Genomic DNA, 144179 nt, shown 5'->3' with positions numbered 1-144179 from the left:
ACCCCGAAATTATGTACTGTGGGCCAAGGTCAGCCTTCAGTTACACCCTCAAAAATCACTGGGTTGCAAGAGATGTAACTGAGGACAGAATCTGGCCTAGTGTTAAAATCACACATAGCTGTAACTTCTGGGATTTTATAGGCTTATTATTTTATGTTTTTCCATTGGGTAAAGTGCAAGGATCATTACTATTATTAATTATCTGTTTTACTGTAGTGCCTACAGCATTAGTCCTGGATCAGGACCACACTGTGCTAGCCGCTGTACAAATACTGAATAAAAAGAGGGTCGCTGCCCCAAAATGGTTTATAATCTAAGTATGAAACAAGAGACAACAGATAGACATCAGCAGACTGACGGGGGTGGCGGGGTGGGGAGGTGGTAGAAGGAGACAATGAGACGGCACTGGTCTGCATGATAGGCAGTGGTCTTAGCCCAATAGCCTTCAAGTTCATAGGGGAAGTAACCTCTCTGACAATGAATAGTTTCCCCCTTACATTTAGGGTACACCTACACGTAAACACTGCCAAAACAAGTGTGCAGAGTACATATACTCAGGGGTGAGCTGGAGCCGGTTCGCACCAGTTCGCACGAACCGGTTGTTAAATTTAGAAGCGGTTTTAGAACCGCTTGTTAACTGGCTTCCCTGCGAGGGAAGCTTTGATGGGCTCCGGCCGGGAAGGTGTAATCCCTCCTCCCGGCCGCCAGGGGGCGCTGCGCTGCGGGAGCCATGTGGGCTGCCTCCTGGCCCTGTTGCTGCTGCTGCTCCTTGGACCTCTGGCTCTGGGGTTCCTGCTGCTGCCTGGTGGGTCCCCGGCTGCTTCCTGCTGCTCGGGCTGCTCCCAGCTGCTCTCCCCGTGTGAGTGTCTGCACCCCCTGCCTGCAGCCACCCCTCCTGCTCTGCCAAAGCCCCTGCCCACAGCCAGCCCGTCCGCACCCTCTGCCCACAGCCAGCCCCTGCCTGCACCACCTGCCCACAGCCCCTGCCCCCTGCCCACAGCCACTCCCTGCCCCCTGCCTGCAGCCAGCCCCTGCCCGCAGCCAGCCCCTGTCTGCACCACCTGCCCACAGCCAGCCCCTGTTGCAGCCAGCCCATGTCACACTCCCTGCCTCCAGCTAGCCCTGCCCCACGCCCCTGTCTGCAGCCGGCCCCAAGTCCACTGGTGCCGTGCAGTTCCCAAGGCAGTAACCCTGTACACCTGCTTCAATGGGGGTGGGCAGCTGGGACCCACACATGTGCACACCCTAGGGTGACCAGACAGCAAGTGTGAAAAACCAAGACGGGGGTGAGGGGTAACAGGAGCCTATATAAGAAAAAGACTCAAAAATTGAGACTGTCCCTCTAAAATTGGGACATCTGGTCACCCTAGCACACCCCAAGGGAGTGGCGGGAACCCACACATGTGAAACGGAGCTCATTTCTAGTTCAGGCCCATCTTTTTAAAAAGAACTTTAGGTAGGGTTAACATACATCTGTATTTTCCCAGAGATGTCAGGCTTTTAGGTTCTTAAATTGCTGTCTGGGCAAAATTTTTAAAATTTAAAAATTCCTCCTGGGAAAATATTGACGTATGGTAACCCTATTGTTACAAAAAAATATATACTGTGGCACATCCCTTAAATCAGAACTTTTTATAGGGAACCGGTTGTTAAGATTTTAGCAGCTCATCACTGCATATACTACACATACCCCAACCGTGGGTATAAAGAGCAGGGTAGACCCTGTGGTGAGGAAAACCTCCAGCAGGTTCCTTGCGTCAGGGAAAGACTCCGGGAGCTGAGAGCTGCCAGAGCCTTTCCACACCTCAGTGAAAGACTCCAGCAATGGGGAAAGGCAGCTCTCCGCTGCTGAGCCTTTCCCTGCTGCGTCCCCCCTGCCAGAGCCTTTCACTGACACATGTAGCTACACACTGCAGTGTAGATGTAGCCTGCTTTTCACTGTGGCATGTAGCTACACGGACCCTAGTGCCACCACAAGAGGTGTGCAATGTAGATGTAACAATTGCATATTTGGGAACTCAGTGAACATGAGTAGCTTTTTGCTGAAAAGCTGTTGTATCTGTTTGCACTAGATGCCCGAGTGCCCCATGGAACAGACTAAGCCAAAGTTAGAAGCATCATGCATGCCATATGCATCCCTAATGATGATCCTTGCACTGCACCTTGAATAGCTGATTTATTAATGCACTGCATTAGCCATGCATGATTCTCTCACCTTTGCCAATACATCAGCACTTTTAGACAACTCATTATACATCTGATTGGATCCATAATATTCATTATGCACATTTATTCTGATCACTTGTCTGCATAGGAACAGAATTAAAAAATACCTCTCAGAGATGGAAAATCTTTGAGAGATGCACCTCATTTAATCATCGTTACATGAAGGGACATTGTACTCCCAACTCTTCCATTGACCCACTACATGAGGCTGGGCCAGTCACTTCTCTTTGTACAGTATTTCTGTTTTCTGTCCCATCAAGTCTGTCTTGTCTACTAAGATTGTAAGCTGGGGGGGGGGGGGGAGCATGAGAACTGTCTCTCACTGTGGGTGAAATACTCGGCCCATTAGAGACAATGGACATTTTGTGGTCCCTGTCTCAGATAGGGAACTATACAAATAATAGTTTGAGTGACAGATAGCAAAAGAAAATGGTCCTCTCCCATTATGGGCCATGAGACAGGGACAAGCATAACAGTCCATAAGTTATTTTCAAAGTTCATTTGCTTTCTTCCTCCCCCTCTGGCCCTGCACCCACACACGCTGCCCAAGTATCGTGTATTACTTAGTCAGATGCTCTCTCATTGTTTTGTATAAAATAAACCATCCTCCCTCTGTTTAAACAAGGCAATGTGTGTGCCACAAACTCCCACTGAGAGAAAGCTGAAGATGACAGAACATGGAGACAAGGACTCAGCCCAGAGGCATGTATAATCTACACAAACAAATGAGATGACAATTTAGACAGTCACATTTCAGAAGGGCTCAGCCCCTGCCACTCAGGCCAGATTTTCAAGAGCTCAGCAGGCGGAGTGCTAATTCTTTTGAAAATATAGCCCTAAAAGCATCACACTGGGAGCTGAGCTCTTTTGAAAAGTCTTGCCTTTATTTAGATGCCTAAATGGGAGCTGAGCTCTTTTAAAAACCTGGCCCCAGATTGCAGTGCTGAGTGGTTTTGAACATCTTGTCCATTAAGCTGTGGGTTACTAGAAGCTGGATTCATCGCGCAGAGCTGCAGCACTTCATTGCTGGCCCCTCAGAACCGGGATGTGCACACTCCCACAGTGCGTTTGGAAGAGGGATTTGGAGAGGGTGGGGGACCAGTGCTGCAGACTAATCAACTGAGCATCAGCCTTAGCTTTTCCTACCCCAGCTTCTGTAGGTTTCAGTTGGTCATATGTGTATGGATAGGGTAAGTGCTCCAGCAAGAGCTTTACTTCTGATCAGGCATTTTAGAACCCATTGAGATCTTCACCTGTCTCTACCCATCTCAGAACCATTTGATTGCCTCCTTCCCCCAGCCCCCTCAACTTCTTTCTTCTTTGCCTCTCTCTGATATTTTGAAGGCGCTCGTCATGGTATTATCCGTATCCTGATTTTCCTAGTCTGAGACTTGACCCTGATCCCCTTAAGCCTTGCCACTACAATCAAGTCTCTGCGCACTGGTTCCCATTAGTAGGTGCCACCCCAGATTTCCTTTTACTCACCTATCCCTTCCCCCCTACATTATACAGGCACCCCTCCTACTATCTACCTCTCTAGCCCTTCTTTGCTGAGATTCTCCAAGTGTGATCATCCCAGCAGGTGTGGCAACATCTGCCAGATTCAGGCTGACAACTGTTTTTAGATTCCTCCAGGTACAAATCCCCCTCTAGCCAGCCCAGCAAAATTTGCCAAGTGTGTTAGGAAACTATTCTAGAGTATTGCTGGACATCAATGAGTGAGTTGTTTGTAGCAGACCACACTGACTCTTGGAGAAGCATTTATGTGAATTCATGGCATATGGCTGGTTTTGTTCGAAACCATTTGGCACATCCTTGCTGTAAGTGAACGAACAGGATTCTACTCCAAAAGACATCCAGTTGGCTCTAGCCTTCTGAACTTCAGAACTTAAACATTCTTAATAGACCTCTAGAATTTAGACAAAAAGCAACCCTTCCCATTCCCAGAATCATTCAAACTAAATGGAGCAAATAAGCTAAAAGACGATGGTATAAGCTCTTGATAGAAGGCACAGGAAATCCATATTGATGGATGACGGAGCAGAGCAATGTGGAACAAAATCAGAGAAGGATACGTGACCCTGATGGTGTACGATAGTGGAGTTTAAGACTGTGACCATAAAAATCAGCTCTCTCAGTCACTGTGGTTCAGACTGAATAAGTAGACGTTACCGCACTTCAGGACCAAAGCCTTGGCAAGAAAATGTTAAATTAGCTGTGATTTTTGCCCAGGCTCCTTTAGGACGAACCAGTCAATAAAAAAAATTACAGTCTTCAAAATGACAAGCATACAAAAGAGAGCACGAGCCACTGTGGAATTCAGATGTGAATGTTAGGACACCAATAGCAAATGTTATATAAACTGACAAAGAAAATGCCCTGTGACTGAGCAAATAGAGTTAATGTTTAGTCCTTATATCAACGGTGCCCTAAAGTTTATAACAGCTGCATTCAGCTAGTCTGACAGCACAAAAATACAGGATTAATGTTTTACTGTCTTATGTGATGGCAAAATCTAGCCTGCTTGTAAATATTTCATTGCCAAAAAAGCAACAGCCTTAGGTTAGCAACAAGGGGCCAGCCCTGGGACCAATGATTCCACAAAAACACCTTCTAACTGCCCAGGACTCTATGTGGGGATGTGAGTGACTTTAAACCGAACCTCCAAGCACTAGTAGGATTGGGACCTAGGCTGAGTGCCAGTGCCCCAGCCTAACAACTATGAAGAGCTATGAGAAAGGCTGCCATTTGGGGGCAAGGCGGAGGGTCATTTGGCTCTGTTCTCATAACTGATTGTTACACTGGGGTGAAGAGAAGCTGCCTTAGTTTGTTTAGTTAGGAGATTATTTTTAATTCATGGCAGAGGTGACTACAGCCAGGGATAGGAACCTTTTTAAAAGCTATAAGTGGGGGGGAGGGAAATCTAATATTCACTAAAACAGAAAAAGCCAAGCCTGTCATAGCACCAATAATATGAAGAAAAGATGCTTGTGTATTTCATATATTCAGTCCATAGACAAGTTAAATGAGGGGTGTGAATGGCATCCAAGAGCAGCTGCATTCTAGCAAGTGATCAGGATGTTCACCTGACAATGGCATCTCACTGCATTCCAATACTGGCTGTTAAGTGAAAATACAGAGCAGTTGTTGAAGGCAAGTCAGTTTTATGAGCACTAGGCAGGGAAACTCTCCTGGGTGGCACTAAGTTAAACGAAGGTTTCCATAGCCCAACTATATTCCTTATTATATTATTCCTAATTATAGTCAGCTGCTGATGAGATTCACTAAGGCAAGTACGAAGGGAGGATGGAATCACAGCAGTGGGCAAGGTTATTGTTGATGATGCTGATTTAAAACAACGTGCTATTTCAAGCCTGACACACAGAACTTGCAAATACAACTGAGGAGGAAAAGGGCAGCTCAAAAGCATGCAGCCTCTCAAAGAGAAATGTCAAAATGAGTTCTGAGGAGTCAATAGCAGAAATCCTCCAGAAACAGCAAAAGGTAATGCAACCAAGAGATGTTTGATTTAGACTGAGAGCTGCACAAAGCACACAGAGAAATTTGGCTTTTCATGGTGGTTGAAAGTACATGTACAAGTGAACATTAGTTTGTATCAATGCTATCTTCCTTACCTGTCCTTTGCACCATTTCACATCAGCCTCTTCAAATTTTTCCACTAGCACCTTTTCCCCAGTGCAGCTAGTTCTAGATTCTTGCCTTCACTGAGCATCTTCCAGCTCTTCATAGCAGGTTGTGATGTTAGCGACAAATAGGAAGGTAACTATGAGTATAGTACTTAGACCAACAACCAGGGGTGAAAGTGGGCTGGTACAGGCCAGTATGATGTACCGGTAAAAAGCCGGTACCGGCCCGTATGCAGCAACGTTAAAGCACCGCCATGGCAGTGCTTTAAGGAGGGTCCTTTGCTGTGACAGCACTTTAAGGACCCTCCTTAAAAAAAAACAAAAAAAACTTTGCTGCCCCTTTTGCCCCCCCATACCCTCATCAGTGGCCTTGCCGATAGGGTCCCTACGGGCAGGGCCGCTGACTCCCAGCAGGGCCGCTGACTCGGGGGGAGAGTCAAAAGGGGCAACGATGTTAAAGCGCTGCTGCAGCACTTTAATATTATTGCCCCCCACCAGACTGCCGATGGGGGGGGGCAGAAGAGGCAGCTGCCCCGGGGTCGGCAATTAAAATGGGCCCAGGGCTCCAGGCCGCTGCCGCCGCAGCAGCCGGAGCCCCAGGCGGCACGAGCCAGGTAGCACGAATGGGCTGGCGGGGGAAGGCTGACCCCCAACCCCACCCCTTCCGTCCAAAGCCCTGCCCTTGCCAGGGTCCCGCTCCAGGCCCCCGTACCAGTAAGAATTTTATATTACTTTCACCCCTGCCAACAACCTTCATTTTGACCGAACACTGTAGTACATAGCCAGGACACCCCTATGCCAAGACAATCCCCAGCTGCTATTCTGATCCTCTGGGGCCAGAGGCAGCCTGCACAAGTTAGAACAGTTTGAGGGCTACTCTAATTTGTGTCTGGGATCCAGCCCAAATAAAATACTTTCTATCATGAGTTTTTAAAAAACTAGGAACTAGTCTACTATATATCCCTTAGAGAATTATACCACTTGCTTTTTCAATTTTGCTAACTATAGAAAGATTTGATTATTTTAATGCTGATAAATTTCAGGGTCCTATCACATTTTGTTGATAAGATATTGACTGCTTTAAAAAGTCAGCAGTAAACTAAACTATCACACACACACAAAAAAGTCCGTAACAAAAATAACCAAGACTACAATCTCCAAAATCTTATTTTAAAGAAACATGGTTCTAATCAAGGTATGTTTTCATAGGCCCCTACTAATCCATAATGCTGACATTCCTGGAATAGAGGGAACTGATCAAAAATAAATCTTTACAAAAGTACTTATTTTGGTTTGCCTTTCCAAGGAAAGCCAGTGCCAATGGGACAAGGGCTATGTTATTAAACAAACTGAACTACTAAAGTGATTCCAAGTATTATTGACATTTGCTGAGCCTTGAGGGTGTGGTTTCCTTTCATGAATGTTCAAACTCTGGATTTTCTGAATGCTTTGTGGGAGGGTTTTTAAACTATACAAAGCAAGGGTGCCCTCTCATTGTCCAGTTTGCTTGGATTAGATTCAACTGAGCATCATTCATTCTCTCCAAAACACACTTCACTCTGTCTTCTCTCCTAATCCTGCTCCTCTACTTCCCTCATCTATCATCACTGACAGGTCCACCCATCCTTCCTGTCATCTCCTGAGTATGCAACTTCAGTGTCATCTTTAACACTTCACTCTCCGCTACCCAGAATGCACAGGTTCACAGACTCTTGAGCTGAAGAACTATGTTGTTTATTTGCTGCTTCAGTGAGTGATCAGTCCACCGCAACAGGACACAGCAGGTTAAATGGGCTAAATGGGTTAAATGCAAATGCATACCACAGTCAGGTGCTCGCCTTAAATACGTTGTTACAAAGTTATTCATTATATATTGTATAAACACTTTTCCGCCTAACACTAAGAATAGTTTACTAACTTAATTGTTTACCTGATTGGACTACAGACCAAGCTGTTTACCTGATCAGGTTACTGACCAAGATGTTCACCTGATTGAACTGCTGACCCAGTTGTTCATATAATTCAGTGGTGCCCAACCTTATTACACAGGAGGGCCACATAAACCTAAGCACAACCTTGTGTGGGCCAAACAGATTCTACATATTTTAGTATGATTTAAAGTCACCTGTATTGGTTTATATTTTAAGTTCAGCTTGTTTCATATCTATTTAGATAGAAACAACCTATGTACAATATTATCTATTTATCACACTCTTGTAAACTAAAATGATGCAAACATGACAACAAAACACAAATGAAACAGCGATTGGTGTATTGCAATGAAGCAAGTTGAGGGCCTTATGAAATCCTCTGGTGGGCTGTGTATGGCCGATAGGTTGGGCACCCCGATTGAACTGCTGACCCAGTTGTTTATCTGATCAGGTTGGTGGCTTAACTTTTCACCGGGCAGTTCTCCCTTCCTGACAGACAAACAGGCATCTTTTCACGTGTCCCAACACCTAAAATATACATGCTACATATAACATCCTACACTCCCCTATCCTGAGTCCTTGGTCAAATTACGATACTTTTTCCTCTTTAGTGTCATTTGTAATCAGCGCCTTCCATCTGTAAGCACTCATTCATGTTCACTCCTTGGCTATTGCTTGCTTTGAACACTTTAAACCTTCTCCTCTCCATCTTCCCTGCTTTTCACCACTCCTGCCTCTTCAGTCTACTCACTGCTTCTAAAGTCATCTTACTCCCCCTACAGCTCGGCCTTGATTGCACCTCTCTGGTGGGTTCCTGTTACTTACTGCATATTTCTTGTTATCACTTCCAAGGTGTCCTTACCTGCGTCTCTGCCTTGATTTCCTCCTACTCTGTCTTGCTGAGAGTGGGGAAGGAGGTAGAGGGACCAGGAAGAAGAGAGAAATAGGAAGAGCACAGGCAGCTTCCCCTTTCATTCATACTGCAGTCCTCCACTTGGAAGTCTCCCATTTCTCTCTCCTTCAAATCCGCCTTAAAACCTACTTCCTACTACCATAGGTGCCAACTTCATGGGTGCTCTGGGGCTGGAGCACCACAGGGAAAAATTGGTGGGTGCTCTGCACCCACCAGCAGCCAAGCTCCCCACCCCAGCTCACCTCTGCCTCCTTCCCCAAGCATGCCGTGTCCCCACTTCTCCTTCCAGCACTTGCCACCATGAAACAGCTGTTTGGTGACTTATCAAGTGGTGGAAGGGAGTGGGGAGGAGCGGGAATGCAGCACACTCAGGGAGGAGGCAAGGAAGAGGCAGGGCTGGGGAAGGGATTTGGGGAAGGAGTCCAATAGGGACGGGGGGGTGGAGTTGGGGCAGGGACTTTTGGGAAGGGGTTAGAATGGGGGCGGGGCAGGAGCGGCAGGGGGTCGAGCACCCACCAGCGCCTGGAGAAGTTGGCACCTATGCCTACTACCACTGCCTCCATGACCTGCTCTAGGTTGTGTCAGGTTTCTCTGCCTGGGGCCCAGTCCTGCAAGATAAAGCAGGAGTTGATGTTGTTCAGCATCTTGTAGTAAATTCAGTAAATTCTAGATATAGCTTTATTATTTTTTTAAAAGCCTTTTATTATTTATATTTTGTAGTGACTAAAATGTGTGAAGTATTTCACAGAAGATATAGGAAGACACAGTCTCTGCCCTAAAGAACTTAAAGTCTAAACTTCATAGGTGGCACGACGAGTGTGGGAGTGAAGGTTACAACCTGGTCTTGCAATTGTTCAGTTAAAGGTATGGTGGGTCTGGATTTTTTTGGTTAAGCATATCTAACAAAGGCAGACAGACAAAGAGGTGATATTTCAGGAGGAATAAAGCCCTGATTCAGCAAGGTACTTAAAACACATGCATGCATAGTCCCATTGAAAGTAATTGAAATCTATGAGACTGCACATGCACTTAAGTACCTTGCTGAATTGGGGTGTGATGTTACGAGTGTAATATAATATCTCATTGAAAGGTGACACAGGGCCAGAAAGAGTTAATTAACTCACAGACTGACGAGATCCATGGCCGAACTTTAAAGACTGGTTAGGAAGATATGTAAATGAATAAAGCTTTGAAATGCAAGCCTGCATTGTTAGAGATAGAAGGGTAGCTGTTTGCTCATGTCTTGTGATGTAAGCAAACAAGTCTTGTCTATTACTATGGCTTTGATTCAAAGATAAAAAAAGAAGTATTAATATTTAGGAAGACACTTGAGTGAAACAGTATTATTGTCTAGAGGTCTCTTTGAAGGTTGTGGTAACCTGTATCTGAACTATTGACGGATAAAATACCCCATGCTAATTGCCATGATGTTTGGGAGAAGGAAAGTTAAACTTATTGTTTTCTCAGGCCAAAAGGCTGCTGTAAAATGTATAAAAACCCTGGGACACGATCCTTCTTCATCTCAGATCTGCTTTGCGTTTCAAGAGGAGGAAACCTTAAGCCATAAGGATTGAGATCCCCAGTCACTGACTGGAGGCACCCTGAATATGGACATTGGACTATAACCGATGGACTATTTCTAAAAGGACTTTTGGCAACTACAAGCTCATCTCTCATCTGAGCCTCAAGAATTTAATTCAAGTGTGTATATATATTGATCTTTTAACCAACACTCTACCTCTTTTCTTTTTTAAATAAGTTTTAGTTTAGTTTACACACTTGTAACCAATTCTTTGTTTTTTGGGTAAGATCTAAGCTTTATATTGAATTGGGTGTGTGCCTGGTCCTTTGGGATCAGAAGAACCTTTTCTTTTATATGATGAATTAAGATTTTCAGTAATCATCATCATATCTAACATGTGTGTCTGGACAGAGGCCTGAGGCTGGGCACTTTAAGGAAACTGCATTGTTTGTATTTCTGAGTAACCAGTGAGGTAATATAGAAGCTGTTTTGTGCTGGCTTAGTAAATCTAAGTTTTGGAATATCCACCAGCTTTTGGGGTTTTGTCTGCCCCGTTCTGTTTGCAGTTCACCCTAATTGAGTGACCTCAGCTGGCTCCCTCAGGCAGCATCATCACATGGGGCCTAATTAAAGAGAGAGGGCACTGGTGTTACAGACAAGAGTAGAGAGGACCGTCCATGTATGGAAGTGAGAGGTGGCATGGAAAAAGGTACAGAGATGCTTGTGGAAGGAACAGACAAATGAGACATCAATGATGACATTACTGGTGAAGCTGATGGGATAAGAGTCTAGGTCAGAAAAGTCAGGAGGAACAGAGTTATGGTGCCTAAAGTGTGCATAAATCTTGGCTCTTCAGTTTTGGAAACCTCAGTTCAAACATAGGTTAGGTTAGAAATGAACACAAATGTGGTGATCTCAACATAGGCTCACATCATAAATTAAATATTTGTACAGTGCTATAACAACAAATTCCTATGTAATTATATATTAGGCTCGTAAAGACCTATACGTGCATTTATCAAGATTAGTAGCATTTGCATGGAACAGCAGAGATGTTGCCCCTGCTTGGCATATTGGCAGAACTTTGTAGGGAAGTCTGCACCATTCCCACTCCACTGCAACTGAAAGATCTGCAGCGCCATACAGAGCCACTTTTGTGAGCACTAAAATTCAATGCAATAGAAGAAAAATATAAGATGTAAATAACTGAGTACGCAACTTTAATTGTGTCCTACATATTTATTTGATTGAAAGTATTTAAAGAAAGTACAGCTAGAGATTTTAAGTGGTGACATTAGCTCCCTGTTGATAAGGATATCTACAGTATATGAAGCAGATGGCAAAAAAGCAACAAACAGTCTGTTTTCCCTCATGTCTCCATTAAGGTAGCTTGGAATATTGTGGCTTTGTATAGATTGAGGCTTCTACAGCTATGCGATATGGAAATCCCACCTGCTGTGTAATTAAGCCACAAAATGTTCGTTAAAATGTCTGAGCAAAGCAGCAAGCTGAAGAGAGAACATACATGAGAAGTCTTCTTCTTACTGTAATATGAAAAGGACAGTACTTTCACTTCTACTGACAATTTTATTTTAACTTGTCTCTAGATCTGGCAGAGGGGGAAAATTATGAGCAATTAATTCTAAAGGCTCAGCCCTTTTCTGTTCACAGATTATCCACAGACTGGTGACATTTCCAGGTTTCTTTGCTATTCACATTCATACTACAAATATTTTGTGCAAATAAACTTCAGTCTGTGGACTGTTCAAGAATTGATCACTACAACTATCCCTCTGAATATTTCATATTCATGGTTCAATATGTTAGCAAAGGTGACTGATTACCTAAGTCTCGTGGTACTATTTATATTCCACGCTGGGATGGCCTAACTTATCAATAGGAGGAAGGCCTGATTCACTCACTGACACTTTGATTCTCTTGCAGGGTGATTACTGGTCCTGTAATCTAAGGATTACAAAGTCCTGCAACCCCTATCCCATAAGAAACTACTAAGGAGCATTTGAATGGATTGTAAGTATGTTTTCAAATAATTATCCAGAGGATCATATATGTTATAACATAAATATATGGGTTCATAGCTGTGTGTGTCTAGGTCCCTTAAAAAAAGCTGTCCTATATTTTTCACAATGTTGCCGTAAATCTCAAATTGTGTGAGCTAATTTGCAAATTCATTGGCAGACAGAAAGACACAAAGAAACAATAACTTACAGATGTCTGTTAAACAACTCCTTTCTGAAGTTGAACAGGACTTTCAGAAACTGGAATTAAGAAGCAGATCAAAATCACCCACATATTGGGATTGGGGCTGCAACCTCAACTATAGAGAGAGGCTCTCCCCTCTCCATAGTAAAACAACACAACTGTAGAACTGAAATTGGAACCTGGTCTCTGAGTTGCAAAACTACAAGTCTCTACCACTTGAGCTATGGTAAGATCTCACTAAACTATGAGCTATACAAATGCCCCTATGTTCTCACATGCCAACATTTCATATCAGGGTGATTTGGTTTTTGTTAAAAAACCTGTCTCAAGAGCTTGGCTATATTTTTGCCTTCACAATGTGGCAATGTTCATGCAAACCATTGCTATAAAGGGAGTAAGCCAAAACACAAGCATGTGCCAGAGTCTCCTTTCAGTGGGACTTAACCATGTGCTTTGCTGAATAGAGATGGGATTAAACATGTGTTTAAGGTGCTTGAGCACTTTGCTGAATCAGGGCCTGCAAAGAACGTTTACAATGGAAGTTGATGCATCCTTGGCTATGGAACGATATATAGCCTCTCTATAATACATATACACTGTGTACAGGGAATATAGTGAATATATGGGACTCTCGTTTACCCATGTCTTTTGTAAATTAGTCCAACACCATATCATATTTCTAACTATTATACACTGGTACATGGGAAGGTGGTGGTTTCCAGAGCCATTTCCCCATCTAACACAGAGGCAGGAGGCATAATTTAGCTCTAAACATTCCTTTCAATATTTGTTTTTATTCCATTAGTCCATAGAATGTATACATCAAAGCTAACACAGAGTAGGTCTCTTCATGCAGTACACTCAGGACACAGAGAATATACTTCTCTCTGATGTGGAAAATTCTGCGCCATACACTCTGTTTATAAATGGGAAAATAACATTCCATAATTCATCCTGTTTGGTAGCAAAGCAATACATGCATTAGTAGAGTGACACTTGTTTTATTCTTAATTAGAGAATCTCAAATCATTTCTCTTTTAAAAAAAACAAACCTTAAATTCATGCTCTATATCCTGTATCTTCGTTGCATTAGGGATAATTAAATTGATCTTCAGTATGATAATTACAGATACTCAGATTTTACTTTAACTTAACAAAATAACGTATTTAAAAATAAGTTATGTTGCTTTTATTCAAACAAAACATGAATTCAAGTAGCATAAGTGATTTTATATTATGCAAAGTATTTATCTAAATATACAGGATGAAATCCCAGCAAAATTCCCACAGACTTTCTATAAGTGAAATCTTGTCCTCAGTGACTTAACATTTTCAAAAGTGACTTGTGATTTTGGGTGCTGCTCAGTTCCATACACCTTAAAGGGGCCTGATTTTCAGAGGTGGATGTTTGGCACTTTTTAAAACTGGCCCTTGTAGTAAGGTGTTTCAAATTGGGCACTCAAAAAATGAAGGCATCCAAAATCACTATTGAAAATTTAGGCAATAGGGCCAGCAATAATCTGCAATTTTAAAATGCCACCCACCACATCAACGGGTTGGGGAACTTGATGGGGCCAGTCCCAGTATCAAGAGAGGGAGACACTCACCAAGGGACAACAGGTAGCTTCTCTCCCAGAGAGTCTCTGGAACTCATTGGCTAGCTGGAGGTGAGGGCTGCTGATTGGCGAACATTCTCCAGCTCCCAGGATTTAGCCCAGTGCAGGAGCCATGTGGAGCCTCTTTCGGCTCCATTCCAGCAGCCAGGGCCAGCTTTATTAACTGCGGGGCCTGATTCAAATACCCAGCGGCAGTCCGGGGCTTTGACAGCACTTCGGTGGCGGGGGGTCCACTCCGGGTCTTCCGCAGCACCAAAGGACCCCTCACTGCCAAAATGCCGCTGAAGACCCCCAGAGTGGACCCACCACCACTGAAATGCTGCCAAAGACCCCCGGAGCAGATTGTCACTGGGTGAGTAAAATAAAATAATAATAATAAATTAAAAAGGCACCTAACACGCAGGGCCCTTTTAGGCACAGGGACTGATTCCAGGGAATCGGGCCAGTCGGCCTAAAGCCGGCCCTGCCAGCAGTCCACCCTAGCCACCCAAATTAGGAATGGGAACCCAACCTGATAGATGCTATGAGTCTAGCCAGTCACCTATTTAGGGGGTCAGGAAGAAATGTTTTCTCCCATGGGTAATAGGCAGAGGACAAGGGAGTTTATTTGCCTTCCTTATAGCACCTGCAAGCCACAAGGGGTTGAGTAGGACTGCGTTTTGTACCTTACTGAGATACTGGTGGTGTTTATTCATCGCAATTTGCAGAGAGTTTCCAGTGCACTTAAAACAAAATGAACAGTTCTCAAAGGTGAAAGACCTGGGATTTTGCTGTTGGGCTCATGTGATAGGGTGAGACATTGTGGCCTTCATGGGTCCTGCTGCACCCTCTGCCTCCCTCACCAGAGGAAGGGTGCTAGGACAGATAGAGACCTGAGTCCTGGTGGGATAGGCTGAGGAGAGCCTATCTCCTGTTATGGGTTATATGCTAAGGAGCCCTGTGAAACCAATTACATTCCTCATATAGGAGATATGGGTGATAGGCAGCTAGCACCCCTCCCCTCTGTTAAAGTTTAATAAAAGTTATGGCCTGCTGCTTAATTCTTTGCATGTGTCTGTCCTTATTTTGCTGCTGTGTCCTCATCAAAAGGTGGTTTCACCATAATAATAAAATTAATAATAATAATAATAATAGTAATAATAAGTGAGGAACTGGAAATGTGGTTTCAGAAAAAAGCTTATTATATTACTTTTGTGGTCAAACACAGATCAATTACTATTGCTAAACAGTATATGCTAAAAAAACCACTACCCCATTTCATTGCTGTGCATTTTATTAATCTGAAAATAAATAAATGAAAATATTGATTAGATAATTCAAAAGGAAAAACATCCTGTCTCAGGGAGCACTAAAAGAAAAAGGAAAAAGATAAAAATCTCTTGCTAGAACTTCATAGCTCAAACTCTCAATTTTTCAAGTGCAACCAATAAGCTAAATAGTCCAGACAAGTTTTAGCCCATGTCTCAACCATGTTGTTTGATTTATTAATCCAAGCATTTCTCAGCATATTTTTCAAGTTTCCAGTTAGATGCTTTGTAGTCCTATAGGAATGGTCCTTCCAAGTGATTTATCTTTGTCCTGAGTACATTTCTGATCTATTTTGCTTATCTACTTCAGAGCTACCTCGAGACTAATCAGATACTTCATTTCAATGTCTCAAGGGCCCACTTTTCCTTTTGTTTTCAGAATGGTCTAAATTGGGTGGACAACCCACAAAAGCATGCAAGACAGATAAGATTGGAAGTTTGTGAAAACATTTAAAAAAAATGTTTAAGCCTGCTAATCACCACATTACTGCCCATAAGGAATGGAGGAAACTATTTTGATAACTAGGTAGTAATTGTCCCAGAAAATCCAAGAATCTGAGAAATGGAAGATCTGTATCCTTTATTAATAGGTGTATTTAGTAATTAGGGCACACAGCACTTCTGTAGTCAGTCCTAATTGAAGATTCCTGAGGGACTGACAGATGGGGTGGAATTTTACAATTTATATCCTACACACACTGCATAAATATTAACTCCAAGTCTTAGGGGGAAGTAAGCACAAATGGACACATTCTACAGATTGGGCAACTGAATCACAGAAAGGTTAAGTCAACAACACACAGCAAGTCAATATCAGATCCAGGATTGTAGCTCAGGAGTGATATTTCTTTTTCGAGCTCTTAACTCACTAGTCCACATATTGAGCACTTCTTAGAAAATCAAGACACAGGCAGCAAGGTCTTGGGCAGCTGGATATGTTTACTGAGCTATCCGAGATCTGCGTAGCCTGTCTTTTTGTAGCCAAGGACTAAGCTTAGAGCTGTATAATAATTTAGTAGAAAAGTAATCAGGCGTGCAAGGCAGGCGGTACCCTCCAGTATGCAGTACCGTCAGGAGATTTTTAGTGGGTATGGGATACTGGAAAGACTTGAAGCTAGGCCCCCCATCCAGAGGGGCGGTGGGGCTGTGCTCTGCTCCTTAAAGGAGCAGAACACAGCTAGGGAGGGCATTCATTCTTTTTATGGCTTTAACAGCACAGTTAGGGTGACCAGACAGCAAATGTGAAAAATCAGGACAGGGGGTGGGGTGTAATTGGAGCCTATATAAGAAAAAGACCCAAAAATCAGGACTGTCCCCATAAAATCGGGACATCTGGTCACCCTAAGCACACTACATATGCTAACAAACTTAAACAAAGGCTTTGTTTAAGTTTGTTAGCATATGTATTGTGCTATGGTTGGTCAGGAGTCGTCAAGAGGGGAGCGGGGAGGGGAACAGACTTATTTAAACAGTGTTTTTTATTCTGTTTCTCCCCATTGGTCTGAATTATCCAGGATATTCATACTGCGTCACATCAAGTCCAAATCATTAGAGGAATGCCTCTGCTTGCACTGACCAGAGGATGTTTGGATTCTGATGTCAGCCCAGTTCTGCAGCCTTACAGGAATCAGGGGTTGTCCCCAGTGTATGTAGAATTCTTCTATGCAGCCAAACTAGTCTAACATGCATTTTGCTAACTGGAACTGGAGCAGCAAAACAAATGCCTCATTTTCCAGCTTTGTGGGTGAGAGAACTATAAATGAAGATTCTAATGCCTGACACTGATGGCCTTAAACCAGCTGCTCAGGAATCTGTCAAGAACTTTGCTGAACAGAGCTAAGACTTATCACACATCTGCCCACCTTTACTTGAAAGACACTCCTTCTGATCTGACAGCTCAGGCATTGTCAGTTTCATCCAGAAAAACTTACAAACTTGGAACCTAATCCTGTAAACCCGTAATCATTTGAGGCCTTGGCTACACTGGCGCTTTACAGCGCTGCAAGTTTCTCGCTCAGGGATGTGAAAAAAACACCCCCCTGAGCGCTGCAAGATACAGCGCTGTAAAGCGCCAGTGTAAACAGTGCCGCAGCGCTGGAAGCGCGGCTCCCAGCGCTGCAAGCTAATCCCCACGGGGAGGTGGAGTACCTGCAGCGCTGGCGCTGCGGCCACACTCACACTTCAAAGCGCTCCTGCGGCAGCGCTTTGAAGTTTCGAGTGTAGCCAAGCCCCGAGCAATCCAATTGAAGACAATGGGACTATCTGCATGACTATGGACCACTTTTGTGAACTGGTAAGAGTTTCAGGAGTCTCTTCCTATAAAGGAAGTTGAATCCCCCATTGAAATACAAATGTTTGGGTACAATACCATAAAGCAGTTTAAGATATAGTTCTATTTAAAATGTGTCTTCTAATATATGTCATAGATATGCTGAAATGGCTCCTCACCCAACTCCCATATTCCTTATAAACAGACTGAATACTACATATCTGGGGGGGAAGTGAGTAGTTAAGCATGTTGGTGTTTGTATATACAAAGGGGGTGTCGGAGGGGACAGGAAGAGCATGGGGGCCCCAGGCTGGGGGCAGGGTGGGGAGGAATCACAAGGAGGGTCACATGGGGAGGTCATGTGCCCCCCCTTGTGTCCCTCCCATAAGCGCAGTACTGGCAAGAAATGGTTTCTACTCCCACCACTGGGTAATGGTCTCATCCAACAGAAGATATAATTAGTCTAACACTTGTGTTGGTGATGATCCAGATATCTGTCATCATTAACTGTAAAAAAAAAAAAAAAAAAAAACCACAACTCACTTTTAATGTACATGTTTAAGAATGTAACCTCCTAATGATCTTGATTTGCACAAGCTTGATGTGCACAAGCAGCAGACACTAGCTTACTTTGGCCACAGAGAAAATGGGGGTGGAAGAGTACAGAGGAATCAACACAGGACTAGTTGCCACAGAGTTAGCATTGCTTCAGTGCGTTAGCCCTGACTAGCAGGAGCCCAATGCTTTGAGCATTGTGCACATGGAGCTTCCATTCATTTCTGAGTGTTCTGTGATTTGAGAGTTTCCAGGATCCAGCCCCCAAAATGTTGGCCATTTTGGAAACTGCACAAGTCTAATAGGCAGGATTAATGTGTTCTGGAAGATCATAGTCGAGAGCTAGATCTTCCATGTGGCCCTATTGACTTCAAATGGAGCTGTACCATTTTACACCACCTGAGGATTCTGGCCTGAAAACTTCCAGTTTTTTCTTTCAAAAGACAGGATAACAAATATATCGAGTATAGTGTCATCTGCAGCTAAGAGATTAAATGTGTTTAAGAAATACCTAGTTATTTTCCTGAAGGAAGAGAGGAGTTGTGGTGTCTAATATAGCTAGCCAAGCCTCTGTTTCACAGGAAATGTAGACATTTCAAATTTTGTTTCATTTATATATCTATATTTTTTACATTTCCCACAAAATGGAAATTCTGGAAAAATATTGTTTTGGAAAAAACTGAAATTTCATTCCAGAACAAAATTTGTTTCAAAATATTTTCTTCGTTTTTATATTTTATTATTTTTACATTATTTCATGACATCAGTAGCAACAAGACATAATAGGACATGTTATATTATCTCAAGTCATAACAGTCAAAATATTCTTTTTTCTTTTTTAAAGAACGCATTAAAGGCAGGTTCTGTTTACTGCACATTAAAATATCACATCTTGCAAAAATCAAAGAGTTTCACCCTTACAACACAAACATGAGACACTGAGTTCAAAAACAAGATAAAATTTTTCATCCACACTAAAGAAAAACTGCCCTAAATGCTTTTAGGGGGGATATTTTGCCTCCTATATTATTATTATGTCGTAGTAGGACATAACAGGATTAATTGATTTTGAATGTTTGCATTCATAGCCAAGGAAGCCACCAAGTATCACCAAGTATCTCCCAGACTAAACACAATTGACATCCCTTACCACCAAAACATCGCAATGTATATTAATTATATATTATATTATATAATGGCATATTATAATGGCATGTCATATGCACTACTACTGACATGTCATGAAATAATGTCAATATTTAAAACTGAAAACATTTCAGAATGAAAATTTTGAAACAATGTTTTTTCTTCAAAATATAATTTCCTGCAATGAAAAACTGTTTTAAAAACAAAAAATGCATATGCAGGAAATTTCATCCAAATCCCTATTGATTTCAATTTCATTGAAACAGCATTTTCCAGTAGAAACCTTTCCATTAAAATTTTCTGACCAGCTCTAGTGTGTAGAGAAAAGCCAGGACTCCAATCCATTTTTTGGAGTATAGTCACATTGGATAAGATGTAGAATGGCCTTTAAGCACTACCATAATACAAATAAGACAACAAATGTCCTTTTCCTGTTCCTAATTTCCTCTGTAACATTCTTAAGCTTTAACTAAAGCAGAAAACTTATTGAATGTTTGATAGTTCTTTCTATGAAAGTTTGGGTCTATTAATAAATTATTTATTTGTACCTCGGACGTGGGAATCAGATGAGTCATGTATGTAACATTATTATAGCTGTAACAAGATATGAAGATTCACAGTTTGAATATAGCTCAATTCATGAGCAAGTGAATGCAGAATAGAGAGCTAAATTAATTATTGGGGAAAATGGGTAATTTAAATGAGCTGTGATAAACATGTACCCCCAGAACAGAAGTGGGAGTTTTACTATTGGCTTCACTTTGGGTCCTGTGCGTATTGTTTTACACATTGTACTTTTTATTAAGTCTGTGTTAAAACTATGGGTGAGATTTTTCAAAAATGCCTAAAGTCTTAAGGAACACAAATCCCAATGTGTGTTGGGGAGAAAGGGAGGGAAATCAGTAGGACACATGCACCTAAGTCACTTAAGAATTTGGGAAGGGAAGGGAAGAAAAAAAAAATCACCTCAAATTCTTTGAGATTGTTTTTTTAAATTGGTTTTTCCTCTTTGTTCCGTTTTACTTAAAAAATCATGAAAAGAGAAGTTCTATAAAATTCTGTTCTGACGATTAGTTCAATTTTAACTTATCTCCAGGTCTTTTGTACTTTTGACTGCTGCAGTCTTTCCCCATGAACTCAGATTTGGTTTCGAAGGCTCCTGTCAATGTGAGAGTCTTAAATCTGAAGAATCATGATTGCACTCCGGCCCTTTAAGCTCAGATTTCTGGCACAGAAAACAAAAAAAGAGTAACTGTTTGCCTTACCACTGTGCACTGCAGTGGTTCTTGCTGTGACAGACCCAGTACTGAACTGTTTTGACTCAAACTGGCTGGGTGGGCCTCTGTTCATACTTAAGTCTGTGTCTGTATTAAATCACAAAGAGGAGAGTTAACAGCCAGGAAGGCTTACAGTGATCATAGAAGGCATGTTTAAAGGAGGTTTCTCTTGTGGTGTTCTCCTTTTCACGCCACCTTAAATATGTAAACATCCCCTGAAAGAGTAACTTTCAACCTCTGCAAGCTCTTAGCAATGCTTTATTGCCAACTGAAAGGTATGGATGACAGTGTAATTAAGCTGTAATTAATAATTAAAAAGACACTCCTGTTCTGATGCTGGGAAACAGTAGCTGTCCCAAAACTCATCCCAAACCTGAAACTTTAAAGAAACCCCAAGAAACTTTGGTTATAAAACCCTCAAACCACACAAAGGGCTCAATCCTGGAAGCTGGGGGCAGTCTGGCCCCGATCCAGCAAAGGACGTACATAATGTTGAGCAAGTGAGTAGTTCCCTTGACTTCAAGGTGTTAACACAGGCCTGGAGCTCTAAATTATGCTAAAGAATTGTTAATCCAGACTCCCATGAAGTATTGCAAAGTTATGCTAAGAGATAATAAAAAAAATGTTAGCAAGTATATTGTACTTCACTTATAGAATGAAAAATCTATCTAAAAGTCATGCAGACTTTTTTTCCAGCTGCTTAAATGTATATGCTTGTAATCAGCTCTAACTACTTGAGCAATAAGTTATGAGATCATAGTCAAAACCACAAGAATGGCCTAAGTCTTGCAAACGCATATAATGTTCCAGAGGGGAAAATAAGCCATTCAATAGTACTGTCTCCATTGGCCAAAACAATTGTGACCTTTTGTATGCTTGCAATTTGGAATGTATTAAATATAACTGTCCACATAATTAACTGAACAGTAGACATCTGATAGTAATTGACAGTAGTTAGCTGCAAACTGCAGTATGAAATAAATGGTGGGTGGAGTGGGGCTTCTAGATTGTGAATTACTTCAGCCCAGTGTGACTCCAGAGGCTGATAAGTAATGGCCTCTCTAATAGTCCGGGCAGCCTGACTAAAAAACTTGGCTGAACTTACTATTTGATGTCTCACGCATCAATACTTTCATGGAAGCCATTATTTACAAGTGAAACTATTATTAAGTACCTTTCTAATTATAAGCATAAGTGCTTCACTGGATTGGGACCCGAGTGCTGGATACCTGGCAGGATCCAGCCCAAAGTGCACATTTCTCATGTTACAAACGCGAAGCTCTGACGTTTTATCAAAAGGATGAAAGAACTTTCCAGCAAAGCAAAGACAGCTCATGGTTTGGGGCAAAACTTGACTGTTTTGCCCAATTACTTCCTTTGAGTGAAGTGACTGGTGCAAACCCAAGAACTCAAAGTAAAAACGCAGGAAGTACAAAACGCACAGAGAATGAAGCCAATGGAATCCTAGTGAAAAAGTGCAAAGTTACACTCAGCGCTACTAATTACCTCTACAAGAGACATTACACTTGGAATTAACAGATTCATTGATTTTGAATGTTTGCATTAATAGCCAAGGAAGCCACCAACTAAGGCAACTTTATCTCCCAGACTAAACACAATTCACATCCCTTACCACCAAAACATCATAATATCCTGACATACACAAACTCCTCAGCTCCACAACAAATGTTTTTTCCATATCCAACATTAACCAACCACAATACACAGGTCTAATTCTTTACACTCCTCCTCGAGCACTAAGAGTATCCCACCATCAAAATGCACCTCATCAAGGGAGCTTTGGAAGAGTATAGGATGGTGCCTGGCAGCCATGGCATATATGGGTTGGAGATCAGGGTGCCAAGGTGTATATGGGTCAGAAAGCAGGGCATCCAACATCCCAGTTTGCATCTCTGCTTCCCCAGAGACATGGCTGGCTGGAGGTGTATGGCGAGGAACAAAGCTGGGGAGCCAAGGTGGCAGGCTAGGCTGCATGGCCAGGAAGGAAGTGTAGGAGAATGGAAGCAGCCTGCAGAAAATTGAGGTTTTGTTTGGCCTTTACCGTGAAGCATAATGTTACAAAGGAAGAAATGTAATGACCAAGATTTTCAGAAATGATTAGTGATTACAGGTGCCCAGCTTGACAGGCCTGGTTTTCAGAGCACTTTGTAATTGCATCAATGGGACTAGAAGTATCTGTTACCTGTGTTAACTGTATTGAAATATGCCGACCATCAGCAGCTACAACTGATGTTTCATTTTAGCACCACATGACAACATTTAGGACCTTACCTTGCAAGATGCTCTGCCCTCCCAGCTCCCCCTAGAGTCGAGGGGAGGGTACTCCTCACTTCACAGTAGGTTCTCGGCACACTGCAGGATCAGAACCTTAAGGCTTGGGCATGGGGGTTGTTAAGTGCATTTCCTCATGCACATTATATTCCATTTCAATTGCAGTAAGTCCTCAAGTTATAAGAAAGGAAAAAAGGTTCTGTTTGCAGTATGCTTTTTCTGGTGTAGATGAACTCCTGAATCGTTTTTATGAATTCAGTATAATAGTTCGAAATCCTAATATGCCCTCTCTTGGAAGGAGGATAGAAATATTAAACTATACTTTCTTCTTTAGGCACAGTCATTGTATACAACCCATCAGAATATTTCAAAAAAGAACTCACTGAGTGGTGTGTCATTTTATACTGCTGCATTATTAATTTTGGTTTGATCTCTCCATTCTTTATTTTCATTACTACAGCAAGTTTCCTGTTCCTAGTGATAACTAGTGTAACATGAAGAGTTATGGATTACGTACTTCACATTGTTGTATGCAGCGTAATTGTAGCTGTGTTGGTCCCAAGATATTAGTGAGACAAGGTGGATGAGGTAATATCTTTTATTGGACCCTCGTTCTCACCAACAGAAGTTGGTCCAATACAAGATATTACCTCATCCACCTTGTTTCATGGCATTTCTCTCACACACACACACTTTCGATATTTTACTTGTACAGAAAATTGTCCTGTCCAAGAGAGAAAAGGAAATATGGTGAAAAAATATGTGGATGCAATATATCTACAGCTGGGAATTAGATACAGGTTTTATTGTTACTGCAACTCTTTACAACATTCAATTAATGCGGATTTAGACCCTGTGATAATCATGGGAAAACATTCATTGTCACCAGTTCATGTGGGATGAATTTGGATGTGCCAGTTTTCCACTGAAATATCATTATTTTGCATCCACTTACCATGATAAGAGGAGTTAGCCTCTGTGCTCAGTGGCTCTCAACCTTTCCAGACTACTATACTCCTTTCAGGAGTCTGGTTTGTCTTGCATACCCCCCAAGTTTCACCTCACTTAAAAACTACTTGCTTACAAAAATCAGACGTTAAAATGTCACAGCACACGGTTACTGACAAATTGCTGACTCTCTCATTTTTACCATATAATTATAAAATAAATCAATTGGAATATAAATATTGTACTTACATTTCAGTGCTTAGTATATAGAGCAGTATAAACAAGTCATTGTCTATATGAAATTTTAGTTTGTACTGACTTTGCTAATACTTTTATGTAGCCTGTTGTAAAACTAGGCAAATATCTAGATGAGTCAATGTACCCCCAGGAAGACCTCTGCGTCTCCCTAGTTGAGAACTACTGCTGTTACACACTACCAGTCTAATCTACTGATTTATAATGGATTTATTTGGAGAGGCCTCATATGTGAATGCTGCTGAAGAGAGCCCTGATTCAGCAAAGTACTTGAAAAGGTTCTGAAAGTTAAGCATGTGCTTAAATCACATTGACTTCAGAGAGAATGGAGCACAGCTTGATGTTTAGCACATGTCTAAGAGAAGATTTGGTGTTTAACTGTAACTGCTAAGAATTTGCTATTTGAGAGCTATGGATGAAAAGTGCTATGTAACAGCTGCGTATTGTTATTGATCACATCATCCTGCAAACCTCACCTGGCACCCCAGGACACAAAGTGTTGCTAGCCAGCTGAGCTGATTCTTCTCTTTCAAGATACGGCCCTCAGAGAGCTGTAGCAGAGGGAGAGCAGCAATCATCAGAAAGCAGCTACATATGGTGCGTGTGTGAAAATGACTGAGTCACTTCACTGTATTTAAAAACAAAAGGTCACGTTTCTTATTTTTGCAAAATTGCTTCCAAACAGACAATGCTTCTTACAAGACAAAAACTGAGTGCATCATGACAAGTGCTAAAAATAGTTACTAACAGGACATGGCTCCAGAGTCCCTGAAAATGTAAGTGATTTCTCTGAAGGAAAATAAAGAGCTAGAGGTTCATTCATTTCCCCTAGGCTGCAAAGAGAATACAGAGTACGAGAAACATTCCATGCCTCATGTTGCTGCAAGCGCTAGTGCACACAGTGATCATTGGTTATCAGGCCAACTCCAGGGCCACCTGCATTACAGGAGTGAAGTGATGAAGGAAGCAACCCAATTTCAATTACAGCATTTTCCAGGGCACTACATGTTTCAACTACAAAGGTGCAGCTGGGGCCTGAAGCACTCATGACAGCCCCCTTGTTACCATCCAAAATAGGTTTTATTAAGAACAGTCTGAAAAGCACCACTGATTCTGCCATGGATACGTATTATAGATTATCCAGTGTGACTTGTCCCATGGAAGTCACAAAGAAGTAAGGCTGCAAGGAAGAAGGGGGACGGAACCCTTAGATAAATACACCTCCAGTGTGATTAAAACATGACTTAACATAATTACAAATAGATTTTAAAACAAAAGATCTAAAACATTGTTTTATTGCTTAAAAACAAAAAGAGCCTTGCAAAGCATGTTTAGTAGCAGGCAGTGCAATACTTTTCAAGGACACGTCTTGGCTATCATTTTCAGCTTACATTTGTCAAAACTGCTTGAGTTGAGGGTTGTAATGACTGCTTTGAAATCCCTTTAAAGCATTCAGCATGAACAGCACTGTAACATTTATCGCTTTCCAATGGCAGGACACCTACCCTACTGCTGTCAGGGAAACAATTTTTCACATTTAAGTTTTGAATTGCAACACCATTTACGTGCAGATGCATAATCTATAACAAATTGAATCAGATCAGCCAGTGTCTTTGTGATTTAGTGGCCAAGAAAAACTATAGTTGCCAAGAACACCAGTAATCAATGCAATTTTAACACACAGTCAGCAAAAATCTCATTGGGGGGGAAAAAAATCAAACCTATTATGTTACTGCTGGGGGAGAAAAGGCCATCAGCATCAAACAACTTTATTTAAACACTCTACTGGAACTTTGACATAGGGCTTAACTGGTGTCATTTCATATATTTGTATATTCAGCAAACTTTGGTCCAAATCTAAACCTAATCACCACCATTCTGAACTTACATACATAAGGTCCCCATTTTTTAATCGTATGTGCAGAAGTTTAGGATGTAAGACATGGTTTTTAGAACCTTTTTCAGGTCTTCTCCTGTTGGAAAAATGTGGTTTTAATCTCAGTGCAAACATTCTGCATTATACACAGGCCAACTCAGAACCATACATTTTTTCTGAAAATGATTAATGACCTAAAGGATATTGAAAACTATTTTTTCTAAACTGTGATCTTGGTTCAAGTTTGATTGGCAAAGGTAACTGATTATAAAATAAATGAATTTATGATATCATTATTGTTTTGCTGGATGATATTGGAAATTGATATCTTCCAGCAATCTGTCTTTTATCTATGGGCAATTACAGACCTTGATGAAGACGATGGGCATGTTAGCCACCTTTCATTCTGGCAAAAATGGAACATTCAATTAAGCTCCTTTAAAGAGTAAGACAGTTGAAACAATAGAAGCCACCACCCCAATCACAGGTGACATGGAAGGCCTGAGCAAGAACTCAGTCAGGGAGAACAACAGTTGTTCCTCTGAGAACTGATTCCAAAAGCAGTCCTGGAGCACTAATTGTACTGAAGCTGTGTTTGTCTGTGTGCGCGAGCAAGGCCAGGAGACAGTCAGGGAAGCATAGGTAGCATGGGCCTGTGAGGAAACCAATAGGGAGATTTTTGGTCTGAGTGCTGGTTAGAAAGGCAGGTTTGGAATTGTGAGCCAGGACACAGCCACCTGTTTATTTTGACTACATTCGGAGAACAGGACTTGGCGTCAGGGCCAGCTTTAGGCCAATTCCTCCGAATCGGGCCCCGTGCCTAAGGGGACCCCGCTCCCCCAGCTGGAGCGCCGGTGGAGCGCTGCAAGTCCCACGGCCCTGCTCCCCTGTCTGGAGTGCAGCAAGCCCCGCCGCCCCCTTTCCCCAGCCAGAGAGCACTTGCTAAAGTCGGCCCTGCTTGGTGTATATTCTTTATAAATAAACAGGATTGGGTATCAAAGAAATACCCAAACCAGCCCAATTTCTCCTCTTAATGGAAGAGCCCAGCAAGACCCCAAGAACTGGCTAGCCACTTGGGGCAAAGAGGGACAAGATTATATTTGATCATTTCTAAGATAATTGTTATATTATATTATTATATATATAATTCAGTTAAATCAGTGCTTGTGAAGTGTGTCAGCCAGCTCCAGAAATTCAACTCAATCCACAGAGCAAGTACAGCCCAGCCAGCAACAATGCAAGCTCCTCACATACTGCTCCATCAGCTTGCCTGAGCCCTTAATTGGAGGGACTATTTACTTCTAAAGGCAAACAGGTAGTTCACTCTCCTGGCCCTCTTGACCAAGACCATTTACAGTGGTATCCATTAGTGGCATCCGTGATGGCAGCTTTGTGATCCTTAGGAAGAGGATCACCAATTTCCATATCTGGCATAGAAGAACATCACACGGTGTGAGGAATAAACTCAGAACAGAAGGGAAACAGCATCAAAGGCTGCAAGATCTCATCAACACCCCCCAAAGAACTTCAGCCTTGACAAACCTTCAGAATGGACAGACTGGAAATAATATTTTGCACCAAAAAAACATTATACCAAAGCAGTTAGGGAGTTCACTCATACTACAGACAATCAAGAGCCATTGTTTCTGGGATCTATCACTTGTGATGACACAGAACCTGCCTCAAGAGTGAAATCGAATATTCATGGCAAGACTATTGACTTTAAAATTGACTCAGGAGCTGATGTCACTGCCATCTCAGAAAGGACTTACAATCACTATCAACCCCTCCCAGAGCTGTAGTCACCTGACACAGCTCTGACTAGCCCTGGAGATTTTCTGAATTGCATGGGTCAGTTCATCACAGAAACAACTTACAAAGACAGAGTGCGTGTGATCAAAGGATCAAAGACCATCAACCTTCTCAGGGGCAGTGTGGCAGTCATGATGGGCCTGCTGAGAAAGGAAGAATCACTCAATGGAAGATTTGATGATACTGGACTTTTGAAAGGAGATCCAGTACAAATCAATTTAGGAGACATAAGAATGGCCATACTGGGTCAGAACAAAGGTCTATCTAGCCCATCATCCTGTCTTCCAACAGTGGCCAATACCAGGTGCTCCAGAGGGAATGAACAGAACAGGTAATCATCAAATAATCCATCCCCTGTCACTCATTCCCAGCTTCTTGCTAACAGAGGCCAAGGACACCATCCCTGCCCATCCTGGCTAATAGCCATTCATGGACCTATCCTCCATGAATTTATCTAGTTCTTTTTTGAACCCTGTTATAGTTTTGGCCTTCACAACATCCTCTGGCAAAGAGATCCACGGGTTGACTGTGGGTTGTGGGAAGAAATACTTTCTTTTGTTTGTTTTAAACCTGCTGCCAGTTAAGAACTAGGGGTCACCAAATGAAATTGTGTTATGAGAAGGAGTTAATAACACATCCTTATTTACTTTCTCCATATCAGTCATGATTTTATAGATCTCAATCATATCCCCCTTAATCATCTCTCTTCCAAGCTGAAAAGTCCCAGTCTTATTAATCTCTCCACATGGAAGCCATTCCATACCCCTAATAATTTTTGTTTCCCTTTTCTGAACGTTTTCCAATTCCAATATATATTTTTTGAGATGAGGTAACCACATCTGCACACAGTATTCAAGATGTGGGTGTACCATGGATTTATATAGAGGATATATGATATTTTCTGTCTTCTTATCTATCCCTTTCCTAATGATTCCCAACACTCTGTACATTGTCAAAAAAGTGAACAAAAACACCTCTACCAGAGAGACCTTGGAAGAAACTAGCTTCATATTTATGCAGATCCAAAGGACATCATCGTTACCTGGTTATCATGAACTATTTTTCCAGCTACATAGAAATAATGTACTTGAAAGACATAACTTGCAATGTTATCGAGAAACCAAAGTGCACTTTTGCTCATTTTGACGTCCCAGAACAACTAGTGACAGACAACAGACCACAATTCACTCCAGCAGAATTTAAGTAATTCCAAATGAAATATAAACTTTGATCATATTACTAACAGCCCAATTACTCACAAGTGAAAGAAGAGGCTGACAGAGCTATACATGCAGCCAAGAAAATCCTACAGGAGGAAGACTCATTTCTTGCTCTTCTGAGTTACAGATCAACACAAAAAGGAGTACTGGATATTGTCCAGCTCAACTCATGGTGGGACTCAAAACTAAGATTCTCTTCCAAAGTCAGAACAGATCTCCAAAGTGGCCAGTCATGAAAAGAGTAGCAAAAAATGAATAAAAAGGCAAAAAGAGCCCATGGACACTTGTACAACAGAAAATGCTGAGAGAACGGTCATGTCTCAAACCTGGTGACAATACTCATGTAAAATTGGCTGGAGGAAAAGGATGGACAACTCCAGCTGTCATTTAAAAAAAAAGCATTCAGCACTTAGATCATATGTAGTCAAGACCAACAGTGGAGAGTTCAACAGAAACCATTTGCATCTACAGTTTGATCCTCAGAAAGAACAATCAACAGAGCAAATTCTACAGCTGGCAGATACTGATGACTCTTAAGATTCCAAACCAACCACAGCCAGTCTTTCCAACTAATGGACAGCCAAATGACCAAGTTGTTATGTGTTTGTGTAATTAGAAAGTGAGTGTGATTCAGAGACACTTAACAGATAGAACAGAACTTCAAAGACAGTGTGGTAGTATAAATATTATAAATGGCAGGAATATAGAACTTAAGGGGGAAGATGTAACAGAACACTCAATTGTATTATACTCAGAGGCGCCAGCTTCCTCCTTGCCCCGAGAGTGCTCAGCCCCAGGTAGGGTGACCAGATGTCCCAATTTTATAGGGACGGTCCCGATTTTTGGGTCTTGGGTCTTTTTTCTTATATAGGCTCCTATTACCCCCACCCCATGCCGATTTTTCACATTTGCTGTCTGGTCACACTAGCCCCTAGCTCCACCCCCACTACACTCCTTCACCCAAGACCCCACCCCACCTCACCTCTTCCCACCCAGTTCCACCCCTTCCCCAAGCATCCCATCCCCCCTGCTCCTCCCCTCCCCCTCCCCCCAGCACCTCCTGCACACCACAGAACAGCTGATCATGGAAGGCAGGAGGCACTGGGAGAAGTTGATCGGCATGGCCACCTGCAGGCAGAGGAGCTGGGGGGACGGAGGGAGGGAACTGGCTACCAGTGGGTGCTAGCAGGGGCGGCTCTAGGATTTCCGCCGCCCCAAGCACGGCCGCATGCCGTGGGGGGCGCTCTAGCGGTCGCCGGTCCCGCGGCTTCGGTGGACCTCCCGCAGACATGCCTGTGGAGGGTCCGCTGGCCCCGCGGCTCCAGTGGGCCTCCCGCAGGCATGCCTGCAGATGCTCCACCGGAGCCACGGGACCAGCGGCCCCTCCGCAGGCATGCCTGCGGGAGGTCCGCTGGAGCCGCCTGCCGCCCTCCCACTGGGACGCCGCCCCAAGCGCGCGCTTGGGTCTGGAGCCGGCCCTGGGTGCTAGGCACTCGCTAATTTTTTTCCATGGGTGTTCCAGCCCTGGAGCACTCACGGAGTTGGTGTCTATGATTACACTGTTCATCCACTAGGTGGCAGTGTGTATAACATACCTTATTTAAAATTAACATCAGCCATACCTGGGAGAGCATTAAAGGATCGTATGATGAACACATCTAGTGTGTATAAGCAAGCACTGTGACCAGTCCGTATCTGGGCAGAAGAACTTGACAAAGAGAGCTGACCCTTCCAGGCAGCTTCCCCTGGAGTCCCTCACACTAGAGTTCCCTGCTCTTGGCCCCTATTACTGGCCCCTGCAGAGCTTTGCCTTCCTCTTTTAGCCAAGCACTGCCTCCCAGGGCTCTCTCTCTGGAGACCCCTTTCCCTGGCAGCTTCTCACTGCCTCCTCCCTCTCACAGGACTCAGGCAGCATCTCCCAGGGAATTCCCTGCTTCCTATTGACCCTACTCTGAGGGTCTCCCACAGGAGCCTAACCTGTTTCCTGTAGCTCCTCCCATGAGGTTTTTGTTGGTGGTGTTTTTTTTTTTTTTTTTTTAAATGAGGCCCAGTTGTTCATCAGGCTAATACCTCAGACTGGGAGGCAGCTAATTATGACACAGGTGGGGCTGGCCCCATTTGCCCTTAAAGGGGCCAGTCATCCTGTGACAGTTTCATTTTGAAAATGTCAAAATGAAGTCTTTTGATTTTATTTTAGGGGTATTGTTGACCGAAAAAATTCAGTGAAACTGACATGAGATCACAAAATGCTTTGGCGATGCCAAATCTGCATTTTTTGCCAAAAACCAAAAGAAAGTTTCAGTGAAATACTTTGCCCAGCTCTAGTTGTGAGCTTTGAGTATTTGATGTTCAATACTCACAGACCATGAATTCATGGTCAGTTAAAGCAAATGATAGTGATTCTGCTCACTAGGTAGATGGAAAACCTGTTAAAACTGAAGACTAAAGAGTAGCGAACACTCATTTGCTCACAAATAACCTAACTTGTTTACCTGCAAAAATGAATATTTCTAGGAAAGAAAGTCCAGTCCCCACACTTTCTTGTGATCAAAAACCCCCACCTGCTTGTGTGAAGTATTTAGTGAACAATCAAAGGGCACAAACATGATCCAACTCCACAGCTATTTGGAGTTTGTTCACAATAATTGGTGTTTGCACTGTTCTACCTGCTCTGATTGAATGCAAATACTCTCAATAGCAGCAGAAGGGGCACAAAAAATTACTGTTGCAACAATTGCTTCTTTAAACAGTCTCTTGCCTCCTTTCACCTCAAAATATTGGGCAACACAAAAATGCCATTGTGCAAATGCCAGTCTTTCCAATAGACCATCATAGTAAGGAACATTAATTCTAATTTCAGTACAAATCGCTACAAGCGCTTTCACCTTATTGCACTAAGTCTCATTTCTACCATTATATCAATGTCAGAGAAGGGGAAATGAACGCATTCTGTCTTTGGAGTCCTTTTTCTTCCTAAACACACTTAAAAGCCGACAAGAACGGAAGTTCAGTATTAATAAACACAAAGAGGTTGTGTGTGTTCTGATAAGAGCATGAAATATGCAGTACTCCGCATCACCAAATATGCCATCACTATCCATCCTGCAATCATCAGGGGAAGTTTGACCTCTCAATGAGCTATACATCAAAGAATCCCATAAAGGACTCGGGATACCTGCATGAAATATTTTAGCTACACACATACAGGAAAGCCTCCCTCCGCAGTCCTTACTCAGGAAAGGCTCCCACTGACTGCACTGTGAGGTGTAGCTTTCTTTCCCTCTGTTTTTTTATTCCCTTACCGCCTACCTTTTGTCTATGCCATTTTCTCCTCATTTCTCTCTATTGTTCTCCTCCACCATCTCCTTTTACTTTGGAAGGCAACAGCTATTGTGGTATCATTCTTTATGATCCTTCCTGTTCTTTTCTTCCCTATGCACCACTCTCCAAACTCATTTTTCTCACCTTCTTCTCTTCCCAATCTTCCCCTCCTTTCTTCTCATGGCCATTAACAATTCCTAATTCTTCCTCCCAACCATATTTCAGCTCTTTCCCTCTCTCCTCCGTCTCATCCCCAACCTATCTTCCATTCCAGCTAATCACATGAATAATAACCTAACCACGATTTTTTCTGAAACCCTTACATGGATGGACCAGCTACTTCCCCTCTCCTTATGCAGTGTGCCTCCCAGCTGTACTCAGCCCCTTTCCCCACTGGCCATGCTCCATAATGAGGCTCTGAAGAAGGGAGCTGCTCTTTCTGGACTGACTACAGGCCCCTCCCACTCCACACAAAAATTGTTTTGATTTAACGGTTGCCTCCCCTTTGCTGCCTAGGCCCACCTGCCAACAACATCCCTCTTAGCAAGTGTGCTCAACAAATGTATATAAACGGTCCATGAACAAATTCTAGCTGGAAATTAGAAGGTTTCTAGGCATCAGAGGGGTGAGGTTCTGAAACAGCTTCCCAATAGGAGTTGTGGGGGAAACCACTTAATTAGTTTTAAGAGAGAGTTGGACAAATGTATGAGTGCAATTGTACGATGGGGTGGCTTGTCATGGTAGGCAGCTGGGCTCAACAGCCCTGGAGCTCACTTCTGGTTTATGTCTTATGTTCCTAAAGCTCATCCTTCAGAATTTCAGCCAACTTTCTTCAGGAATCAGGAACGGATTTCCCTCCCAAAAACATATTCTAGGTATTTGGCTGGCTGGTTCTTGCTCACACGCTCAGGGGCTAACTGATGGCTATATGTGGGGTCAGGAAGGAATTTTCCCCCACGTCAGGGGTTTACCTTCCTCTTCAACATGTGAGTGCAGGTCACTTGCCAGGATTATCTGGGTATATCTCATTTAATCATGTCCTTCCCATTGCAGGGACCTTGAGCACTGGTGCATCTTGGTCCCTCCTATTCTCTGCCTGTGGCATACGGCAGTCTGGTCTCTTGTGAGTCATAATACCTTGGTCTAATTTCAGTTTTTGAGTTTAGTGTGCAGGTTCTGGGTGGTGTTCGTGGCCAGACTAGATGCTCTGGTGGTCCCTTCTGGGTTTAAATTCTATGAACCATCATGTATAGTAGCTGAAAGAGCTTGGCTAAATAGCTGGATTTCCTTTTCTCCAGGTGAAATCTTAAGGGCAATTAACTGGCTGCAGCAGGTGAGGGAAAAAAGCCACTTATTTTCCTCCTCTCTCCATTTTGTGACCCATTTCATTTTACCACCTTCTTTATATAAATGTGGTGTCGTAAATGTGCACGGAGCTACTCCATGGGTGAACTCCGCTGAACAAATACCAGGTCCCTCTCACAAAGATCTTACAATACCACAGGTACAAGGGGATAAAATACAGAATATGAAACAATTTATGGTTGCCATAGCCCGAATCCTGAAGTCAATGGGATTCCACAGGGACACAAGGGTCTGCAATAGTGGATCCCACAGCAAGATAAGTGTCTACAGATCTAACCAAGACAGTAGTATACATGCCACAGTGGTATACATGTCAAGACAGTGGTATACATGCCACAAAGTCACCAGTCTACAGTAGGGTTCCCACCAGTGCTATCATCAATTGAACTGATGCAATTGAACTGATGGTAGCACAGGTGAGAATTTAATTCCATAAAGCAAATATGGCCAAAACATATTTTTTGTTTTGTTTTTATTGAAAATGTAATGCTCATAAAAAGTATCCAGTTGACCGCTCTGGAGCCTTCCCCAGGCAGACCTGATAGAGACCAATGGTGAAATCAATGCCAAAACTCCCACTGACTTCAATCAGACCAGGACATCAGCCTACGTCTTCACTCCAGAAGAGGGCGTGCAAGACAGCCCCAAGTGACTATTGGATACAACGTCCACAGCGCGCGCGCGCACACACACACACACACACACACACACACACACACACACACAAACCCACAACCCACCATTGTAACTAGCACCTTTGCTGACGCTCTTTGGAGACAAGGCAAGAACTGAATCAGCATGGAAAGAGAACTACCTTCTCACTCTTAAAGTTGGTCTCTCCCAGTCATGACTGAGGCAGCTTGCTGTTACTACCCACCTTGTACTTAACAGCAGATTGCATGTCACAGAAGCTATCAACTTCACAAGCCCTGGGTTTATTTGTTTTAAGTCCCTATGAACACGGAAGAATCCTGACAATATAAATGGGAAAGTTACAAAAGGATTCCATAGGTGCTCAGAGTGAAAAGAGAGAAAGCTCCTGTGGTTAAAGCAAAGATCAAAGGGAACAGCTGGGATCACACTACCTTAACTCCCTAATTCTGCATGGGAAATAATAGACAAGCGAATATTTTCTTGAAGACAGTTCATTATTCCAGCATTATTAAATCGTAACTCATCATGTAGACTCCCCTAAGCCCAACCACCTAAGCCCTTTCATACATTAATCATATCTTTAAACACAGTTAAATTCAAGAAGACTAATCAGACACTCTGGTGTATACGTGCGTGTCTTATTACAACATTTTATTGTGTCTCACAGCTCCTAAAGTGCAATATTCTCTTATTACAGCACATTCCTGATCACATCTATCCATCATATGAATCTCTAGAGTATAATATTGTTTCCCATACAACAATGAAATTCTTGTCTGGGGCATCTCCTTTAACCATAGACAACTGTAAAAAAAATTACCTTTGTATAAAAGCACATTGTTTTGTCTTGTCAAGATTAAAAAGCTGAGTTCTGATAACAGCTGAAGTGACCTAGAAGCAACCTCACCTCTGCAAAGAAATTAGATTTTGGCTGCATTAGTCTTGTGCGTACATTGTACAAAGACTAGTTGATTACACCACAGACATTTGATATGCAAGTACAAGATGCTCTGTATATTAAATAAAAGTCTGTAGTTTCATATTCTCCATGAGGAAGGAACAGCCTTCTCAGTAGAGAGCTGATCATCTGCCTAGACTCAGCCACACAAAAGGATAAGAGATATCTAAAAGTTTGGCACCATTTTTCCTTTCCTACATATTTAACAAATGTTGGCCGCTCTACACATGAGATTCTGTACAGATTTATCAACATTGTAGTATTCCTACTGAAAATTAATAGATGCAGACAACTTGATATTTCATCTGCAGCCCCAAATTGCTGTTGTAGAATAATGGCATCATACTGAAAATTATAAGGCCGAACAAAGGTGGCTATTTGTACACCACTTGTCTGGTAGCAAATTAGCAATAATACTTTTAGTCTCCATTTTATGGTGGCTGCAGAGAGATACCATTACATCCACATTTTTTCTTATATTATACATTGCCAGATGTTTAATGGAATACATTTCCATTTCTGGACTCTGCAATACTCATAGCTTGCATCCAAAAACGTATTTATTTCCAACTTTTAAATACTCTGCAAAATCCCGTCAGACAAGCACTGATGTACAATAGTAAGAAAACAATTATATATCTCATATTACATTTTGCTTGGAATTCCACATTTATTGTGCATAAAATAAATTGCTTGAAACAGAAAAAGGAAGTACCCAATACTAAAAAATATTTGTCTCTGGAAGGTTGAACCTTGATTGCAGTTGTAGCTGATTATTATTTTATCAGCAAAGTGAGTCCTTGATTAGAAATGAGCAAACCTGGTAGAGTTGAGGGTTTCTTGATAGCATCACAAACATTTTGCGAACTAAAAAAAGAATACATATATTAGCTAAATCTTCTCTCCCCCTCTCCTGTCCTATTTTCCAACCTCTACCCCACATTAAATGATACTCATGTTGATTTCAAGGGAGAATCAATTTTGAAAGTTTTTCCTCTACCAAGGGAACATTGTGCTACAAAAACAAACAATGGAAGTGACTCTGCATTGCTGGTTTTGACTCTATATAGGTAAAAATATCAATAAACCAAGCCACATGACTTAGAGATGGATTATTGTAGCTGCTGGATTTCACTAGAAGTCATTGTGGCATGCAGAATTATTGAAAAGCATACAAAACAATTAAGGCTGAGGAAGGAAACGACCCACCCACTCTCTACCAGTTAAGAATTCTGGCAATAGGGCATTATTTTGTTGCAAATACCAGATGAGACCATTCTGACTTATTGCGAAACATAGGCCATAGAGTTTTCCCTGTTAATTCCTCCATCAGAGCCCGTAACTTCTTTGTTTGAGCTATAACCTCTCTTTAGAAAGATATCTAGGCTTTATTTACAGGCTTCATGTGATGGAGACTCTGCCATATTACTAAAGTTGATTCAATGGTTAATTACACTCACTGTGAAAAATGTGTGCTTTATGCCTACTCAGAATTTAGTTATTTATGTTCAGCTTCCAGCCATTGGATCATGGTATGCCTTTGTTGGCTAGATTATAAAGAGCTCTCTATTATGAGAAATCTCCCAGTAGATACTTATAAACCATTATCAAGTCACCTCTTAACCAGCTCTTGGATAAACTAAGTGGACTGAAAAAACAACGAGGAGTCCTTGTGGCACCTTATAGGCTAACAAATTTATTTAGGCATTAGGGTGACCAGACGTCCCGATTTTATAGGGACAGTCCCAATTTTGGGGTCTTTTTCTTAGATAGGCTCCTATTACCCCCACCCCCTGTCCCAATTTTTCACACTTGCTGTCTGGTCACCCTATTAGGCATAAGCTTTCGTGGGCTAAAACCCACTTCATCAGATGCATGGAGTGGAAAATACAGTAGGAAGATATATATAGCAGTACATGAAAAAAGATGAGAGTTGTCTTATCAAGTGGGTAAGAGAATCAATTAAAGAGGGCTATTATCAGCAGGATGAAAAATCACTTTTGCAGTGGTAATCAGGGTGGCTCATTTCAAACAGTTAACAAGAAGGTGTGAGTAACAGTAGGGGCAAAATAGCATGGGGAAATCAGGGTTTTTTTTAGTTCTTGTAGTGACCCGACTGCTCTCAGTCTTTATTCAGGCCTAATTTGATGGTGTCCAGTTTGCAAATTAATTCTGCAGTTTCTCATTGGAGTCTGGTTTTGAAATTTTTTTTCTTTAAGAATGGCCACTTTTAAGTCTGTTATTTAGTGACCAAGGAGGTTGAAGTGTTCTCTGCCTGGTTTTTGAATGTTATAATTCTTGATGTCTGATTTGTGTCCATTTATTCTTTTGCATAGAGACTGTCCGGTTTGGCCAATATACATGGCAGAGGGGCTTTGCTGGCATATATCACATTGGTAGATGTGCAAGTGAATGAGCCCCTGATGGTGTGGCTGATGTGTTAGGTCCTATGATGGTGTTCCTTAAATAGATACGTGGACAGAGTTGGCAACGGGGTTTGTTGCAGGGATAGGTTCCTGGGTTAGTGTTTTTGTTGTGTGGTGCGTAGTTGCTGATGAGTATTTGCTTCTTAAGTCTGTCACTATAATGCAGACCTTGAAACCATTATTGTAGTTCTTTCTGAATCCTTTCCAAATAATCAAATCCTTTGTGAAGTCTGAACACCAGAACTGGGCATAGTATTCCAAATCGTCCTGACACATGATGTTAGAATAATGGCAGGAAAATTTCTGTTTTAGATCCATAATCTTATCTGGTTTTTCATGGAAAAATACTATGGTACTAGTCACAGAAAACTGACTGAAATATTGATCTGTAGTTGATTTTTTCATGTTTTATCATTTAGTAAATCTAATCTGTTTTAAGACACGTAATATCAACCTGCTGTGCACAACTGTTTGAGACACACGAGTGTAACATGGAAGCAATGCAGAAGCAGATAGGAATCATGAGTTAACCACCAAAGCAAAAAAAAAATAAAAATCCATGGCAGAAGTGAAGTTAGGGGAAAACTCTTTCCCCAGAGGGACATGGTCTGCAGAACCAACTTGCACTCAAGAAAGTCACAGACAGTAGGGGCCCAATATCAATAGTACAAATGTATCAATTAGACACACTGAGGCTGCACAGCACCAGCTGGAAGGCTATGTTGAGGCACAGGGCCTGTCTGTCTAAAAGCAGGAAGTGAGCAGCAATACACTGTTGTGAACCCCAAGCCATGGGGCTTTTAGTCAGTGGAAGAAGGGGGTGGAAGAAATTTTAGTGTTCAGTATTTATTTATACAACAGGTTTTTACCACCACCTATAGCCATGCTCAGTAAGGTGCTTTAACATATGGCAGGCAGAGTAATGATACTGTAAGACTTACAGTTAGTTGTGCAACACGGCATTGCTACGATTATTACGGTGGAATCTTGGGCTCAATTATCTTGTACTCTGTTGTATCCACCCATTGTGTTTTGTCTTATGTTTATATGGTAAGCTGCTCAGGACAAGGACTATCATTTTGTTATGAGGCCCTAACCATGACTGAATCAACCCCTAGGGGCTGTCACAGTACAGGTAGCAATTATAATAATGAAGCAAATGTGTCAGTGCGTATCCTATTTGTCTAGAGAGCTAACCCAATCACGCCATGGTGCATCAGCTGAGGTAATCAGAACCACTGGCACAGACACCTGCAGTACCCCATTGTGGGAATCGATCTGCCCCACTGTTTTTATAAGCATATGCTAAATACAGTTGTGTAGTACACTCTTTGTTAGACACTCCACACTCTCTCACACTTTGCTCCCAGTCATCATTCCTGCCTCCTTTTCCCTACCTGCCTGATTTCCCTCCATTCTCCTGTTCCCCCAGCACAGAATATAGACCAGATATGTTACAGCAATGCTATGTATACAGGCTGTAAACCATAATGACAGACAAGTTCTCAGTTAAATTTAAGTTTAAGTTTAAATTTTCAGTCTGTGAGAAAAAGGACTTGAATCTAGACCTAGTAGTAAAAACCACATGGCTTCAAGTTACCCAAAAACTCAAGTTCACAATTAGGTGAAATACCTAATACCACCCCCGCCCTCCATCTCCCCACTCCTAATCTCATAATTAGTGACCTGAACAATCTTGTCCCCCATTCTGAGTAATGTCATGGTTTGAACATTAGTGATAATACTCATATCAGCACTTTAAAAAAAATAAACTCAGAAGAAATTTTCCAATCAGTATTCTAAGTGTCAATCTTTCCCTCAGCTTGCCAGTTCAGCAAAGGTCATCATTTTACCAGAGAGCATTACAGTTGTAGCTTTGGAGATAGCAAGTCTCTTTGGCACTGTAGCCTGTTCTACCAACTCCAGCACAACTGAAAGTCAATAAATCAACCTCTGAGTGACTTAGCAGAGAGTAGGGAAGAACATGATTTATGTGAAGAAAGCTAATGCACGAAGAAAATGAGGTGTTTGGGAAAATCCTGCTGAGGATCTGCCCTGTGTCTAGAAGGCTGATGCACTTCAGAATTTGACATTCTCCTCTACCTACTCACTAATGTCAGCGGAGGAGGAGAAGGCAGCTTCTCCTTTTCTCTCTCTCTAATCATTTCTGACATGAAGCTGGCAATGCTCACTATAAGACTATGTCGTCAATGTGAGGAGTTGACCTCACCCCATCAGTGGGGAGAACGGGGGGGGGGGGGGGAAGAGAGGGAGAAAGACACCTTGCCTTTTCATCCACAATCTAAAAATGTGTCAAGGATGCCAGAGTCCTCTCTGTGAAGAGCTAACAAGTGGAACACCAAATGCAATTCCACAGCAGTTGTTTCAAAGGGCTTTTGCATGCACCACACAGTTTTGCTTTAGCACAGGACTGAGACAGATGAGCAGACTATGCAATTAGCATAATCACAACTACCGATGAATGCAGTCATTTCGTGAGCTATCATAATGCTGCACTGCACTTGTAAACTAACATATATATCAATTATAGGCTCTAGTCCCACCGGAAGTTATGGTCTGGAGGCAAGAGTTGTTGAGTAAGATTCTAGGGCCTATAAATTGCAGGTGGTCAGACTAAAGGATCAGAATGCTCTTTTCTTTTCTCAAAAATCAATGAGGCTATAACATTAGAATATGTCCATTCTATCAAGAAGCCATTAGTGTTTTCACGGAGACAGGTTTCAGAGTGGTAGACGTGTTAGTCTGTATCAGCAAAAAGAACCTATCTTTGCAACAAACCCACTGCTAACTCTGTCTACATATCTATTCAAGGGACACCATCATAGGACCTAATTACATCAGCCACATCATCAGGGGCTTGTTCACCTGCACATATATGAATGTGATAGTCTCTACACAAAAAAAATAAATGGACACAAATCAGATGTCAAGAATTATAACATTCAAAAAACAGTCAGAGAACACTTCAGCCTCCCTGAACACTCAATTACAGACCTAGAAGTGGCAATTCTTCAACAACAAAAGAATAAAAAAAAGAACTTCAAAACCAGACTCCAACGAGAAACTGCAGAACTGGAATTAATTTGCAAACTGGACACCATTAAATTAGGCCTGAATAAACAGGAAAACAACTAGGGTTCATAAACATAAACCATGAGCAAAAGACTCACCCCCAAGTAAGTTGAGCAGAATCCTTTTCCCCTCAGGTTCTTAAGTCCAGCAACCCAAAAGTCCTTTAGTGTGCCCTCTGCACCCCATTCACAGTTGCTGTCCTTGGCCAGTGCAGCCCCAGAGTTCAGAGGGTCATCCGAAGAGTTCACCTCCCACCCTGAGTGGAGGGGGGAAGTGTAAGGAGGCAACTTACACGCTCGCTGCTCAGGCACTTGCTTATCACCCCAACAGATGATTGCCACACCTCTCTGCAGGGCTCTGCTCTGGCCCTCTGCCAGCCACACAGCTGGCTACTCACCGAGATGTCTTCAGGGCCCAACACTTAACACAGCACTCAGTGATCCCAGCTGTTGGGGGGGTGGGGGGCCTCACTGTCAGTACACATTGGGCAGTCTCTTGCACCATAGACACTGTCCCAAAGTAGGTCTAATACTTAGATCTAGGTATCAGCAATTTCAGCTATATAGCATGTAACAAAACTCTGAACTGAATTGAAATTAGCTCTTATTATACCATGGAGAGAGGAAGGGTCAAATGGTGTCTAGGATCCTTAAACAGGGGCCACACCGCCAGGTACAAGTACCTGTCTCCACCCTCTCTCAACTCATTGGGATTTGGAACCCATGTCCCCTGCCTAGCGAGTGCCATTGAGGGTGAGTCCCTCCATCGGGGTACAGTTCTGCTGCCCTTGATTCACACAACAAGGATAACCCTTTATTACTCCTGCTCCAAAAACAAGGAGACTGGGGATCCAGCCTCGGCCACACGTGATCATTTGGGCAAGCAATCCCATCATGTTGAGTACCTAGGCAGGGTGGGTGTGCCTGTGCAAACGAGATCAACTCCTGAAGTCCTTTTCCACAGCTCACCCCTAGACGTCAGGGGAGAGCTCATTCAAACTCTGCTTACACAAGCATAAGTCAACTAAAGCAGCATCACTTCTTCCCGCACACTTCAGATAACAAGTGCTGCATTTGCAGTGGAGGCTGCATTTCCACAATGAGTGACGTGATTCCCATCAGACAGAACAAAATTCTTAATACTTGGGTGCCTAAAATTAGATGCCTAACTAATCAGGCTGGTTTTCAGAGGTGCTTAGCATTTGTAGCCCCCTGTTGACTTCAGTGGGAGTTGTGGATGCATGGTTGCTCCTGTGAAAAAAAGGCTGTTTATTTGTAACCCTCACTTGGAATTTCCCAGCTTGCTGATATCTGGCCTGGAAACCTCTTGGAGTCTTGGCTGGTTCACGGTAGCCAGTGCTGGGTTGAAAATTTCTTTTTTTTTTCTTCCTCTTCTTCTCTCGCTCTCTCTCTCTCTCACCACTTGATCCCTGCAGCCAGAACATCAGGGCTTGTCTACATGAACATTTAGTTTGCAGCAAGCTAGCATGTGACTCTACCCCGTACTATCCTGCTGTGCTCTAACTGTCCAAATGGACCCTGCTGATGTGCACTAATAGTTTGTTAATGTGCTTTAATCTAGTCCTCTTGAAAACAGGCCACTCACTACAGCTAGCAACTAAGTGAGCCAGTCTGAGAAAAATACCTTGCTCCCCAGCTATGGGGGATTTGTCACTCCATGTAAGTTAAGTGAAGCTGTGTGTTGTCCCAAATGCAGGTACCAGCCTTCCATCATCCCCTTTACCAGACTACCTTCTACCACACTAAATATACACAATGAAAAGCCTTGGCGGGGGAGGAGGGGCTAGTTTGGTAAAGGGTTGTGTGCAGAAGGGCAAGACAAGGGGACAGAGTTACAGTCATGGTCTGTGGCTTGCAGTAACAGTCAAGTGCATGCCTGCAAGTGAGGAGACGAGGGTCCGTACTGTTAGGAGGCTTTTCATTTTCCTGCTTTTGCAGGTTTGTGTCAGGTATGTTGCATGTTGCAACACTAACTGCTGCACAAAAGAGATTTTGTGTATTCATTCTATTTGAGGTGGGCCTGAGCTCAGTGCTTGTTTAAGTTATGGGGGTGTCTGATCTGGGATTTGACTGGGCCTTGTTGTAGCGAGCAGGATCACCTGATGAAGAGCTGGATCCACATACCACCCAAATTCAGGTGTGTTCAGACCCAACACACACACCAGTGAGAGGAAGTGCCTCTTGTTTCTCCCTGGCTGACCCAAGGAGCTGCACTGACAGGCATTTGATGAAAGCCAGTCCACTTTCCTCAGCTACAGGAGGGCAGGGAGTCACTCAAGAATGGAATTTGTTTGTGCAGAGAAGCCGGGGGGAAGACGGGGACGATGGACTATAAAGCAAACACCTGGTGTAAGTCAGGATCATTCAGAGACCTTCCCCTGATCATGCCGAAGCGCTGCTAAAAATCAGACACCTGTACTGTTTCCACTGAACCCCTTTAGTGAGGGGACAGTACTTTTTTGGAGTCAGCCTTTAAACTGAAGAGGGCCAGCTGTTCACAGATGACTAATATGGGGTTTCTCATTTCCAATGTGCCATTCTGGAAAGAGAAGTGGGTTTGAATCCAACCCAAAAGCTGCTGATCAAGGGCTTTCCTCCCTCCCTTCCCCACTAACTCAGCCCATATGCTCCCTTATAATCTCCACAGCACTAGACATCCTTTCAAAATGTTGTGGCTAGCACAAGAGAAAAGAGTTTAGAATTTTCCATATGACTCCTATTTTTCCCTCAAGCTTGCAATACAACAGAGGCAAAATGATTTCAAAAGAAGGAAGGGTAAACCTGATAGGGGAAATGATGGAAAGTACCTCTGAGCTGTTGCAGCTTGCAATCTAGGGCCTGTCGGGTGGGAAAGAAATATGACTGACATGGACTGATGACTGCCCAAGGTTAGACAGGCAGCTTTTGCTTCAGCTGGTAAAAAATGAGATTGCTTTTTATTGATTGTATTGATTTTTAAGGTTTGTTTTTTTTTAAACAGTAGTTTTTATAAGGCTTTATATGGGTCAAAAACAGTAGGGTTAGTTAAGCATGAATGACCTTAGACAGCACAGGCTAGAAAACCATAGGCTTTGACCCATATGTGATGCTGATCAACACACAACTCAATATGCACCCACAGATCAACACAGAACTCCATGTATTGTTCATTGACCTTGCCAATAACAGTAATAATTACTTGTATTACACAGCAAAAAAGAGAGAGTCTTGCTGTCAGTATCAACGCTTCCATGATTTATCAGGTGGCAAAATAAATGCACTCTTCAGAGTCCTGGGTTCCAGCAGGTGTTGGGCTCCAAAGAGACACATCTGGAACAGAGAGGGCTCTCCATTGAGCAGGTCTAGCAGTCAGTCACCTCAGAGGAAAGGCAACAATACAAAAAGCAGCATAAGATGGAGGCAGAAAGAAAGGATGGAAAATACAGATACTCCAAACCTCCTCTCCCACACCCATTTGGGGACTAAAAGATAAACAGTAATGTACCGTATTTCACAAGCACTGGAAAACCTGTCATTCCACTGTTTCCTGTGGATTCTATTACACCACCACTGCTAGCATTAACATATGAGGGAAAGCAAAAGGAAATCTGCTTTTTCTCTCTCCACTACATTGTACTAACAATACTATGGGTGACCATGGACTGTAGTTTGCCCAGCCCTAGTTTAATCCTTTCACTAGAAGAAAACATCCGCCTCCCACATCTGTAGAGGAATTTCATGGAATTTGGGTTTGAAAAGGAGAGGTCTCCATTTGCAGTTACTGTGTGTTCTCTTCACAAGACATGCATTTAGCAATATGGATTTTCCCAGCCCACTCTATACTTCTTTTTTTTAAAATAGGTATGAAGGCATCTGTGTGGATGCAGGTTTTATTAAAGTAGAATCTGATGGCTGCTTGTCTAGATTCTCCTTTAATAAAACCTGTATATTACATTTAGATCAGTACAGGAACTTATGTGAGGTAGATGAGATAAAATACACAGTGGCAGAATCTCTTTACATTTATGGTTACTTTATTTTAAAGCTCCACTGAAAGATTTAATAAATTATAACAGTTTTTATAAATGGTTAATTATATAGTCCAGATTAATTATGATTTAGAACAGGGGTAGGCAACCTATGGCACGTGTGCCGAAGGTGGCACGCAAGCTGATTTTCAGTGGCACTCACACTGCCTGGCTCCTGGCCACCGGTCCAGGGGGGCTCTGCATTTTAATTTAATTTTAAATTAAGCTTCTTAAACATTTTAAAAACCTTATTTACTTTACATACAACAATAGTTTAGTTATGTATTATAGACTTGTAGAAAAAGAGACCTTCCAAAAACATTAAAATGTATTACTGGCACGCAAAACCTTAAATTAGAGTGAGTAAATGAAGACTCGGCACCCCACTTCTGAAAGGTTCTCGACCCCTGATTTAGAATCACCTGTAACACCTTTATTCAGGCTAATTAGTAAGGTTCTGCTCTATATAGCCAGCAGATTTTCTGTCTATCCAGAAAATACAGAAGACATGCTCGCTATTATACATGGTAGAGCTGGTAAAGTTTTGAGAACATTTTTCTAATATTTCCTGGATTCTATTCCCCCACTTATTTGGAGGTGGGGGGGTGTTTGGAGGAGATAGGGGGAACTTCAAATTTTTGCCAAAATTTAAGAAATGTCAACCCGTGCTAACATATGGTCAGTCAATTTCTTTTGAAGCTATGACAAATTGGACATGAGGACATGCAGTGCATCACTAGGAGAAGACCCCCTTTAAAAAAATTGCATGTTTTAAACTGGAGTTGCTTTAACACATACAAATATTTGAATCTATACAGGTAGAATAAATTTATAAAAACGTGGATTCTGGATCTCATGTGTCCCAGTAAGGACTGCTGGCTTATTGCTTTTCCCCCCCCCTTCTCACCAAGTGAGCGATAGTCAGAAGCACCAAGTATATTGTGGTGTTGATTTTGGTGTCTATGTATCTGTTTTTTACCCACTCACATGATTTGCCAGATTAAGCTTCCATAGAATTTATAAACGATCCATATAAAAGAGATGATACTATGGATGCAAACTAAGCACTCAAAAGTCAAGAAATACTAGTGTTATGGCCTTAACTCTGCCCCCTTGTACAGATGCTTGTTATTTAGAGCCAGATTCTACAGTATGCTGAGGCCTCTTGGGGGATGCATACACTGCAATTAAACACAGCAATAATGTCCCCACCCCCCAAGATGTACAAGGGTTTGGATCAGAGCTGGCATGATAATCAAGTCCTGATAATGACAGAAAATAACACCCACTCCATATAGTCTCCCCTCCTAATGACCTTTAATTCCACTAATGTCTCCAAGCATTTGCAAAGAACAAAAGGTTTGTATACAAACCTAATTGTATTTTTAAACCACATAATACAAAATTAAAGCCAGGAAATTCAGAGTTAAGACAAAAAAAGAGTTGGGAAATTCCATTTGCGTGTTTTGGACCAAATCCTGCAGTCCTTACTCAATCAAAATTCCCACTGAAATCACTGCTAATTTTGCCAGTAAAAATTGATAGATCTGTTCCTTTGTAATACAGGTTGGCCATTTGAAAAAAAAAGTATTTAGTACTTGCAAAGATAGTGGCCAATATTCCTGGAAAATGAAGCCCTCTGCTTATTCACAGAGCAGGCAGACTTACTGCACGTTTCCCTGCTCTGGATATATAACCTCTAGTTGTGTGCAAGGAAATCACCCTCCCTGCATTCTCAATCCTTAGCCATTCTTCAGAGACTTCTAATATGGATGTTAATCAATACCAATTCTAGTGATTGTTTTTCTGATGGTGGCACTGATAAGAGGAATTAGATGAGAGGAAAAAAAAAACCCTCATTGCACGTAGATTAAATAACCATCTGATGGTGGTTCAGTAGATAACTATTAGCCTTGGATAAATTTCAACCAGCAACCTAAAGGTGAAAGGCTTTGAATCCTATTACCACTCCTTTCCTCTTCAGGATTCAGTTTTGATTCTCTCTCTCTACCAGAGGAACAATCCAACAGTGGTACAGCTTCCAAGAGCATTAAATTCAAGCAAAATCCCTGAATTCAGGAGAGAAATAGGGTTGCAAATGCAATTTTGATCTGTCTCCACTTGCTGCTTGGAAGAATTAGGCCACTCGTCCCAGAGAGGTTCAGGGACCAAACAGAGCAGGCAGTAATATTTTCTTTTATTTTTTCATAATATAACAGCCTTTCATTTCATAGCAGTTTCTTATTCTTATATTTTGACAAAGGGTGAAAGAGAGACTCTGTAGCTTACTGTGGCTTTCAGAGTGTTCAGCACATCAATTAAGTCCCCTCATACTCTTTTCCTTTCTAGACTAATATTCTGCAATCTCTCATGTGGCCAGACTTCAAAATATCTTTACAGCCCTTTTTTCAGTCTAGACTTTAGCTTTTTAAAAAGATACAGGGGGAGATTTTCTCAGGCACAAGAGGTACCTTAGGTGCCCAACTTCCACTGAAAGCCAATGGATCTTATGTGCCTGAGGGCATGTCTACCCAGCAATTAGATACTGCGGCTAGCCCATGTCAGCTGACTCAGGCTAAGGGGCTCAGACTAAAGGGCTGTTTAATTGCAATGTTGATATTTGCAGTCGAACTGCAGCCCAAGCTTGGGGACACTCCCAGCTTGCAGGGTCCTGGAGCCAGGCTTCAGCCCAAGCCCAAACAGCTACATTGCAATTAAACTGCCCCTTAGCCCAAGTCCTGCAAACCCGAGTCAGCTGGTACAGGCCAGATGCAGGTATCTAACTGCAGCGTACACATACCCTTAGACAATCTCCCCCATGATGACCAAGGTTCCATTCCTAAGCTGTGCAGCCTGCTGTCAGCTATGATAGACTGAGAAGTGCCTGCTATTCAGAGGAGCTTCCTTAATCAGGTGCCATCTTACCTTCTCAGGGTTGGCGGGGGGGGGGGGGGCTTTCCCCTCCTCATGCTCTCCTACTGGAAGGAAAGATTGGGGGGGGGAGGGGCAGAACAAGGGGGTTCTATCAGGGTGAGGGACAGCCTTAGCAGTGTAAGAGCAATATGAATAGAGGACATCTCTGTCTCACACAGAGAAGAACTGAAGAGTTGGATGGGGCAAGTCAAACAAGTGAGGGAGATGGGATGAAAGGGCCCCAATAAGGGAGTGACAATGATGTGGGGATAGAGGATAAAGAGCAGGGAGAATGAGACAATGGAGAATTGGATGAAATGAGGGAGAGGCACTCCCACATATAGTCTTTAAGCCTGAGCCCTGGTGGTCATTTGTTTTTCACAGAGGGAAAAGTATTAGAGGAAACAATGGGAGGTGGCCAAAACTGGGCACATTAGTCCAGATGAATGCACAACTTAGTCAACATAATACCATAAAACAGTCTGCATTCGCTGGTAATTGAATACATACAGTGTGCTTTTTAACTGAGAGGCAGCTATGGAGCTGCAGTCTGGGAGCTGAGATTCCTAGGTTCTAGCCCCAGCTGTGCCACTGACTCACTATAGCACCTTGGGAAAACCACAACATTTCTGTGCCTATGATCAAATTATCAGTACATTTCTTTACCTTACCTGGGTGCTTCAAGGATTAACTCTGGTTTTGTAGAGAGCAGCCAGGTACTCAGATGAAAGGTACTATACATTCTAGTGACATTTTTTATTAATACTGCTGCACACTTGAAAGCTATCTGCTGCAACACCCAAGTCTTATATTCAGAGGACTTTGCAGGTCTCTCACTCATCATTATTAAACCAAAGGGCCAATTGCTTTTATATGCAACAAGCATCATGCTTCCAATAGAAAGACCCCTAGTTTTAGCCAAAATGCAAAAGATGAAACTAAATCAATTTCTTAGTTTTACCAGAGGATTTTTTTTCCTGGGGTAAAGGAATAAGATTGATGGGCTCTGCTTATATCCAGGAATGGCTCTACAGGAAGACACACAAAATAAGATCCTGGCTAGCACTCAATTAATCTACACCTAAACCAAAGACTTCCTGGTAGTGAAGCAAGAGTAATGTGGATGGAGGACATCTGTGATGAAAGACTTATTCTAGAAACAGAAGTGACATTCATTTTGGCTCCCTAAAAGGATGGAAGACACCAGCCATATTTTGCTATTTAGAAGGGTATGACAGATCTCATTGGGGAAAACTATGTGTCAGGGTATTTCCTTTCACAAACCCTCTCTCTACATAGCAGTTCTACAACACATTTGCTCTTTACTAGCTCCAGACCAGACTTGCCTACATATGCTAAATGCCTTGCAGCATGACTATATGGAGAGTTTAAAAAAAAAAAAAAAAATCATCAAACCCACACATTTTAGTAATGAGCTGGGACTTAAGAGGAGCCTGAAGCTTCCTGAAAGCAATTCAAAGGAAAAATCCCTCCTCTGTGAAGATTAAAAGCAGAAGTGGCAGAGGTTAAGCTTTAGAGAGGGAAAAAAAAATTAAAGCCCTTCTTCAGGTGCTCTGAAGAGGGAGATCATTTACACATTGTCTAGGAATAAGCTTTGCCAGCTGGTAACGCTCATCATTTGTTGTCAAACAGTCCACAGGCAGTCACAGTATTAGCCTGCCTCCAATCTAAGAATCTATAACAACCCAGTCCTAATAAAGCCAACCAGGAAGATATCCACAAAGGATCTAAAAAAAAACAAAAAAAACACAATTTGCAAGACAGGCTGCAAAGGAAAAGAGGACTGGATCTAAGCAATAACTTTCTTGTCATGTTTTATGAATTGTTGCTATTAAAACATCTGGGATTCCCCCAGGGAGAAAGCTGTATCAGGGAAAGTTATGATATTAAATCCCTCTCTAGAGCTAAAGGCTTCCAGTACTGGTAAGAACAAAATTAGAAGTAAAAATCTATTTATGTTTGCTTGAAACACTCCTTGTTCCAAGGCGAGTTATGACCTCCTTTGAGTGCTGGGGTTTCAATTAAGGTTCAGATATCTGATGCGTTTTTCCCCCACAGAGGGCAGAGTTTTATTATTTCCTGGTAGATTCCAGAGGTTCCATCAAACAAACAAAATACGTTACACACAGTATACCATTAAAACAACATTGGAAAGTCTTCCCCTCACCACTAACAGTCATCTATGTTTGTTTTGGCCTTTGGCATCTTTATCAGTCTTTCAAAAACACACACACACCACATATCAATGGACCAGGGAGCTAAATTGATTTACACCAGACATCCCATCCCACTTTTCCTTATTTTGCAACAGTACATAACATTGCCTTATAGACAATGGGAAACCATCCAAAATGCAGTCACAGGCAGTTTCTTTATCCCCTGTCATTCAGAGGGACCGAGCACCCACAATTCCAAATGACTTCAGCGAGATCGGTAGGTGCTCAACACCTCTGAAAGTCAGGCTGTCAGTGCAATAGTGAAGCAAAATATCCAGACAGTCCTGACCTGACTTCGTGGGTTCGGCCTTCATGAAAGCAACCACTTCCCAAACAATGGCAGACTACTGTATCCACTTATGCATGTGAACAACTTTATTCACATGAATAGCCCCACCAACTTCAGTGGGACTAAACCCGTAAGTAAACCTATTCACTTCCTGTGTCTGCAGGAAATGGAGGAATGAGTAGAGGAAATAAGGGAGCTCTCTTTCTGAAGTGAATGTTAACAACTCCAGAAGACTTACATGAGCAAATGTGAGATCCTGTTTAAGCCTACAGCATGTGTTAATAATATTAATATTTGTTAATTGCACTATAGTAGCACCTAGAGGCCTCAATTATGAGCTAGTTCCCATCATGCTAGATCCTGTACAAAACATAGCAAGAGACAGGGCCCACCCAAAAGGGTATACAATCTAAACAGACAAAGTACTAGTCCCCCACCAGTAAAAGGGAACTAATGGGGTACACGGAGATTAGGGAACCTGGTTCATCTTATACAAGAAGTCTGGGGACCAGTTGGGAATTAAACTCAGAGCTCCCAAATCCTTGCCCAGTCCCTGAACCCCAAGGTCACCAGTCTTCTCATGCTAGAGAGTAGGTCTCTGTGTGTTATAGCACTGGGAAGAAGAAAGCTCTGCTCTGCCAAGCTGAACAAATAAGCAGAGATGGTTTGCTTGCAATGGAAGCTTTTTCCACAGGTCATGCCAAAGATGAGGATATACATACCCACCTGTATTTGCATCCCATTTAAATAAGGCAGATCATCTCTCTCCAAATGGAGGATTTTTCTTCCCTGGAAAGCCAGGATCTTTCCAAATCCCTCTGACTTTATGATGAGTCATGCTGAGAAGCCTCAGGAGGATGCAAGTGCACTTGCATCAATCACATCATAGTACTGTCATGTAGTAGAACCCACTGCTGCTGATAGATGGATGCTTCTGGAACCCAATCTGCACAGGAAAAAAAACGAAACAGAAATGTAGTAGGATCTCTGGGGAAAAGACAGCAAGATATTTTTAAGTATTTAAGAAAAAAATAGCAAGCATTTTAAGTTGGTAAAATAGAAAGCTCGCCTGGAATATTTTGAGAAAGAAAAGCACAAAATGGGGGAAATGAAGTTATTACTACATCAAAGGTCTCTCTAATTGAGAGTTTAGATACACATCTTTGTACTATTATTCATATTATAATCTCAACCCTCAATTACACACTATGTCACTAATTAACCACCTGGTTTGTATCTGAAGTGAATAATTCGAATAGTGTTCACTAGTCTGTTGTCAGAGAAGGCTGATCTGGTGGTTAGTGCATGGCCCAGTGTGTACGGTGCCAGGCTGGGATTCAGGAGACTCAAGTTCATATTCAGAAGCACTTGGCCCCTCAGGGCCTGGTTCTCCTCCTACTTGTACCTGTTTTTACACCAGAACAACTATTGACTTAATGGAGTTACTCCTAGTTAATGTTAACGTAAATGAAAGCACCCTCAGACCCCTGGCATCTTCTTGATCAGGCCTGGTCTGTAATAGGAGACTTTACACCATGGTAACTAGATCAATTGAAATCTAATTACACCAGTGCACATTTTCTAACATGGACTTGCCCTGACCAGACATTCACCATTTTCAATCTCCGTCCTGCCTAGATAGCTGCACTCCTCTGGGAGAATGCAGATTATAAAATCCTGGACAAAGCACCGAGAGCTGGAGATAAAGCATTCCATAGCCAGATCCCCTTGACTGAGAATGTATTACTGGAGAAGATCAGACAAATAATGCTGCAAAACCTCCCTCTTCAAAAATAATAAAAAATAAACAAATATTAAAAGTCAAACCACAAAAAACCTTTCCACCATAACAAGAATGACATTTACAGCACCTCTCTTCAAAAATAAATAAAAATCTGTATCAAACAAGTCAACCAACCAACTACAAACAAACAATACCTCCAACCAAAGAGGTTTTATCCCAAAAACAAGGAGGAGCCAGAGAATCCATAAAGTCCACTAGGGACTTCACTATTGATTTTATGTGGAAGGCACTCAGACACTATAGGGATGGGGAGCAGTATAGGTAGACAGATCTTCCCTTTACCTTCGGCCCTTAAAACAAAAAACCTAAAGAACTAATTATCAAAGATGATGACTCAGCCTCTATCTTTTAAATAGAATTATCCTACTTCTAAAAGGATTCTCTCACTAGACATTTTCTGTGTGGCTCCCTAATTTACCCACTCACTTCCTTCCTCCCCCCAGACCTCCCGGGTAATTCCTCTGCATGCAATGCCTTTGTTTTGTAATCAAGCTTATTGAAAGTGAAATTCAATTATTGGAAATGTGTTGCAGTTTACAAATGAAGAATGTCTTGTACTGTTAACTTTATTGCTACTGATGTGGCACACTGCAAGCAAAAAGTGTTGGGAGTTTTGAATCAGCAATGCACTGGGCCGGTCCTGAGGTTTTCTGAAAGAACAAGTCACATCTGGCAGCCATGGGATAATCCAAAAAAAGGGTGGTTGGGGTCTAAGTGAACATCCTAGTATCATGTAAACAGACAGACAATAACTTATAGGATCAGGATCTGAAAGATACACAAAACAGTTCATATAAATGGCAAACCAATCACAATCAAAACCAAAGAACATCTACAGTAGATGTATAAAGGCAAAACTGGCCCCTCCCTTCCCCCAACTGCACGAGTCTTCATAGACAATAGAAATGGTGCAGTAGTATGCAGGGTTACTTTGAGGATAGGGGGGGAAAACGAGGTCCCTAGCCAATCTGAAGCTATGTGGGTCCCTCAAACTGCCAGACCTATGGGGAGGGGGGGAAAAACGTGTGCACTGCCTGCAGAGTCTACTGCTCCTTTGTGGCTAGAGACAGCCACAATGCATTCCCTCTGCAGTTCCAGGACCTGGAGGCAGGATTCTGTTCCTTCCTGAACTCCGCAGCCCACAGCCCATTAGTGAGACTGCAGGCAGGAACCAGAACTTTGCTCTGAAAATAGGGTGACCAGACAGCAAGTGTGAAAAATCAGGCTAGGTGGGGGGGGGGGGGGAAATAGGCACCTATGGAAGACAATGCCCCAAATATCGGGACTGTCCCTATAAAATAGGGACATCTGGTCACCCTATCTGAAACTAAACATGAAGCTTTTAAAGTCTCTTAGGCTACGTCTATACTACCCACCCGGGTCGGCGGGTAGCGTTCGACTTCTCGGAGTTTGATATATCGCGTATAGATGAGACGCGATATATCTAACTCCGAACGCGCTCCCGTCGACCCCGGAACTCCGCCACCGCAAACAGCGGTGGCGGAGTCGACGGGGGAGCCGCGGACTTCGATCCCGCGGCGTCTGGACGGGTGAGTAGTTCGAACTAAGGTAGTTTGAGTTCAGCTACGCTATTCGCGTAGCTGAACTTGCGTACCTTAGTTCGACCCCGGCCCCCCCCGCAGTGTAGACCAGGCCTTAGGGTTTAGCTCAATTATTTCTAGACAAAAAAGACAGCAGAGAGACCATTAAATGTGCCTTCCCAATCAGGACACAGTTCATCAGAACACTTGACAAATAACACAGCCTGAGGACTGCATCTTATTTAGAGGTAGCAGTCACAGAATGACTAATATCTGTCTGAATTGGGCTTTAGCAATATTAACCTTCTTATTTCTGAATCACCTGCTAATCTTGGCTAGATTCCAGGACCACCACCAGCCTGGGCTAAAATCAAATCAGAACCTAGAGGTGTTATCTGGCAATAGAACATCTGAGAGTTTGAACAAAAGAAGTCAGTCCCAACAATGTCAATAACCTTAAAGGTCCTAGGTGGGAGGGACAGTTTTACTAGCATGCGGCCCTTCTACTTATTGGGTCTGTAAAAATGAAATTCATCTTGAGCTTAAAGAAATTCATATCTCCAGCCCTAACACTTATGCACATTAGCAACTTCATGTATATAGCCCTTGAGGGACTCTCATACATACAGTCCTGTAAAATTACTCATAATTATATAAAGAGTTTACAAGCTGAAGGCCTATGTGCTAGGGTACCTAAACATCGTAAAAAAAAATTAATAAATTGATCAAAAATCCCTTCACCCACATCTATCTGTAATATGCGATTAAGGAATCAAGAAAGACTTTACCAATATGTAGTCTGTGTCTCATCTGTGTTTTTAATAATTCCCCTCCAGGAATTTGTGCTGATACTTAAATGATAAGACTGTTGGCAATAAAATAAATAAAAACCACATACACATTTACTGGTGTCTACTGAAAAGATGAAAGCCTGGATTTTTTTTTAAATATATAAAATGTATATTTCCCTCAGGGATCAATTGGGAACATTAGAAAGGCAACAGTCCTAGGTCTTCATCAATTCTGATCTAGAGAAAACTCAGATTGCAATAAGACTCACTGTTTATTAAGTGCACACAGTCACAGGCTGCCTACTTCAATGTGGTACTGATATTTGTAATGAAGAGCTGTAGTCCAAGAGGCCAGACACAGAAAATTGCAATAATTAATCACATATCTTAAAGGGATGGAGACAGGGCCGGCGCTTCCATTAGGCGACCCTAGGCAGTCACCTAGGGCGCCAGGATTCGGGGCGGGGGGGCGGCATTTTGTGCGCTCTCCACAGGGCGCACGGAAGCTTCCAGTTCCACTCCCGTCACGCCGCCGAAGAAGGACCTTCTGCTGACGTGCCACGGAAAACAGCGGCAGGCAATTGAGCAGCTCAATGACTGCCGCTGTCGCCTGTGGCATTTTGGCGGAAGGTCCTTCTTTGGCGGCGCGATGGGAGTGGAACTGGAAGCTCCTGCGCGCTCCGTGGGGAGCGCACAAAATGCCGCCCCCCGAATTCTGCCTTGGGTGCCAGAAACCCTGGCGCCGCTCCTGGATGGAGATGACCTGAGGAGATGGAGAGTAACAACTGAGATCTAGGAACAAAGAAAGTACAAGACTTGACTCAGATCATTCTAGAGGGGCAGTGAGCAAACTGATAAAATAAAAATGATGCCACCCAAAGATATCTGAATGTTCAGCTGATAAGTGTTGACAACTCTTGAGAGTAAAGAGCATGGCTATGTTCATAGTGATCTCCATCAGAGAATGTTAAGGAGTCGGTTAACAGGGCCACCCAGAGGATTCAGGGGGCCTAAGGCAAAGCAGGGGAGCAGACATAAAAAAAGCCACCATCCGCCGCGGCGCTTGTACTCACCGGGTGGTGCTCAAGTCTGTGGCGGCAGCGGGTCCTTCACTCGCTCCGCATCTTCAGTGGCGCTGAAGGATCCGCCGCCGAAATGCCGCCAAAGACCCAGACCGCCGCCAGGTGAATAAAAATTTAAAAGGTGCCTCTACCCAGGGAAGGGATTCTCGGCCAGGGCTCATGGGGCAAATTGCCCCATTCCCCCCCCTCCACCTCCCCAGGCGGCCCTGTCAGTTAAAGGGTTAAAAAAGTGACAATCATTTGTCTTCAGTGGAACTCACTGTTGCTTCATTTTCCTTGCTATGTTAATTGTGAAAAGCTAGTATATTAGTCTGGGATGGCCACATTCCTCATTCAGAAAGCCATCCAAAAATCACACCATGACATTACAGTCCAGAACCATTTCATCTTCCCTGACAATATGGAGTAAGGGGATGTTTACATGTCAATGGAGACTTCTCAGAGTAGGCTTTGCCTGCCTTGTTTGAGTCAGATACAAAAGGATCCTGACCTGTTAGTGATAGTTGACGCCAGACACATCTTTACATGTTGGTTTTACATGATCACTTGCCTTTGTCACCAAAAATAGGAAAAAGTTACCAAGGGGGCATAACAAGAGTGCACATCGTCTTCATCAGGATGAAATGTGATGACTACTACACAATATTTGTATACAAATTCTCTCTCTCGCTATCCTCTCTCTCTCACACACACACACACACACAATCTTTTTAAGATGTTAACAAAGCCTCTCTCCTACCCCCTCATTAACTACAGTGGCAGGAGCAGATCTGAATGAGCAAATATAGCAGTATAGTGGGCAATGTTACTGTTGCATGGCTCAACAGCAAGGGGCAGCAACATTACTTTTCTGTATTACACTGGAACCATATCTGCATAATTGCCTAAAGTGGTTCAGAACTGACCTCTCACATAAAACCAGGGACCAGATGGCAGCAGACTGAGATAGCAAAGAAATGCACATTATGGAAATAACTGACTAGAGCTAATACACCATAACAATTTTTAAGTGCCCATAATTTTATTAGCTATGTAATTAGTGGTGTCATGTGTTCTCCAGTATGAGAACTACCTTAGGCTCTTACAGAACTTCCATTTCTTGTGCTGAATTCTACCTTCCAACTTATTTACTGATCCTGGATTAATAAAGTAAAGCCTTGCTGCCAATGATGCTGTAATACTTTACAGACTGTGCAATCAATCTGCTTTATTCATTAGATCTTATTTCCATATTCATCTGTTCCAAATGCAAATCTGGATTCCATTCTCAGCTAACTAACCTCCGGAGTGCTATGCCCACGGCTCCATTCCTGGCACCACCACACCCTCCCCAGGTCATGTGGCAAGAGTGGCGGGATCTGGAGGTGCTCTCTCAAGAACATTCTATAGCACATACATCCAAGGAAAACACAGGCATTTGGGGGTATTTTTTAACATAGGGGAAATTGATCTAACCACATTTTTGAAGGCTAGACAATCTTATCTGGAGAGTCATGTGGTTGTTTTGCTAATCTACTTGGCTCCCAAATGTAGAAGTGAAGCATATACCTTTTGGCCCAGAAATGCTGGAATAGCCAGGTTCTTTGACACACAAAACAATCTCACATTTTATATTTAATTCTCCTCCTTTCCACACACAGCACACTTGGCATGGATCAATTGTCTCGTAAATAACATTTTAAAGTTACAAAACAGCTTCAACAAAAGAGATGGGGGAGGAGAATCTTCTTAGAGAACATGGGCTATTAGTGTTTATCGTTTTGTTCATTGTTCTTCATTTTCAAGGGATGAAAATGAAGGAGTAGGATAAACAGAGGGGCTTCCATCTTTGTACAGTACAATAGTATGTAGTGCATAGCCTGGGGACCAAGGCAGGCGTCCACCACAGCAAGTATCTCAGCTTTGTTTACAAGGATGATGTGTATGCAGTAGGAATGGAGATATCCAGTTTACTGAGCACAATGTTAGAACTGAGAACTCAGATTCCTGCTAGTGAAGGCAGGGGGCTGGACTCAATGACCTTTCAAGGTCCCTTCCAGTTCTAGGAGATTGGTATATCTCCAATTATTACACAAATAAAGGAAGTGATTTTTTTCTCCCAAACCAATACAGAGTGTAATTTACCTATAGTATTCAGAACACCTTCCACATTCAATACCAAACCCTAGATGGCAGCAGGGTGAACATGTTGCTGGGATCTGCTCATAAATGAGCAACAGCTGCTTGAAGCTGAACTCAAGAGACACAGGAGATGTTGATGGGCAAAAGAAAGTATTCTGAAGAGTTTGCATCCACGGTACAGTTTCCTCTAGTTGAAGGCACATGCATGAACACTCATAATTGGCAAATTCAGTCCCCAACCTAGGAGTACTCTTCGATTCCTCCCAAATGCTAAACTCTCACAGAACAGTATCTCTGGTTGGCTGGGAGATTTTGACCTGTACTAGTTGGAGTTTCCTAATTATCATCTTCTAGGATCTTCTTAGGTCAAAATCTCCTAGCCAACCAGAGATGGTAGAAAATGTTATAGATCCTAGAAGATGATGACCCGGCCTCACTTATTCATGTGGTCATCACTGGAATACTCCACTGTAATATACTTGGACATGAAGCCTTCACTGATTAGGAAACTCCAACTAGTACAGAACGTTGCAGCGCATCTCCTCAGCGACACTCTCTACCATGGATGCATCAAACCTGTCCTCCACTCCCTGTTTTGGCTTCCCATAATACTGAGTCAAGTTCAAGGTCTAGCTCCATATCTTCAAGGTGCTCCAGAGCCAGAGCCCAGTATATCTAAAAGGCTGCCTAAAGTGCTAAGACGAAGACCGTGGGCAACAACGGGGCTCCTCTAGCACAATGGAACTCTTAGCAATAAGGGTAAAGCTTGTCTGTGCAAGAGACAGAACTGTCTGAGACTGTGGAATGAACTATCCCAGGAACTAAGGACCATCACCCACTTCTGTTCCAAGTGCAAGTCACATTGCTTTGACCTATGTATTCTCCAGCATAAATACATAGCAACATGTATGTTTAAACCAAAAAAAAATCCTGTGGTGCCTTGGGCAAATCGCTTAAATACTCTGTGCCTGTTTACCGTCTGTAAAATGGAGTTAATTAAACTTATCCATCTCATAGGGATCTGTTGAAGATTCATTAATTAAATGTCTGGACAGCACTTTGAAGATTAAAATCTTTAGCTAGGCGCTTATTGACTCAAATATAAAGAGTAAGAATATGTAGCAGTATTACCATAATATATGCATACAAAAAAGCTTGTCTGTATTTTATAATTTTTTTAAGCATTTCTTTCTAAAGCCAGAGACCAGCTATGCATAGAAGCTCCTGCTAGTATATGTTTTATACATTTATTTTTGCTCATTGCACGGAGATACCTAAAAGGGGATATGAAGGTGTTACCTGTCAGCTCTGTGTTCTTGGGGTACCAGGGTGCAGTACCCAGCCTATCTGACTCACGAAAGACCTCCCAAACCCACCTCCACAGCCTCTGCTTGAACCAAAACTGATCAGAAGAAAGACTTACAAAAAGCAATGAAAAGGCAGAGGGAGACACACCCAAACCTCTCCGGACAAGGGTGACAGGATTAAAGAAACTCCCCTAGCTTCATTTGCATCAAAGATGGGACAGGGAGGCATCTCCCTTGGCATACAGAATAGAGAACAGAGATTCCAAGGCAAGAACCACACTGAACTCTGGGACCAGAAAAGCAGGGAAGCACTGCATCATGGGGGATCTCGGCTCCAGGTGTCAATGAACCCACGCCTGCACACACCCAGCTCAGTAGTTATCAGACCAATTCTAGTAATAAATCCTTTATTGGGATCCAAAATACTGATGCTCCCTAATTGCATTGTAAGCTCCCTGGAAGGAACACCACCCATAGCCAGGAATGATCAGTTCCTATTGTCTAGCTGAACAAAACAACTTTGGTAAACTCCCTTAAGCCATCAGTTTACACAGACAAATCTAGTGTTCTCCCTTGAACCATTGTTGTGTTTCCCTGCAAAACCTCTTCCCATGTTCAAGTAAGTGTTTTGATGCCTGGATCCAAAATCTGCATCAGTTCCATTGGGACTTCATCTTCTTCTGACTGATGAGGCTGGGAGCTCTGCCTGCCTCCAGCACTCTGGACCCTCAGCTACCACCACCACCTGGGACCCCCGTTCGATTCAAGCTTCATGGAGTGGTGAGAACCCAGCTCACTCGCTCTCTCTAGGTAAAGCCTTCTGACCCCGACTTGTGTGATCAGTTACAGTTTTCTAAATCTGACTTTTTATAATCAAATTTAAGTTAGATTTAATATTATAATTGTTTTGTTTGTTTGGCTCCCCTTGTATGGTTATCACCTGGCACGAAATAACTTTCATGGTTAAGCTGGTTGCTTCTCCCCCCATCCCAATTGTGGGTATTTTTTGGCTTCCCCATTCGCTCTGCAGCAACACTCCTTGTACCTAAGCTAAAGATCCCTGCAGCACCCAAAAATCCTGCGGGGTTTGCACATGAAGTAGGTTACTACTCGAACAAGTGTAACATGAAAGTGAGGATAGGGACATGCTGAACCTGGGACATATGAGAGCATAGGCGGCAGGTTTGTGTAATTTTTGGTGGGGCCCAAAATGGTGGTGCCCCCCCCCCCCCCGCTCCCGCCCTGTAAGCCGATATAAAATGAAGCTACAACGCGTCAGTGCCACAAGATTACAAGGTTGGAGAAGGGGTAGGGGGTTCCAGGGGCCAGTCAAGGGACAAGGAGCAGCGGGGGTTGGATGGGGCAGAGGTTCGGAGGGGCAGTCAGGGGACAGGCAGCAATTGGATAGGCATGGGAGTCCAGGGGGTTTATCAGGGGACAGGTAGGGGGTGGGGTCTCAGGAGGGGGCAGTTGGGGACAAGGAGAAGGGAGGCTTAGATAGGGGCTGGGGTCCCAAGGGGCAGTTGTCTCGGGAATGGGTAATCGGGGGACAAGGACCAGTGGTGCTTAGATAGGGGGTGGGGGTCCTGGGAGGCAGTTGGGGCAGGGGTCTGGGGAGGGGGCAATCAGCGGCCAGGGGCTGGGATTCAAAGTGCTCTGAGCTGCTGGCAGCCACGAGGAGCCCTGAGCCCTTTAAATCCCAGCCGCCGCGGCTGGCATTCAAAGGGCTCTGGGCTCTCTGCCTCTGCGGGCAGCCCAGAGCCCTCTGATTCCCAGCCGCAGCTGGGATTTAAAGGGCTCTGGGCTCCCTGCCGCAGCGGGCAGCCCAGAGCCCTCTGATTCCCGGCCACGGCTGGGATTTAAAGGGCTTTGGGCTCCCCGCGGTTGCAGGCAGCCCAGAGCCCTCTGATTCCCAGCCACGGCTGGGATTTAAAGGGCTCTGGGCTCCCCGCCGCAGCGGGCAGCCCAGAGCCCTCTGATTCCCGGCCGCGGCTGGGATTTAAAAGGCTCTGGGTTCCCCGCTGCTGCCGGCAGCCCAGAGCCCTCTGATTCCCGGCCACAGCTGGGATTTAAAGGGCTCTGGGCTCCCCGCGGTTGCGGGCAGCCCAGAGCCCTCTGATTCCCGTCCGCGGCTGGGATTTAAAAGGCTCTGGGCTCCCCGCTGCTGCCGGCAGCCCAGAGCCCTCTGACTCCCGGCTGCGGCTGGGATTTAAAGGGGCGAAACCTAGCTCCAAATATTGGTGGAGCAGAGCCCCTGATTGTGAATATTCCTGGGGCTTTAGCTCCACGAGCCCATATAAGTTGGCGCCCATGTATGAGAGTGGCAGCTTGGAAGTGCTGCTCGACCCAGTCTGCTTTGTCCAGGGGCATATAAGGATGACAGCTTGGAGGTGCTGTTTGACCCAGCCTGCTGAATCCAAGTGCCCATGAGGGTGACAGCTTGGAAATGCTGCTAGACCCAGTCTACTGAGTCCATGGACATAAGGGATCAGCTTGGGAGTGCTGATTATCCTGGTCCTCTCAGGCATGCTCTGTTAATGTGTGTATGTTTGTCTGATTCTGGGTCTGGGAACCTAGGTCCTGCAGGATACCTCCACTGGGAGGGAACTTGCAGGAGGGAGAATCATAGCTCCATATGAGAACACAAGTAATACATTGATAGAATTACAGACCCCCCCACCCCACAGAATAACCCTAATAGAGGAGCATACCCCAAAGTAACAGGCAAATCTGGTAATAAAGTGGGGGGGGGGAAGAGTATGGATGTATTTGAATTAATCAGCAGCAAAAGGCTACTCTAGGTTGCATCTGGGAGAACAGCAGGGGAAAACACACTGGTGGCATAAAGCCATCTGCATTTCCCACCACTAGTACTGTACTGAGCAGTTTGGTCAGGCTATAGGATAGATGTGCTTACGTCTTGTAATAATTTTACATTCATTTTTATTAATCCCTTAGTGTCAGGTAGTGGTTAGCTTAGGGGAGAGGGGTCCTGCTCTGCATTCCCTACTTGGCCACAGAGCTTCTGTGGCCCCTATGCCTCAGTTCACTCACAGTTAAAGTGTCTTACCTCGTTCTTTCTATAGCTGTTATAAAAATGAATTAATGTGCATCTGTAAAGGCCTGCAGATGCAAGGTGCCAATAGTGCAGGAATTATCAGTTACACAGCAGAAACTAAAGGTATTAAACCGGTCACATAAAAAAAAATTTAAAAAAACCATTGTAAACCAGACATTGCAAGTCTGTGTGCAAGTACTGGACAGTAACTTCTGATCATGTACCATTGTACTGGCTTTTTTTCCTGCCAGCTACTAACAAAGGGGGAGTGCTTGTGCCATCTGGTGGATACTAACTATCACATGGACCATGACCTCTACTTTTACTGGGACTGAAAACAACGGCTTGTATTACAGACAAATTATTCTTTAAAATTCCACGTTACACATAAAGAAACACTAAGAGATGTAGTGTATGTTAGCAGTAGTCAGCCTTTTGGAGCTGTTGAGTCACATGGTCAGTTCAAGGCACTGTTTACAAACACAGTGAGAGTGATGTTCTGACATTACAGTGCAAATTTGTATCAACGTGAATTTGCCTAGTTGCAACACAACTAGGATGTAATCATAGTGTTACAGTATCAAGACACCATGCTCTGAACATTTTGTTGTTCTTTGTAAACCCATTCAGCATGTCTCCTCTCTCTTTCTACCCTTTCTTCTGGCTGCTGGGAAGGGCAGATGAGGTTTTCTTTCCCCTGCCTCTGAACACTTTCTGGCTCCTTGCAGGGAATCACAGTAGACCTGTGGGTTTGCACTGCACTGAATCATTAGACACTGCCCTAAGAACAGGCAGCATGAGTGAAAATGTGAAATGCTGATCAAATTGCTGGAGGGCAAGAGAGCTGCATGTGGATCTAGAATCACAGATTAAACCCCACTGGTGAAGATGTTGAAAATGTTATCCATATATATTTTACACAATGTATGAGAGAGCTGTGACTCCATATTATGCCCCTTTCTAATGTGCTATAAAATGCACAACCCCCACCTGTTTCTGACCTAAAATGCCTCATGATTACAGCCATAATTTGCTGTCACATACAGTGGAGTCAAACAGGAGTAACTCTACTGAGACTCAGAGGGGTAGCCGTGTTAGTCTGGATCTGTAAAAGCAGCATCTCTAGCCTGCTTCTTGTTTGCATATATATACCTGCCCCAGGATATTTCCACTACATGCATCCGACGAAGTGGGTATTCACCCACAAAAGCTCATTCTCCAATACGTCTGTCAGTCTATAAGGTGCCACAGGACTCTTTGCTGCTTCTACTGAAACTGGGGTTCAGAGCCAGGGAGAACAAAACTCTTTAGAAGTGTGTAAAAAAAAGACATGGAGTGAGCACAAAGGTCAGGATTATTTAGTTTAGATAAGAGACAAATTGGAGAGGGGGCATGATAGAGGGATACAAAATAGCAAATGGAGTAGAGCTGGTAAATCCTACCCACCCTCCTGTAATACACTGATTTCAATAGGGCTTCACACGGGCACACAATTCCTGCCCATGGGGCAGCCTGAAGGATCAGGGCCACAGAGGGCTTCTAGGACTTATATGGTGCTTAAGGCTCATTCTGACCCTCTACATAAGGGTTTACTGTTAGTGAGGGACTGAAGAGGATCATGGCTCTCACCCAGCAAGTCACTACCAAACTGACTTGTGTCCAAGACTACTCCCCATCTCAAAAACTGCCTTGACATAAATGTCATGGCTCTTGCATGAATAGAATAGTTTCTAAGCTATTTTAGTCAAACTTTCCCAGTGAGTGTATCACACAGCATGTGGTATCAGAAGAAGCTGCTGGTGAAGGAGAGCCTGAAATATGACCACCATAGGCCAGGTTCTGAAAGTTCACCAATGTTCAAATGCTGAATCAACCCCCTCTGCGTTGTGTGGGCCACATCACTGGTCCCAGCAACCATCTAGCTCTTAATCTATCCAGTCCCAGCTATGCTTAAACGGGTCCTAATCAAAGTTAGATGATGTGAAGTAATGGTCCCCATAATCCTAATGTTATTCATGGAGACACTGGGAGCATTCTGTTAACACTGAAAACATTCTACATAAATGCTTAGCATTATTACTGATACTATTGACATTGTCCTGTTTTACATTTGTCCCATAATAGGTGTATGGGAGAGAGAGCAAAAGAACACAGGACCGAGGAAATGGAGCTCTATGCAGGAGGTGGCTAGATGACTCTAGTCCATGCAGTGCCCTAATTTAATTATAATGTGGTATAAACACCCACCAAAATTACACTGAAATTATCCAACTTTTTCTCAATTGGTGTCTTAAGTCACATTTTAACTCTGTCCTCTCTTTTCTGGAAATCAGTGCAGTGAGTAACCCACTATCTAGCCCTAACCAGAGTGATCACTTTGAAAAGCAGGGATTCTATCCAGCATTATTACATGTTTCTGTTTACTAAAAAGCTCTCTGGAGTTTTTAGTCCTATTTTGCCTGAGCCTGATTAGAAACTTTATTTCTAGTTTACTCCAGCGAGAGTGTAAATTCTCTCACATAACTATGCTATTTTGAATGGTAACAGAACAGTTATGCTGCTTTTCCCATTCATATATACCCACTAATCAAATAAAAGTAGCTCAGAGCTCACATAAAAAAAATCCATAACCCAAATAAGTGAACTTCACGACTGGATTGATACCAATGCATTCTCCTGCACTGTTATAAAATGGGAATGGATTGCTCAGCAAGGTATCATCTGTCGGTAGTCACTGGTTGGGATGGGGAGAATTATGCAAATGTAATAAGGGTGCTTCAGGAGTATGCTGCTCTGGAGGAGAGCAAGTTAAACTATTCCACCTTGATTGGCTTGTAGTTAGCAATGCCTTAAGGGGAAGAAAAGGAATGACTCAAGCTTTTTGGCCAAGCTGTTTTTCCAACAGCCAGAGCAGCTTAATATTTAGAAATAGGGGATGACATCAGTCTTTTGGGGGATGGGGAGGAAGGACAGTTTCTTCCACTTGATAGGAGGTGTAGCATTTGAATGTCTACATTAGGACCACCTGTTTAACAAGAGATGCATAGCCTATATTTTTATATTTCATAAAATATATTTGTAAAAGGTGTGTACTGTTCTGGCATGCCCCTTTGCAGCCTGAGGTGGCACTGTGTGACGCCCAATTTAATTTCTCTCCAATAGCATGCCCATAAGTCAACTTTAAAGGCAACGAGATGCCAAAAACAAGCTAACAAAATAGCATATTCCAAGAGACTTTATTTAATGGAAGAAGCAATTGTAACCACAGTTCCTAAGACCCTCACCTCAGGACCCTGGTTCAGAGCTCCCAAACTTTAAGTCCTCAAAACAAAATCACTGACGCTAGTCCCTGGGAGCCTGAGAGAGACAGAGAGCGAAATCACCACCCATATCAGCCTGCATAGCATCTCTCTTCTACAGCTCACTCTTCAGCAGCAGCCTCTTACTGACTGGCCTTGGAGCAATACAGAATATCTTATTGCCCTTATATAAATCCATGGTACGCCCACATCTTGAATACTGTGTACAGATGTGGTCTCCTCATCTCAAAAAAGATATACTGGCACTAGAAAAGGTTCAGAGAAGGGCAACTAAAATGATTAGGGGTTTGGAATGGGTCCCATAAAGAGGCTAGGACTTTTCAGCTTGGAAAAGAGGAGACTAAGGAGGGATATGATCGAGGTATATAAAATCATGAGTGATGTGGAGAAAGTGAATAAGGAAAAGTTATTTATTTGTTCCCATAATATAAGAACTAGGGGCCACCAAATGAAATTAATGGGCAGCAGGTTTAAAACAAATAAAAGAAAGTTCTTCTTCAAACAGCACACAGTTAACCTGTGGAACTCCTTGCCTGAGGAGGTTGCAAAGGCTAGGACTATAACAGGGTTTAAAAGAGAACTGAATAAATTCATGGAGGTTAAGTCCATTAATGGCTATTAGCCAGGATGGGTAAGGAATGGTGTCCCTAGCCTCTGTTTGTCAGAGGGTGGAGACGGATGGCAGGAGAGAGATCACTTGATCATTACCTGTTAGGTTCACTCCCTCTAGGGCACCTGGCATTGGTCCCTCTCGGTAGACAGGATACTGGGCTGAATGGACCTTTGGTCTGACACAGGATGGCCATTCTTATGTTCATCTTTTTCAGTCCCCTGCCCACTCATCTATCAGGCTTTTAATTCTCCCCAGGTGGGTCTAACCCCAAACACCTGTTCCCTTCTCAGCTGCATTTAACTAGTGAACAGGCTGGCTGTCCCTGTCCCTTAAAAGGCAGGGCACCTTGTTACAATATTGCATCTATTAAGAGAATGTGAAAACAAGACATTTTTAAAATTACAAAATTGGCCAATCTTCCTCATGTTTAATATATATAATATAATGCAATATATTATAGTATAGGGTAGCAGGGCCCAATAGACAGAGCACTGGACTAGGACTCAGACATCCTGTAATCTATTCTAGCGCTATCATTTGTATACTGTACGAGCTTGGGCAAAACACTTCATCTCTCTGTCCCTTTTCTTGTCTCTCTATTTAGATGTAAAGCTCCTGGGGGCAAAGACTTTCACTTACAAACACTGGGACTCTAATCTTGACTACAGCCTCTAAGCACTGCTGCAATAACCACAATAATTACACACCAAAAAATGTGTTTATGGTTGCCAAGTCAAGCACGCAAGAATTAAGAAATGCCAGAACTTAGATTGCCTGTGTAACCTTAATTCAGACCCCTTGGGCATACGCATTATGATAGTGTCTAGTTACACAATTTCCTCAGAACCCTATGACTGTGAGCATGCTCAATAAGGACAGAATCTTCAGATATTTTTAGCTGCTAAAAATCAAAGTCTTTACTGACCATGTGCAAACTGATTTTTCATCAATTTATAATGTGGCCAAATCTGGGCAGATTTTCAGAGGAAGGCAAAAGGCACATCTCTGAAACAAAGCCCACTGCCCCCTTGCCAAATTTTGAGTCCTTGCTCCAAAGCCTGGGGGGAAATAAACCTGCTCAAAGAAAAGGTTTCCAGAATGTTTTAACGTGAGCAAAACAACATTTTCTCTAACCTTGATCTTTGAAACAACTAACCCACTGTGGCTAAAATCCCCCACCAAAATAAATAAATTCAGCCCAAGGCCAACACCTGGTATGTAAAATTTCAGACCAAATGATGAAAGTCTAGCAAAGTTATAAGCAACTGAAAACAGAGTCTTATATTAGGAAGTGTCAGGCAAGCTTAATAATAGGGGCTGTCTCAGCCCTTCCTCTAGTAAGTACATGACACTACAGCAGCATTAGTGTTCTACACAAGAGAGCAGAAAAAAAAACTTTTCCTATTACCTTGCACTATGCATAGCTCTTGGGTCTAGTCAGAATCAGTCACTCACACTCCTTCAGGGGTAACTGACTGCAGAAGATGAAACACATTGGAGAATCAGAGCTGCTAGACATATATATATACACATACACACACACACACACAAGCACTTTGTCCCCCCAAGGAGCCTTAGAGAGGAGTTCACCATGAAAAAGTTTCTCACTCCAGCAGCAATCAGGTAGCAAGTACATCCAGCCAACATAGGTTCTCTTCCTTAACCTGTCAGCAGGTATTTCTTTCACACCTGTCATTGTTCTAATGGTCAAATCAGTATTGCCCCTTTTTAAATGCATTTTCCAGCAGACTTCATTTGCCCACTTACTGCTGTGGAATTTGAGGCTGTAGGTCAATAGTTCATTGAAGGGATTTAAGTATGAAAACTATACCTTATACTTATCCTGCTGTTCTTAGCACATTCTGTATATAAAATCCCAAAGATCTGTATTTCAAAACTTCTTCCTTAAAGTCATACTTTGGCAAGTTATAGTATTAATTGCACCTCCATCCTGAGTGGAATTCTCTACAGGGTGGGGCTCCTAATTAAAGGGACTTGTGTTTTGTGGTGTTCTGAATTTACAGAAGGCACAATGCTTTCTTTTTATGTCAGGGTACCTACTGTCTACATTCTCTCTGCCAGTCTGAAAGGTCTGGCAAATACATATTTAAAAGGCACATTCATTGTGGCTTAAGCTTTCTCTACCTCTCATGAGCACACTTAAATAAAGAGGCCTCATAAGCTACCAGTCAATGCCTGCACAAAGCCCGTTCTTATGTCAGAAAAGAAGCCAGCCCCAAAAGATGCCCCTAAGAAATTAGCATCCTGAACAGTCATTGGGCATTTAAAACACAGCTTTTTGGAAGATAATAAATTGTCCCTATTGAAAAGCTGAAACAATATGAAATACCAAAAGGCTTCAGTTATTAAGACAGCTTTCTTTAGGGCAGCTATAAGCTCTAACCTGAACCCATAACACCTCCTCTTACAGGCTTTTATTTGCCCAAGTCTATCGCACAAAAAGAGTTCCTCTCCCCTCCTCCCCCTTTTCCACACAATCAGTGTTTGGGAAGGAGGCAGAAACATTTTCAGGATCAAAAGTTTCCCCCCAGCCTTTAGCTTCCCCAGGGAACACAAATCTACCTGCCTCCCTTAATGCATTTACAACGTAAAGCTTCACCGGGCTGTTAAGTAAAGAGAAGGATCCACTGGTGTTAAGGATGCAGCCTTCCCATGACTTTAATGGGAACAGAATCTAGCTCTCATTAGGTTCCTTACAGTTAACCTAATGCATGTAATTATCAAGTACTATACTAACACCAAGCATTCCATTAGTGTCTGTATACACCTACTCTCCTTAGCTACTGTGAATACATATCACTTACCTTCCTCTACTCAGGGCAGATGGGTGTCCTTACTTCCTAAGCCCTTTATGCAGAGAGAAGAGTAAGTGATTGCAATTCAGAGGAAGAGGTTCAATTTTCCTACTGAGACCAATAATATTCTAGTGGCTACTGCTGATAGGGGAGAAGCTGTCTGAATAGGAGCACAAGCTTCAGCCTACACAACAGTGAACCAATCGGATGGGGTTTTGCCAAGAGATCCTCCTATTGGGAGATGTGGGGGAGGTTGGTGGGCAGGCTCATGCTGAGACTCAGCTGCCTTTAAATATGACTGAGGCTCCCCCCTCTTATCACTTCTCCTGTAGCAGTGACTATGAAAGCATTTTTCTGGTAGTTATTAACCTGCTCTGTCTGTTACAAATAGCTATGGCTGATGACGAGATTGCTGCTCTAGTTGTGGACAATGGCTCTGGTATGTGCAAAGCTGGGTTTGCTGGGGATGATGCCCCCCGTGCTGTGTTCCCCTCCATTGTGGGGCGCCCTAGGCACCAGGGGGTGATGATAGGGATGGGCCAGAAGGACAGCTATGTTGGGGATGAAGCCCAAAGTAAGCGGGGCATCCTGACACTGAAATACCCTATTGAACATGGCATTGTTACTAACTGGGATGACATGGAGAAGATTTGGCACCACACCTTCTACAATGAACTGCGGGTGGCCCCTGAGGAACACCCAGTATTGCTTAGTGAGGCTCCCCTCAATCCTAAGGCTAACAGGGAGAAGATGACTCAGATCATGTTTGAGACCTTCAACACACCAGCTATGTATGTGGCTATCCAGGCTGTGCTCTCCCTCTATGCCTCTGGCCGCACCACAGGCATTGTGATGGACTCTGGTGATGGGGTTACCCACACAGTCCCTATCTATGAGGGCTATGCCCTGCCTCATGCTATTCTCCGGCTGGACCTGGCCGGCCGGGATCTAACAGACTATCTCATGAAAATCCTGACAGAGAGAGGCTACAGCTTCACCACCACGGCTGAGAGAGAGATTGTGCGTGACGTCAAGGAGAAGCTGTGCTATGTTACCTTGGATTTTGAGCAGGAAATGGCCATATCAGCCGCCTCCTCACTAGAGAAGAACTACGAACTACCTGATGGGCAGGTAATCACCCTGGGCAATGAGAGGTTCCGCTGCCCTGAGGCCCTTTTCCAGCCAGCCTTCCTGGGCATGGAATCCTGCGGCATCCACAAGACCAACTTCAACTCTATCATGAAATGTGATGTGGACATCCGCAAGGACCTGTATGCCAATACGGTGCTGTCCGGGGGCAGCACCATGTACCCAGGCATTGCTGACCGGATGCAGAAAGAGATTGCTTCCCTGGCACCAAGTACCATGAAAATCAAAATCATTGCCCCTCCAGAGCGTAAATACTCCGTCTGGATTGGTGGCTCCATCCTGGCCTCTCTCTCCACTTTCCAACAAATGTGGATCAGCAAACTGGAGTATGATGAGTCTGGGCCATCCATTGTTCACCGCAAATGTTTCTAAAGGGACTTCCCAGCAGACAACTGCATGAGAAAAATGTATCCACCATATCAAGCTAATTAATTCTCCTCTTTAAGGGCTCTCCTCTTAGAAGACCTAGTATCCAGTGCTACAGACTCATTTCCTTTACTTCTTTATCAAAGAAAACAGTTTAATTGTTTGCTATTAATTTTAGAGCAGTGACTGATAGGAAAATTATATCTGGTAGAGCTCTTTTGTGATGCTTGAGTGAATTATGCTACTATCTTCTTTGGAGAACTTTGAACTGCACTCATGGATCAAAGCTAACGTGTAAGGGTCAGAATAACTGAATTCAATGCTAAATACTCTCTCAGAGGCTATCAGCCTGTAAACAAGCACTTGTTTGGGTCTAGAACATCTGGATTTTATAGATAAATGCCTAAGTGGCAAGATAATGGGTTAATGTTGCATATTTGGAGTTGCTAAACATGGGTTTGCCTTTTTTATACTTCTGAACTATAGTTCAGAACACCGATCTTAGGGAATTGTTCTAGTTGTCAAAGCTAACCAATCTACTGTAGCAAAAATGTCTAATTCCTAAACACCATTATCCAAAAAAAATTGTAAACTGATTCTCCAGATGTGCATAATAAAAAGGCTAATCTCTAATAGTGGTCAAGAACACTTCTTTCAGAGTAGAAAGACTAGCACTTTCTTACAAGACACAAGCAGCTATATAATTGAAAAGTCCTTCCATCTTGGAGTGGAGTTTTGCAAGTCCTTCCGTAAAGCAAATGCAGCTGGACTCTATTAAATCACTAACTATCATATAATACCCACTTACTGAATTAAAGTGTAGTTCTAAGCTTTTAAAGATCAGAGCTTGAAATGGTGGGTAGCATCTCTAGCATGCTGCTCTTCTTTAGGACACACAAGAATGTGTCCTAGCTCTTACACTGTAGGGGAAAAAACTTAATTGATACCCATTCACTTCTGAATTTCTTCCAAATATTAAATATCAGATCCATAAACTTGCCACTTCATACAGTAGCTAAAACAATCTATACTTTTTGTAGGTACAGATCCTTCAGCCCAGCTGACTCTTGGCAAGTCATAGTGAACATCTCCCCTTTGCTATCATACTTAAACCAAATAGTCATTAGCACTTCAAAGAAAGACATGGCAATGGGGTGCTGGTAGGTGAGAAGGGAGGGCTTCTGCCATGACTTTAAATTAAAAAACAAAAATAGCTGCTTGCATAACTCCCCCTGCTGAGAAGAACCCATTTAGGCAAGAGATAACTTATTACGTCTGTAACTTGAAAAATTCCCTCTGCTGAGCTGCTCTACTGCAAAACAAATGAAGGGGTATTGAAAGAAAACCAAGCAGGAAGATCATGTTCAAGCTCTTCCTTTCCCCTCACCCCTTAATATTGCTCATATGGTTAAGAGAAGAGTGTTCATTTAGTCCCCATCATGCAACTATTTCTACAAGATAGACACCTGTGCCTGCATGGCGCTCTATTGACTTCTATGTGGGTGCCAGGGGTCTCCCCCTATGGATTCAGTTATAGTATTGCAACATTAATAACAAACCCATGCATATATTATGTATTTTAAGCTACCAGTCCTGCTCCCGCTAACTTAGTTTAAATACCTTATTTCAGCTGTCCAACCTGTGGGTTATTGATAACTGCTAGGGAGAGTCACTTAAAAAAAATTGACCAAAAAAAGGCATCTTTTCAAAACACTTCTCGTGTTTATAAAAAAAAAAAAAACTTTCTGATGAAACCAAAAATTGAATCTGCCTTTCCCTTCATTTCTTTCTGCAATAGAACTGTTGAGTTGATTGGTTGTGGTTTTATTCCCCCCACTTTGCCTCTATGTAACTCTTCAAAACTTCCTTGCTTCGGGCAAGGCAAAATAGAAATCTGCCACTCTTTAAAAGTTGGAGGGCTTGAGAAATTTTGAGCAGCAACAAGCAGAGCCACCAGTCACTTTGGTGCAGTGGGTCATAAATGTGAGAAAATTGGAAGCCACAAATTCAAAACATTGAGGGGAGGAGAGGGAGTAGCTCAACTTCAAGAAAACAAAGGGGTTCCATTTCAAATCCTCTGACATGAAAATATTCTGGGGCTTAAGCTTTTTGTGAAACAGCCTTTTGCTTTTGGGTGGCTCTAGTAACAATGTCCCTTGCCTTAACATCCAACCCTCGTCCCAGTACTGCAGATACCTATTCCCACCAAGAGTAGAGGATATAAACACAGAAGGTTTTAAAACCTCAGTAGAAGCAATATTCTGGAATACTTGCTTGATGTGAAAACTTTCCCCTTATTAAATGCAGCCCTAGGCTTGCTCTCTGATCGAGGCTGCTTCACCATGGCTAAACACTACATGCTATCTCACTTCAATAGAGCTGGCTAGAACACTTTAAAAAAAATCTTAATTGAAAAAAGGGCTACTTTAAAAAAAAAACCTGAGAATTCTTGAAAAGTTAGGGTTTTTAAACTTACTTTTGTCCCCTTTCTGTCAGTGTTTCTTCCCCACCCTCTCAAAAAAAAAAAGGGAGGGGCGGTTGGGGCTAGAATGGAAGAGGGAAGGAACTGTATTTAAATTGGTCTTTCAAACTTTACAGAAAAATACTAATCTTTTCTCTGAAACTTGCAGAATAAAAATGACACACTTTTTTCCACAGGTTTCACCTTTGAGCAGCTCTAGGCCTACTCTACATACTTTTTATACCAATTTAATTTTTTGGTGAGAGATGTGATTTTCCCCACCACCACCACCACCAAAATAGCTAAAGCAAAACAACTCCCCTGCCTTGAGTGGATGTAGTTATATTAGTATAACTCATACATGTGCCTTATAGTAGTATAGCTTATTCCTCTTCCTTTGTAGTAGATATACCAGTATAAGGCACCTTTACATCAATACAAGTGCATCCCCACAAGTAGGGGGAGGGGGGTTGAATTGCTGTAACTATAGCAGCATAGTTAAAGCACTAACATTTTTGTGTGTAGATAAGCTCCTAGTCTTGCTTAATATCCTCAAAGTTCCAAGGAAAATGTGATTTTCATGCTTGGAAACAAATATTTGGCTGACAAATTATTTTTGTGTATATATTTCCCATGTTGAGTTCAAAAAAGCACTTTTCCCCACCTCTAAAATGATAATGCCTACTTAACAAGAATGTGAGTATTTATGGCTGAGATCCTCTGAAGACTGCCTGGATCTCCTCTGATGAGAGGTTCTATATGAGCTGCAGTTCTACCACCTTGTGGGATTTTATGGAATTCCACCACAAGCTAAGTGGTATGAGTGTTTAGGTGGGAGACCTCCAAGGAATATCCAGATGTTGCAAGAAGCAATAGGAATGGTGATTCAGCACTGAAGCTACCTTCCCTCCCTTCTGCTGGTGGTGCCATCTTACAGAGCAGGTATAAAGCAGAGGACCTGCTCGCCTGTGGCCAATAAATAAACCATGGCACTTTTTGATAAGACTGACTCTGCCATCCTGAAAAAATGTAAACTGGGTAACTGCTTCCCTAAAATTTTTCCCTTATTTTTGACTGCATACATGCTTTCCAGGATTTATGTACCTCAACTGAGTCCCCAGAGATGTGCACATGTTTGAATACCGGCCCGTGAAGTATGTATCAGATAACCAAAATTGCATATTTTGATGCAGAGTCCAGAAACCAGTCATTTTTGTATTGCTGCATTTACGATGGTGTCTGTCTGTGCTTTGTACAAAACTAATGAATCCTCTTGCTAATCACAGATGCTGACAAGCCAGGCCACTCTGTTCTGATGCAATACATCAATCTGCCATGAGGTGCTATTTCCATTTCTGCAGCTGGAATACTAAAGAGGGCATAGAGGGAGTTATGCATTTCTTGTGGTTTCTCTACTTCAAATACCCCACACTGCTTTATCCCAAGCTTTATCTGCTCCTTGTATGCTGGCATTTTGTACCCACAGGAAACAGGAAATCTGCAAGAATTTTTTTCTAGCTTATTTTAAAAATATGGAACACACATTTCTCATTCTTTAATGTGATCTTAAACAAACAAGTTGGCACCAACCTGTATTCTAAGGTATATGAAAACCTTGCTGGCCCTCTTTATTCTGATCATCTGTTACCAGCTGAGTGCAAAGTTGCCCTAGTTCAGTAGTTTTCAAACTGTGGCTTGGGACCCCAAAGTGGGTTCCAACCCCATTTTAATGGGGTGGTTGAGGCTGGCTTAGACTTTCTGGGGCTCAGGGCTGATGCCCAAGCCCCACTGCCCAGGCCAAAGCCCACTGCCTGGGGCTGAAGCACTTAGACTCAGGCTTTAGCCCCCCTCCTAGGGTCGTGTAGTAACTTTTGTTGTTAGAAGGGGGTGGTGGTGCAATGGTGTTTGAGAACCCCTGCCCTAGTTACATGCCCAGCAAAGCTATTAACAGTAGTACAATATGTTGCCAGGCACAGGATATGTGGTCTAGTCTTAAGCCCTTTGGGTAGAGTAGTGGTAAGGATTAGATCTTCTAGTGCTTTCAAGCCAACATTTCTATCCAGCTCTCCTGAGATAAAAAGAGGATCAATCAAATGAGAGGCTTTGCTGAAGGTGCAGAATAGAGAAGATGCCAGAGCATGCAAACACCCTAACTGCAATAAAATCTGTAAATAGTATCTGTATAATAGGTTAAATTGAGCAAATTCTTCCATCTAGTGAAGTTTCTGTGTCAGCGTGATTATTAGTTGAATTCCTGAGTCTTTACACACAAAACTGATGTTAGAAGTGGCAAGAGTCAGTATTAAAAAGGGTTGTTTCCTGTGCTCGTAAAGGAAAGCAAATGAAATTAATAATGTGAATATCCTCCCCAAATGAAAGTCTAATGGTCATATAACATCATCTTTGTGCAAGAGAGGATGTGGCTGCTTTGAATCTTTCCTCAATGTGCAGAAAAAATCCACATCAGAGCAGTCATTCTGGGGGTTCATGATTACATCCAGACAATCACTGATGGGGCTGTGAACTTTCCAGTCTGTGTAATGACTAGCCTTTTGAACCTAGGACCTTTAAGGCTAAAACCATAGGCCTCTGCAACTTGAACTGAAGCTAGAAGCTGTAGCAAATTCAGTTCATGTCTGGGTCAGACACAGAAGATGTATAAAACACTCACTGAATAGTGATTACATATGCCTGTTGGCAACAGTGCTGAAACTCTCTCATCGGAATCCAAAACCTGACAATTTCCCTGCAACTCAGTCCAAGTTCACCAAGGTTGTACTTAGAACTCATTTTGACTGAAGAAGCTTACAATCATTTGTCTTCATCTGAGATCCACCTTGTACACACTAATGCTAAATAACTGGGATTGTAAACTACATAGCAAAGCTTGTCTGACTTTCAGTCAAGCTTAAGATAAAATGAGCCTGAATTCTAGAATAGCCCTGAATCTTTTAGACCCACAAGCTCAATGGATGGATTTATGATTTCAGATTGAACCCGTGCAAGAATCAGCAGCTTTGAGGAGTTTGGTCAGACTTGAAAATCAAAGCAAAATGCAGGGGTTTACTAACGTGCTTGTGAACTGAAACTGCTAAATCTAGTCAGGTACCATCTCAAATTTTCATCTTGCAGGACACTCTGAAGACCTGCTTTAGGTGCTCTCGATAGCCAAGCTGAGTGTTAGTAGCAGCAAAATTTTGCAGAAGATCAATTCTCCCTATGCAATAAATTTAATTAAATAAAAGTAAAAGCTACAGTTATGAATGAAAGACAAAGAGCACCACTCAGGGTTGCTTTTACCACACAAAATGTGTTACTTCTAATGATAGGAAGGGCAAGATTTAGTCTGGAAGGAAGGTTTCAGAGTGGTAGCCATATTAGTCTGTATCAGAAAAAATGAGGAGTCCCTGTGGCACCGTAGAGACTAACAAATGTATTTGGGCATAAGCTTTCGTGTGCTAGAACCCACTTCATCAGATGCATGAAGTGAAAAATACAGGAGCAGGTATAAATACATGAAAGGATGGGGGTTGCTTTACCAAGTGTGAGATCAGTCTATTAACAGCAGGATACCAAGGGAAGAAAAATAACTTTTGAAGTGGTAAGAGAGTGGCCCATTACAGACAGTTGACAAGAAGGTGTGAGTAACCATTGGGTCATTACAAAACCTAAAGTTAATTTCCCCAATACTAATTTATCCCTACTGTTAGTTTGTTAGGGATGTTGTCAGGATAAATACATTAAAGATTGTAAAGTGCTTAGATATTAAGCTAATAGGGGCTACTTTACTTCCTTAGATTCTGTCTGGGTAGGGATTCCTTGAACCTGCCACACAGCAGCCTGGCACAATTCCGGTCACTGCAGGCTCTTAGATTGTACTGGAAAAGGGATCAAATTTTTGCTTTTTAAAATTTATTGTCTACATTCTTTCATACACAAGATGGACTTCTTGGTGACTAGTTTCTTATTTATTTGTACTCGGGCCGCAGCTAGAGGCTACCACTCAGGAATCAGGACCCCATTGTGCTAACCAGCATACAAACGTAATGGAGAGAGAGTCCGCCCCCAGAGAGCTTGCACTCCAAGTATAAGAGAGAGAACTAGTGCATACAACTGTTATATGGAGGGTTTTTCTCATCTTAAGTTAAAACCAGTAAGAATTTACCAAAATTAACATCTGTTGCAGATGAAGTTGGTGGCCCATGAGGTCTCCAGACTTTCTGTGGTGCTTACCCTTAAGAGCAAAGAGCATCCCAGAGAAGAACGGGGGAGGAGGGTTATATAATTAAAGGAAATCTGCTTCTTGAAACAGCCCCAAACAAGTTTTATTCCAAAAACAGAATTTGTCAAAAGCCAAACACCATAAACTGGAAACTCTGGGCCATGTTCTCTGCCGCAGCCGAGAAGCACCGAGCATAGCCAAGAGGCAAGGGTGCAAAGTTGCTAAGGGTAGTTCCCTGATCCTGTGGCCAATTCTGTGTGGAACTGGTCTTTGGGATAGTTTAGTGCAGCCTCAGGGCTGTTCTCAACTACACCAGCAGCCAGAGGGGCTTCCAGCAGCTGAGGATGATTGAACTGCAGAGGTTCTGCAGCCACATATCCTTCCTCCCAACCACATTCCCTACAATGGGAGCTGGAAAGAGGTCCTGTAGATCCAGCTACAGCAGTTCTAGGCCACCCACGTATTTCTCCATGTTAGGAGAATCCTCAGCTGGCCATAGCAGGCTTAAATCAGGCAACTTCACACTATGGGCCACAGCAAAGCAGACTTAATGGGACTCATGATTTGGCCCCCTAGTAAAATAAATGCTCTCTTCTCTCCCCCCAGCCCCGACTCCTTTTTTTCCCCATGACTTTCATATATGGTCATGTCCAGTGTGGAAAATGGAGTAAGTATAGAGAGGAAATCTACAATGCTGCCAGAAAATTTCAGCTTGTCCTACCCTTCTCCCAACAAAACAGGACGGAGACTTTCTGTTCCAGTGAGAAACAGAACGTGTGGCAGCTTTCTTCTCTTCTCCATAATTGACTTAAAGATTTAAGGTAGAGAAAAAAAATACTACAGCCTGCTGAAATATGAACAAAGGAAATAAAAACAATGAAAACAGCAGGGGGACCATTTCAGCTATACTAATTTGAGTAGACAAGGTAGGAGTTGGGGAGGTTAAAACAAAATAATGGAATACCACAAGGCAAAGTCACATCAGAATTTTGGAGCCAGCTGCAGAAGAAAAAGAAAGTTCAACTTGTGCTGTTAACTTCATTTTGAAAGATACCACGTTGTAACATCACCTCTTTCACTCCTAAAATCAGACCTACACGATTTCTTCAGTCCTGCAGCCATCGTATCACTGCCACAGATTCCATGATTAGTGGGAGAAGATAGCATGTGGGAAATGGGTACAGTAAAGGGAAGGCAAAAAGTAATTTTTTTTATTATTATTATTTTTACACAAATTTTACAACAGTTAGTGAATCACTTTGTGCCACCTCATCCCAACCAATTGTTCTTGCCTTGATCCCTGGGAATTAATCATACACATCTTTTCCATCTCTAAATCCGAAGAGCTATCAAAGGATTTAAAATTGTCATTTTATAAATTGCACACAGATTGAGTCTTTCAAACCCCCCTTCCCCTCCCTCTCCCTCCCACACAGCCAAGAAAGTTCAATAAAGGCACTTGATTTTTTTCAGTTCAGTCTTTCATAATGAAAGGAGTGGTGGTGGCTCTAGAAAAAAAAAGGGGGGGCTATTAGGTAGCTAATCGCATTGTTAATATGCTTTATTAGTGTTTTTGGTAGTGCTTAGGACCCCCTGTCATGGACCAGGACCCCACTGTGGTAGGTGCAAAACAAAATGATGGTCCTTGCTCCCAAAGAGTTTAGAATCTAAGCAAGACATTTATTATTGATTATCCTAATAATCTAAGCAAGACTTGTCAACATTCTCCTCTTCACACATTAAAAGTCATGGAAGGGAATGGCTGGTCTGTGACTCCTGAGGCACTGCTGCTTTTCACATCATTCCCCATGGCAGACCAGATTGTCGAGAGAGTCTTGTCTTTGCCTCATATCCACAACATGATGCTATTTCTGAGCCTGCCCATCCCTCTCCCTGGAGTAGAAAAGCTGTAGGGAGGGTTCCGGCTGTTCAGAAAAGCAGCGAGTTAGACTGATTTAGGAGAGTGCACAGAGCAGCAATCCCCCAATTCTTCCAGCCTGGCCTTGGGGACACACCCACCCAGCCATGTGGCATTCATCAGAAGCAAGAAAGGCAGTAATGCTGGAGTGGTGAGTCAGCATCTTTCATTGAGAATAGCCTTCCCACCTTCATTTGATCACAGTGGCTCTTTTCCACCCTATTGTGCCTTCTGCTTCTGAGAAGCAGCTATTTAACAAAACCATTTCTACATGCATTTGAATTTACTCCTGCTCACTGTGCATTTGCACTCTGAGTTTTCATGCTGCTGCGCTCTTGTCTTGGGCCAGGACCAGTTGTAGAAAGACCAAAATATCATGAGAAAAGCTATTTCTGCTGCATTTCAAACATTGCTGACAGCTGGAAGTACCAAAAAGCTTGCCAGAAAGCCTGTTCTCATGTGATAGCCAGCCCAGAGTCTAGACCTAGGATACTTGAGCAAGTATTGCATACATTTGTGAATGTTTATCTGAACAAACCTTTTGAGGTTCTTTCTCCATCAATCAGGATATGGGGCCTGATTCACCAATGTCCCATGTGGTGCCTAATCTTTACTACACTCACTTGTGCAAAATGAGTACAAAGGCAGGTATAAATCCAAATCAGAATGATGGGGTCATACACTGGCTTTGCAGAGGTGTCCATAACTGCAGAGCCATGGAAAAACCAGATGCATGACAGTCAGCCCATTGCTAGCATTTCTTAGGTCTTTGTGCTGCGTTCAGATCTGAAAGCGGGAACGGAATACAAAAACTGGACACACTCAGAACTGCAAAAGGAACCTAGGGAAGGCATCACTCAGAGTCAGGAGACCTGGATTCTTTTCCCAACTCTGCTACTGATTCATTGACACACCTTGGAAACAGCATTTAACTGTAAAAATGTGGGATGGGAAATACCCATCTTTGTAAAGGTGAATGAAAGGTGCTATCAAAGTGTAAAGCATTAGTGTTGTTTGTCCTGTAGCCCCATTGCTATGAGCTCTGGAAATTCCCATTAATAGAAGCCTTTCAGTAACTGCACACTTCAGTTTATTAGAGCCGTCTGCTCTCATTATACTGCCTAAACTGAAGTGTGTTGGTTTGGAGCACTTTAGTGAAAGGTCTGGAGCTTCTTATTAGGCTGAAATTAGATGTTTCAAGTCCCTACAAATACCAGTATTTTAACATTTGGCAATGTCTTCAAGTCATAAACTGGGCAAAGGGGGAAGATGAAGGGGTTTCCTAGCCACAAAAATGAGCAAATAGTTACTTTAATCTACTCTAAAGTCAGAAATAATTCATGTATTATACAAAAAGCCACTTTGAGCAAATAAATCATTATTTAGTTTCCTTGAATGTAAAATTATCAGCATGACTCAACAATAGTGTGGTTGTGGCACAAAAGCCAGGATATGGTCACTGAAAACCTTTAAAATTAGACAAAGTTCATTAGATGTCAAAGTCTTTGAGCTGCTCTCAGCTTCCATGAGAGGAGGGTAACAAAGCCCAGCAGACCTGGGTGGGCATGTGTGAATACAGGGATTGTTAGACCAACAGCATTCTCTTCCAGACCTCACGGGAACGCCACCATACATGCTGTGCACCAACCAGGGTCCATGAGAGGGTAGGTCTGGCAGTGGGAGACAGCAGGAATGGAGGCAGGGGTTACAGCAGCTCTGCATGGCCCTACCCTTCCACTAAACCCACAGGCCAACCCACTGCAAGTTTAGCACTATTTAGTTCTCAGCTATACCTACAACATGCCAGGCACTTTTGAAACAAAGGGACTGTCATTTATTATGTTTGTATAACACCAAACACATTGGGGGCCCCACTCCCCCCAAAAATGCAGCACTAAGATGTCATTTGCAAACCATCACTCTGTTTGCTCTGCCTGTGTTTTCCTTTCCCTCCCACTCCCATCTTTAATCTGTCCTGTCTCTTTAGACTGTAAGCTCTGCAGGATAGGGACTGTCTATTACTTCAGGTTTGTGCAGGGCCTAGCACAATGGGCCTCCATTTTTAGTTGGTCTCTTGGTGCTACCATAATACTACTAATAATAATTTTACCTCATCTAACATCTTTAATGGTATCTGATTCTTGGAGAGTTTATGTTCTACCTACCACAAAGCTGGTTGAGCTTCTCCTGCTGGCCACTTACCCACCTGCTGTGACGGGATCCAAACACTAAATCCCACTTAGCACCCACTTGCTGAGGCTGGGCAGAATTTAGACAGTGTCCCTGGCTTTGGAACTCTAGGCACACACTCCAGGTGTAGACCTTGTGTCTGACACCCCTCTGGGCTATGGAGATCCTGTGGAGTCCAATTGCCTAGGCCCTAATACTAGTGCTACCTCCTCCAAGACTGCCAGCACATTCCGCAGAATCCCACCAAAGTGGGATTGCTTTCCAGTCTCTCTTCAGGGTTAAGGGGCAGTGAAAGCAGACACAAACTTGACACTGGATTTTAATCACAGTTTACTTAGCATGAGTGAGAGACAGATCCAGACAAAATAAAGACCACCTATATGCATTTCCCTGCATCAGGTTCCTCCACATTCTAAAGAGTTCTTTAGCCTTTGAAAGAATCCTCTGAGGTGTCCAGGCTCCTTCTCCCATCTCTCAAGGCTTCTCTTCAGACTTATTGAGCCTTCTCTAGGTCAGCTTGTTTCCTCTCCCCTTGGTTGGCCCCACAGTTGATCTGGATCCCTGCTACAAAAACCTGTCCATTCCTCTCCTGCTCAAAGCTTCCTGTTCCTGTCTCAGTGGGTTGATCAGATTTATATGTTCCCCCACCAACCTCTAGTTTCTGCATTCTGTTCCTGTGGATTTTCCACTTCTTATTCCAGCACATGCAGTTGGACGAACTAGCTTTTCCCAGCTTTAACCAATCCATTGTCTCAAGGATAGTTAAACCATTTCAGGTTTAACTGCCAACTATTATCTGTGGTCTGGCAGAGATGTTCTCCGGTCCTTGTCAGCAACTGGTGGATTTTACATCCAAACAGAGGCATTCCACAACACAACACTTTCATAACAATGATTTCATAACATCAACCAGAATTCATAAATTGTATGTGCACACTCCTCAAATCTTGACACCATCTCAACACTTCCTAGCTTTACTGTCCCAGATCTAGGTCCTTTAATCTTCACATCCTCTCCTGGAGCCCCTGTTCCTCCCCACTGTCCATCTGTTAGAATCAACACACACATATTCCCTCCCTCTGTTGGCCAAGAGGGGAGGGAAATGACTAACTTGCTGATCCAGTGGACCCTTATGGCTAGGGAGACCAGACAGCAAGTGTGAAAAATCAGGATGGGGTGGGGGCCAGTAGGAGCCTATATAAGAAAAAGACCCAAAAATCAGGACTGTCCCTGTAAAATTGAGACATCTGGTCACCCTACTTATGGCAGGGTGAGGACTTGGAATGGGGCTATTCAGGTTTTCTATTTCTCTACTGAGTTCCCCGATTCTGATCTCATTCATATTTCATTGATTGTCCTGGCTTTGGATGGCTCCTGGTACACCTCGTAGAGTAAAAAGCCTCTTCATTAACTACTACAGGCATATCAAGAGCCACCTACATCTTGGAGCAGCACAGTCTGTCCTCAGTATCTTTCATTCTAATACTTAAAGTGTCATATTTTGAATTTAAAATCAGAAATGGGTGATTGGATTTCTGTGTGCATTCTCTCCTCCTGCACTCCCCCCTACCCAGCTCATCTTCCCCTCAGTTCTTAGATTCAAAATTAGATGGAACAAAAAATGCCCTAAGACCTTTCTTCCTTCCACTTCAAAACAAGAAAATTTCCAGTTCTTCTATTTTTCAATCCCTTCCCCCACCCCCACCCAAAAAAAAAAAGCCAAGTCATTTCACTGTTTTGCTGGTTGGGTTTCCTTCCCATGCAAAGTGTTTTTCCTTAATATCCTGCTGAATACACAATTGTTAAAATAATTTGTCCAAATTAATCACTGGTGTAACATTGATTTCAGTTGGAGTCACACCAGGAATTATTGTGGGCTATTAGTTTGCAGAATATTCTTGGTATTCAAGAATTACATAACTGGATGGGGTGTTAATAACTATTCCAGCACCTGAGATGTATTTCACTTGTTAAGGGAGTTCTTTCCTGACTTATAGAAAGAGGCTTAATTAATTTTATTTAAGAGAAAGCTGTAGGAAACTATTTCACATCCAGTGCTCTGATTTGCTTTACCTGCGAACTGTATTTACAGGCAACTTCAAACTGTGACAGTTCTTATAGAAAAAGACTTCAGTTTCCTCTGTATGAGATGGATAATATAAGACTATAGCCAACTCAATGCCCAGGACAAGTTGCTTTGCATCCAGTCTGTATATGCTAAACTTGAACTCACTTTAAGATTAAAGTATCAAGAAACACAGTAAAGGGTTTAAAATATAATTAAGGCCCCATATACACTGCACGAATCTTGACCTGATTTCGGTAGCAAGCTGCCTAGATTCTACAACTCTCCAGTGCAGCAGATATGAAATTGTTACAACTTCACATAGATACAAATATTGGGTTGTATTGAATTAAATATAAAAATAAGTACAATATTCCTTGCATTATTTCATTTGCTAGTACATTTAGTTTTACAATGCCCAAAACTTCACTTTCCATATGCTGCAGGATTTTGTAATGCAAATACAAGTTTCCCTTGTAGAAGCTGTCAGGGGAAAATTGAGGGATTTTAGCAAATGGGATGGGGACATTGTGGGCTTTTGACACCTGGTAGGAGTGGGAGGCAGTTAGAGATCATGAGATAAGCACTTTAGATGGCTGTTTCTGCTAAAAAGATCAGTTAAATCTATTTCCATTTATTTTCTTATTCTTAAATTGTAATTGGATCAGGCACCATGTTCTTGTTCTGTATATGTACAGCACCCAACATAATGGGGTCCTGGTCCAGAACTAGGAGCACTATGCCAATACAAAATAGTAATAATAGTCATTAGGTTTCAAAGCCAAAACTCCAATGAGATAAATGAAGCAGATCATTCCTTAAAGCTGTTTCAGGCTCTTTGCAAAGTTTTTCTTCACATCCATAAGTGCTAGAAGCCTTAAAATTCTGGATCACAGTTCTGTGGCAAGGGCTAGATTCTACTACTGCAGAATCATGGGAATTTATGAGGCTTCCCTGCCTACAAGACAACCTTTTTGGGATTCTTTGAAACCTTCCTCCATAACTGACTACCTTGAAATATACATCCGTCTTTCACACTACATAGAAAGTAACAGATAAGGCAAATTCAGAAATGCATTGCTACAAAATGGAATACAGTTTTGTGAAACCAATCCTATTTTTAAAGCAGTTTTGAATATTTCAAAGAATGATGTTGTGTTAATTCCAGACATGTTCTAAATTTATATATAAAGCCCCAGTGGTAAAAATAACCAGATGGCGAGCATCTTAGACAAAATATTGTTTATCTGACAAGCAAGAATAGCTTTTACTATATATAGTTAAAGAATGAGTCTTTAAAAATTGATCTAAGATAGAATAAAAATAAATTAGTTTGAAATATTTCCAAGAATGATTTGTGCCAGCACTGACTTATGAAACATGTGCCCTGGGGTGGAGCGTGATCCTATTTTGTAAAGAGGGTCTCAGCAAAAAAAAAAAAAAAAAAAAAGGAGCTTCATGGTAATAAAGCCAATAAGTAACATTATTAACAAGGCCTCAAATGCATTCCCCATGTCTGTTTCAAAATGGAGATCACCTTTCCATTCTAAATGGCATCATTCTGGCTAGCACTTCATAAGTATATATTGTGACAAAGTTCTGTCAGAGGTTCTGCATTTTCTGGCAGATTTTTGCTAGCCATAGCCCTGGTCTACACACAGCCCCTGGTTCGAACTAGGGTACGCGAATTCAGCTACGTGAATAACGTAGCTGAATTCGAACTACCCTAGTTCGAATGACTTACCGTCCAGACACCGCGGAAGCGAACTCCGCGGCTCCAAGGTCGACTCCGGCAACTCCTCCTGCCGCGGTGGAGTACCGGAGTCGACCGCGGCGCTTCCGGAGTTCGAACTATCGCATCTAGATCAGACGCGATAGTTCAAACTCCGAGAAGTCGAACTCGCCGCGTCGACCCGGCGGGTAAGTATAGACGTGGCCTCAGAGGCTCACTGTGACCCTCCACATAGCCCTTCTCTCTCTAGAGGCAAGGGTCCCAGCTTACTGAGCCATTTTCATCATAAGCCAACAACAGAGGTGAAGAGAAGCAATCCTCCCTCACACAGTCTCTGTTGTCTCTCAGTCTCAGTGATTAATCAGGAGAGGAAGGGGGAACACAGGCCCACCCTTTACTCCAGGCTCCAGTCCAGGGACCCTAAAATTAGCAGCTATGGTAGCTGACTTTTTGGAAATAGGACATGTACAATTCCCTGGGCCACTTCCCCACAGCATCCCCCACTCAATATCTCCTTCACTGGTACCTCAGGGCCTCCTTCCTTACACCCGATATAGCATCATCCTGCTTCATTCCAACTCCAACAATACTCCCTCCTATAGCTCCTGGCACCCACACCTCACTGACTAACTGGAAGGCTTTTAACTAGTTCCAGCCAGCCCTTGATTGGCTTCAGGTGTCCCAATCAATCTAGCTATCTCCACTGCCTTCTAGAAGGATCTTAATTGGCCCCAGGTGTCTTGATTAACCTGGAGCAACTGCCATTTGGTTACCATGGTACCAGGGATTTGTTTAGCCTGGGACTAACATACCTGTTCCTCACTACTTTACTGTAGCCATCTGGCCTTACCCCATCACATAATGAATGTTAAGTATATCACCAATTGCTAACCAGTCTGTTTTAAAATAAACTGTATGATCCCTTAATAATCCTAGCAGTTAACTGTTGATGGATTTGGTTAACAGCTAACAGAAAGAGACTCATTGCCTCTGGTCCAGTAATGTTACGTACATTTGATTCTGCAGTACACCTGCTTATGCTCCTGACCTACCTCTCTCTGCAGACCCAGCTTATTTATATTACAAAGACACACATCACTGTTTCATTTTGCTAAATTATTCCACCACGGATTTATTGTTCGAGACAAAGGAGAATTGCAGCATCAAAGTCTTGTAGTGTTGTATTTATGGCCAAGCCCGTTCAAAAAACAACAGTGTTCAAAGACAGAGTGGGTGTAAAATGAAATATTTAGACAGCATCACAGTCTTCACCGAGCCTTTGAAAAGGCCCATCGTGTCTTCCAGCTTCAGTTTCTACAATTAGAAAAAGGTAGCGCAATTCTATCTCTGGGCTGGCTTTACATTTGGAAGAAAGAGACACTGCACACTGAGGACTGGGGTGGGATTTTCAATAGTACCTAAAGGACTTACATGCAGGTGTCCCATTGAAAGTTTGTGCTCCTAATTCACTGACGTATTTCTGAAAACCTGCCCCTTGCTTATGCCCTACCTGGCCACTGGAATAATCCACCTTGGTGATCATTCCTTCCAGACAGCAGTATGGCCATGGGAAAGGGAATGTGACCTGAACTTCCTTATTCTCCAGCAATCACTGGCTGCCAGAATGGAACAAAGAAGCACTTAAAGTTCCAAAGCTCCATGAACTCAACCTTGGTAAAGCGTGAGGGGGGGCGGGAAATGGGGCAGAGGCAAGAAGGAAAATCCAATATAGGAGATCATTGGAAAGTAGGACACTGAGGAGTATTTTTAAAGACATAAAAGAGAAATAGTATAAATGTGGCCTTGCCAGGAAGAAGTGTATATTAGACGGCAAGGTTTTTATTAAAGCCAGCTTTCTGAGCATATCGAGTGGGGTACATTACAGTGGGGTATGTGTCTGGAAAAACAATCAAAAAGAGCCTAGACGAATGCAGATAATAGTGAGCCAAACCTCAGGTGAGATTAACATGTTCATAAAGGGCTTGTGTGCTATGTACATAAAGCAAGTAAGAGTCCGCTCTCAATAACGTGTGTGTTAAATCAGGAGCAATTCTGAGTCAACAGAGTTATCCCAGTGTAAAACCATTGTGAGACTGAATTAAGCTTTGTATGTAGCCTTTCAAGGGGTTGTATAAATTGTTCAGCTACAGTGTATTGCATGTATCCAAATCTGCCATCCATAATAAAGCAGAATAGTGAGGTGGGTATAGCGACAGTAGTAGTGTGGGAACAAAGGACTTTCCTTCAGCAACACAAAGATAACCCTTTGCTAAACTAAGCAGATGAATAAACCTTCCTCTGCTGCCCTCAGCAGCTCCTAGCAGGAGTCCTAGTAGACTAGAAAGTTGCACACTTCAACAGTTACATTACATACAGAAAGCCAGACAGAGAAATACCATCAAGTTAAGTGTAGGGCCTCACTTCGCTCAACCACCCAGGCACAGCCAGCCACTGGCAGCTCATGCAGACCTGCTTTGCACAAGTTTATATGACACTGTAATTAAGATATGAGTGGCCAGTCTCCACTACTGTTCCCAAGACTGGGGCCACGCTATTGTTCTGGCAACGCTGGGCAATTTTAACAAAATGATCAATGTAGACACTCCCGCACCAGCATATGGTTATGTTTTCTTTTGCAGCTGTTGGATCAAATAAGAGTCCTTTATGATCCTATGGAAACCCTTGAGTTCATTTGCAATTCTAAAAATATATCTTCATTACAGTCAGTGTGGTAGGAACACCTGCTGGGTGCAGAGTGCTGCACTTCCAGAAGGCCTAGGGCACAAGAGACAGGAATTCACAGTACATCTGTCTAGCCTGGGCTTAGTTTAGGAAGTCACATTAAGCAGTTACACAGAGGAAAGAAGGGAGTCAGTTATAGGCAGAACCATCAGCAATTGGTTTGTAGGTAGAGGATACTTTTGCAGTTGAAACAACAATAATGATAAGTGAGACAGATCTTGTTACAGCTGCTTTTGAATTCAACAGATTTCGTGTTGTTTTGATTATCCGTGCTGTTTGACAGTTGGGGAGGTTTGCGTGGGTGTGATGATAAACACAGCTGAACAAGGGGCCTGATCCTGCTCCTACCCAAGTCATTGACTTCAAGAGGAGCTGGATCCAGCCCCCAAGAAAAATGTGCAACTACACGTAGCAGGCACGTAGCCCGGTGTAGTAGGTTAACCCTCTGCCTGGGCTTAGCCATAGGGTTGCCAACTTTCCGATTGCAGAAAACCTAACACCCTTGCCCCGCCCCCTGTCACGTCTCTTCTTGAGGCCCTACCTGGCCCAGCCCCCACTCACTCCATCCCCACCCCCGCCGCCATTGCTCGTTCTCCCCCACCCTCACTCATTTTCACTAGACTGGGCAGGGTGTTGGGGTGCAGGAGGGGGTGAGTGTGTGGGCTCCAGGGTGGGGCCAGAAATTAGGGGTTCAGAGTGTGGGAGGAGGCTCCGGGCTGGGGCAGGGTGATAGGGTGTGGGAGGGAGTATGGGCTCTGTGCTGGGTGTGCAGGCTCCAGGTGGAGCCAAAAATGAGGGGTTCAAGGCTGCTGGGGGGGCTCTGAGTTGGGGCAGAGGATTAGGGTCAGGGCTCTGGCTAGGGGTGCGGGCTCTGGTGTGGGGCCGGGAATGAGGGATTTGGGGCTCAGGGCTGGGGTAGGGGGTTGGAGTGTGGGAGGGGGTGCAGGCTCCAGAAGGGAGTTTGTGTATGGGAGGTGGCTCAGGGCTGGAGCAAGGGTACAGGAGAGGGTTTGGGGTGCAGGCTCTGGGAGAGAGAGTTTGGCTATGGGAGGGGGCTCAGGGCTGGGGCAAGGGTGCAGGAGAGGGTTTGGGGTGTGGGAGGGGGCTCAGGGCTGGGAGTTGGGGTGCAGGAGGGGTTAGGGGTGTGGGCTCCATTCGGGTGGCGCTTATCTCAGGTGGCTCCTGGAAGCAGCCAGCAGTGCCCTCTGGCTCCTAGGTGGAGGAGTAGCCAGGCGGCTCTGCACGCTGCCCCCATCTGCAGGTGCCTCCCCCGCAGCTCCCATTGGCTGTGGCTCCCGACCAATGGGAGCAGTGGACCCTGTGTTCAGGGCAGGGGCAGCTCACAGAGCCCCAGTGGCCACCCCTGTGCCTTGGAGCCGGATATGCCAGGCCACTTCCAAGAGCCAAACGCAGCCAGGGAGCCTGCCTTAGCCCCGCTGCACTGCCGACCAGACTTTTAATGGCCCAGTCAGTGGTGCTGACCAGAGCTGCTAGGATCCCTTTTTCATAGGGCCTTCCAGTCAAAAACCAGATGCCTGGCAACCCTACTTAGCCATAGTATCTTTGAGTCTCTTCCCCCTAGGAGAACCCCCACTCCAGGGCACTATCTGTTCCCAGAGGGTGTTCCGCTCACTCCTGGGGTCCAATTATTTCTAGTCCCTGGTGGTGTTCCCCAGATCCCACCACAGGTCATTGGTTGGGAGCAGCCTTCCAGGGCCCCTGGCCTGTATCAGACTTGTGGTATCTGCCTGTCCCCAAACAAGAGGGGGAGCGGGGAGGGACGGAAAGGCTAGCCCCCACCTCAGGCTTAACTCCCCTTGATACTGGCGCTCACTAGCAGCATAGCCTCTTCTCCTGGGAAAACTTCCCCCTTCTCTGGGGGAAGTTTCACCTTTTTTAGCTCCCCTTCTCCAGGAGGAACATGTTCTGCACGTGCACCTCACTGGAGCGGCATGAGTGCAGGAATGCTTGTTAGCCTTTCTGTCAGTGGGATGGGCTTGTGACAGTATTACTGACATCGGATGCTGGAGTGTAGACAGAGCACAAATGTTCCTGTCAAGTAAGCTCATGCCTGAGGCAAAATAGGACGCTTATGAGGAGGGGAGATGAAGTCAGTCACTTACTTGGAAGCAGGAGAGAAGTGAGGGCCTGGAGGAGAAAAAGTGACAGTTTAAACTGTCTCCTCCCCTAAAGATAAGCTGCTCTTGGAGCAACAGTGTATGTGCAGCCATTTTTCACATGTTTTCTAGTGTAAAAACTGAACTGGGAGCTGGTAAGTAGGCCAGACTATTTTTTATAAAAGAAAGTGAATGTAAAATGGCTGTTAGGCCATTAATTGCTTCTGAAAAGACAACTGAGTCTCTGGAATACAGGAAGGGGTGTTAGAGGGACTATTCAGTCCAAGGAACTGAACAAAGAGAGCAAGTGGTGAAAAAGCAACAACAAATATATATCACTTGAGAAAAGATCCTTGTGCAAGGATTCTGGAATAAATGTAATTGGTCGAACTGGCTTTTTATTGTAAAACTGCATTTAGAGATAAATTTGATTATTGTTTGAATATTTGTTATATTGCTTGATTTCTATTTTTGGTAATAAGTGCATTATTATTAAATAACCATAGAAATGGGAAGTTGTGGTGTTTAGATGCTGCTTGTGATTATTAGAACTGGGAGCACTGGCTGTTGGGAGTCTGAAAGGATAAGAAACAGGAAGGAGGGGGGAGGAGTTGAGGAGGCTGAGTGAGAATTACAGAGGGTGCAGCTGCAGCTTGATAAAGAGGTTTCCACTGTAAAAATAAAGTCCTGTTGAAGCTTGTTAGTACCTTGCCTGCTTGATACAACAGAAGTGTCCCTTTAAGAACAGACTGTGGCATTTGGTTATAGCAAGTGTTTTCAGGAACGGGAGAGCACTGCCGTGTATTTCCAGAATGTGAATGACCCAACCTGTTTACTCTTTTCTAGCATCCTTTTAGGAGGAGCTACTTTTAGAGTGGAGCAATACATTCCATAAATCCTCACAAAATTGTCTTTCAGAAGTTCTTTTTAAATGAACTGTAAAATTACAAAGCTACCTTCTAGCAGCAATAAGCCTCTCCATACGTTAGTAAACTAAGGATACGTCGTCACTACCCGTCATATCGGCGGGTAGCAATCAATTTCTCGGAGTTCGATATATCGCGTCTCATCTAGACGTGATATATCGAACTCCGAACGCGCTCCCGTCGACTCCGGAACTCCACCACCGCGAACGGCGGTGGCGGAGTCGACGGGGGAGCCGCGGACGTTGATCCCGCGCCGTGAGGACAGGTAAGTAATTCGAACTAAGGTACTTCGACTTCAGCTACGCTATTCGCGTAGCTGAAGTTGCGTACCTTAGATTGAAACCCCCCCCCCCAGTGTAGACCAGGCCTAAGGGTGCACTCTCAGATGGCTGAAGAAACAAGCCCAACACTTGCACCTCACAACGAACCCAAAGCATAAACTAATAGCCAGAGAAAATTGGGTGGATGAAGAAGTGTGGCTATGGGAGCAGACAAACAGCATGGAAGTTAGGATGAAGAGGGGGAAAAAAAGACTATGAGCCTGATTCTGATCTCTTGTACACTGGTATAAATCAGAAGTAACCTTAGTTAAGTAAAATGAGTGAAAGTGAAGGGATGTGGGGCCCATTGACTTGAATGGTGTTAAAGGATAAAGTGTATCCAAGATGTTTTATCTTGTCCTTTTGGGTCTTCTCAGATGCAGAACCAGTTTACTCCCTAGAATAACAGCCAATGAATAACAGAAAATTTATTCACAAATTAACTATTTTGACAGTTGGCAAAAAAATTGATTGAATAACATTCACTGAGTGGTTGAATGATGACAAAAGCATGTGAATAATTTAGTAAAAAAAACCACCAACATTTATTGGCTAAATATTAGCAATTAATAATTTGTCCAGCTCCAATAATGACTGATCCATCTGCTACATGGGGACTAGGTCTTATCTTTGCAGGGAGATCAACATGATGCACTAAGCTTAAGATAATTGTAGAGCCTATCTATTAACTTATAAACTAATTAAGTCATCCATTTATATGGATATCAAAAATATCCATATCGGTTAATTATCACAAATTTCAGAAAGGATGTTGTACCTTGTGCTTCAGGACAAACTAGTTTTTAAAATACTGGAAATCAGGATGAGGGAACAGATTATCCTACATCTGCCTCCTCCGGCGTTCTCACTCCTTCCTCTGAAGCATCTGCTGCTAGCCACAGTCAGAGACAGAACACTGGATTATACGGCCAGTGTCTCTTTCCATGTTTTTTAACTTCAAAAATAATATAGATCCCAGAATGCATTTGAGTCCCTCTATCCCTCAATTCTAAATCATCTTTTCATTAAAACCAGGCCAACTGCAGAACCAAATCCAACCAAGGGTTTGGAATTCCTGCCTGTCACGGAGTCACCGGGTGAAACTCTAGAACTACTCCATATGAAGCCAGTCAGGACTCTGGGGGAATATGCCTCCTCTCTCTGAGAATACTATCACCAGGGCAAGAAGCTTAAGAGCTTTGACCTTCCTGGGTCTGATCTCTGAGCATTCAGGATCTCCTTCCACACCGTGCGCTGTGAGTCTGCCTGGGCAGGGTTCCTGGGGAGCCCGGCACTCCAACTCCACAGTCAGATGTGACTCTCAGCCACCCGGTAAAACAGAAGGTTTATTAGTTGACAGGAACACAGCGCAGAACAGAGCTTGCGCTCTCAGAAATCAGTGACTTTCAGCCAACTCCATCTTGGAGAATCCTGGGACAGAAGCCCTGGACTCCCCCTCTTCTGGCCCCCCCAAGCAGACTGCCAGCTTCCAACGACCCAACCCCAGACACCTCCATTGCTCCTCTTCCTTGTCTTTGTCTCACTTCCTGGGCAAAGAGTCACCTAGTCGCACCCCCTCCTGGGTCTGAGGTTACGAAGGGCACCAGTCATAGCATATGTGCAGGCAGCTGGAGCAGCCTCACCTGCCCCAGATGTCTCAGCCAAAATCACACATCCCTATTCCCACCACCAAGGTATTGGTGCAGCACACAGGGAAACAGAGGCACACACGGTATTCATGGAAAACAGTAAAACTGCCATAGACTCAACAGTAAGACCCACATACAACGTAACAAGGGAAAATCTCCACTTCATCACATTGCCTTCCATCTCTTATGTTTGCTTATAAATGGCCACAGTGGCTTGGCTTCCATGCCAAATTGACAGAGATGTGGATAGCTGTTCTTGGTTTGGAGTAGATAGCTATTTTCAGATACAAAGATTAATTCAATCAGGAGCCAATGCATTAACGTTGGATCCAATTTCTTTTGGCCATGTCTGTCTTTCAGAGAGTTTCTAAAACTAAGCCTCTCTCCTCTCTCTGTGATGCAGAAATGAAATAAAAGGGGAGTTTTGTTATAGGAATATTATACTAACAATGAATTCAACCTTTCTTAAATAGAAACTATATGTCTGCAGCATTGATTAATTTAATGTTGCAATAATTATAGCTGAATAATATCTTAGATTTATCTGGTAGCCTGCTATACAGTAGGTTCTACATAGGCAGAGAACATTGGAGAACAAAGAATTTGAATCTTTGTGTGTGAAATAGATAGAGTTAATCTGTAATTGTTAACTAAATACAATTCTTCCTTAGCAAAAAATGGAATCATCTCATTGTCAGGATTAGCTGAGACACAGTGTACAAAATATAGTGGCACTAGAGTAAATGCTGAACCTTGCTGGCATGGGTAATGCAAAACAAAAGATTAACTGCTGAAATGTATTGTTCCACCAACAAATTAAACATAATGCTTATACGTTCATTTTATTATTCTCTGTTAGTATGCTAGAATTATAAACTAATACAGATAGTGCCTGAATCACCACTCTGTCGCATTCGTTTTGCACCAATGTAACCCTAGTGGAGTCTCACAGGTGGAGAACTGGTGTAATGATGAGTGAATCAGGCTCTTAGATTTTAATCTATCATTGATCACTGCAGTGGGGCACTTTGCATCTTGGAAAAATCTATTTTTGGGCACGCAAGCATGGCATAGCAGTGGATTTTCTGAGGCACGGGGATGGGTGCCATATATCAGGGGGTCATGAGAAGGATCAAGACATTATAAATTATCACTGCAATAAATTATGCCAGACTGTAACGTTAAAATATGGACAATATTGGAGGGGTAGCGGGAAGGATCTTTGCAATAGCAAGAGTCCCTGGGGCACCAAATGGAGCTGGCATTCAGCTGCCCTTCTGAGTGTGCAGCATGTTTTTCTCCTATGCTAGGACAGCTGGGGCCTTACTCCATCCCATCCCCCACTATAGTCTTTGGAGAATCTAGTGCCAGCAGTAGCACTAGACTAGTGCAAGGCCTCCTCTCCTATACCAACTATGGCTGGTCCTTCAAAAGGAGTACCAGGGAGGGAAAGCCTGCTATGCCTTTATTATCTCCACCTTTGCACACCCATGAAGAATATGCCACCATGTGGCCCATTATTATACTTACAGATTGCTGTTTTCAGGAAGGGCTGTGCAAATCAAGGTGCTTTGGAGAGCTGAAAATGTACGAGAGATCACACAGCCACCATCAAAATGTTGCCACCTCTTGATGTAGGATTTGCCAACAATTGTATAATAATAGCATCAGCAATGACACATCATAATTTCAGGAGAGAGCAAGTCTGTTATTTAATGAGCTGGCAAGCGTGAACGCATGCCCTTAATATCTGCCAGCTGGAATCAACATTTCTTAGCCATTTGTCAACCCCCTATACGGCTAAGACCTAATGGGGATTCTCCTTCAGTTCAAGCAGTGGAGGTCTGTGCTTTTGGAACAAGGTGATTAGAGTTCTAGCCCAGCTGTTGGAGTGAAGTTACAAGTGGCTACTGTGCAAACAGAGTGAAGTGTTTAGTTACAACAGGTTAGCCAACTGAAGCGACAGGGAAATGGTGAGTAGAACACAATTGCCCGGTAATTACCCAATGATATTTAATGACCAAACATTGTCAGAGCCTTAATCTTATGTTCCATACCAATGATGTATCAAATCAGGCAGTCTGACACTGTAATTTTATTTTTTCAGTCAGAATAATTGTTTGCATCCTGCCATTATAAAGCTTTCAAAATTTTTGATGCACTGTTTTTAATTTTCCCTATAACATTTCATTTTCAGATGTCCTGCCAAAACCACTACCATAAACCCAAAAGAATATAAATAATGAAACTATGTATTGTGTTTTCTGCATTTAAAGTGTACTATTTTTCAGCTATATTTGAAAATAGGGCTTTTAGCAAGATCATACTTATTCTCTAGAATACACTTACTTTAAAAAGCGGGATATAAACCCTCTTTGCTCTTGAGTCATGGACTTTAAATTTAAAAAGTCATCTGCATCTATTTAAAAAATGAAAATCATTATTTTACATTTGATATAACAAAACCTGGCTCTGGACTGAACAGCAAAAGGCAAAGCATGACAACAGCTTGATTGAATTAACCATCAGAGAGTCTCTTGACTGAATTACAACTTTTCAATTCAGTTCTCTCAGTTCACTCATTTATTTCATCTAGAATATTTCTAGAAAGAAATCCCTGTCTCCTTCCAAATATAAATCTGGCTATTTATCACGAGACATGCACCCACCCCAACCCCAAAGATAGTCTTTAAATAACATGAAGGTCTAGAACAAGCAAACAAATATAAAATAACTCAAAAGAAAAATTAAATTATCATCTTTATGATTAGCTGCTCCTCCAGCTTTAATTCACTACTTTGTGCCTAGAGAAACAGCTGGGATCTGAGATCAGTGCATGATATTACTTTCCATACAGTAGGCATAATACCTTAGAACTGCAAAGTCAAGATAGGGACTTAGGGTAAAATGTTTCCCTCGTTTGGAAAATCTTACAATGGTAGAAAACTTCCTTGGGAACTATCCATCATCCCCACCAAAGGGGGAAGGGGGTGCATGCAAATGTTAATCATTAATTACATTAAGTGACTTTACAATTTAGTGCAAAGTTTCATGGATGTTTTAGGTAATTGGCATGGAACTGACAATTCTAATAGTGGCCAAAATCTGGTCTCATTTGCACCAGTGGATATCTGGAGTAAGGCCTGGTCTACACTAGGACTTTAATTCGAATTTAGCAGCGTTAATTCGAACTAACCGCTCAACCGTCCACACCAGGAAGCCATTTAATTCGAACTAGAGGGCTCTTTAGTTCGAATTTGGTACTCCACCCCGGCAGGTGGAGTAACGCTAAATTCGACATGGCTAGTTCGAATTAGGCTAGGTGTGGATGGAAATCGAACTTAGTAGCTCTGGGAGCTATCCCACACTGCACCACTCTGTTGACGCTCTGGACAGCAGCCCGAGCTTGGATTCTCTGCCCAGCCACACAGGAAATGACCCGCGAAAATTTGAATTCATTTTCCTGTCTGGGCGGTTTGAATCTGACGTTCTGGTTGCACATCGGGGCGAGCTCCGCAGCACCGGCAGCAATGCAGAGCTCTCCAGCAGAGGAGTTCATGTAATCTCTGAATAGAAAGAGGGACCCGGCATAGACTGACCGGGAACTCTTCGATCTGATCGGTGTGTGGGGCGAGGAGTCTGTGCTTTCGGAGCTGCGCTCCAACGAACGGAATGCAAAGACCTACGAGAAGGTCTCCAAAGCCATGATCCAGACAGAGGATACAGCCGTCATGCAACGCAGCGCCGCGTGAAAATCAAGGACCCCAGACAAGCCTACCAAAAAATCAAAGCGGCCAACGGACGCTACGGAGCCTGCCACCACTGCCCCACCAGTGACCATGGACTCTGATGATGGGACAGTGTCGACGGACAGTTCCTCGACGATGTTCACGGACGGGGAAGATGAGGAAGGGTTTGTGGAGGACGAGGCAGGCGATAGCGCTTACAACGCTGGTTTCCCCGACAGCCAGGATCTATTCATCACCGTCACGGAGATCCCCTACCAACCCTCCCCGGCCAGGAACCCGGATCCTGAATCAGGGGTAGGATCTGTCGGTAAGTGCTTTAACCATGTTAACTTTTATTCTTAATATAACAGGAATCTGAAGTGTGTGAAAAGGAGGTCTCTGTATATATGGTGATAGAACAGAAATCCTCCTGGGAGAATGCCACGAAGCTCTCCTGCCGTTAATCGATAAGCATCAGCAGGAGGTTCCTGGGGAGAGCTGCCTTATTGGGTGCTCCGTGGTAGCACACTTTTCCGCGCGAGGCTTTCATGCGGTATTCAGGGAGCACTGCCTCCCAGAGCACGGCTGCATAGGTCCATGGTTCGTGCTAGATTTCACGCAGCATGCGCTCTCTATCTCCTTCAGTGCCCGTCCTCACGGTGATCTCGCTCGGAGACTCCTGCATCTAAGTAGGGGAAGAAATGTTACGTTACGCCTGGTCCAAAGTATTTTTAATAAATAAACGGACAGACGGCATAGCACAGACTCAGCACGCAGCTGCGTGACGAGCGTAACGGAAAGCCAAAGAATCAAATGGACGCTCATGGAGGGAGGGGGGAACGAGGACGCAAGGTATCCCACAGTTCCTGCTGTCTCCGAAAAGCATTTGCATTCTTGGCTGATCTCCAAATGCTTCTAGGGTCAAACACAGTGTCCGCGGTGGGTCGGGGCATAGCTCGGCAATTTACGCAGCCCCCGACCCCCAGAAGTTAAAGGGAAAACAATCCTCTGTTGACTCTTTTACATGTCACCGTATCTGTACTGAATGCTGCAGATAGACGCGATGGTGCAGCACTCAACACCAACATCCTTGCTCCCCCCACGCTATGGATGGCTGATGGTACAATAAGATGGAAATCCATCCTCATCATCAGCCTATTGGCACATGGGGCAGTGCAAAAGGACTGGTAACCATAACGACCGTACCAACTTGCTTGGAACAGGTCGGTCAAGGCCGCCTGTTGCTAATTTTTCATGGTAGATGGTGCAGTATGGCTGGTAACCGTCCTCATCATTGCAACAGGGGGCTGAGCTCCATCAGCCCCCACCCTTCATTGTAAAGAAAAGATTCAATTGCCCCTGGACTAGCAGAGGGATGAGTGGCTCCCTCCTCCACACCCCTTAATGTCATCTCTGGACTATCATTGCAGCTGGAGGCTTCCTTCCACTCATTTCTCACAAACGACTACCTGTGTCTTATTCATGCATTCTATATTACTTCATCACACAAGTGGGGGGACAATGGTATTGGAACCCAGGAAGGCTGGGGGAAGAATGGAATGAACAGGTGGGGTTGTTTCAGGAGCACACCCTGTGAATAGCGTTCAGCTCAAAATTTATGCAGGATTGGACAGAGAGCAGCTGTGGTCTCTGGTTGTATGATACAGTGGTTCTCTAGTACACTTGCCCATAATCAAGGCAGGACTGATTCTATTTTTAGATACCCAAAAAGGAGGGATTGACTCGGGGAGTCATTCCCAAATTTTGCTTTTGCGCCCCTGGCTGATCGACCAGGGGCACTTATGACAGCACCAAATGGCGCAGTGCAAAAGGACAGGTAACCATGACCATCTTATTACCGTCTTCTTACCAGTTCATGGTATGGTAGACGGTGCAGTATGCCTGGTAACCATCGCTGCTGTCATGCAAAAGCATAAGCATGCTGCTGTGTAGCGCTGCTGGTCCGCCTCTGTCAGCGGCATCCAGTACACATACGGTGACATACACAAAAGGCAAAATAGGGTCCATTGTTGCCACGCTATGGCGTGTGCCAGGGCATTTCATGGAAAACGTGCTCGAAATGATTGTCTGCCATTGCTTTCCCGGAGGAAGGAATGACTGGCGACATTTACCCAGAATCCACCGCGCAAATGATTTGTGCAACAGCAGGCACAGGGGTCTCAACAAAAAATTCACAGACAGAGCCTAGACTCAGTTAATTGTTCGCAAAAAAGTATCATTGCAAGGAATTAACTAACTGTTTCCCATCTCACAGCTTCCACTGTCTCCAGACCTGCCACAGCATCCACCTCGCAGAGGCTGGCGAAGATTAGGCGGCGAAAGAAAAAGACAAGGGACACGATTTTCGATGAATGTGTGGGCTGCTACCTAGCCGAGGCGGACCAGCAGAGGCAGTGGAGGGAGAAAGTCTCTCTGTACCAGCGCTCACACAGCGAATGGGAGGAGAGGTGGCGTGAGGAACACAAGCAGGCGACTCAAGCAATGCTTGTACTACTGAGGGAGCAAACGGACACGCTCCGGCGACTTGTGTATGTTCTGCAGGACCGCTGCAGGACAGAGCCCCCGGCAGTATCTCTGCAACTGCCCTCCCCCGCCACAAAGTCACATTCCCCCCTCACCTCAAATAACCAGGAGGATGCCCGCCCTGGGCCGTGAATACTGTCACTGCACCCCAGCAGAGTGCTCAAGTAACCAAAAGCTCTCCTACCCTACGTTTGCATAAGTCCTTCCCTTCCGGACTCAAACAAGTCCCAATCCCAGTCCCATCCCATAACTGTGTACTTAAGTAATAAAAATACTTTGCTGTTAAGTACTGTTTCCGTCATGTTTCTTCACTGAAGACTGTGTTTGAATGGGGTGCGTGGGGAAGTGCGTTGCTAATTGCATAGGACAGGCACCTTTCGCAGGGTACAGACACGGGGGCCGGATCAGCAGCGGGTAACACACACAGTGCAGTCAGCAGGCACCGTGGTCGGTATGGGAGGTGGTTTCCAGGTTCTGTGTGGGCGGTGGGGATGTGACTTTTTAGCGGGGGAGGGCAGGTACAGATCTTATACAGCGGTCCTTGTCGTGGACCGCTGAGTCACGCAGCAGAGGAATCTGTATCCGTCCTCCTCCGCCACAAGGCCACATAGCCCCCCGCACACAGAATCCCAAAAAGGAGGGATGGCAGGCTCCGTTGAAACAAGCAGTCCGGCAATGCGGACCGCTGTAGGAGCAGGAGCCTGTCATTCCTTGAGTTTAGAGGCGGTCTTTACATCAGCGCACACCCTACCCACCACAGTCTGCGTTCCAGTTTCGACCCTTTAACGAAAAGTCATGAATAAAGAAACCTCTCCTCAGTAACAGTGTGACATGTATTTTATTTTTACACGTGTCTTGGAAGTGGAGGAAACGGGGAGAATGGGGTATTTAACCGAAGAGGAGAGTCAACAGTAACTGGGTAAAGAAACAGGGGCAGGTTCAGCTTCTCTGTAAAGAAACTGAACAGTCACAGGTCACGCTGCTCGCTGGTATTTAAAGAGTTCCTTGTCGCTGTCCCAGGCGCCTGTATAGGGCTTCATGAGCAAGTGCATTAGCGGGCAGGCTGGGTCACCGAGGATCACTATAGGCAAATGCACATCCACAACAGTTATTTCGTGGTACGGGAAGAAACTACCTTCCAGCAGGCGTCTGAGCAGCCCACAGTTCCTGAGAACACACGCATCAGGAACCTTGCCCGGCCATACGACGTTCATGTTGGTAAAACGTCCCCTATGGTCCCCCAGTGCTTGCAGAACCATTGAAAAGTAGCCCAATTTCTCAGCAGCTGACTGTGGAAGAGGTGGACGATAAAGTGCGAGGAGGAGAAAACGGCGAGGATCGCAGCGGGCTCCATGCTTGCAGTGCTGTGGCGTCCACGCTGTCACTGACCAGAAAAGTGCACGAACAGATTGCCCGCAGGCGCTTTCAGGGAGGGAGGGAGTGAGGGCGTGATTGACGGTTCAATGACGACAGTTACCCAAAACCACCCTCGACACATTTTTTCCCCCAGCAGGCATTGGGGGCTCTACCCAGCATTCCAATGGGCAGCGGGGACTGCGGGAACTGTGGGATAGCTTCCCACAGTGCACCGCTTCGAAAGTCGACGCCGGCCCCGTTAATGTGGACTCAGAAGTTCGAATTAGTGTATTTAGTATGGATACACAAATTCGACTTCATAAGGTCGAATCCACAAATTCGAATTAAGTAGATTCGAAATAGTCCTGTAGTGTAGACAAGGCCACTCTTGACGCCAGTTGAAAGTCCTGGAGAGCGATGTCCTCTGTATGCAGCACAGACAGCTTCCTCACAAGCATTATGCCTCAATGCCGTACTGAAGAGACCCCCTTGAGTGAGAAAGCAATTCGTTGTTCATGCTTATTCAGTTCACAGGCTCTCTGCTCAGCTGTCAATAAGGACAGCAATTAGTGCAAAACATGGTGGCGTTTTTGATGTGGACACATCTACAAAGAAGCTGACTTCAGTGGAGTTATCCCAGATTTTACACCAGTGCAACTGAGATCAGAACCTGGAGCATTATGTATTTTCTATGTAATTTTACAGTATATTACTGCACATATTTTCTGTTACATAAATAGTAATATAAGACTCCACAAGACTTCCAGCATCATGAAACATAATAAATAAAATATTTGGCAGTATTTCTAATATGGGGAAACTGGCTCAGATAAGAACTAACCTGAAACATCACCCAAAAGTGACATCAGGTTTGATCATATTCAAACCCCATCTCTATTATCATTGTTACCAGACCTTGCAGCCTCCTTATTGGTGGGTTAACACAGCTATGCAGTGTCCCCTGAATGACAACACTGGCATTAGCTCTGTTTAACAAAAGAACAACATCTGTTCATTTCTGGAAGAGAGTATAGAGGCAACTCCCCTCCTTGCATGCTCTCCCCAGGAAATACTTCACTTCAGCTTCCTCTCAGTTACTTCCCCAGACAGGGCAGGGGTGTTTTCCATCTGGGAAGAAGTGACCCCTTTTAGGAGCAGTTTGTGGATGTGCTACGCACAGACCCAGCCAAACACACTAACTGTAAAATTAATATTCATTTTCACGTGCCTTTGGCTTGCTACATTCTGGACAGGATTTGAAGTGTCAATGTCCTCTGAGAACGGCTGTTGCTGAAGTTAACTCAAGCAGAACCAGAAGCAGAAATTATAGACAATCTTTGTGATGCAGCCTGCTCTTGCAAGACTATCCAGACCAATTCTGCAGACGCAACAAGTTCAGATACAATTTGGATAATCATTTGAAATGCTGAATGCCTGTGCAGACAGCCAAGCCGTCTGAGGTTCAGCCCTCACTAAGTATCACATAATACTGCATAGAAAGAAACTGTACATAAAACATATTGCTCATGCCATATTAAAAAAAAAAACAAAAAAAAACCAACCCTTCTTGCCAAACACCACTTTCTAAAAACAAATCTCTTTGGAACTTAGCAAAAAAAAAAAAAAAAAAATCTGAAACTCAAAAGTTAAAAAGTTTGTGTCCATCCCCGGACAGTACATCAAACATGGCTTTATGGATCAACATGGTATTTTTAATGTTGATCCAAGCTGGCAATTTGTATCCCAAGTTTCAAAATGATACCATTTAAAATAGCTGAGATCATATACAGTACCTTGCAAATCGGTTTGCTTGCTTGTTTAGTGTTAATGTACAAGCAAAGAAGGAAAGCATCTGCTGCTCAGATTCAGAGAATTGCTAGTACATGGGTGTGCCCTACCTGGAGACGGGACTGTCTCTGGCACATTGGACTCAGCAGCCATCAAAGAACTCATTGACACATATACTATGCTCTGTAAAGGGCAAAGGTGACATAGTCACAAGCAAAATTACATTGTAATATAGTATATGATATATAGATATTTATCCTGTGCAAACAGATGAGCTTGGTTCAGAACAGATGCCTCTAAATATGGAGTAGAGGAAGATATGAATTAAACATTCTCACCTTGGTACATGAAGGTCCCAAGTGTGTTGTTTTTACTCCATCACTCAAATGTGATCTTGTACTAATAGCAAAGTAACTGAAGGAGGCATAAACAAGGAGATTGGCATGTCTATATCACGTGATGACATCTCTGCTAATAATCATCATCACCCAATTCGCTTTGTGCTTAGCAAAATGAAAAGGCGGAACAGGCCAAGATGCTCTGTTTCTGTGTCGAAGGAGAAAGAAAAGCTGCTGCTCATTAGGGAATCTGTGAGCTCTCAAGCATCTCCTAGCATTTAAATTCCAGATCAGCCATCAATAAAAAAAGCTCAGATGACACCTGACATAATGGGGGAATCACAGAGTGTAAATCCTTTTGTTAGCCTTTGATGGCATCTGAAGATAGTAAAAAATCCAGCATTGCCTGCTAATGGTGTGCTCTTGTCTTCCTGCTTGGAGCCTATGTTCATCCACCTCCCCACTTCAAACATCAGGGAGGTAGAACACGAGGGCTGCATGGTCCTCACTGTCATTCAGTTCTTAATACAAAGCATTGCATGGATGTCAACTGCACAACCCCCATTACAGTCACTAATAATTCCCAACATAATGTTTGCACTAAGAATCCCCCGAAGGTTTTCTTCCCAGGACAGTTTCAAGCAACCAGGATCAGATCCTCTGCTGGTGTAAATCAACATGGCTCCATTGACTTCAGTGAGTTATGCTGATTTCCCCAGCTGAGGTTGTGGTCCCACAGCATGTGGATTGCAAGATTTAGCCATAAAAAAGTCATAGCGGCATGCTATTTTCCCCAACAACAAAGGTTGACTGGATAATACAAAGATTTTTCTTTAGTAACTAAGTAAATTTTTATATCAATTGAGATGTCCACATGAGGAATTGCATTATGTTACAGAATCACTACTACTCAACAATATGTGGAAACACCATCATTTTCTTATTCACTATAGCACTTACACTTATTACCATTTAGTATAGACATTAGCATGGAAGGATCATACAAATTCACATCACAACTGTACTCAATGAGATTCAACACCAAATTTTATTATGTAGCGCTGTCTGCAAAGTCAGACTGCGCACTTTTAAATGTAATTTACGATTGAAACCACGAGTTCCAGTAGCTTCTACAGTCCTTGAAGCGCTGCCAGTTTTTAATTTTCAGGGCCAGATCCTCAGCTGGTGTAAATTGATGTAGCTCCATTGGCATCAATGGAATTAGGCTGATTTTCACCAGCTGAGAATCTCACCCCCTTTCTATTGAAAAGGAAGTGGAATCAGGAATCCTCTAACCTTTCAATTTAGCTTTTTTTTTTTTCAGTAGACAGTTAAAGATTAAGGAATTTGTGGCTACTGGCAAAAAGTTTCATTCACTACTATAAAGCAGTCAGTCTGCCTATTAGCTAATCCACAGTGGCTAATTCTGTAATAAATAATAACAGTCAAAATGCAACTTCACGATTGATGTCTATATGCAAACTCCTGTCTTGTCCTGCAGTATTGTGCAGAGATGACTGGCAGAAAGGTGCAGGAGCCTCTGCTCACCCACCCCTCCCAGTGCAGCATACAGCAACCAGAGAGAAAGGTTATCTAACAGCCTGTTGAGTGCTAGCCAGGGGCCTTCGTAACATGCTTGATGATGGTCCAGCAGCCCACCCGGGAGAGGACCACATCACCAAGGACCACTGCTGAGTAGTGTCCATAGATTCCTCCGAGTCACCCTATCAGGTGCAGGCAGAATGGATGAGAGAACCTCAGCTTGGTCATGACAGTCCTGCTCCTTCCCTCTGCACCTCAGGGACTTCCACCTTTGAGTAGCAAAGACTGACTGGCCATGGAGAATGAATTACCCTCTCTTTCTTCTAACCATTGCTGAAGTTCATTGGCAAGACAGTGCAGGGAGAGCTTATAGCACTGTTCTCCTTACTCTGATTTTTCTCTAGTGCTGTCAATCTTGGAGCTTTCACAAGATTCACCATATCTAAACCCCTGGATCTGTGCATGCCTAGAGCTTTGGGGAGTCTAACTCCACATCCAGATGTTATAGCTGGGTCTCGTCTCTTTGCACAACAAGGAGGCACTATTAATGCAACTACAGAATTCAGCTACTATAAATAAACTATTGCTAATGGACCTAATCCTGAGAAATGCTGAGCAACTGCAACTCCCATTGAAGTTAATAGGAAATTTCGCTGCACAGCACCTTTTGGAAGTTGGCTGATAACAACCTGAACAGAAACAGAAAATGAGAACAACAGCTAAAAAGTTCCCGTTTCTGGCTTCTCAGAAACACTTACTGGCAACCAGTATTGTACACACTCTATCTCATGAAAGAATTAAATAATTTTCATCTCCCTATAAAATCCTCAACGTTAACACTAAATAATTAACAGCAGTAAAAGACAAGCACCATCTTCTGTTCAGATGAATTCTGTAAATGGTTTGTGGCCCTCTCCAGCACTGAAATAGACAGTTGAGGGGAAATTATTGTAGTTATTTAAGTTTAAGTTTATTTTATGGATTATTATTACTGAGATTATGATGAATCCTAATGTCATAATTAATTATTGGCACTTTGGACAATTAGTAGCCATAAACATTCCAAATGACTAGTTAGCAGAATATCACATTGTTTATTGCTACTTTAATTTAGAGCCTAATAAGTTAGCTTGCAATGTATTATTAGATCCCATTCCCTGGAAACATATTACACAGCAATCCTACAGCAGAAAGGCTAAGTTAACAATAGACTCATTAGCACACATAGGTGCTGGAATTAAGGGTGCTGGGGATGCTATTGCAACCCCTGGCTTGAAATGGTTTCCATTATATACATGGTTTGCAGTTTGGTTCAATTACTCTCAGCACCCCCACTATACAAATTATTCCAGCACCCGTTAGCACATGAATGTTAATCATGTGCTAACACATAAGTGAGGGGGGCAATGTTTGGCAGGCACCAGTACGCGAATGATGACTTATGCCCAAGCATGGGTGAATGGTCTTATGCTTCACTGTATTGGGATCTGCTATTTAAAAAAAATTAAAAAGAGAGACCGCAGTAGATTCAAGCGCAAAGAAGAGAAAAACCATCTACATTGCTGCTTTATGAGAGCAGCAGCTTGTGCTTGTAATAATCTTTCAACAACATCCTGACAGTCAAAAACAATCTATCAACTATGAAAGCTCACTGTGTCATGAAATAAACTGAGATGTGACAAGAACAAGTCAGGTTCTGTGCGCAAATCTTTACAGCAGCGGAAAAACCTGCTTAAAAGGAGATTTGGGTTGTTCTTGGTAAAATCTTTAAGGCCATTGTGGAGGAGTCAGTATAGAGTAATTGGTACACTTGAATGAAACTAGAAAATGTATAACTTTCCTCAAGAAATAAACCAAATCCTTTTAATAGATACTCTGCTGGGTGTGTTTCCAGATAACTATACATGCAGGCAAACAACGCTAAAATAATAAAAGCAACTGTGTATAAATGGCACATTCTCACTCAACAGATCCTCTCTCTCTGGCTGTGTTCAGATTCACATCTGCTGTCCTGGGTGTCAAAAATCATTTTTGCTGCTTTTTAATCTTGTTGGCAGTGCAAAGACTGAAGCACAGGAGAGTTCGCTGAAAATTCTATTCCTGCCTGTTAACCAGGCCAGGCCTCAGTTCTACAACCCCGACCAACATGGGCAGTCATATTGACCCATCACTGAGTGGATGAGAGTTGAAGCAGTGAGCTCTTTGTCTTTTCACCTCCATTTTAGAGGAGGAAAACAAGGCAGAGAGGTGAAGAGAGTTGCTCACAGCCACACTGAGCAACAGTGGCACATCCAAGGTATGAACTCAGGCATTCTTGGCCACTGCCACCCCAAACCCTGTGCATTCCTTTAGGCCAGACAGGTTCTCTCTTCTAGCCAAGATATTAGTCCCCAAACTATAGCAATCCTAACACTTTGCTCCAACCCTTAACTACAGACTATCCATAGTACTTATGTGGTCATCATCTGAGCATCTAATCTTTGATGTATATATGATCACAACAACCCTGTAAGATAGTCTTTCCTATTATCCACATTTTACACATGGAGGACTGAGGAACAAAGAAGCTAAGTGACTTGCCCAAAGTCACACAGTTAGTCTATGGTAAAGCAGGGAATTCACCCCAGGTCTCCCAAGTCCTACGTTAGGCCCCTAACTGCTACATCATCCTTCCTGTCATCACGTTGAGCCTACTAGTAAGATGAGACAAGAGTATTTAAATATGAGGAGCTAAGAACTTTGATGTGAGGTCACAATGAACTGCTCTTATAAAACATAACGTTGATGCAGGACTGCCCAGAAGATTGAGGGGGCTTGGGGCAAAGCAATTTCGGGGGCCCCTTCCATAAAAAAAGTTGCAATACTATAGAATGATATATTCTTGTGGGGGCCCCTGTGGGCCCCAGGGCCTGGGGCAAATTGCCCCACTTGCCCCCCTCCTCTGGGCGGCCCTGCGCTGATACAAAATCAGTATGTGTTAGCTGGTGAGTCAAAGGTTGGTAAGAGGGGAAAAGAAGGAGCAGGACAAGTGTGCCGTATCAGAGAAAGAGAGGTGAAGCTAAGGGCTTTACATGATTGTCAAAACATTTAACTAGCACTCACTTCCCCTTGAAGTGTCATAGCAGCAGCAGATGGCACCAGGCCAGCAGACCACCGACATTATAAGCTGCAGAAAGAAAACCAGGACATACTTTTCAAAGGCATCTGGTGAGGTTCTATTCCTGCCAAGAGGGAGCCGGTCAAATGGACATCAGGTTAAAAAAATGACACTATTTATGAACAGAGCCTGAAAATGCAGAGAAAAGAGACCAAGCTAGAGAGGGTCCCAGATCAAACAATACTGCTGCTCAGCTTGTTAATGAATCAGATAACAGAGTAGCAAAAAAAGGAGCATGGCAAACATAAGAGATTAATAAGCAGAGACAGGCAGGATGGTTTGGAGAGAATAAGAACTGGAATAAAATTTCACCCTAACCCCATCCCTTTCTGCAGGTTCAGAAAGTTTGGGTTTCCTCCAAGACTGAAAGTTCAGGTACCAAGTGGGGCTGTTCTATTGGTATTTCTGCTCCCACTGGAACCAGGATGTACCTCTCTCTCCAGGACTTTTGTCAGGGGTCCTCATCATGGCTTAAAGCTGTGTAGGTTCAATTTGTCCCTTTGCTGATTTAGAGATCTCTCCACATACCCTTGGCTCAGATGAAGTTCCTGTTCTCACTGAAGCCACTGTGTTTTGCCTTCTGTAGGATAGCCTGGTTTTGCAGGCATTGGATATAATTGTCTAATAACCATTTTCATCTTTGATAAATAGGATCCTGTTACTTAATTCACTGTATGCTGGACTGATCCTTAGATTGCAGAACATGCTTGCTCAAGAAATCCTTAGATTACAGTTTATTCTGAATTCAGAGGCTAATCTAGATTTTTTACAAAGATTAGGCCAATTCAACATAGTACTCCTGTTACTGAGTCAAAGCTAAACTCAGCCAGGGCATGAACTGCATTGACTTCAATGGAGTTGCACCTACTTTCATAAGGGTTGAATTTGGCCCATGGCATTGGCTTTCAGTATCCATGTTGCAGCTTGTTATGATTTTGAAATTGCTAAGGGATTAGGCTCTCTCTACTTTTGGGTTTCATTCTCTGTGAAACACTCAACAGTCCTCCAGAAAAAGGCTGTTTCCATTCCATGGGATCAGTCTATGTCTTACAGGCTCAGGGCTACTGCTTTTCATGCACTTAGTTTATAGAATTTGGTGTCTATTGAGATACGGAATGTGGACTCTTTCCATGTTTTAAGACACTGAAGATTTTTTTTCTTTCCTAGCTTGTTTTTGGTTGGTTTGCTTCCCACTTGCTTTGAAGTTGAGCATTAAAAGGGCTGAGACTCAATTTTGGGAGCAGCATTATATTGTACTGTATCCTGCTGGGGGTAAATCTGTCTTCTTGCTCCCTGGATACAGGCTTACAGCGGAACCAGTGCTGTGGAGAAGAAAGGCAGGATTTAGGGAACCCTAGCAGGGTATGTGCTCCCTCTGGGTACTATGGAGCCTAGTTCTCTCGGGGCTTCCATGTGTGCTACCAACTATGCAGCAGGGACTTGAAGACAAGAGAAAGAGGCTTGTAGATCTGTGCTATGTGTTGCCACTAATCATTCTTTCCCAATATAGGAAATGCAAATATAGTGCAGAGCCAGTGGGTTCCAGCCCCAGAAGTAGAGCAGCAACCATGGAGTGGAGCTGTGATTCCACAGCCAAGGACAGGAGGATTCTTTTTCTCCTCATCTTCCCAGGAACCCCTTCACCTCCCATTGGATTATACAGAATAGCTGAGATGTGCATTGGAGACAGTGTTTGGGTTGTATTTAGGGTGACCATATGTCCCGTTTTGGCCGGGACACTCCCTTTTTTAAGTCCTGTCCCAGCCATCCCAACTTTTTTGGCAAAACTGTGCATTTGTCCTGTTTCCTCTTACCAACTGATCATCAACGGGGACCTCTAGCGGGACAAGGCAGCTAACGGCAACACCAGCCCGGTGCATGAGGGAGGGTTCGGGGGAGTGGCTCAGGCCAGGCCAGCCCCACAAGCATGCACAGCAGGGGATTTTTGGCCATCCTTGCACACAGGGGGTAGAGAGGTGCCTCATGCTAGCCATGGGTGGGCAGCACGGGGGGCTTGTATTGGCCCCATAACTGGGGCAGAGATGAGGGTCTTGGGCCAGCCCCCTGAAGGCAGAAAGGGCTGGGGCGAGGGAGAGGACTCAGGCTGGACCCATGCGAGGTCCCGTTTTCCCTTTGGGAAAACATGGTAACTCTAGATTGTATTGCATTACTGACTACAACAGAGAAAAGGCTGCATATGACACTTCCATGTACAGCATGACATATATTTTGACTGTGTGTGGCACTGAAGACTAAGCATGTCTTATGCAGCAGACATGATTTTCTATTACAGTTGACTGTGAAATATTTGGGTGTAGTGTTTCCAACATTTTGTTCACTCCAGTAATAAATTTCACTTGGAATCAGAAAATACCATACTAATTAAAGGAAGATAGTGGAATGGAATTTACTGAGGTGCCACTTCTGAATTGCACTGATGACCAAAAAAAACTATAAATGTATTTACATTTATATTCAGTTATTCATGTATTTCCAGTAAGTACCAAAGTCTTGTTATTCATCCCTTGTAAGGGATGTTTAACATGCAGGGATTAGAGAACAATGTATCTCTTGGAGCAGTTTTCACGTTGTCTTTCATTCCTTCAGTCTTGCCAAAAGAAAGAAGTAGGAAGACCGATCAGACCCTTGGGCCTGCTTTACTCTTTGTTAGCAGCCTTCTTTGGTCCTAATCTTGTAAAACCTTATCTATTTCAGTAGTTCTTCCTCACGTGAGTCAAGTCCTATTGTAAGAGAAAGGCCTAGTCAAGTAGCTTAGGATGTCCCTTTCAGACCATGCTTTTCCAGGCTGAGTATGAAGACTGCTGCAGCAAGGCTAACAAAAGAGCAATAACTCCACATCTGTGTATTCAAATGCCTCAATTTACTCCCACAAGATATTACAGAGAGTGCAAATAACGATGGGATCAGGACCTTTTTCCTTTTCAAGTATTATGTTTACAAATTAAAAAGGAGGTGAAATGGATACAACATTCTTAGAACTTATGTGTTTATTTTACATTTTTAAAATCAATGGGCATAACATTTTCTAGACATGGAAATGTAATAATGCCTCAACTCAAACCAGCTGACTGCTGGAAATCAGATCATTAATAGTGAATTAACAACATATGATAATTTGACATTTCCAGAGCTCATTACTTTGAAGATGGAGATGAAGTCAGTGTTTTCTGTTAATTAAGTAAATGGGAAGCTTTAAAGATGTTTGAAATCTATCAGATTGATTGAAATGGAGAAACTGAACCTGAGTTAGTTATCTTGGGTTGAGTCCTAGCCTCCCACATACAAAAAGGTCCCCCATTCCTATCCCTGATCATAAACAGAATTGGCTGAAAAATATGAATATGCTACAGATTTCTGAAGGTAGAACTTTGCTAAGTTGTGGTGTTTCCCATTGAAATATTTGTTTTCAATGAATAGTGTTGTTGGCACGTACATGAGTAAGTCCTGTCTCACTGTCAGGCCCGGAGCCCAAAAATCTGACAGGCTTGCAAAAAAACCATGAGATCTTTGAAAATATAAAACAGTATTAATGAGAGGTAGGTCTGAGCTGTGAAGTTTGGATCTAGATTCAAACTGTCCTAAAGTTTGGGGGTGTTTGAATCTGGGGTTTTGGTCTGAGCTTATCTTCTAAGACTAATGTTGCTGAAATATTAAGGTTTATATAACTTTAATTTCCTTTTGCCTTTGTTTTCCATATGAAGGGGCTGATTCTTCTCCTCCAGAAGATAGTGGGAATGTCAATCAATATTGATTTCAGTGGGAACAAAAGCAGACCCTGTACTGTGTGCATCTTTACTGAAGACAGAAAATTGATTTATTTTCTTATTAATTATACAGATTTCCCTCTCAGCAACCACCTTCCACATACTGTTCAATATATTTGGAGTATATAAATAATGCAAATATAATAAAAATGTGAGTAAATAAATGTAGTACTTAGAGACCTTGCTGCATCCGATCAGAGCATTGTAACAGGTTGCATCTAAAATCACGAGCATTGTAACAGGTTGCAGATGCACTGCCTAGTCTCTGGTGAACAAAGGGTTAACTGAGACTCCAGCCAAAAGCCCTCTTGCACGGGTGCTCTGGGGAGGGCTCTCAGAAGGAAGAAATAGCTTTGAGAAGGGAGGACTAAAGCCCCAGGTTCAGAAGACTCCATTCTACCCCAGGCTGGGAAGACTTCACATTCTGATTATGTAAAATTATTCTACTTTCTTGCTATGAACTCTACCGTTGAGGAAGATACCTTGCAGACAGCAAGTAACTTGTTTCCACTGAGTGTGCTCCAAGCTTTTAATACCAGCTCAGAAATGGCTGTTCCTTTACATTTTGCCATCTTATTTTCTGTATCATACTTTATGTCTTTCCTTCATACATCGCGCCAGATTCTCAGTTGATATAAATCTGTATAGCTGCACAGGAGTCAAGGGAGCTATGTTGATCTACACTGCCAAAGGCCTATAATGTCTACCAAGTCACGAAGACTTGGTCTACACTTGACAATTGTGTCAATATAATCGACCGTGTCAGTTAGGAAACTCAATTAGGAAAGTTTTTATTGATATATATATAGTTATACCTGTATAAGCCCTAGTGTGACCATAGTTAAACTGATATAGTTCTTCCTTTTTCCATACAGGAGTAAAGAACCTTTATACCAATCTACCTGCTTCCCCATTATCTGAGTTGTATTGCTTTAACTATACTGGTACAACTTTCCAGTGTTAAAACCTTCATCACAAATCTACTAGTATCATAGGGTCAAAAATCTATCCTTTGTTGCACACGGCTCCCAGAAATATCAATGGGAGCCATGAATACACAGCTGAAGAATAGAATTTTTCATCCAGTTACTATTGTTAAACTAGTCATCCTCTCAAACATGGAGGATACGTGCAATTTATCATATGGCATCATTAGCAAACAAATAGTACCAACCCCTATGTGGTCTATAATTTATATATTTGTTGCTTGTCAAGTGCTTTCAGACTTTGGGCATGAAGCAAATTACATACAAATCAGACTCCATTTGATCACAAAGAACCTGCTCCTATGCCTCATGGTGTCAGTGACAAAATTCTCCCCCTAACTTCAAAGGAGGAAGTAGGATCAGGCCCAAGGAAATAAGTGAACCTTGTCCTGATTTTTTCCCTTTAGTTTTCATTTCTATATTCATGTAAGAAGATCTGTATCATGAAATAATATCTGCGATTTCTGGCTAGAAGAGAAAACAAAAGCAATCAGTATTGTCAGCTTAAAATGGAAGAAAAGGGACCAGCTGAGACTCCAACTGAGACTCTGCTGTAAGCCCAAATTCAGACAGAGACCCTATTCTGACAAGGGAATAATGTAAGATAGTTTTAATCAACATGCCTCCAGGCACAAACTGTTCCAGACTATTTCTAACAAGATATGAAGAAGCCAAGAAAAGTTATTGCTTCTACAAGTCTAATAATTATGTCTTAATAAAGGAACTGAATTCTCCATGTATTCTAGGAGTCATTCCTCTAAGGTGATTGATTTTTTTAATCTATTTATTTTGGCTTAGGCTTTCAAATAAACAATCAAATATCAAAACCATTCTAAGAATTTCTGACAAGCCATCCAGAGAAAATATACTATTAGAATTATATATTTTTCTTCTAGATAGGAGACTAATATGTCCATTCAGTAATTTTTAGACTAAACTATGTATAGTTCAAAATGGTCAATGGTGCTGCCAGATGTTCAGCACCTCTGGTAATTGGGCCACTTTAATTTAGTTATCTACATATGCATTTAGGAGCCTAATTTTAGCACCCACATTTGAAATCATTGGCCCTAGGACCTCAGGACCTAAGTGTGAGTGCTCAGTACTTTCTATGAGGTGCTGGGTGAAGTCAAGGTGCAAGAGGTGTTCAGCTCTTCATTGGACCTCATCCTAAATACCAATTATAGAATCACAGAAAGGTAGGGCTGGAAGGGACCTTGAATGGTCACCCAGTCCAGCCCCCTTTGCTAAGGCAGGGCTAAATAAACCTAGGCCATCCCTGACAGCGGTTTGTCCAACCTGTTCTTAAAAGCCTCTGGTGATGGGGATTCCATATCCTCATTTAGAAGCCCATTCCTGAGTTTAACTACTCTTATTAGGAAAAACTTTTTAATGATATCTAAATTAAATTTCCCTTGCTGCAGATTAAGCCCATTACTTCTTGCTCTACCTTCAGAGGACATGGAGAACAAATGATCACTGTTCTCTTTATAAGAACCCTTAACATATTTGAAGACTGCTAGCAGGTTCCCACCTCAGTCTTCTTTCTCCATACTAAAAATGGCCAGTTTTGGTTGGGATTTTTTGTTGTTGTTGTTGTTGTTTAAAACCTTCCCTCACAGATCAGGTTTTCTAAGCCTTTTATCATTTGTGTTGCTCTTCTCTTGATTGTCTCCAATTTGTCCACATCCTTCCTAAAACGTGGCACCCCCAGAATTGGATACAGTACTCCAACTGAGACCTCACCACGGCTGAATAGAGCAGGACAATTACCTCCTATGTCTTACATACAACACTCTTGTGAATAAACCCTCAATGATATTAGCCTCCCTTCTCAACTGCACAGCAGCCATTTTCTTCCCCTTTACCAATTTGGGAGATTATAATCATGCAAAGTCCAAATGAAGTCAACAGGCACAGGGGTCCTCCCATGTGGTTCTCTTTGCAGGAGAGCGGCCTTATTCTGTAACAACATATTTATTTAGAAGACCAAAAAAAGAGTAAGATTTGGATGGACACTGTTGAACATTTTACACAATTTAGAAGTTTGAAACACTCATGTTTGAGCCTCCTTTTTGTTCATCTTCCAGGAATAATAGAGCTGTATTAAGCACATGGGTAAATTTTAAGCTCTCACTCTTGTAAACTCATAGAAACTACATGTTAAATTAATTTTCCTATCTAGGATCTTCCATGGCCTATGTCACTGTAGTACCCATGTGTCACAAGCACTCGCATCAGAAGCTTGGCTATGGGAATGACACTCATCCACTGAGAAAACTGGGGGGAAAAATATCATGCGACTACCATGACCACTCACAATTAAACAACACAGCTCAAGTGGCAGATTCCAGATAATAAACCGGAATAACCAACCTTCACAAAACAGGATATTGATTTTGAATAAGCAGCAAAGAATCCTGTGGCACCTTATAGACTAACAGACGTTTTGCAGCATGAGCTTTCGTGGGTGAATACCCACTTCTTCAGATGCAAGTGGTGGAAATTTCCTGGGGCAGGTATATATAAGCAAGCAAGAAGCAAGCTAGAGATAACGAGGTTAGATCAATCAGGGAGGATGAGGCCCTGTTCTAGCAGTTGAAGTGTGAAAACCAAGGGAGGAGAAACTGGTTCTGTAATTGGCAAGCCATTCACAGTCTTTGTTTAGTCCTCAGCTGATGGTGTCAAATTTGCAGATGAACTGGAGCTCAGCAGTTTCTCTTTGAAGTCTGGTCCTAAAGTTTTTTTGCTGTAGGATGGCCACCTTAAGATCTGCTATTGTGTGGCCAGGGAGGTTGAAGTGTTCTCCTACAGGTTTTTGTATATTGCCATTCCTAATGTCTGATTTGTGTCCATTTATCCTTTTCCTTAGAGACTGTCCAGTTTGGCCGATGTACATAGCAGAGGGGCATTGCTGGCATATGATGGCATATATTACATTGGTGGAAGTGCAGGTGAATGAACCGGTGATGTTGTGGCTGATCTGGTTTGGTCCTGTGATGGTGTTGCTGGTGTAGATATGTGGGCAGAGTTGGCATCGAGGTTTGTTGCATGGATTGGTTCCTGAGCTAGAGTTACTATGGTGCGGTGTGCAGTTGCTGGTGAAGATCATTGTCCAGGATGGGTTGTAGATCCCTGATGATGCGTTGTAGGGGTTTTAGCTGGGGACTGTATGTGATGGCCAGTGGAGTCCTGTTGGTTTCTTTCTTGGGTTTGTCTTCCAGTAGGAGGCTTCTGGGTACACGTCTGGCTCTGTTGATCTGTTTCCTTATTTCCTCGTGTGGGTACTGTAGTCTTGAGAATGCTTAGTGGAGATTTTCTAGGTGTTGGTCTCTGTCTGCGGGGTTAGAGCAGATACGGTTGTACCTCAGTGCTTGGCTGTAGACAATGGATCTTGTGGTGTGTCCGGGATGGAAGCTGGAGGCATGAAGGTAGGCATAGCGGTCGGTAGGTTTTCGGTATAGGGTGGTGTTGATATGACCATCACTTATTTGCACCGTGGTGTCTAGGAAGTGGACCTCCCGTGTAGATTGGTCCAGGCTGAGGTTGATGGAGGGGTGGAAGCTGTTGAAATCGTGGTGGAATTTTTCCAGAGTCTCCTTCCCATGGGTCCAGATGATGAAGATGTCATCGATGTAGCGTAGGTAGAGAAGGGGCGTGAGTGGACGGGAGCTGAGGAAGCGTTGTTCCAGGTCGGCCATAAAAATATTGGCATATTGTGGGGCCATACGGGTGCCCATAGCGGTGCCACTGATCTGGAGATATATATTGTCAGCAAATTTGAAATAGTTGTGTATGAGGATAAAGCCACAGAGCTCAGCAACCAGGTGTGCTGTGGCATCATCAGGGATACTGTTCCTGACAGCTTGTATTCCATCAGTGTGTGGGATGTTTGTGTAGAGAGCCTCTACATCCATGGTGGCCAGGATGGTGTTTTCTGGAAGGTCACCAATGCATTGTAGTTTCCTCAGGAAATCAGTGGTGTCACGGAGATAGCTGGGAGTGCTGGTAGCATAGGGTCTGAGTAGAGAGTCTACATATCCAGACAGTCCTTCAGTGAGAGTTCCAATGCCCGAGATGATGGGGCGTCCAGGATTTCCGGGTTTGTGGATCTTGGGTAGTAGATAGAATAACCCTGGTCGGGGCTCTAAGGGTATGTTGATTAGTTCTGGTGTTGATGTAGGGAGTGTCCTGAGTAGATGGTGCAGTTTCTTAGTGTATTCCTCAGTGGGATCTGAGGGAAGTAGCCTGTAAAATTTAGTATTGGAGAGTTGTCTGGCGGCCTCCTTTTGGTAGTCAGACCTGTTCATGATGACAACAGCACCTCCTTTATCAGCCTCTTTGATTATAATGTCAGGATGGTTTCTGAGGCTGTGGATGGCATTGCGTTCTGCACGACTTAGGTTGTGAGGCAAGCGATGTTGTTTTTCCACAATTTCTGCCTGTGCACGTCGGCGGAAGCATTCAATGTATAGGTCCAGACTGTCATTTCGACTCTCAGGAGGAGTCCATGTGGAGTTCTTCTTCTTGTGCTGTTGGTGGGAGGGTAACTGTGTATCCGTGCGCTGTTCAGTGTTGTCCTGAAAGAATTCTTTGAGTCAGAGACGGCGAAAGTAGGCTTCTAGATCACCGCAGAACTGTATCATATTGGTGGGGGTGGCAGGGCAGAAAGAGAGTCCCCGAGATAGGACAGACTGTTCTTCTGGGCTGAGTGTGTGGTTGGATAGATTGACGATATTGCTGGGAGGGTTAGGGGTACCACAGTTGTGGCCCCTTGGTTTTCACACTTCAACTGCTAGAACAGGGCCTCATCCTCCCTGATTGATCTAACCTCGTTATCTCTAGCTTGCTTCTTGCTTGCTTATATATACCTGCCCCAGGAAATTTCCACCACTTGCATCTGAAGAAGTGGGTATTCACCCACGAAAGCTCATGCTGCAAAACGTCTGTTAGTCTATAAGGTGCCACAGGATTCTTTGCTGCTTTTACAGAACCAGACTAACACGGCTACCCCTCTGATACTTGATTTTGAATAATTGATTCAAAAATATCATGATCTGTTTGTGAACATTCTTTGAATACCAAAAAAGAGGTGAAATTCATCAGTTAAATTATGATTCACTCAGCTCTGGTAAGTAATGCAATTCGAGCAGCGGGGAGGACAATTGTGACTCCTTGACTTACAATGCCCCTCTTTAAGCTGCTGAACATGCAGTATAGCCCCACATTACCTTTACTATGGACTATACAGTTAGTTTATTATCTATCCCATAGTAGGTAGAAAAGAGTAAAATTATACTTGCATAATATACCTAAAAGCATTAGTCCAGACACAGGCTGCCAATTTTTACTTTTAAAAATTAAATTAAGATTTTTTTTTAAATGCTACTGCTGTTCACAAAAAGCATCTGGATATTGTTTGAGATTCTTCTTGGTGCCAAAAAGCAAAGTTGGTGCGACTCCAGTGAAGCCAGAGGAGTTACCCTAGGGATGAACATTGTCCTTGGTTTATAAAATAAGAATAACTGAGATAAGCCCTTTTAAAAAGGTGGGGGAAATCTTTATATAGCAAGATTCAGCCACAATGTGACTTAAAATAGAGTGAGGAACCCCTTTGAAAAGAGATTATAATGGGAAGAGCTCCAGACCTTTACATTCAGTGCGCTAGTGAGTGCTGCTATGACGACATTGGATCCTAATAATTTTTTGTGAAGTGGTTCCCAGCTTCAGAGCCACACAGTGGAGTGTTGTTCTCCAAACCATTGTTGAACAAAGTGTGGTTTGGAGGAGGCCGCAATCTATATAACTACACTTCAGCAAACACTTCCCTCAATCACTGTGTGGCCTATTGAAGCATGCTTCCACAAGAGACACAGCTCATACTCCACTTTGGACACAGGGGGCCTGAATCTCTGATTCACTGATTCACAGCTCCTGGCCTCAGCACAAGTTAGGGCTGCACAGACCCGGGCCTAATTTACACCACTGCTGTAACATCTCTCAGGACCGATGCTCTACCACATCCCCCCGCTGGCTTGCCCTGTGCCACCTCCCAGAATACTCCTGATATGCCACATTCCTCTAGGACTACTGCCCGCCCCCCCATGCTTGGAGTGGGCAGCTGATACAGAAGGTGGCAGAGGTGCCTCTGCCAGATTGCTGCCTTTAGAGAGTTCCAGAGGGAATTCTCCACTACCCATCCCTGGCCACTTTGCACCATGTAATTTGTATCACAATGCTGTACTGAAACACCATAATACAAAGGCTTAAAACTGAGGGTCATGTATTCTCAGATAAAGTTCCTTGTCTCTTGCTGGGAGAAGAACACGCCATGCGGTCTGGTGAAGACTTCACACTGGTTCTACCCCGCTGGCGATAGTTGAGTGTTACCTCCTCCCCTTGTTAGCTTGATGGCTTTGTTTACCTTTCATGTAAAAAGAATTTCCAATGTTTCTCAATTTACCCTGCAGGCACATTCAAGCAGGCAGAACCACAGTCCTTTGTCTAGGGTGGGGTACCTGATGTCCAGCCTGGCACACACTTTAATAACATAATTTCAGCAGGCTTGTAATTTTGCATACATTACCCCTACATACAGCATGTAATAACATTATTGATCAGTGAGCTATGAGTTTTCCCAATGATACATTACATGCCACCCTCTGGGCAAATATCATGACAACAGTACCAGTTGGCACTGGGGTGCTCATAGGGTCACACTGGCTCTTGCACACCACCAACTCACCTAAACCTGCATCATATTCTCCCTTAGTAGGGACCAATGGAGAACAAGAGTTAATGCTGCTGGACCATTACCTCTTACTGCAGTGGTCCCAGGAGACGAAGAAAATTACCTAAGAGTTTCTCAATGTCTCTAACTTCTGTGCTATCTCCTGACAGAGTATAACCTAATCAATTAGCTGGAAGTTTCTGCTAAAATAAAACAGCAGTAAAATAGAGGACAATGTTGACATTCAAATTGTCATTTGTAGTAGGGAGGAGTAAAGAGAGGAAAAAGATTAGCTTTTGCCCAAATAATGGCATATATTCGTGTTTTCTGCTGTGTTGAGAGTCAGTCAATAGGGAAGAGAAATACCACCGCCTGACTTACATCACTAATCAACACAGCCCAAATTGTGAGCATGTATATTGAATCATTGGCAATAGAACTGCAAGTCAATAATCATTTCTTTAGGACATTCACAAATAATTTCAAACAACAAATACATCCAGGATTTAGCACTCAGTAGAAAACTGGTTAAACAGAGAAACTAGTGTTTCAAGCAAACTATTTCAAGAAATAATTCATTGTGAAATAATGACTCAGCTGTAAGCCTCAGAGCTGACACACTATTGAGATGAATAGGGGCAGGTCACGTCTCTCTCAAAGCCACTATGCCAAATTCTGCTTTCAGGTACACTGCTGTAAACCCATGTGCATTGGAGCCACTGCAGAATACATCCCACTGTTTCTCTGAGGCATCTTAGAGGAAGATTTATGTCTAAAATTGAGTTAAAAGCTTGATGCCAGGCCAGACACACAATCCAGCTCTATAGCATCTACATTCCATTTTTAGGACTGACACTATTTGGCATCTATGAAGACAATTGACTTGGACGTGTTTACACTTGAAACACTACAGCAGCAGCGCACTGTAGCACTTCAGTGTAGACACTCATTATAGTGAGGAGAGGGGTTCTGTTGGTGTAGTTAATCCACCTCCCAGCGATGGAATTCTTCCATCAATTTAGGGCTTGTCTATACTACCACTTAAGTCGATGAAAGTTACATCGCTCAGAGGTGTGAAAAAGCCACCACCACTACCACCGTCCCTGAGTGATGTGAGTTACATAGACTTAGTACAGTGTCTACACCACTCTACGTCAGCAGGAGACACTCTCCCACTGACATAGCTTCCACCTCTCACTGAGTGCTCTCCCATCAGCATAGCGTGTCTTCACCAGACACGCTACAGTGGCGCAGCTGCATCAGTTCAGTTGCGCCGATGTAGTGCAGTAGTGTAAACTAAACCCTTAGTGCTGTCTAGACTGTGGGTTAGTCTGCTTAACTACGTCACTCAAGGAGGTGAACTTTTCTCACCCCTGATCGATGTAGCTGAATCAACTGTTGAGCATAGACCTGGCCTTACTCAAGATATTTTCACTATGAAAGGTATTAAACACTGCTGTCTGATATAACATTTGGACCAACACAAGAACCTTTTTTGTTAATTCCCCAAAGGTTGAAGGTTCAGATAAAATGGAAATAAGTTCAGGAGCCATCCAGGTTTTGCAGCACCAAAATCTGGCTTCTTTAGCCCACTTCTAGTTGAGCCCCACAGTTCTCTACTGTACATAACATACATTTAGATCCCTTCTTTAAAAAAAACAAAACTCTTTTTACTGCATGCCTACAGAGAACAACCATAGGCTGCTGGTGTGCAGGGAACATCACCTCTCATGCTGACTAATATCATCTACTGCTTCTAAGTGCTACAGTAATACAAATAACCTCTAGAGGGTTAAGGACATGATCCAACTCCCTTTGTAGTCAGTGAAAAGACTCCTACAGACTTCAGCGGATCAGGGATGGAGTCACCCTATTCAGCAAAGCACTTATGCATGTGTTCAAGTACCTTGCAAGACTAAAAGCCAGATCATTCACTTCCATGAATAAATCCAAGAGAAGAGGCTTCTGGGGAGGTCAAGTCCTGTTACCAGATATTGACAGGTTGCTTTAGAGCTGACTGCCTCCAAGAAACGAGTTTTATTAAAAAAAAAAATTCAAAGTGGCCACTAAACTTATTGGTTTATTAATGTCTTCTTTTAGCTCTATTTCACCACAAACAGCATCCGGTGTAGAGTGGCGTATATAACGACACATGACTCAAACATGTGATGTGTCATTCTAAACAATAAACAGCTCTGGATGAATCAATTATTTTGTAAATAATATCATGAACTCTTCAACAAAAGATCAGCTCTGTGGGTGACTCAGTCCCCTTGAATCATCTCTATGATCTCATCAGCTGTGGGATGCTGCTCTGTGATCCTACAAAATCACTCTTGAGATAAATATTTAGAAATATCAAACAGAAAGGACTTACAGCAAGTTAGTCTGTGTCAGGTGCTGGGTCTTGAACCCAGGCCCACCAAGCCAGAGCCCACAGGATCAGATGAGGGAACTACATTACTACCAAATGTCCAAGGCTGCCCTTGCTGACTCAGCTAGCTAGCAGCCGACTGCTAACCAGACACCACCAGGCATAACGCTTCCCCTTTCTTGTTGCTCAGACAAGTGGTGGGACTAGTTGCTAGGTCTGCTTCTGACCAGAGCCCTGGGACCAAGTTCCTGCCTCCTTGCCTGGTTCCTGCTCTTGTTACTACACCTTGATCCTTATTCTTGTCTCATCACCTGGCTTCTGCTCCTTGTTCCTGCTTTGTTGCTCTAATCCCAGTGACTGACTCTGCTTGACCCTGAGCGTGACTTCTGACCCCAGTTCTGATTTAATGCTTGGCCTGGCTACCAACTCCACTCCTGGCATGGCTCCTGAATCAGTCTGGCTTTGACTTTTGTCCTGACTTCTAAATGTGACCCAACTCCCTCCCACCCCAGGCTCTGACCGCTAAGTCCAACTGCCCCGTTTTGGGCCCTGAGAGCCTGCTGTTTTGCAGCTTGGAGTCCGCACATTACAGCATTTGGCACACTTGCTATTTTCTGTCCTAAGAGAAACACTTTCTGTGGATCAAAATGTTTATGGGTGCTGTGTCTAGGAATGGGAAAAATAAGCCTGTCTTAAGCCTCGGTTTCACAAACTGCTTTGGCAATGTTTTACTGCACATTCTGATTGTAGATTTTGTTCTCTGATGCCTTCCCTCTGTTTGTTTTGCACAGCAAATAAGCTCCCTCTTGCCACCCCCCACCCCCCCCCAGTAAATAAGGGCCACATATGGACTGGTCCTGATGTGGGTGCAGAAGATGTAAGGAGCCTCTGTCCCTCACCTGGGCCCACTAAGGCCTGTCACAATTACACTTGCACGCACACACACACACACACACACACGCCACCATAGACGGTCTCCACATCTGAGGGAGCAGGCAGCAGCATCCTGTTGGATGATGCAGCCGGTGCACACCCCTGTGCAACAGGTTGTTTGGTGTGTGGGGGGGGAATTATTGCCTTGTGGAACTGCAGCTCTGTACTGCTTCCTCCTCCAGCCAGTTAAAAATGTCCCCTGTTGCACTATGTCAGTCCTCCTCTTGAATCCCTTCTCTGCCTCCCTGGCCTTTTGCATCAAGTTGAAGCTTCTTGTTCTCACCTTCAAGGACCCTACAACCCATCCCACTTACATTTCGATAATCATCTCTTCCTGCTTCCCTGCTTTTTTAGATCTGTTCCGTCCAGACTCAGGATTCAACAATTAAAACACTGGACAGAATGCTAAGTAACCTACTTGTTTATTCAGCGGCTGAGTTGCTTCTTGCTCCACCAAGCACTACTGTCAGGAATCCTGATAGAATAAAGGTGCCCTCTAGCAGTTAGACATGAAACATGCACAATTATCTCACATAACATTACAACTTTGTCCCTCTGAGCCTCACAAGCCTCCCCCTTAACCTAGGGTGACCATATCTCCCTGTGCTGAATACAGGATACCTGGTAAAATTGCTCATATTCAAGCAAGTCCAATGGCAATCAATCAGAACTATGCAGTACAAACATTCAAATTAACATCAAGTTGACTGAGCCCTAGTTAAAAACAAATACTGCATAGTTGGATTCTTTTTATTTACCTTTTTCTCTTTAAGCTTTAGGGTTCACACAGGGAGGGGTGACACACATGGCCCTATCCACCCCCCCACACACACGGGGACAGGTGACACACACACCCTCCCGTATCTCTCTCTCACAGAGGGAGTGTGACCAACCAACCGACTTGACCTTCCCTGTCTGTTGCACTCTGCTCTCCATGCTTGGCTGGGCCCCCAGGATGGACTCGACTCCCCTTGTACCTTGCACCATGTCTTTCTGAGGCAACACGTGGGCGGGGGGGAGCATGTATGCAAGGTCACATGCCTTCCTCCCCTCCCCCCCAGATTTCTGCCAGGGGTCATACCAGAATGTAGCCTGTAGCAGCCTTTCAGCACTGTGTGGGAGGGAAGGGATGGGCGCTGCTTCCAGCCACGGGGAGGAGGCGGCGGGGAAGGGATAAGAACATAAGAATGGCCATACTGGAACAGACCAAAGGTCCATCTAGCCCAGTATTCTGTCTTCTGACAGTGGCCAATGCCAGGTGCCCCAGCGGGAATGAACAGGTAATCATCAAATAATCCATCCCCTGTCACTCCTTCCCAGCTTCTTGCTAACAGAGGCCAAGGACACCATCCCTGCCCATCCTGGCTAATAGCCATTGATGGACCTATCCTCCATGAATTTATCTAGTTCTTTTTTGAACCCTGTTATAGTTTTGGCCTTCACAACATCCTCTGGCAAAGAGATCCACAGGTTGTCTGTGGGTTGTAGGAAGAAATACTTCCTTTTGTTTCAGAGGGGTAGCCGTGTTAGTCGATCTGTAAAAGCAGCAAAGAATCCTGTGGCACCTTATAGACTAACAGACGTTTTGCAGCATGAGCTTTCGTGGGTGAATACCCACTTCTTCAGATGCAAGAAGTGGGTATTCACCCACGAAAGCTCATGCTGCAAAATGTCTGTTAGTCTATAAGGTGCCACAGGATTCTTTGCTCCTTTGTTCCTTTTGTTTGTTTTAAACCTACTGCCTATTAATTTCATTTGATGACCCCTAGTTCTTGTGTTCTGAGAAGGAGTAAATAATTCCTTATTTACTTTCTCCACACCAGTCATGATTTTATAGACCTCAATCATATCCCCCCTAGTCATCTCTTTTCCAGACCATTTATGAGTATGTTGAATAGGACTGGTGCCAGTACAGACCCTTAGGGGACACCACTATTTATGTCTCTCCATTCTGAAAACTGATCATTTACTCCTACCCTTTGTTTCCTGTCTTTTAACCAGTTACCAATCCATGAAAGGACCTTCCCTCTTATCCCGTGACAGCTTACTTTGCTTAAGAGCCTTTGGTGAGGGACCTTGTCAAAGACTTTCTGAAAATCTAAGTACACTGGATCCACTGGATCCTTCTTATCCACATGCTTGTTGAGCTCCTCAAAGAATTCTAGTAGATTGGTGAGGCATGATTTCCCTTTACAAAAAACCATGTTGACTCTTCCCCAACAAATTATATTCAACTCTTTGTCTGATAATTTTGTTCTTTACTATAGTTTCAACCAGTTTGCTTGGTACTGAAGTCAGGCTTACCGGCCTGTAATTCCCAGGATCACCTTTGGAGCCCTTTTAAAAAAATTGGTGTCATGTGAGCTATCTTCCACTCATTTGGAACAGAGGCTTATTTAAATGATAGGTTACAGACTACAGTTAGTAGTTCTGCAATTTCACATTTGAGTTCCTTCAGAACTCGTTGGTGAATACCATCTAGTCCATCTAGTGCCTTATTACTGTTTAGTTTATCAATTTGTTCCAAAACCTCCTCTAATGACACCTCAATCTGGGATAGTTCCTCAGATTTGTCACCAAAAAAGAATGGTTCAGGTTTGGGAATCTCCCTCACATCCTCAGCCGTGAAGATGACCTGGCCCACATCTTTGCAGAGCTCATCTCTTCTCTTCCCCACCCCTCCCCATCCCGTGGCTGGAAGCAGCTTGTTCCTTCGTGCCTGCAGTGTCAAAAGGCAGCTAACACCCCCAGGCTGCTGCTGGCCACTAGCATAACCCAGCTGCCTCCTGTCCCCCAGTTACAACATGGACAGGAAGGGGCTAAGCCCTAAGGATGCATTGTGCATCAAGGCTCAGGGAACCTGACTGCAGGGGCTTCAGCTAATCTGGCCAGAGAGGTGGCTCAGCAGGGGAGGGTGCCTAGGGGACAGAGCAGCCCCATGTTCCATGGGGGCAGACCCAGGGTGGGGGGCAAGGGGGTGAAGAGGGTGCTAAGCCTCTGCCCTGGGGGCTGCTGTGAAGCCTGCTGGCCAGCTGAGCACTCCGACCAGGGGCTGATTGTCTGCACAGTGCTGGGAGCAGGATGTGCCCTCCAGTGGGGATATGGAGGGTCATTGGGGCTGGAGGAGGGTGAAGGGGAAAAGCAGGGAGACGACAGTGAGGGGGGACACATAAAAAGCTAATGGGTGGGCAACAGAGGTGACACATAACTGGCCACTACCTGGTGCCTTTCTGCACTCACCAGCCACTGCACTCACAGTGTGCAGCCAGTGATGGCCGGAAATGGGACAGGGGGCAGAGCCCTGCTGGCTGAGAGTCGGCACACAGCAGGGGCTGAGCTGATGGAGCAGCAGGGGGAGCAGCCAGCCCCACACACTGCATCTTCTCCCTGCTACCAGCCTTGCACACTCACACCCATCGTCGGCCACTAGACACCACACACACACACACACACACCACCGGTGGGCAGGCAATTGGCGAGCAGGGATCCAGCCAGACGTAGGACCCACCAGTACTGATGCGGGGGAAGGAGATAGAAAATATGGGACAATTTGCCCATTTTAAAGAAAAAGCTGGGACACCTGCAGGAGGGCTTAAATGTGGGACTGTCCCTCTAAAAACTGGACATCTGGTCCTCCTACCTTAACCTCTCTTTGCATCCTTCTTCTGCTCCTGTATTTGTGCCTTTATCCATGTCAGCTTTTTTTGTTTGTTTAGAAGCTTTCCTCTCCTGCCTTGCTTTCAAATCCTTCCACGCTATGCAAGTGCTACCTCCCTGGCCTCCATTACAGCCAGCTTGTGTCATTTAGTCATTGAGGGGAAACTCAAAGCCTTCCATTCCCTGATGCTGGTCTTCTCTAAATCAGATTTGCTCAGCTGCTTGCAACCCATGTTCCCTGTAAGCTGCATGCTTGGGCAGCTGCCCAGGAGAGATTCAAGTGCCGCACAGTTGATTAGCAGAGACATGCACACCTGGCAGCGTGTGTTCAGGTGCCTCTCCTTCCCCCTGGCTGCTTTGCAGCCACGTTCCTCCTGCAGCTGCTCCCAGGACCCTCCTGCTGGCTTTGCAAAGTGGGGGAGGGTGCTGATGTCAGGTTGTCCCCTATCCCAGCCCCGGTCCCCCATCTCCACAGAGCAGGGTAGAGGGGACAGGGCTCATCAGGACTCACAGCTCTGAGATCTGAACCAGCCTCCAGGTGAGTGCCTTAAAGAGACAGCACATGGTCTCTCAGAGACCACCCAGCAGCTAGCATACACACACACACACACACACACACACACCATTTAATCCAAACCACCTCCATAATGGAACTGGGATCTGAGCCCCCCCAAGGTCTAGTTTTGGAAAACCAAAAGTTGATATCAAAGGCTTTACAAACCAAAACCTTCTAGTTTTCATCATTAGAGTTGAGACAGAAACAGATCTTTTTACTCAAACCCCAGCCAGCTTTGAACTTTGGTGACTTGGACACAGCTGAACCGAGACTTAGCCATCCCCTAAAATAATTTGGTTTGCAAAACCCAAACACAACTGAGCACGTATTTAGAACCAGGCACTGTGTTATTGTCTATTCAGACACTTGAGAAAAGATGGACCCAAACTGAAACCCAGGACTGAATAACCTCAAGTAGAGCTGACTGAAAATTGGGGGAGGGGAGAGAGAAGCAGGTGATCAAATTTTCAACCTCTTGCCAAAATAAAAGCGGGAGGCACAAAAATAAGTAGACATTTTCGGGGGGAGGGGGGGACAAACTTTTTTTGGGTGAAACTATTTTCTATAAAAAGAAACACTTTCAACCAGCCCTATCCTCCATCATAATTTTTCTGGAGATCAGAGAAGGATATTTGAAATTCAAACCTAGTTTTGACTGGATTTGGCCTCTCTCTACATCAGGCCAAAAAAATCCTTCTTGCCCAAACACACCGAAACACTGATGTGCTTGAAGTTCAAATCTAGATTTGAATGTTATGGCTCAGACCCATCTCTAGTGTCTGTTTGTAAGAAGATGCAGGATTCAGTGCTGAGGCACCTACACATAGCCGGAGATTTACTTCACCAGTGTAAACAAGACAGCCATCAAAGCAAATAGCAGCAGCCTCCAATTCAGTTACAAAACCAGTCTAAGTACAGCACTTAAAATACAGAATATTTTTAGTACTGAGTAGAAATTACCATTTAAAACCCTTGAAATAAAAAAAATTAAAGAAGCAAAGCACCTCAGAGGACCTTCCGGACCCTCCTTTGCATTACATGTTAAACTATAATTTGGGGGCCTCTTGAGTTCATGAACCCTACCATTATACCCAAAAAGAAAGTGAGTCATCTCAACAGAATCACAAAGTCTCATGTGCAGTCAACAGCTTGATTGTATTCCTGGAAGTCTGGAAACTGCACCTGCAACTAGAATTTCTTAACCAATGTCACTGTGACTCCACTAAGCCCTAATAAGAGTCAGTAGCATGAAGAGAAAGAGATGATAGTAGTGTTTTCCTCTGAAAAGATACCATCCTCTAGACAGGCATGTAAGTAACCGCCTATCATTAGCCAGATTTGCTCAGCTACAATTTTGAATGTAAATGTATTAGGCCACTGGAAAAAAAAAAACACAACAAACCATGGACCATTCACACACTATGAACCACTTGCTCGTCTTACTCACTGAATAAAACCCCGGATGATAATGGGACTTTACATCAGTAAATTCAACAGGATTTGGTCCTAAGTGTGTAAAAAAAACAAAAAAACAAACAACAACAACAACAAAAACCTCAAAAAGGCAAAGTATTGCTCTTAAGGTCCATGTCATTCTAGAGTGTGAATGGTGGATACCCTCAACTTTAAGATGGTGCGGTGCTCTGCTCCAATCAAGATGAAACATTGAATGCTGGATCATGCAACTGTCAAGGGCTGCATTTCCATTTTTAAGACAAGGGCAGGTGCATCTAGATCATACATAAAGTAAGTATGCCCTCACGGTCAAAACAGATTGCCAACCTGCCCTTCTGAGTAGGGCAAAGTTTGAGCACTAGGGCTGGCCAGAAAACAACAACTCCATTTCATGAACAATTTTGAGGTTTCAGATTTGTTTACATTCTGCATTGGAATGAAAATGAGACCTTTTGAAATTTTTCATGAGATAGACCCACCCCAGAATAGCCAATAGACCAGTGGTTAGGGCACTCACTTGGGATGGAAAGACCCAGGTTCAGTTCCGTGCTCTCATTCAGGAAGTGTAGGAACTTGAATCTGGGTCTCCTACATCCCAGGTAAAAGCCCTAACCACTGGGCTATATGCTATTCTGAGAGGAGGAGATTCTCTCACATAATTCCATTGTGGACTGACAAAACAGCATTTTGACAGAAGAAAGTTTTGTCAAAAAAAAAAATTGAACAACTCGGGTGAGCACCCCCAAGTCAAATCACTGAATAGTAAAGCATTATTTACAAACCCACCACCATTCTCGTTCTTAAAATACAATACTATGATATTTCTAAAGAGATAGCTGAATATTAAAAAAGAGAGAGAAATCTGCACACACTTTTGTCAATTTTTTTCCCACCCTTAATTTTGTTCAGAAGGTGAGGGTAGAATGAACCTGGGTCTCTCAAAAAGTGAGGGACTGATAAGTCTTATTACAACAGCGACCACTGCTAAACAGAAGAAGGGCAGAATATGTGCAAACGTCTCTCCACAGCTCTCATTCCTGACCTGTTTCAGAGAGATAGCCATGTTAATCTGTATTAGTAAAAACAACAAGGAATCCTTGTGGCACCTTAGAGACTAGCAAATTTATTTGGGCATAAGCTTTCGTGGGATATAACCCACTTCATCAGATGCATGGAGTGGAAAATACAGTAAGCAGGTATAAATATACAGCACATGAAAAGATGGGAGTTGCCTTACCAAGTGGGGGGGCGGGGTCAGTGCTATCGAGGTCAATTCAATTAGGGTGGATGGAGCCCATTCCCAACAGTTGACAAGAAGGGGTGAATATCAACAGAGGGGAAATTATTTTTTGTAGTGACCCAGCCACTCCCAGTCTTTATTCAGGCCTAATTTGATGGTGTCCAGTTTGAAAATTAATTCCAGTTCTGCAGTTTCTCGTTGAAGTCTGTTTTTGACTTTTTTTTGTTGAAGAATGGCCACTTTTAAGTCTGTTATTTAGTGTCCAGGGAGATTGAAGTGTTTTCTTACTGGGTTTTGAATGTTATAATTCTTGACATCTGATTTGTGTCCATTTATTCTTTTGGATAGAGACTGTCCAGTTTGGCCAATGTACATGGCAGAGGGGCATTGTGGCACATGATGGCATATATCACATTGGTAGATGTGCAAGTGAACGAGCCCCTGATAGTGTGGCTGATGTGGCTGGATCCCATGAAGATGTCCCTTGAATAGATATGTGGACAGAGTTGGCAATGGGATTTGTTGCAGGGGTTGGTTCCTGGGTTAGTGTTTCTGTTGTGTGGTGTGTAGTTGCTGCTTCAAAAACAGACTTCAACAAGAAACTGCAGAACTGGAATTAATTTGCAAACTGGATACCATCAAATTAGGCCTGAATAAAGACTGGGAGTAGCTGGGTCACTACAAAAAATAATTTTCCCTTTGTTGATATTCACCTCTTCTTGTCAACTGTAGGGAATGGGCCAGATCCATTTGGATTGAATTGGCCTTGTTAGCACTACAAACAGGAATTTCCCCTCTGTTGATATTCACCCCTTCTTGTCTACTGTTGGGAATGGGCTACATCCACCCTAATTGAATTGACCTTGTTAGCACTGACCCCACCCCCCACTTGGTAAGGCAACTCCCATCTTTTCATGTGCTGTATATTTATACCTGCTTACTGTATTTTCCACTCCATGCATCTGATGAAGTGGGTTATATCCCACAAAAGTTTATGCCCAAATACATTTGTTAGTCTCTAAGGTGCCACAAAGACTCCTCGTTGTTATTCCTGACCTGCTGCACCATGTGCTATCCCAGTCCTTGAGCCTCTGCTGAGAAGGAAATGGTAATCCTGATGAAATGTGATAAATTGTGTTATGGTTTACTAATACACAAAGTTGGTTTGTGTATACAGATATAAATACAGATCTTCACATATTACAGATGGATTGAGTCCACTGTGTCTAGTATGATAAATAGCAAGCTATTGCTATTTGGTAAGTAGCAAGGGGGACCATCCAATAGGAAGGCTCGGGCTGGTGGAGGAGACTCAACAGTGGCAGAAGAAAGGTGTAAGAGGGTTGTTCAGGAATGTTGGCAGGGAGGTGTTTCAGGAGGAGGAAGAGGGAGAGGTGTCCAGGACAGTGGATGGGAGCGATTTCCCTGCACTGAGAAGTATGGTGGTAGAGGGCTAGAGCAGGTGAGGGATCCTCCTGCACTGGGAAGAACTGGTAGGAGGAAGATGCAGTATGTTTAAAATGGCCACAACCCTAGGATGACAGCCATTTTTATTATTTGCCATTCATATTCGGTTTGGGGCTTGTTTTTCCCTGAATACCTTTAAAAGGACTGGATTTTGTGTACATCACATATCTGACTGGAATGTTAGTCACATCTAGGGTGACCAAATGTCCCAATCTTATAGGGACAGTCCTGATATTTGGGGGGGTTTTTTCCCCTATAGAGGTATCTATTACCACCCCCCCAACACACACACCCTCATCCTGATTTTTCACACTTGCTATCTGTTCACCCTAGCATCCATAGTACACAATAAGGAGGGTTCTTAGAGGAAGAAAAACAACACCTGTGAGTCAGGTCAGCCTTAACTGACCACAGATACAGGGCTGGCTCAGTGCTGCAGCAGTTTTACAAACATGTTAAGATTATAGATCATGATAATTGTATCCAGCTGTGTCAACCTTTTTTTTAATCCAGGAGCTGACTGTGGCTAGAGAGAGAAGTTATCTCTTGTGCTTTTCCTTCTGACTACATCACACTGAGTCAGGAGTGTTCTGCAGGCAGAACAAGACATGCAAAACCACCTTGTTTTCTACACACCAGAGTCAGCAGAGCAGTAAAGAGCACCCTTCCTCCCATATGCTTACTACATACCACAGATATCAGCAGAAGTGGGAGAGCAGCTGCTGCCAGTCCACCACTCCTGCTCCCACGCAGCTAGGTAGAGACAGACATTGGGTGTACAGGGCCGCCCAGAGGGGGGGGCAAAGGGGGCAATTTGCCCCGGGCTCCGCAGGGGCCCCCAAGAGAAGAGCGGAGGCTCCCGCCTCCGCCCCTCTCCTGGAGCCTCAGCGCATCAAGCGCCGAGTCTCCGGCCGAGCCCCTGAGCCCCGCCCCGATCCGAGCCGCCTGGTGAGGGGGCGGGGCTGGGAGCTCCAACGGGGCCTGAGCCCCGCCCCGCTCAGAGCGGCGTGGGGAGGGGGCGGGGCAGCTGCCTCCGCTCGGCGTGGAGCTCACAGCCCCGCCCCCTCACCACGCAGCTCTGAGCGGGACGGAGCTCAGGCCCCGCCGGAGACGCGCTCGGGTAAGAGGCGGAGGCGGGGGCGGGGGCGTGGAAGCGGGACCCGCCGCCGCCGCCGAAGCGCAGCCCGGTCTTCGGCGGCGGGGGGCCCCTTCCGTTCGGGGACCCGCCGCCGAAGTGCCCCAAAGGCCCGCGGTGGGGACCCCCCCCGCCACCGAATTACCACCGAAGACCGGGCTGCGCTTCAGCGGCGGGTCCTGCTTCGGTGGTAATTCGGCGGCGGGGGGGCCCCACCGCGGGTCTTGGGGCACTTCGGCGGCGGGTCCCGGAACGGAAGGGCCCCCCGCCGCCGAAGACCCCGGGCCCCCAGAATCTTCTGGGCGGCCCTGTGGGTGTAGCCCTTTGTTCCGTTCCCCAATCAACAAATTTGCCAGCACAGCTAAACTGACACAAAGAAGATATAAAGTACATCAGAAAAGCTGGCACTGCTGACTCCTTCACAGCACAAGGACCAAAATGTGACTCTGATTTGCAATTTGGTCTCAGCTCTGAGACAGTACAGCAACATGCTGGGCCTTACTCAGGCCAGATTGCAATCTAGCCCCTATCAGCATGCTGCACACCCTACTGCTGGCCAGAAGCACACAATCTAGATGTAAGAGCAGGAGAGGGAGTGCTGGATTCGAGTGCAGAGTCTCCTACTAACTTGCTATGACACCTGGGGTGAATTACTTAGGGCCACACTTTTGAACAGGGCTCAGCTCCCACATAGGCACTGTCAATAAAGGAGACAGATGTCCCAAAGTGCTCAGCACCCATTTTTCCTTCAATATTTTGAAAATCATTGGGAATTCTGCGTGCTTGTGATGGAGGGTTCACCCCCACACAAGCCCCCAAAGGGGTTAATGTAGGTCAGAGAGATCCAGTGAACCAGCACAGTCACACTTGAAGGGAGGCCCAGGGATTTATAAACCGTAATTGCCGATGAAGCCCAGCTGGAAGAAGATTATAAAAAGAGGAAGTTGGGGTGGGAGGGGCTGCAGGGAGGAGCGCTGTACTCACTCCCTAGACAGGGGTGGCATTGGCTAGGTAGGAGGAATTCTGGGGAGAGAAGAAATCCTAGTATCCTGCCATGGACTATAAGGGTAGGTCTAGACTCACCGTCCGGGTCGACGCGGTGAGTTCGACTTCTTGGAGTTCGAACTATCGCGTCTAATCAAGACGCGATAGTTCGAACTCCCCACGCGCTCCGGTCGACTCTGGAACTCCACCACCGCAAACGGCGGTGGCGGAGTCGACCTTGGAGCCACGGAGTTCGACCCCGCCAAGTCTGGACGGGTAAGTCAGTCGAACTAGGGTACTTCGAGTTCAGCTACGCGATAGCGTAGCTGAACTTGCGTACCCTAGTTCGACCCCCCTCCTTAGTGTAGACCAGGCCTAAGTAGCTCTAGGGAGCAGAGGAAGCTCCAGTGGTAAACCCAGAGGTGGGTCAGAGGATAGAAAAGAGAAGTAGGAAAGAGCCAAGGGAAACAGCCAACAGGGTTGCAGCTAGAGCAGACTGTGGTTGCTGAGGATAGGGGGCCTGGGCTGGAACCTGGAGTAGTGGATGAGCCCAGGTTCCCCTACCAGTCACTGGGGAAGTGGCACAGACTTGGAAGTGGATCAGAAGACAGCAGATAGACAACTTGTCCAGCAGGACTTTGATACCTCAGAAGGGGAGGGCTAAATAGTGACTTGGCCAGAGGCTGAATCACAAAGAGAGCACCTTGAATCCTGAGGAGCAAGAGGGGCTGTGGGGCGAGCGAGCAATGGAAGGGAATGCGGGACAGGATGAAAGCTAGTCCCCAGACCCAGCCACAAAGGGGTGTGTCTAGTGGGGAGTAGAAATCTGCTACAGCGCTTCACGTTTTAGAAAAAAAACAATCAGGCCATTTATTGATATGCCTTAAAAATGGTCATAGGCGCTTAACTTTAGATACCCATTTTTGAAAATTTTGTCCATTATTCTTGGCACAAGAGCCTTCTTCTCATATCTGTCTCTATCGCTAAGGTTGTAAAGATGCTCCCTGCATTGCTGACATGAGTAAGACATGTACTCCAGTGTAAGATCAGGATCCAGACACAAAATACAGAAGTTCCAAAAACTTTTTTAAATGTCAGCGTTCTGGGACATGTATGTTAATTCTCAAATGGCAGAATAAAGCACCCCCAGCAGAGAGTTAAGGGAAGACTTCATCCCAAATATATTTCAACGGAATGAACTGACTGTGGAAAGGGTTTATTTAAATTGTGTATTACAATATTAAATGCCTTCCCTCCTGCATTTGTGCTGGGGAAAAATCAAGGAAACATTTGACAACATCCCCAAATGGACAGAACAACATGATCCATTTGTCTGTGATTATACAAAGTTTGTTTGTTAACTCAGAACCCATGTACACCCAGGAGATCACCAGGCGGCGGGGCAGCTCCCTATTGGCTCTGTAGGAGTTTGAGAGCTCCAATACCACTTTTTAAAATTGAGGCCAGTGGGAGACCTTGCTGTGTCACCACACTTTACTACTGGGAGCCCTCAAAGCCCAGCAGCTTTGTGCTGATGTGAGAGAAACTGCTCCCCTCTCTGCAAGGCACCATGGTTATACCCTCTATGGGACAACATAGAAGAAGACCAGTGCAATTTGCTTAACTACATGGACAGTGATTTCTGTTCTCTCTATCGCCTCCTACTTCCTCCCTCTGACCCTGCCCAGATTGCCCCTTTTCCTACATCCCCTGTCTTCCTCTGCCTACCCATGTCCTCCCTCCATACCTCCTACTTCCCCCATCTCTTTCCCCTTATTGTCCTATCCCCCCCCATACCTTCTTCTGCCTCTTCTCCCACCCTAACATCTTCTATAATCTCAAATCCAAAGTATATGAACATGAAGCATGAAGAGTCACTTCTTGAACTGGATGATTTGCTGGGTTCAGTGGTCCACTGAATGTATAATCTGTGGGAGCAGTTAGATTTCTCCTGGTAGCTGTGTTTACGTAACATGGAAGGGAGGAGGAGCCATGCTTAATTTGTGCCAAGGCTGAGCCCCAGCACCTCTGGGCTTACCAGGTCAGTTATGAAAGTAAAAGAAAAAAATTGCTTGAGGCCTGGCACCTCTTTCATTACAAATTAAGCACTAGGGAGGAGGGATGTGGCCCTGGGAAAGTAATCCTCACAATCTAGTGTCTCACAGTGCAACAAGATGTATTACCAATACTGTGGTGTTTGTGTGGCAAACTGAAAAGATTACAAGTTAGGGAAGAATACACAGATATATCCTTGACATAGCAGGTTAAGAAATATTAAATTTGTGGAGCGTGTGCTCCCTTTCTAGCTCCTTACAATGTAGTTACTACTTTAGGGTATCTTTCACTGGCTGGTCCCCTCTGGAACTTACAAATAAAACTAAACCAATTGTAAGTACTGACATACTAGGTCAGACCAACGGTCCATCTAGCCTAGTGTACAGAACAGGGTAGCTGGAGTGATACACCCATCTTCCTCTCCCAGCTTCTGGCAGTCAGAGGTTCAGGGTTATGCTGGACACAGGGGTTGCATCCCTGACCATCTTGGCTAATAGCCAGGGATGGACCTATCCTGTGTAGACTTCTCTAGTTCTTTTTTGAATCCAGCTACGCTTTTGGCTATCACAATATCCCACAGCAATGAGTTCCACGGGTTAATTGTATGTTGTGTGGTAAAAGTATTCTCTTGTTTGTATTAAACCTTCTTTTTATTAAATTCATTGTCTGACCCTGGACTTTTGTATTGTAGGAAAACAAACGTTTATCTTCTCCACACCATTTGTGATTTTATAGACACCTGTCATCCCATCCCCTCCTCCCCCACTTTGTAGTCCCTTTTCTAAAATGACCAGCCCTAATCTTTTTAATCTCTCCTTCTATGAAAGTCATTCCTTGCCCTTGATCATCTTTGTTGCCCTTCCACTATATCCTCCGAGATGGGGCAACCAGAACTAGACACAAAAATTCAAGGCATAGGCACACCATGGATTTACATAGTGGTATTATATTTTCTGTCTTATTTTCTATCCCTTTCCTAGTAGTTCCTAACATTCTATTAGCCTTTTTGACTGCTCCTGTGCACTGAGCTGAAGCTTTCAGGGCAAGGGCACTGGAGCCTTCCCAAAAGTGACAGGGCCAGGGTCCTGCCCCAATATCCTCAAAAGAAAAAGGATTCCAGCATGTAAGTTACTCCCAATTATGTTGTGTGAGTGCTAGCCACTCAAGAATTACACTGCAGAGAAATACCAGCAAATTCCTAGTCTCTGACTTTCCCCGAAATGTCCATCTTGTTCTGCCCATCTCTCTCCTGGACAATACAAGCGCCTATAAAGTCTGTCATTTTATTAATAGAAAATGATATGCACAAATCCTATTTGCTGCTCATAATGTAACACAAGAATTAGGGGTCACCAAATGAAAGTAATAGGCAGTTGATTTAAAACAAAAGGAAGTATTTTTTCACACAACACCCAGTCAGCCTGTGGAATGCTTTGCCAGAGGATATTGTGAAGGCCAAGACTATAACAGGATTCAAAAAAGGAACATGGTGATTTAGTACAGTTTAATCAATTTGTTTTAATACCTCTTCTACTGACATATCAGTGTGGGATAGTATTTCAGATTTGTAGGCCAAAAAGGATAGCTCTGATGTGATGGAACTGGGGTTAGTTAGTCTGGAGAAGAGAAGAGTGAGGGGGGATTTAATAGCAGCCTTCAACTACCTGAAGGGGGATTCCAAAGAGGATGGAGCTAGGCTGCTCTCAGTGGTGGCAGATGACAAAACAAGAAGCAATAGTAACAAGTTGCAGTAGGGGAGATCTAGGTTGGATATTAGGAAACACTATTTCACTAGGAGGGTGGTGAAGCACTGGAATGGATTACCTAGGGAGGTGGTGGAATCTCCATCCTTAGAGGTTTTTAAGGCCTGGCTTGATGAAGCTTGGCTGGGATGATTTAGTTGGTGTTGGCCCTGCTTTGAGCAGGGGATTGGACTAGATGACCTCCTGAGGTATCTTCCAACCCTAATATTCTATGATGTGATGCAAATAATTAATTTAGCTTCTCTGCCATGGCCTTGTCTTCCTTGAGGATTCCTTTAACAACTTGGTTACGTAGTGGCCCCATTGCCTGTCTGGCAGGCTTCCTGATTCTGATGTATTTTAAAATAATTCTTACAGTTAGTTTTTGCATCTTTAGCAAGTTGCTTCTCAAATTCTTTCTTGGCCTGCCCTATTAGGCGTAACCTGCCAGAGTTTGTGCACCTTCCTATTACCCTCACTAGGATTCAATTTCCAAATTGTAAAAAGATGCCTTAGTGTCTCTAATGGCCTCCATTACTCCACCTATTTGCCATGATGGCCTCTATTATGGTGTTTTTAAATAGCCCCCATGTTGCATTTAACCCTTGGGACCAGCTCCTTTTAATTTCCATCTAACAAGCATCATTTTTGTGCAATTCCCTTCTTGAGGGGAAATGCTACTGTGGTTGGGGTTTTTTTGGTATTATTCCCCCCTACAAGGATGTTAAATTTAATTACATTAGGGTCACTATTACCAAGCAGTTCAGCTATAGTTGCTGCTTGGACCGGATCCTGTGCTCAATTTAGGACTACATCAAGAATTACCTCTCCCATTGTGGGTTCCATGACTAGCTGCTCCAAGAAATGATCACTAATAGTGTCTAGAAACTTTATCTCTGCATCACACCCCGAGGGACATTTACCCAGGCAATATGAGGATTGTTGAAAGTGTTAATTGTCATTTCATTGGGCTCTACTATGCTTAGTAATAAGTTAGACAAGTTAAAGCAAAAACATAAGACAACCTTTTTGTGCCTTTCCCTCCCCCTCTCCTTCCTATTCCCTGGAAGTCTGGCAAGAGGCAAGCATCTGATAAAGTAATTGAAAAATTTGTGGAATAAATGTCTAGCCCACAACAATGGGAATTTTACTCATGTTACTAGTTAAAGTCAGACTCAGTGGAAATAGTATGCAACTAAAACTCTTATTGTGAAGGAAAAAGCTTTCAATATCTAAAGGAGAGGTATCAAATGAACTAAATGGTATTAAAAAGAACATCCTTTTCAGAAAGTTCAGATGCTCAAATACTACAGGGCACTCATACAAAAACCAAGATAGATAGATCTTTACATTACAAAAATTAATATAATTCTCCAATATTCAATGTTTTCCAAGTATGGAGACATCTTTTAATAATTTTTTGTACTTTTTGCATCCGATAATACAGTGTGACAGCCAAGTTTGTTGTTCTCCACCTGCTCAGGACTCTTCAGCCAACACAAAATGTGCCCAATAGTAGTTTTACTCAAAGGATTATTGCAAAATATTCATGCCACTGAAACATAAGGTTTTGTTCAAAGCAAGGGTCTTATGTTTTTGCAGACCAAGAGTCATTCTATTCACAAAACTCCTTGTCCTTTTCTTATCCACAAGTTGTGAAATATTTTTAAAGCTTAGACAAAGTGTAAGACGAGTCTTTGCTGGAGAGGAGGTGGATGAGAACATGGTGTTTTGAGGGAGGAGGAGGGGTATCTTAGCCTTTGGAAGGCTTCATGTCCATTTGGCCAGTGACCAGGATGGACTTGAACTACATCTCCTAGTAGTCAGTGAGGACACCTGCCATCTTGGGGCGGAGGGTGTTAATAGGAGAAGGGAAGGATTTCCAGACTCAATTTAATATCAAGTCAAATTCTCAAAAGTCACAGATTTTGCTGTGTAAAGCAGAATGTGGAGAGGAAAATTTTGGTACAGTTCTAATTGCCATGAACCCAATGTCCTCTTTGTTATATCCTTGGGGCAGCCGGTGTAGGAAGCAATCACTTGAGGCCAGAGAGCAGACAGCTAACCAAAACCTCCATTTTATTTACAGACACAGAGAGCTCACTCAGCCGGTTGAAACCGGCTGAGCTATCCCTTAATAGTCTAACTCAGTTGCCATAGTAACAAAACCCATGACAACCAAATACACAACATATTCCTTCCCCCCTAATAAGAACATCCCCAAAATAAAACACACACTAAACTAGAGAAGGAGGGTAGACTGCCTCCATTCCCGGCTAAACCCTGGGGATTATTTTGCCCCATAACCGTGGGTTCGCCCTAACTAAAGATCCAGCCGATAAGGAGGCCTTCTGTCTCTAGGTGGATTACGGCGAACTTCTGGTGTTGTTGCACCCGAAAGTATTAGGGGCTCAGGGTCCGCAGCACGAATAGGTGAGGAGGTGGTATCAGCTCGTGCTGGGCAAAGGGGTATCTCAGCTGCCGGCGGTAATGGAGGAGAACAGTCAGGAACAGGTGACTCATGATTCGGTGTCTCACCAGGAGGGGTGAAGTCAGACCCCTCAACTGCAGATGCGTCCTGAAGACTGGCATGACCTGGCAACAGCTGATCTACATGTCGCCGCCAGGTAAGATTCTCTGCAGTCCGGACTGTATAGGAAACAGGTCCTGTTTGAGTGATGACTGTGGCCGGGACCCATTTAGCTCTGGAAGTATAATTCCGAGCCAAAACTGGCTGTCCTGGGCTAAAGGTTCGGTCTTTTGCTCTGGGTGCCCGTCTGATGACTTGATATTGCTGCTGATGTTGCACAGTTTGTCTGGGTTCAGAAAGTTTCAGCAGATCAAAGCAAGTGCGCAGCTGTCATCCCATCATTAGAAAGGCTGGGGAAGCCTGGGTCGTAGCATGAGGTGTGTTTCTATAGGAAAGTAAGAAGGTATCCAGACGCTTTTGAATGGAGTGTTGTTCCTTTGCTGATTTCAAAGCGTTTTTCATTGTCTGCACAAATCTTTCAGCTAATCCATTGGTGGACGGATGATATGGTGCTGACGTGATGTGGTGTATCCCATTTGCCTTCATAAAATTTTGAAACTCCTGAGAGACGAACTGCGGTCCGTTGTCGCTCACAAGTTGTTCTGGCAGACCAAAACGACTAAAGAGTCCTCGTAGTTTTTGAATAGTACTCTCTGCAGTAGTGGACTGCATTATAGAGACTTCTGGCCATTTAGAATGGGCATCTACTGCCACCAAGAACATGCTTCCTTCAAGGGGGCCAGCAAAGTCAACGTGAATACGTTGCCACGGGTTTTCAGGCCAGTCCCATGGGTGTAGGGGTGCCAACTGGGGTGCATTTCTTACACCCTGACATGACATACAAGCTTTTGCCTTCTCTTCAATAGCACTGTCCAATCTAGGCCACCAAAAATAGCTTCGTGCAATTTCCTTCATGCGCACTATTCCACAGTGACCGGAATGTAGCTGTTCTAACATCTGTGATCTCAGGGGTGGTGGAATAATGACACGCCTCCCCCACAACAAACAACCAGATTGGACCGATAACTCCGTCCGCCTGGACATGTAGGGAACAAGGTCGGGTGAGACCGGAGAGGTTTGTCGAGATTTTCCATGCATCACCAGGTCCATAACTTGGGATAATACTGGGTCAACGCGGGTTGCCTTCTTTATCTGAGTAGCAGTGATGGGTGTATTCTCTACCTGTTCAAAGTAGAAGATTTCCTTTTGGGCACTATCTTGATGTTTGACCGGTAAAGGCAACCTTGAGAGGCCATCTGCATTGCCGTGCAGAGTGGATTTCCGATATTTGATTTCATATGTGTGTGCAGAAAGTATCAATGCCCAACGTTGCATACGACTAGCAGCTAATGGGGGAATGCCTGTGTAGGGTCCAAAAATTGATGTCAGAGGTCGATGGTCTGTAAGAAGAGTAAACTTTCGCCCAAACAGGTACTGATGAAACTTCCTAATTCCAAAAACAATTCCTAATGCCTCACGTTCGATTTGGGCGTAGTTAGTTTCTGCTTTGCTTAGAGTGCGTGAAGCAAAAGCAATAGGTCTTTCTTCTCCCGAAGGCATAATGTGTGACACGACCGCTCCCACTCCATAAGGGGAAGCATCGCAGGCCAATTGCAGGGGTAAGGATGGATCAAAGTGCGTTAGAACTTCAGAATTTAACAATGCATCCTTAGCTTTGTTAAATGCAACATCACAGGCTTCAGTCCACTTCCAGGCCTTGTTCTGCTCAAGGAGCTCATGAAGTGATTTTAGCAGTGTGGCTAACTGTGAGATGAACTTTCCATAATAGTTCAGTAGTCCTAGAAATGAGCGTAGCTGGCTTACATTTCGAGGTGGGGGAGCCTCCACAATAGCTTTAACTTTTGCAGGGGCCTTATGAAGACCTGCAGAATCGATGATGTGTCCCAAATATTCAACAGAGGGCTTGAAGAATTCACACTTGTCTTTGCGAACTCGTAGGCCATACTCTTCCAGTCTTTGTAGGGTAGCCTCTAAATTCTTTAAGTGATCCTCTTCATTTCTTCCAGTGACCAGGATATCATCCAGATAGCACTGAACTCCTGACAAGCCACACAAGATCTGGTCCATAGCCCTCTGGAACAGGGCGGGAGCCGATGTGATTCCGAAGGGTAGGCGACAGTATCGATAAAGCCCCTTATGAGTCACAATAGTCAACAGCTCTTGGGACTTTTCATCGACGTGCATCTGTAAATATGCTTGACTCAGATCAATCTTACTGAACTTTTGTCCCCCAGCCAGGCCTGCGAAGAGGTCATCGATGCGGGGAAGCGGGTATTGCTCTGCACACAACACTGGGTTGACAGTGACTTTAAAATCACCGCAAATCCGGAGAGAGCCATCTTTCTTCACTATTGGAACGATAGGAGTGGCCCATGAGCTATGGGTAACTGGTATTAGGACTCCATTGGTGACCAGGCGCTCCAGGTCTGCTTCAACTTTTGGCCTGATGGCATATGGCACAGTTCGGGCTTTCAGATATTTTGGTGGACTGCCAGGTTTAATGTTCAATGTCACAGTGATTCCCTTCATACTTCCCAAATCATCTCCAAAAACAGCAGCATGTTTCCTTAGTATAGGGGTTAGACTGGTTTCTTCTTTAGTCATCCGGTGCACTTCTGCCCAGTTCAGCTGAATCTTCCCAAGCCAAGACCTACCCATTAAGGCTGGGTAGTTACCTCTCACCACAAACAGTGGCAATTTAGCCGCCCGTCCATTGAGCTCCACCTTAACATCAATAGTGCCCAACATGGGCACAGCTTCACCTGTATACGTCTTCAGAACAGTTTTTGTTGCCTTAAGCGGAAGATGCTGTAGCTTTTCCTTATACACAGTCTCGGGAACCAGCGAGACAGCTGCACCGGTGTCTAGTTCCATGCGTATAGGTTTGCCCTCCAATAAGGGGGTTACCCAGTATTCATGTGAGCCCGCTGCCAAAGACAAAACATGCAGTGGCACTTCCTCTTGTGAGGCGGTGTCACCTTGATCATCCTGGGTCTGCTCTAGGGTATGCAAGGTTCCTCTTTTTTTCGGCCAGACCACAGGCCTCTTTTTCTTTTGTTTACAGGCACACTCAATGTGTCCCTTTTTGCCACAGTGTCGACACACCAGGTCCTTACACCAGCATTCTGATGCCTGGTGTCCTGGCTTACCACAGCGGTAACATTCTTGACTCTGCACAGTTTTGTGGGTCGGTTCTTGTGACACTTTTTGCACCCTAGGGGGTGCACCGATGTATTGTGCCTCCCTTGTAGCCAGTTCCATGGAGACAGCAATATCAACAGCCTTCTGTAATGTAAGCTGAGCCTCTGTCAGTAGGCGCTTCCGTATAGCTTCACTGCAGAGGCCACACACTAACCTGTCACGCAGGGCATTATTTAACATCTCTTTAAATTCACAGTGTTCTGCTAGCTTTTTTAAAATGTCTACAAATTGTACAACTGTTTCATCTTCCTTTTGGTCTCTTTTGTGGAACCTATATCTTTCAGCAATTACCAGTGGTTTTGGGGAGAAATGAGCCCCCAGGATTTCCACAATGTCACTGTAAGATTTAGTCTCAGGCTTAACAGGGTGTAGTAAGCTGCGTAGCAGAGAGTAGGTTTTAGCCCCTACAACAGTTAAGAATATTGGCACCTTCTTCGCTTCTCTAATGTCATTTGCAATACCAAACAGCTCAAAACGCTCAGTATACACATGCCACTGCTCTGTATTCTCATCAAAAGGCTCCAGGGGCCTGGTCAGAGTAGCCATGATTTTAGTTTCACTTTCACAGTCAGTGCAACAAGCAGCTTTTTTTCTTTGTTTGGTCTTTACCTTGACTTCTACTTCCTTCTGTTACTGGAGCAGCACCAGGATCCCACCCTCGTCGCCAGTGTTATATCCTTGGGGCAGCCGGTGTAGGAAGCAATCACTTGAGGCCAGAGAGCAGACAGCTAACCAAAACCTCCATTTTATTTACAGACACAGAGAGCTCACTCAGCCGGTTGAAACCGGCTGAGCTATCCCTTAATAGTCTAACTCAGTTGCCATAGTAACAAAACCCATGACAACCAAATACACAACACTCTTACTATTGGAAAATAGCTTCGCCTTCTGGTTCAAGTGTAAATGCAACCAGAACCACCATAATTACAGAGCAATATCTTATCATATTTGTATTAATTGGGGAGGGGGAAATTGCTCATTTCAGTTGTTCACCATGTGTTACACTGAATTTGTAGTGTTTCATTAATACAAAGGAAAAAAGGATGAAATGTGGAAGTTAAGCATATAGTGCCAAGAACTCCTTTTCTGCAGAAAGAGGGTAGAGAATGGAAAGTTTGTCTGCTCAAAAGAAAAGGTTTTTCAGCTATATGGAACATGTTCTTCAAACCCTTGTCCTGCAGAGCCCAATACTCCATCAGATCCCAAGTATGAGGCCTCTAGGGCATCCATAAGATGCCTTTGCCCAAGTGATCTCTTGCTGTTTGGGTCTCCAGAAACACGGGTTCCCTAACAATGGACGACTACCTATTAGTCTTCTCTCTAAGGAAGGCAGATCCAATAGAGAGCTGTTAATGGGACTTGAGGACTTCTACTGGGAAGGTTGTGGGTTTTTTTGTTTTTTTGTTTAAATAAGGGGAGCCCATAACCAAATGCACAACTTTCAGTTGCAAAGTGTTTTGTTTGCACACCTGAGGAGGGAGCATGCTGGTCAGCCTTATCTGTGCAAGCACAAAGAGAAGAGGAATAGAACGGCATACTCCTGACAGCACGTGCCTCTAACATCATTAAAGCATGAGATTAATCTCATATTTTATGGATACTATCACGGAACAGCTGCCACAAGGCACCACACCCTATTTAGGCTTGATGTTCAGCAGGTGTGGAGTACTCAGATTTTGCAGCATTCCCCTGGTTTTGCTTCCAGAGGCCCTTACACCTCACCCAATGTCCACTGACTGCTGTTGACTTCAGCAGGTGTCAGATTAAGCCCCTCATGAGGAGTGGAGTAAGAGAATTCAGCATAAATGCTACCCCTACACTGCTGTATTTGGGGTTTCTCACTGCTTTTGCTCCTCACCACAGTGTGCAGTGGAGTGCATAAAGCATGAATTTTTGTAAGAGGCACATAATAAAAAAAAATTAAATTAGCCACTTGTCCATCAAAGATTTTCTTGGTGCATTACATCAAGTTCCATAAAGCAGATAAACGTGTAAGAGACATGAGGGGGGAACCTTCTAAAGGTACGGAAGACAAGTCACAAGGAATCTTTCTTTCATAAAGATGTGTTATTGATCCTGTAAGAAAAATCATTAATATGGGCCATCAGCAATTTGGAACAAGTTTTGCCTTTAAAAGCTCAGTCAGATTTGTTTTTCAGGCATCTTTAAATGAGGATTTAATGTATCCTGAAGCAGATGGTTCACCGTTAATGCTTCCTGTATCTAAAGTAATTTATTCATCATTGC

General features: G+C 43.6%; 1 protein-coding gene and 1 long non-coding RNA gene across 7 annotated transcripts; one reads left to right on the top strand and one right to left on the bottom strand.

Annotated features, from left to right (window-relative positions):
- Positions 1–36069: 36069 nt before the first annotated feature.
- On the bottom strand, positions 36070–94238 carry LOC123372651. 6 transcript variants are annotated; one of them, XR_006580391.1, is made up of 5 exons: positions 67546–67611; positions 67364–67430; positions 51045–51264; positions 44051–44228; positions 36070–36200 (listed from the first exon to the last, which is right to left on the bottom strand). It is a non-coding gene; the product is annotated as an uncharacterized LOC123372651 (long non-coding RNA). The 6 variants fall into 6 exon arrangements; XR_006580386.1 differs by lacking the exon at positions 36070–36200 and having other exon boundaries at positions 43505–44228; positions 67546–67610; XR_006580390.1 differs by lacking the exons at positions 36070–36200; positions 67364–67430; positions 67546–67611 and adding an exon at positions 94159–94238 and having other exon boundaries at positions 43505–44228.
- ACTBL2 (actin beta like 2) lies at positions 69084–70919 on the top strand. The gene has a single exon (XM_045020910.1). It carries the CDS (start codon positions 69165–69167, stop codon positions 70290–70292), a length of 1128 nt encoding a protein of 375 aa, XP_044876845.1. The 5' UTR covers positions 69084–69164; the 3' UTR covers positions 70293–70919.
- Positions 94239–144179: the final 49941 nt, after the last annotated feature.

Source organism: Mauremys mutica, chromosome 6, assembly GCF_020497125.1.
Source record: "Mauremys mutica isolate MM-2020 ecotype Southern chromosome 6, ASM2049712v1, whole genome shotgun sequence".
NCBI lineage: Eukaryota > Metazoa > Chordata > Testudines > Geoemydidae > Mauremys > Mauremys mutica.
The sequence above is the reverse complement of the archived record's forward strand: the minus strand, read 5'-3'. Positions and strand labels throughout refer to the sequence as shown.

Excerpts from the sequence above, each read along its gene's own strand:
- ACTBL2 (XM_045020910.1), top strand. The coding sequence starts at position 69,165 with ATGGCTGATGACGAGATTGCTGCTCTAGTTGTGGACAATGGCTCTGGT.